Source organism: Typopeltis vanoorti, chromosome 3 (assembly GCF_054136105.1).
Source record: "Typopeltis vanoorti isolate ZY-2024b chromosome 3, IOZ_Tvanoo_1.0, whole genome shotgun sequence".
Classification (NCBI taxonomy): Eukaryota; Metazoa; Arthropoda; class Arachnida; order Uropygi; family Thelyphonidae; genus Typopeltis; species Typopeltis vanoorti.
The window spans coordinates 174,008,396-174,130,291 of record NC_143551.1 but is presented as its reverse complement, the minus strand read 5'-3'; the positions used below and the strand labels follow the sequence as shown (position 1 = coordinate 174,130,291).

Here is a 121,896-nt window from a genome sequence, read left to right as displayed (position 1 = left end):
ATAAACATCTAGCGAGTAGAGTACAGTAAGAGGAAGAAAACATTTCTATACGGACAGCATCACTCCTCGTTGTCCCAAAATGTTTTTTTATTTTTTCAACCCTCGAGAAAAATAAATGCATGCGTTATGTTTCTGTATTTTCGTTAGTTAAAGCAAAGGATTTTAAAAACTGTGTTGATATATAACGGTGTCCCAAATAAATAAAAAATAAAATAAGGTAGTAGAAATCGACTTTGGTGTACACTACTTTTCTGCATGTTGCCAATGGTGTTTATTCATTTGTCCCTCCTTAACAGCGGAGTATCTCTCCGGACGTAGAAGAAATCGGTATTAAGTGCTTTTAATCAGAAACGTACACGCCGCCGTCGGTTGCAATCATGGGTGCCCTTAAGTGGTCCAAAGATATGACCTCACTGGGCACACGATCTGAGTTGTGCCCCGTGTGTGTGTGTAGAGAGAGAGAATTTCCCGAGTATTTCAGGACCTTCTATTTGCACTGACTGCTGGTCTTAAACATCTGTGCTACACTTGGCAAAGACAGTATATTAAACAAGACTTATATCCGTGACATTAGCGAACTTCTAAGTGGCCATGAATTTTTAATGCACTCTTGGCAGGAAATTTAATCACTCAGTGTTCTGCCATGTTCTCAGTTAAACTGAGATGCTTCCATACGAAATCCAGTGTGGTGTCATCTGGTGGTCGCATGTGGAAATAAGAAGCTATAAAGACTCGCTTTGTCCATTCTTTTAGTTGAAGGCGAATTAGCCGGTGTCATACGAAGATGGAAGGTTTTCCTTTCGGAAACTAGTTCATCCATCAAAGTCTACAAACCGGACAGAATAACACACGTAGCAAACAGACATGACGCATTGGCCTCATGGCTTTAGTTGCTTCGTTCATAATTCTTCTTCCCCTTTTATCCTCATTCCCACATGCGATGCGTTTCCACGTGGTGCTGTTACTTTATTTTTGAAACAGTTATCGGTATGTAATTGTATCTGTTTGCCACGAGCAGTAAGTTCCCTCTTTGAAAATACACTCAGTGAGGTGAATCCTTTAAATGGCAATTTTAAGGATTTAATTTGTTTTATTGACATAATGACCATTTGTGAGAATTTTAAGCTCTAAGTTTTGACATCTTCAAATATAGTTGAGAACCAAATGATGATAGTCAATTGAGGTGCGATATCATAATTTTTACATCGTTTCAATGCTTGAAACAATGAATTACAGGTAAGTTGGTAATCGCCCTCTTTGTTTGTGGGTTCAAATCCCACCGTAATGACATAATGACCATTTGTGAGAATTTTAAGCTCTAAGTTTTGACATCTTCAAATATAGTTGAGAACCAAATGATGATAGTCAATTGAGGTGCGATATCATAATTTTTACATCGTTTCAATGCTTGAAACAATGAATTACAGGTAAGTTGGTAATCGCCCTCTTTGTTTGTGGGTTCAAATCCCACCGTAACATGGATGTAGTAAATTCCTTTCATATAACTTGTATTTTCAAATGTCTGCGTGTTTGCTAAAAAAGGAACTCCATAACAGGGCGAAGACATTTTATAATAATGAAAAAAAAGTGCACAATTGAAAAGAATTTCGCGAAACTTGTATAAAGCTATATGACATGCCTGTAAAGACAATTTTCTTCTAGTTGCAAATATATCATGAAAGACTGATTACTGTTAATGAAGTGACATTGTTTCCTTGAAAATCACAGCGAACGTTATTATCACAGATTTTTTTAAAAAGAAAATCAGTTTTTTTGTCTCATTCTGAAAAAAACAAAAATCAATCTGAAAAAAAAACAGGCAAATATTAAATTCATATTAATAAACACGAAATCAGAAGGTGGTCGCGACAAAGAAAGAGATGAAGGTGACGAAGTTCACAATAAATAAGCGGCTAGGAATGACCACAAAGTTCAGATTTGCTGGAAATTGACGCCCTACTACTGCTTTGTCCGGGTATAGGGGGACATCCTTTTGATCTTCGGCTGATGATGATGAGAAAGCCACAAGTTGTCAAAATAGCCAGTTGGAGTATGGCGGCGATTGCTGCTGCCGTGTATAAGGACGGGAGAGTAAGGCAGAAACCTCTGGCAGATATCTTCACGGGAGCATCTGTTACAATGGAGACAAAATAAATAAACACAGTAAAACATTTTTCTATCGTGAGTCATATTTCATAGCAAAGAATTCGTTTGCGCACACACATTTTAAACGCGCAGGAAATCAAAGTGTTTATTTCATAAAATAAGTATTAACCACATAAGAATTTTACCACGTGTGAATTCCATTATATATACAAAAGTTTTTGTTATTGTTTTAATCCAAAATAGGAAAAGAAGTAAAGAAGATTTTCTTATTGGAAATTGCTTTAATGAATGACCTCGCCTTCAAGGGAAGTGTCATTCATTGGCGTCAGTTCTCTAAAAGACTCCACTGGAAGCATACTGCAGATAAGCCTACAAATAATCTTTCCTTTTCCGTTGCTATAGTTTGTTATTCTTAAATAACAGATGTACTTAGGAAAGATGCAGCGATGGGATTGTAAGCCATCTAATTTGTATTGAACTTCATGCTAAAAATAGCAAACTATTAGCGAAGGAAAAGCAACTGTTTTTTTTTTGTTGTTTTGTTTTCCATTAACTGCAAATCTCAGTGCATCACATTTAAACTCTTCACATTTCGAATACAGACCTGGTCGTTAAAATTCTAACATGGATTAAATCTGGACGCACTAAAGAATAATACGTGAGACTACGATTCTAAGTCATCGCCTGGTCAGCCTTTCACTCTGTATTAAGTACGAAATGAATCTGTAATACCGATTGGGCATTTGTGTAATAGGGTAACTATTTTCAATGTTATAGACTATTTATATGATAAAAGTTAATTTTCGTCAGTATTGATCTATCATAATTGTAGGTGTTGTTTCGTTATAAAAATACTCTATTGTAGCAAGAAAAAAATTCAAATTTCCGTTACAATAAAGATACCAGAAATACAAATAAGTTCATGTACCTAATCGTGATATGCTGGATTTAAATGCTGACCGAATAACTTTTTTCCTTTTATCTTACTCGCTTGGTTCCATTCTCCTTTTAACTCATTTCCCTAGGTGTAGATATTTATTTAATCATGAAGCCAAAAGAGAAAGGTTTTAATTTTTTTTCAATTATTTTCTTGAATGTATTTAGCCCAAAATTAATTTTTAAAATACACTTTTATCTACTACTTTGAAACGGTACACCCAGCTGTTTGAAGGCAAAGATCTCGTTACATGATTCAGATATTTGACATCACCACCTCATACTTGTTCATCATCACAGCATCCCAAGTGACAAGCTTTGTGGGGTTTTTTAGGAAATAATGTTAAAGAATTGGGAGTGGGGAATGGTAACTTTTGAGCCTCTGATCCAAGAGTTGACTAATCTGACTGTTGCTGTTCTTCTCAGATATGTGAAATTTCACTCTAACTTGCTGTTTGATGCTTGCTGCGGTTTTCGTTTCACAAGGTGCTTGTCTCAGCGTGTTTTTGAACAGAAGTGTGGTGCGCAGGCGCGGTAGATGATGAAATGCTGTAATTAGTACTTAATTGCGCATATCCCAACTCTCCTCACATCTTGAAATAAAGGTCATGTTACAGTGGAAGGGGGGCGAAGGAAAAATGTGTCTGAATATTTGGTGTTTAGAATGCTTTCAATTCTTTAGTAATATCACTTCATCAGAATCATAAGTCGAACTGTTAAATATGCTTTGTCAATGATCAATCACATTTTTAAATTTTACCAAATGTTATTCGATTTTGCTCGTATCAACAGCCAGAATATGTGCTTGTATGGACAATAGGAAAATATTGATGATATTAATCTTGTCTGAAGGAGAAAAAAAAAAAGTTCAAAATGTAAATTCTGAATTTGAAAAATAATTGTTTATGTCCTGAAGCAGGGCCGTCCAACCTTAGATAATCCGAGGGCCGCATTAAGAAAAAAAGATTTATCCGAGGGCCGCATCACAATGCGTATCTAGTGATTTAGTGAGAAGCAGCGACACAACCTCGATAGCTGAACAAACGAACAATAATTGCGCACTAATCGAGTGCTCACCTAACCTGCGGAGCGTGCGCGTTAGAACAAAACAGTGTAGACACCTGTAATATTTGAAAACACGTGGGTATATCGTGATGTAAACGCACCAAATAAAATTACCAACACCGAGATTATCGATTAGTGATAGAATTTAAATATCTAATACGCATTCGGTTCAAATTGTTATTTTATTTTTCGCCAAAATCTCACCGCGGGCTGTGTTTTGGACATCCCTGTCCTGAGGGAACGGCTCGTTCATCTGCTGAACTAAATCAGAGTATTCTTGCTCAAAACATTATTAAAAGGAATTTTTTTGGAAGAAGGAATGTTTTTCAAGAAATGGATAAGAATTTTGAGAAATACGTCTTTATGATAAAAATAAAAAAAAAAACTTACCTGATTCGTCTACAAATTTTAAGGGCTTCTCTTCGATTGCTTTCGCAGAGGACAAGCTGTTCACCACAAACAGCGTACTCTCCATCGTGACGTCACTAACCACATCACCAGTTCTCAATTCCAACGAACTCCTGTCGGGATTTCCAGATGAACGTCTTTTGCGCCCGTAAGATTTCGAATTATCACTTTCTGCTGTGCCGACGTCGCAGTCAACCTACCGAAAAATGACTGGTTTTGAATTATTCAGAAATAATTTTACTTTTACTTTGAATGTAATGAATTCAAATTCTTTAAATTTGAATCATCAAATTTTAAATCAATTTTGATTTCTGCCAAGAAAAAAAGAACGCTACATCACAAACATAAAAAGGTTGGATGATAATTCCATCAGAATGTCTCCACGAACTCGACTGGATTTAATTCATGAATACTTTTATGTATTATTAGTTGAATAATTTCTCCGAAAAATTATATGAAACTATACAGCGATAAATGTACTTCGCTGTCACAAATTATTGAAACTGCCTAAGAATCTTTTTTTTTTTTTGAGGCAAATTCATAAAGTAACCGCATCTAACATGAGAGTTTGACATATTTCATTTGTGTTAAATCTTCCATAAAATTTATACCTAATAATAATCAAAAGAGCTACTCTTGTCCCCCTTTGTTTGTATTATATATTATTTGTTTGTTTGTATTATATATAATATATCTTTTGTCACGTTATTGATAGCCTAGCCCAATTTGAATCGAAGGTTAGTTTACTTTTTTTATATATCCATTTCTCTCCTAAAAGGCTTCTTATCCACAGCGCACTAACCGCCATAGATAGGTTCCAGAAATAACTAATCTGGAAATTCTGCTCTAGAAACAAAATGTAGAACTTTTCCGTAGCAGGGTGTGGAAAGAGGTTTTTTTTTTTTTTTTTTTTTTTTTTTTTTTTTTTTGGAAAGAGATTCTGAAAAGGCTCAGGTTTGATAAATGTAACTATTTAGTTCGGTTGAATACTTTGCAGCTAAGCAAAGGAAACGCTTGCGAAGCCCGAGATTTTCGACTATTATAGCAGCACTACGCATAACACGCATTGCCTTTACCGGAAGTTCTCGTCATTCCTGCAAAACGTTTCATTTTACCGAAGCTAATCTGTTTTTGAACGGACTTGTTGTTGGTGTTCACTTGTATTAAATGTTTATTAACTCAATATTTTGGAAATGAAGTTTAACGTTTAAAAATTCCTTATTGACCGTATACATTTTCAGCCAATTTCACACGAGTGTAGATAGATTGAAAATTCACAGCTCGTTCTCCAAGTGATGTCGCACTTAATGTGCTTTCTAAACTTTCGTCACGAGGCACTGTTAATTATTTATTCTCGATTCCTGCCAACTCTGGGGTCCATGAGTATTCGACGCAAACAGCAAGTCTGCTGTTTGTTCCATTCATTCATTCAAATTCCTGTTGCGATGTTCTTGACATCTTTATTAGAAGAATCCCCATCAGCAAGTATGGCTTCGGGATAATTTCTCTTGTGCATTACCGCAAAGGTTTCCGCTCAGTTTTTTTTTTTTTTTTATGCGCATTAATGAGATAAGGAGGAGAATTTTGGGAGAGGTCAGACACTAGGTTACCTGGCACCTGCTACTATCTGGCATCCGGGTATATGTAGGGCAGAGCCTACCCTGGGATTCACGAATCGCTGTCGGCGAATGGCTGTCTTGGTGTTCGCTGTCATGCGACATTTCAGAGTTTATTCTTTCAATGCACGCATATCTCATTTTGATTTCGTTCTTCCTGCTTTTGTTTTGCTGGAAACCTTGGATTTTTTTTTTTTTTCATAATGATTTCTCGAATGATAAGCAGAATTCGGGGGATTTTCCCCAGATTGCAATGCATTCATAACTACCTATTATGGCAAAGGCCCCTTATTACAATGATGAATTTGCTTCATCCCCTCTGCTCCCAACTGATCATAGTAGAGTATAAGCTGATGGAAGGAAATTAAAGTGTATAATTTTTTTAAAAAAGCTATTACGAAGTTCGCCCAAGGAGACATGCGCTCGGAGAACGTCCGTGAATACAACAAAAGGAAGGTCTGTAATTAATATTGCCCCAAAGACGTGTTTTGTAGATGATCTAAAACAACATAACAAGGTAAATTATAAAAAAAAAATCAATTAATCAAGAAATACTTAGAGATCATGTTTGAAAACAATGATAAAATAAATAGAGTGAAGAACTAGAAATAAAATTAAAAAAAAAAAAAAACTGGAAGCTTAGTGCTGTAAGGAAAAATCTGTTGTTTCACAGTCATTTTCCATCCAAGAGATTTTTCCTAGATGGAAGATGACTGTGACACGACAAACCAAAAATAGTCGAGATATAAATTAGGAGAAAAGGGGGGCGATGACGGAAGTGTATACTTCTTGGGCAGGGGCAGTAACCTTTTCGTAACTCCAGATGTCATGAAATAGCAAAGATTTTTACAGAATAGGATTTTAAAGAGGGATAGTTTCGTCATTTGAAGTATTCCTAGAAAACCAAAGAAATGACAACGCAATAAGTCCCTTGAGAGGCTTCTAACATTTATGGGAGAAGGAATTTATTCAGTTGTTAAGACCCGCTGGGTATAAAACCCTAAACAAAATCGATAATGGCTTCATGAAGTTTAGTGAATTGATTTTCAATGAGAGCTTGTTCATAGTTCGGAATTTTTGATGTATTTAATGCTTTAGTTACGCCGTTTTACTCCTGTGCCATATTGGTCTCTACGGCGGATAAAGTAAACTGTTAAATTGATGCATGTTTCGTAATGACGAAGTTGATTCAAAATCTAGATGAATGATAAATCCGTTTACAATAGCATCTGCTTGTATATTGAAGGAAAGAAACGCAATTTGTGCAACGATTTCAGCCATTACAAGGTCAAACAGGAATGGCTTTGATTCGTGGTCCGAATTTTTCTTGTAGCCCTGCGATTTGTGTGTTATGTTCAGGGATGGCTCTGCAAGTCGTTATGTTTTCGCCAATTCCCCCCCCCCCCACTTCAAGTGTACAAATTCTTGAAAGTAATCAATGGACCTACCGGAGTGCATTGGTCCAAGCAGAATGAGACAGTCAAGCGGAACTTCACTGTGCTGTCCGATGCAAACTTGAAAGCTTGAAATGGTGCGATCAAAGACTTCGAGCCTGACATCTGTTCAAGAGGAGGAAATACACTTGGCTCCACTGGACATCTGTTTTAAAAGAATATAAGTAAGATTATTATTATTTAATTTTCTACTGGAATATGAAACTATAAGGAATTTCCGGTAATTAAGGCCAAAAAGATATTAAGATATCATAATTAATGCATGATTGCCAAAGTTTGCATTAGTGGCGGCAAACTTGAATTTTCTTTCCTTTTTTTATTGGGCCCATGCATGAGAGGTTGGTTGGTCAGCCTATAATACCTTCTGTTTTTCAGAAAAGTTTGGTGTCGAATGGTCAATTGTTAGTTGGATTGAATAATTTAAAACGTGTTTTTGTAAATAAATAACTTGTTTTATTTTTTTTATTATTGTACATACATGAATAAAGGATGAAAACAGTACATGATATTTAATAGTTCACTTAAATCAATAAATGATATTTTATTTGCTGATTTAAATAAACGAATGAAATTTGAATAATAATGCCCGCTTAAAATGGACCTTATGATCCACAGATCAAATTCCAGCTTATGGAGCACTTAAGCCAAGGGATAATTCAAACTTTTGTTTATCAGTATTAATTTTTGATAAATTAGTTATGTATGTGCATACAGTTCAGCTATTCGTTCATCCGTGAAGTTTTTTTTTTTTTTTTATCCTTAGCCTGTCATGACATTTGGTAAGATTGATTTGCTAGAATAGGTATGATGTTTTAGCCGGCCGAGTGGTGAGCGTATCCGCTCTCCAGCCAAGAGGCTGCCGGTTCAAATTCTGCCTTGTCTTTCTCAGTCATACATTCATCCAGACAATATGTACCCCCCCCCCCCCAAGATGGAGTGGGTCACCATGGAAGAAGCAGGCCCATCAGAAGTAATAAAACAGCGGACTCTGCACCAAGTGGGACGTTTAACACTAGGAAGAAGAAGCGATGATGTTTTTAGTCAAAATTTATACTAAAGATCGTACTACAATTTTTCGACAACTGTTAAGAAAGAAACGTAATCCAGTGAGCCGTATTTGACACCATGGAATAAGGCACTCTTTACTACTTTACCAAAAGTAATCGTTTGTATTTAGGTTTTTAAGCTTTTTTTTTTTTTTAATACCATTAAACTGCTTACATTATTAGCTTTGCAGTTCAGGAGCTTCTCTTAGGTGGGAATATTTGTCACAGTCAGTGGCGCACTCAGAATTTATTCTTTTTTTTTTGTGGAGGGGGGGGGGAGTTGAGAATACAAACTACGCATCGCATACGACCTATGACTGAGCATCTGCAATGATCGCTAATACATGATGCCCGTGATCTCCTCTGGCCCGGCTCGGGCAAACGAAATAGCGCTTGGTCTGCCCGAATTCTACTTTCTTTGCCTTGCATTCACAGCGGCCGTGATTCCGGAGAGCTACAGGGTATTCCCGCCTTATATGACCGGTGATTCATAAGTAGTATAAAAATAGAAGACACGACACAACATAAATAAAAAAAAAAAAACGAATTTTAATTAGGAAAAGATTTTTTGGAAATTTTCTAGTGCTTTTTCCTCTTTCTTTGGGGTGCCAGGGGCCCTTGGCCCCCCTCTGGATGCGCCACTGGCTACAATTACCTTTATAAATATTATGCAGTTTAATATTTTTTTCGATTGTTTTCAAGATATTTCATCATTCTCATTCTATGAACTAAGTTTTTTTTCTCTTTTTAACGTGAAAGGAATTTAAACCTGTTTCAATTTGTTCCGAGATGCCTGCTGATGGAATGTTGAGTTAAAAGGAAGATGGCCCAACCTCTAGTTTTTTTTTAGTACCAACGTAACTAAATTCATCGCCACATTCTGATGTTCCTGGAAAGCCAATCCATTTTGGAGATATATGGATGCGCACCTGCTTATACAATGAGCCAGACACCTCCGATTCCTACGAGCAATGAAGGGGGGAAACTATTTTTCTGCAACTTAAAATCGTTAAACGTCATCCTGATTTTCCAGTTTCGCAAATTATGAACAATTGTAAACAGAATCGGACTGCACTGGAATTATGATGAGCATGCGAGAGCAGTCGGAGAGAATGTTTTTTTCATACTTTCGCTTTCGACCTCCTTAGAGAACGATGCGCGCGCACATACACAGAACGATAGATAGAGAAAAACGTTAATACAAGCTTACGATGGATATACATTTCTGGGTGGTTTCTTTTACATTAAACTTTTTGATGCAAGAAAAATAATAATAAAAACACGGATATAAGAAGAAAAAATACCTTCTAACCTTGTTTGTTATTACTACGTGAGTTCGAATATCTGATGTTTCGCTCCTCCGTTGTTATTTTAATTCCAACAAAATGCAAAATACTAAACGAAATTAAAAATAAGATAATTCAATTAAAAGAGTCATGTTTCGATGCATTCGCAAGGAAATTTGTGTCGGTAATGCGATCCGTAAATGTTTAAGAAAAAAAAAAAAAAGATTTATTTTTAACTTGTGCTCATTGACATTCTTTTACTTTTTGAAAACAGATTCCTGAAAAAAAAAATTACAAATTCCGGGGGTTATGTGCGTAATAAGAATAAATTTGATTTGTAAATGAAATAAAATATTGGAGTAAAGCGACTGAACATCACCGAATTGCATTTTGTTCATTACTCAAGAATCCTTTCAACAAATCCCAAGGTAATAATATAGAGGTGATGTTTTAATCCCCGCTTATATATTTTTCGCTTTCTTATTACCTCCAAGGACTCTCGGGGAAGGGCAGTCGACTCTACACAACCTGCTGTCTACACTACTTAAAATCCTATCTGCACGCAACGCCACAATCTATCGACGACACACAGCGTCATCTACTGCCATTAATATCTTTTGTGTGTGTAAATTCCATGTCTACCAGGGCCTTTGAGTAATTTGGTTGTTCTCTCTAAAAACAAACCCACTTTAAAATACTTTCCTCCATTTACAACGAAAAATTACGAAACATACACCCCCCCCCTGCTAATTTGAGTTTTAGTAATTCAGCACTCACGAACTCTTTGTAAAACTAAACTGTATGAAAACTTGCTTTTCTTTTGTAGTTTTAACCCAAATCTACAGTGATGTTCACGATTTTAAGCAATTTTAATTACCTTTATTTGCATTAATTTAATGATTCAGATAACATGATTTTGAATGCTTCAAATCATTTAAACATTAAATGGGCTTTTCAAGCGATTAATAAATAAATCTTTCGTTGGAAAGACTTATACTTACCCTCGATCGTCAATTAGAACTACAGATTCTGATCCATGACCACTATGTGCGACTAGATCACTGCCGAATATGCCAAACACACCTTAAAATAGAAACAAAAAACATCTAAGCACAGTAGCAGTAAAGCGACACACACACACACACACACACACACACACACACACACACACACACGGTTAAAAACGCACCTCATTTACCCCTAGTTGCACAACTCATTAATGTAGCTAAACTAAAAATATAAAATCGATCGCAGTATTAAAAACGGTTTGGATAGCATTGCCAGTACAATTTTTACTAGAGAGAGCGTGTCTTTCTAATTTTTCTGATGATTGAAATAACTTAAAATTTCTAGGTTTCCCCATAAAGCAAAACTGCGGTTTTCATTTACCTCTTACTCAACCCCTTAATTTAAGTGAACGTATGTTACCTAATGAGGAGTATACTGTAAAGTAGATGCTTGAATATGGTTTGTAGAACAACAGAACAGAAAAGATGTCTTGTTTTGAAATGGATTTTATTCTAGAAGAAGGAAATTGGTAGTGTTCAGGCTGCAGAAGTGAATGCGATTTAAAGTTATTGGATTATTATATATCATTATAACAGCGAATATAATTTATTAGTTTATTACAATTACGTAAATAAATCTTATTAAATAGCGCTTGTTTTAGCAAAATGAAACATTTATTCTATTTATACAACACTTTCACTATAGTCTGCAATTGATGACTACTTGGTATGTTAATGGAAGAAACTGATATTCCTCCCCTCCACATTGATTTTAATTCCGAAGAATGCAGAACACAAACACGGAAGAAAAACATGATTCGTTTAAAAGGATCATATTTTTTTGTTTCAGTGAATTCGCAAGGAAATTTGTGATCCTTTTATACTATATATACAACGAGCAATACTTTGTTGCTCGTTGTCAATAAAGTATTGACAACGAGCAATAAAATAAATATTCTTTTTAGAGAAATATCTTTTAAAATGTACTTATGACATTGTTTAGTTTTTCTAAAACAACTTCCTGGAAAAAAGTACAAATTCCGAGTATTATATTGGCAGCTAGAATAAATTTGATTTAAGAATAAAATCAAAATAAAGTAAAATAATGGAGATTAAAGAAATAATAAATATATATATATATATTAAAAAAACTGCACTGTAGACCTGTTTGCTAATAGCGAGTAAATTGTTCTTGTTAAGATAGAGTAATATATAGTTTAGATCAAACTTGAGAAAAAAAAAAGATGGAGTACTTATAAATCAACAGATCTAGGATTTATTTTCCTTGAATAGGGTGCAGGGATTATTTGAGACAGATGCAAACTTTTTTTTTTTTTTTTTTTTTTCAATACTGATGTATTTATTGTTTGATAAGAGAAAATTTAAACTGCATGAAATATAAATTCTGTAACTTTCATAATACGACTCATCTCACCTCTAATCTCAACGTTTTGAATTCATATTTGGTAGACATGCTCGTGATAGGCTTCCTGATGAAATAAATTTTGATAGCTGAGTTAAGATATTTTAAGTATCATTTTTGCATGCAAATATATAAACTGTTTTCATTTTAAATTTATGTAACAGAATTTCATGTAGCTTCAGTTGAACTTGTGAACTGTGAAACTAAACTCTTGTAATAAGTTAAAAACACATTAATTTAGATAGTGTAGCAGTTGTAACAAGGGTGGAAACATGGGCAGTTATATGTAAAAGCCATCACAGAATGTAAAAGTAGGAATGAACACGGGAATTTTTTCAGTGAGAGAAGGTAAAATAAGTGTTACTGTTCGTAGTATTCATAACGAATAATATGATAAAAGCCTTTTTAGGTAATAGACAACTTACTTTGCTCACTGTGAGACTACCGCCTTGTTTACTGGAGGCGTGAAGTGGCTTGAAAAAGTGCCATATTTGATATCTACAAAACAGTTCCCGGATTATCTAAAAACGGTCCTAAATCTATGATAGATTTTTATGTAAATCCCATCCCGGGAGGGAATGGGATTTACATAAAAGCACTTAGATGTGATATCAGAACCTAACAGGTTATTAGTGAGTATTTTTTTAAAATTCAATTGGAAAACCACTTGAATTTTCAAAATGAGCTTGAATGAACAATTTAAAATTTCAGTAAAATGATAGGTTGCCTGATAATATAACTTTGGAATTTCTAAGCTCTAAGGGAACGGTAGAACTCCTAAATATACTGTAGACCAAAATATAAAGTTTTTCAGTGAGAGAGAGATCTTATTTACCTTAGTTACAAAATATGACGGATGTCTAAACATGGAACTCCTTTCACTGTTCAGTTTTATTCAAATTTCTATTTTTGTCTTCAGTCTCCACATTGAGAATGCTTTACGTAAAACGAAATATTATTAATTTATTATAATTTTATTATCATTTATTAATAAATAAATTATCTGTGACTACAGCATACGTATGTTATGGAATCCAAGGCGTCGTCTGTATGCAGCAAAACATTAGAAGAGAAATTACAAACACCAGTTAAATATTGTCATAGGAATAAGCAAAGACAAAAAAAAAAAAAAAAGTCGATTTCTAAAATCGGTTTATCTTTATGCAGTGGAAACCTGTAATTTCGCCTCCAGGTGAAAAAAAACAAACATAAAAACCTGCAGTGCCGTCGTTAACTCAACGCTGATTGAAAAATCCTCGAAAATAGTTGCTGCAGGTTGTAATTGATTGTCGTAACTGTTTTGTAGGAAAGAACTATTAACCATGACGAAGGCTGTTCCTAAGAGAATCATCTATGACCTTGACCTCATGGTAACATTCATGTAAAGTTTCGCACGTGGTGGGTTCGTTGTACACTACCCCATTAATGAACCAAACACGCTTTCTAATGGCTGATCTATTAACTTTCGGCCTGAGAAATTTCCAACTAATTGGCGACATCCCAACGGACTTTTGTTACATGCGAATCAGTGGTTACAAATTAAGGATCGCAAAATCGCAATTTTTTCCCGCATCTTTGACATGCATTCACTGATTTTCTAGCATGCAGTTCCAATCTAATGAAAACTTTCAGAATCCGTTGTTTAAATGAAATTGTCTCATTCGTCAATGAGAGAAAGAACTTCCACGGAGTAGCGGGTGATAGACCATGGGCTTCAGTCCTGCCGTGGAAATGCAAAGATGTTTCATTTGCCAGATACATCACCTCAAGACACTGACTTTCTTATTGGATGATTGAAGCGGTAAGAAAAATGTTAGGATCTCTATTATTATTTATATGGACTTTTTCAATCGAAGGTGAGTTAGCCGATCTCATACGGGGGTAGCAGGGTTTTTTCATCCCGCATACAGACAAATCAGCCCTTCAGAACACACGCAATTGACAGACAAAAAATACTGGCGGTGGTTGTGGGCGGTGGATGGCCTTGATGTTCTGTGTAGTGGTGGAGACGGAGGACTATTCAGTGGGTATCCTCCCGCGATGAGTCTTCGGACTCCTTGGAAGTGTCACGAATAATAGAATCTCTACAGCAGAGATCCATCCCCTGCGCACGTTCCGTTGCGACATTTCGTGAGTAAGACTGTCATGTAAAACACCAATTGTTTCTTTCTCCCTTCCCCTAAAAATGAAATCGCTTCGCCTAATCGTGTTAGCCGCAGGATCTGCCGACAAAACCAGATAACTCTCGGTATAATGCTAAGATTCTAAATCTGCGTCTAAACATATTAATATGAAAAAACAAAACGAAACAAGTATCTCTCTCTTTCATGTGTTAGTTATTTAATTGAATTAATTTAATTGAAACCTTGCACATGTCTGATTTACAGTACACTTTGGATTGGTGTTTATTATTATGCGACACCTCCGGGAAGTCCAAAGACTCATCGAGGGAGGGCGTCTACTTTACAAAGATATCTCCACCACTCGATCCACTTACTACAACGAACTACATCGCTAGTATTTTCAAAGACAATCGCAAACATCCCTGCCCACGGCGGGATTTGAACCCGCAGCCTTTTGGCTGAAGAGCGGATACGCTGACCACTCGGCCAACCAGTTAATCCTACTTAAAAGTTCTTGATTCTCTTTTCTGAGTATTAAATGAATTTAGTAGCTTCTCTCAATCTGTATACTCACACACTGCCGTTTATTCTGCTGTTTTCTTAACACTTGGTCATCCGTAATTAACCATTTTCCATTTCATCTGTAATAACTCCATTTTTCCTCAGCTCATTAAAACACAAACGAGTACCAACTTAAAATAATCCTGTCACACGCGACTTTGAAATCGTCGAACTGACCCCCTTCATTCATTCACTGCTTCGGTTATCTACACTTAAAGGTATTAAGCAAATATTTTTCGTCTTTCTTCCAAACCTGTAGTCACCTATAGTACCCATTTACTTTATAATCGGTATCGTTTTGTAGTTGTGGTGCTATCCCAAACAGATACGAGGATTACATTTCAGTCCTTGTATTTACATCCTACAGTATATCATTGTGAATTATCGGTTGTCCAATCACCTCAAACTTCTGCCTGTTTCGCAGACCAACTATTCAAGTCTGTACATTTTATCTGATATCTTTATAGGATCAAAGAAAAACATGCTCGATTATTTGCATGCACTTTTGCCCTTCACACTTTGTGGTTTTTTCGAACTGTTTTTCAGCATTCAGAACGTCTTCACTCCTCTTTATTGTAAATAATAACTGCCTTGGGTAAATATTTGGACCCCATTACCGTAGCAGACTTCTTATAATATGTCAACTGGTGCCATTAACTCTCCCTTGTTTCTTTCAACCGCACATTTATTCTGTTTACCCTTATTTCTAATGATGGTATTCTTAACTTCTTCCTTTGTGTTGTTTACTGTACGAAGGGTATAAAATAGTGGAAACAAAACAGTTCAATGAATATGTCAGGGTTTCTCAAACTTTTTCTACGACGGAACACTTCACAAATCCTAAAATGTTCACGGAACACCTTGGTTATTTTGTAATGTATTAATTAATAATTAATTGGTAATTTAGCTTCTTTTATTGTTAATTAATTGGTAATTTAGCTCCTTTTATTGTTAATTAATAATTGATAAGTAATTTAGCTTATTTATTCGTTAATTAATAATTGATAATTATTAATGATTAATCATTATTAACGATCGATAATTAATTATTAATTAATAATCAATTAAACCATACTTAAATTAATTTGTGCTGATTTTCATTGACATATCCCAGATCACCAAAAATTTATAATATTATTACAAGTATTTACGAGTGAATGCAAACTTTTTCTCCTGTGTGCTGGTTTTGTAGGTTAGGTAAATATAAATAAAATAAATGAGTAAATCTAAGCGTTAAGAAAAAACAATCATTTATTGTCCAATGTTAATTAGTAAAAACAAAACACATAAAAATAGTAAAACGTATATTGCAAATTAAGTTCTTAATGACTCCGATGTTTTTAGGTCTTTGATTTACAAATTCTTTTGATATCAGGCACAATATTAGAAAGTTGAATTCTCATATTTGGTGTAGCGTCGAGTCTGTTCCTGCAGCATAATATGAAAATCTGCCTCGCATAAATATGTCGTTGTAAAAGGAAGTAAAACAAAAATAGCTAATTTTGATAAGCTTGTCCAGAAATCATTTATTGGCAGTGCCTTGTATTTTTGTTTTAAATCAGAGTCACTAATTAAGTCAATTAGATTTTCATAGTCACTTGCGCTGAAGCCTGCTGGCTTAGCTGTCACTGTAAATGGATTCAGAACCCAGGAATTGTCCTCACTGGATTTTGGAAAATATTGCAAAAGGGTTGATTGCAAGTCATGCAAGTGTTCTAAAATTATGTTAGATACTTCATTTAATTTAGAATTTATTTCAGTCAAAAATTCATGCAAAGTGGGAAAACAGTCATAATTATTCTGTTCAACTGTAGAAATCCAGAATTGCAACTTCCTATCAAAAGATGCAATTTTATCTCTTGGATTAAAAATTGTAATATTCTTTCCTTGTAATGATAAGTTAATTTCATTGCACTTTGTAAAAATATCTGCCAGATCGCAAGACATATACGCAAGACCATGAAGAATATCTTAATAATTCAATAAAATTTTGTCCTAAATTATGTGACATCAAGAAGACCATTAACTCACTACGAAGTTCAAAAAGCCTCAATAATGCTTTTCCTCTGGATAGCCATCTCACTTCAGTATGTAATAAAAGTGCATTATTGTGCACTACCCATTTCATCGCACAAAATTTTAAATAATCTGGATTGAAGTGGTCGAGATTTTACATAGTTAATCATTTTTTCGGCTTCATCCAAAATAGTTTTTAAATATGTACGAATTCTCTTTTGTTACTAGTGCTTGCCTATGCAAAACACAATGACTTTTGGTGGCTCTTGTAGCTACTAGCAGGATACGTGTTACAACTCCCTTCATCTTTCCTACCATTGCTTGAACACCATCTGTACAAATATCAATACACTTCTCCCAACCGATTTCCTGTTTTGTAATATAATTATTAATACAGTTGAATACATCTTCTCCGGTAGTTTTTTCTTGTAGGTATTCGCACATGAGTAAATCTTCTTCAATACTTTTATCAAATATGTAACGAACAAACACTAGTAATACAGCGAGTCCTGCGACATCTGCAGATTCATCCATTTGCAATGAATATTCACTGCAGTCTAAGTCGATGAATTAGCTCTATTTCTATGTCAGCAGAAAGATCTTTGATGCGGCGTGAAACAGCATCATTTGATAATTGCACTGCATCTATTTTTTTAGCAACCTGCTCGTTTAACATGCGTGATACAATGTCTTTCACACAAGACTTAATGAGAGTCTCACCAATTGTATGAGCTTCACCATGAAGTGCAATGCGGTAACTCAAGCGAAACTACGCCTCTGTTGCATTTTCAGTCGTAGCAATTGTAGCCATTTGAAGTTTAGATTTTTCTAGCGAGTCACGTCGTCTCTTAAAAAAATGCATGTCTTTTCCTTTGTAATCAGTGTGTTTCGTTTCGAAGTGCCTACGAAATTTAGCTGGAGCCAAAGAACTGTTTACTAGTATTTTCTTACATAAAACATCAGGAGCATGTGTATTGCCAATACGCGTAAATCCATAATTTAAATAACTTTCATCGTACTTCCGTTTTAGTCTGTTCTTAGATGACTCTTGTTCTTTAATATTAGCTTTTGAAGAAACCGCCGTTTTCAATTCCATATCTTCTCCAATCATACGAGTAGCTGTGTCAACAGAAGTACTTGCTCCTCCTTGTGTTAAAGTTCCCGTCTTTAAACAAGAATCCATGGGTATTTTTTCAATAATATTCAAATTCCAATATTTGTCAGAGCTATAATAAAAACAAATAGAATTTTGTTGTAAAGGTAACTTTAGTATGAAAAACAATAAGAATATAAATAAGAAATGTCGAATAATATAAAAGTAAATGAATAATGCAAAATAGTGAAAAAAGACTGCAACACACAAAAGTAAATATGAATTGTAACAATACTTGTAAGAAAAGTACTAAACTGTATCAAATAATGTAAAAGCAATTGTAATAAGAATGATTTGATAAAATGTTCAGTAACAAAAATTAAACAGTTCGAAATAAATATCAGATATTAATTATAAAATTAGTTAAAAGAATAAGAAGAATTCTTTTTTTTTAAAGTCGCCTCGCCTACTCCCTATCGGGAACAAAAAGGCGTTAGCTGATTTTTTTTTTCCGAGGACCCGGTCCCAACAAATTTACTCGTAAATACCTTTCCAATTTTTTTTTAAAGTTCATATATTAACATGAGTATTAATAAATAATTATGGCATAATCATAAAGAGTATTAGTACACTTATGTATACGGTGTGGCATGTTGACAAATATAAATTACATTTAAATTAGTTATCAATCACTGGACTAATGCAATGTTGTAGCATGTCGTAGTTTATTCAGGCAAACATCATTAAATTAATTTGTGCTGATTTTCATTTACATTTCCCATTCTGATCACGAAATATATTTATAATATTATTATAAGTACTTACGAGTGAATGCCGACTTTTTCTCCTGTGTGCTGGTAGTTTTCCCCTCCTTTTGTACATCCTGGAGATCTTTGTAGGCTTCAGGTGGATGACTCACTATCTGTTCCATCACAAACACCTTCAATAAGAGATTTCTTAATACCAAAATTAAACAAAGTGCCTTGTCTCTTATTCATATCAGATTTTAACTCTGTATTCCTATTACTTTTAAAAAAAAATCACGGCACTCCAGTTTCAGAACAAGCACTTACACACTGCAATACGAACTTGCGAAGAAATTATTCAGTAGTAATAGATTTGAGAACCGGATACAGACTACCTTGATCTTCAATTTCAGTGGAAAAATTTTCTTTATACTTCCTTGCTGATTGGTCACTGACATTTGCTATACAGATGTCATTTCCTTCATTTTTGAGAACAGAGGATATGCCACCACTGTTATAATCCGCTTGCAGGCAATTTTTATGATCCGTCATAAACAGCGGTATTCCCTTTCCCAAATGTTGAAATGTTTCGATGTGTGAAAATTAACGATACACAGATGTTATTAGGTGTTCTGGGTCTGAGCTTTTCGACATATTGACGAATATTATCCTCCTCGGAATATTTTTACTATAAAATATTTATTCATGAAAAATGCTTAGAAAACTAAAATGACAAATTCCAGAACTTCTCGCGGAACACCTATTCACCTTCCGCGGAACAGTTTGAGAAACCCTGGAATATGTTATGACCCTATAAACTATACTATGATCACTGGTCTCATGTATATCAGCTGTTAGTATTACAAATAAAGGACTTGATAAGAAACGTTTTCTTGTTTAATTAAATGGGAGCTCTTTTGTAAATTCATCAAATTCTTCACTGGGCATCTAGGAATTATCCTACTTATCCAGTTCTTGCGTCCGCCTTCAAAACAAAAGTTATTAATTATAGTTTTTAGTTCACTGGAATATTCACGCTATTTTGAGCGTGAAAATATCGCGCGCCTTTGTAATCCAGAAATCTTTCGAACTTACTTTCGTCTGCTAATTGCACTTGAAGAAAAAGTGGTTCTCCCAGTTCAACTCCTCGAACCTCTTGATTGCTGGCGTTTACAACTCGCAGCAGAACTGAAGGGGTTGGAGCTATTGCCGTAACGATGTGGGTAAGAGACTGCAGTTCCCTGAGGGGAAAGAAAGGTGTTTACGAAAAATGTCAGTTCTGCTTCACACTTTCTTGTAAAACTTAAATAACTTTTAAAATTATTTCCTTATGTAAGACACATTTATATCTCTCATTATCTAACGTCAATGCAAAGGAAGAATAGTTAATAATCTCAGTTTAAAAAAAAAAAAAAGAAAAGAAGTATAATATGCTGGCGTGAATCTAGCAAGTACAAATCATTTGGTTTTACAGCAACGACAGTTTCGTCCGCATTGTGCAATGACATTCAACTCGGTAGATTTACTGAAATTTAATGTAGAGAAAATTAAACTACTTAGATGATTACCTGAATCAGGCCAACTTTATCATTGTAAAGCACACAAGTGGAAGTTTTGTTTTGTTTTAGTTATTGATCTTTTCATTAGTTATTCGAAATGTTAACAATCTTTAGTTGTCAGTCTTGTTCGATAAAATTCGAAAGTATTCATAACATTTACCAAAAGACTAGTGGGTTAACGTGACGAGAGAGGATTTAAAAGTTGAAATTTCCCAAAGATAGGAAAACTTAGTGATTTGAATTTAGGAATATTTAATCCATTGCAAAGCCTAAAATGAACTACAGAAATCGGAGAACGGAGCCAAAGCCACAGATCTTCGATTCTAACTGGAAAGCATCGGTCTGCCTGTTGCCAAACTCAAAAGAGACTGATGCTGAATGAAGAACTTCCATTGAGTTACATCTCATTTGTTAAGCTCTTTGCCTAAGGTGAAATTTTGAGAAAGCCAAAGGAAAACTAATATCCATCCTCTTGCGCGAAAGATAAGTTTAGAAAGCTTAATGACTTAACGAAAAAGTTTACTTGAGCATCGGTGACTAAAGTACTCCTGATTAGGATATACTTATGAATAAATTCCGTGTGATGATACAGCGTTCCCCCTTTATACGGGAGTTCACGGTATCATCTAGTCCCCCCCCAAATTTTATCCGGGCTCCGGAACCGGCATAGGCTGACAAATCAGACCTATGGCTGGGTCAGTATTCCTGATTGTAATCAGTGTGTGTCCTCAGACCGGTTTGCCTGCTTGCGGGATGAAAAACCCCCAGATAAACTGGCGGAAAAACCCTCCTGTCCACGCCCAAGACCTTGGCTATGGCTGAGGAAGATTCTTGAGCTCCTCACGTCGTTGACGGGAATCGAACCTAGGACACTCCTTCCCCAGGCATATGGTTGCGAAGCGCAAAGCCACTCAGCTAACCGCGAGGACTATGCTTATGAAGCTGATGGATACCCTCAAAACGAAAATACCTGCAGTGTGGACGAAGGAAGAAAAAAAAAAACATAGGAAAGAAAGATTGTGAGGCAAGCACATGAATAATGTATCTTAAACTTACAATTATATGAAAAAAATTATTTCACAAATGTATTTTTTTTTTTTTTTTTGTCTAAACTATAATCACTAAACTAAACTCAAGAGTTCCATTATGAGTAATATCGCTCTCAAAAACGATAGGCAATCTTTGGTCACAGTTAAGCTCATTTTTTGATTTGCATAAGTTTAGAAAATAGTCTTTCTCTTTCTGTCTTTGATCCAATCGTCAATAGATAAATCCTTAAAATAGAATATCCACATTTCTAAAACTTATAACAAGTGTACCTTTTTATTTACGATTTTATCAGTTCGGCTACCGACATTTTGTCTTATACAACGCAGAAAATAAGTTCTCTTGAGCTTCACGAATAATGCTGACTAATTCTCTGGCTTTGAGATTTGGTATTTTGCACTTCGTTCTGGTATTTCATCAAACGGTCTCAAATATTCGTATCGTCTGATCAAAATTTGGAACATTATTTTTTGATATTTTTTTAAAAATCAAATTTATCTTTATTTCCGGCGTCAACCAAATCTGGAAGGGCATCACATGATTTCGTAGTTACGTACAACTCATTTCCAGGTTTTCGAAGTTCTTTATTGACTTCTTTTTTTTTTTTTTCAGAAGGTCTCACATTACTTTTGTTAATGCTATCTCTAATCTGTTCAGCTTTTTAACCAAAGCTTTTGCTTCATGAACTATGTTTTTTCCCCTTCGTATTTTGAAATATTAACCAATGCCAAACGGATCCCACTGTAATTTCTGTTCAATGATCTCTCAGCATTGTAACGCGATGCCATCTCTTGTGTCTGATAGATCGAGATGATTGACTATCATGTTCAGTTTAAATCTTCTGGTAAGGCTAAAAAGAATGTACAGCGAAAATATTAAGAGTCAAGCAACTTTCTGTAGAAGTGATCCCTATTAAATTAGAGCTGTTTGCAGCACATTGAACCCATACTGCCAATTTATTTACTTCCTTAAATCTGGCTTGAATTCCAGAATACATTCTGTTCATATCTGCAGCATCGTCATAAGAAAGATCTACAGTTTGTTACAGCAATTCCAGCTTTGACAAGAATAGATGCTACTTTAAAAAAAAAAAAAAAAAAAAAAAAAAAAAACTTACCCGCTTGCTTTTCAACTGGAACAAACATTAAGAATCGCACATTTACCTCATATTTTGATACATAATGAATGACCGACGATTTACTTGTGTGAACTTACTTCAGGAGTTGAATCTGTACTGATGCTGTAGTATTTGGCTTCATTAACTTCAACCGCAGCATATGAAGAAGTTATGAAACATTTTCGCTTCCTAGTTTTCAACATTTTTTTATGTTCTTAAGAAAAGGATCAAGAGATCAAACCAGGAAGAAGATCAGCGAACCTGAGAGAAAGTTTCCTTTGTTAGGATTATTATGTACTTCGTTTTCAGCACGAAAATCCATCCATCTTTTTTGTCATGAATTTTAACTACCACAACTATCTTTTTAAAGGTTCAGTCAAGTATTTACTTACTCTTTCCTACACCATTTGCAATTCTGTGTTCAATTTGGGCTGACCTTTAGAACTATAGCATATAAATATGGAAGTCAGATGTTCTTTTGATTTTTCATGAGCATGTTTCTTGCATATGCATGTCAAATCTAGTTTGAAATTGATTGATTGTTACATAACCCATTAAGCGTACCTCTAACCTCACACATACACACCTTTAGATTCTAAGAATATTAGCCAGTCCCTCAACAAACAACCTCACTATTACTTATTTTCCTGTTTTTAAATTTGGAAAATAATTTTTCCAATCTTTAAGTTTCTCAAATCCTTTTTCCCCCCTGCTGTCCTTCGTCATAACCAGGTTCACATCTTTGCATGTATCCAGACATTTTAGGTTGGGTCAGACTCAATCACCACTCATAAGCTTTACTGTGGCAAATCTTATGATTTACCACAGTAAATCATAAGATCACAATTGAAAATATAGCTCATTAGTCTTAATTTAAAACTCATAGTGTTCTTTTAAAATGTGACCCAGTTATTCATTGTTCATTACCGCTCTACGTATATACACAACAATTTTGAACCAGAGAATACCTGCTTTATTGTATTTGAACACTGATGGATCGACCATCAACTGAAGTAGTTTACCATATGTTGAATTACGTCATTTGAAGTGATTCACAGTTAAATGTTAAAAGAGGAAATTTGTAACTTTTCACTAAGGCGTTTTTTTCTTTATTATCTTTAGTTATAGTTGGAGAAAAAGTTTTACTGAAATCTAGCTTGGCATTTGAAGTACATTTGTAATAACTCCCCACCCCGTCTGCTGCAGATCAGAAATAACTCTGAAAGAAAACTCTTCGAAAATATTTAACGCGTAACTCACGTACTTCGTCGCTTAGGGTAATATGATCGTGTGTACTGCCTTGTTCACGGCGCTGTTATACTCGTATTATGTTTCCAGAATTGTCGTGGGTTTGATTTCAGTTTTTTTTTTTTTTTTTTTTTTTTTTTTTAAATGTAACTCATCCGACCGATGCAGCCGGCTTGCCATCCATCTACTGCATCCCTCGAGGGGTGAAGATCATACGTCTGTAGATATGTGTTCACAGGGCCGGTTCTTGTTCTTAGGGACGAAAAATCGCTAACTCCATTTGATTGAAAACATCTGATGGAGGCGCCTCACGTCGTTGACGAAATTCAAACCCAGCTTTTTTTCAAAAGGGCTCATCTATATCAACTGAATAGAGACTGGGTTCACATCTCTAATAAAATGCCTTTTAGCAGTTTTTGCAGGATTGCTAAAATTCCGAAATCATAAAGAATTTTTGAAATGAAACTTTTTTTTTTTTCATTTCAGAGGTTTTAAAATATTTCTGGAAATACGGTTTTCCTCCTGAAAATTAGGTATTTCATTCGCAAAATAGCAAATTCTGCCGGGAGAACACAGTTTACACACTAGTATATATACCATTTATAAATATATATTTATGAATAATCATCCTATCCAATTAAAAATAAGTTATGGTTTCGGAAGCCAAAGATACGTAGCTGATTGTGGACCTTAAGGACCTACGAGTATCACTGATGATAATAATTACGAAATTCATTCTTAAAATCTTAAGTGTTTTTAGCATTCAGTTTTCTTTTTAAATAAGATGAGTAACTAATTAATAAGATTTATTATAAACGCTACCAAAAAGTAGATTGATAAAACCAAATCACGGAATTTGATTTAAGAAACAAACATAAATGCAAAGAAAGATTTTTTTTTTTTTTAAATTCAGAGGATTGGAAACCGGGAAGCATCTGTTGATAACAGAGAATTAACACAACTGCGTAATAAACAGACGAAAGTCAGTTGCAATCCTTATTATAAGAAATATGGTGACCTTTGCTTCTTCCCCAAAAATCAGATAAAAAAAAAAACTATGAATTTCTATTTAAAAATCTTAAATATTTAGCCCTTTAAATAGAAATATTAAAAATGTATAAACGACCTGCATAAAATTTCAGTTCCCTTCCCCCTCTTAAACTGGGAAGTTCGAATTCTGTCTAGAGCACAAGAATAATTTGTAAAAACTTTTCAACTGAAATGCAAGTTCGCAGTTTCATACAGATGTGGTAGGATCGATGACGGCCGAAGCTACAAGGCCAGCATATAATGTCCGTTAATTGCTTGTTTTTCTGAATGCAACTGGCCTTGTCGACCAAATGGTTAACTTATCCGCTTTGCACCGTGAGCATGGATGCATCATAAACGCCTGTAGGTGGTAAATGAATTTCATCTCTCACGGTTTTTTTTTTTTTTTTTTTTTGCTAGATGGGCGAAGCAAGAATGCTTTTCATCTTCCCCGTTATCTGTAGAGGACAATGTAGGGATAGGGTATTATTTAGCTATGAGCTCTGATCACGGCAGGAGGGTAACAGCAATAGCCGAGCCTCAGTTAGAACTTCATTAGCTACAGCATTGCCATCCATTACCCTCCCTGGGTACCCATTTTAGTCTCCTCGTACGACATGCATGGGCTGCAGTGGATCTATTCTTATCCCTGCCACCACATGGGGCTATCTCTCACGTGTGAGACCGCCACATTACTTATAGGAGACCTGAGGTTTGAAACAGTTCCATGTTTAGTCTTGATGGCACGATTTCTGGATAATTTAACCCTTGGCTACCTACAGCACTAGTGCATTATAGGTTAACAGCTTTTCTTGGATGGAATTAACATAAAGTTTGCCAGTTTCATCTTAAACTGAAAATTCCTTATTTATCAAGCTTCCTAGACGTGAACAGAACTATGTCTTTCATAGTTCTGTTCGAGGACAAATGTCACAACGTCCTCGAAAAACTAGGAGGTTCCCCTCCCGAAAACGGACCTGAAATCATTGTGTTTAACCGGCATAAGACATTCGCGTCCTAGCATTAGTCACGACGGCGTCTTAATCAACAGTCAATCCTAAAACTAAACTACGAATTCGTGTCTAGTTTACAGTGCGAGCATATCGCTAGTTTAGAACTGCTCTGACATTACTCGGACGACTGAGTGCCTCCAGTTAAATGGCGCCGTTATTCTTCATTAGATGGGGGGGGGGGGGTAGAATCGAATGGATAAGTTAGGCAGGTTAGAAACTATCAAAATATTCTTGAGACTAATACCCAAGCAAGACAGTTTCGAAAATGATCTTGTTATGTCTCTTCTACGAAAACGTCTCAGAGATGCACGCATAAGTAAAATGTATTGTAGTCTTTCTCAGGGCGTGAATGAGGAAATATTCGGACGAGTGCGTGCTTTTTTCCTCACGAATACCAGCGAGGTGTTTTTAAAGCATATCACGTATTTATTGGGGTATTATTAATTCGATCAACAAATATTGAAAAGGAAGACGAATTGCAGAAGCGTTTCTTTATTTTTCAAAACTTATAAAAACGTCATTCTTCATATTTTAATGGATAGAATAACACTCAATCGGTCATTGCGCGTGCAGGTACACAAACAGACATTTAATCCAGGACTATACAGCTACATGCATAAATAAAATCCCTTCTTTAGATGTCAAAGAGCTGGCGCGATACGACTGCATTCCACCTGGTCATCAATTGTACCTCGTGAGCTCCTTAACCTTACTTAAGGAGTGTAGTCAATTCAGGGTCGTGACCACGCCCTCTAGACAAAAACCTTGGAGCTACAAGAACAAGAAAAGTAATAGCAGTCCAGGAAGATTAAAGTTGTTGATGGTTCGCGTTCATCGACCTTTGTCTGGGGGCGAGTCGCTGTTCCGATGTGACTTGTAGCGTAGCTTTTGTTTCACACTTTCTGCTTCTTTACCTGGAAACCTCACTATTTCCGGGTTTGCTCCCCTCATGTTCTCCAACTTCTTAAATTGCGCAAAAACCAAACAGGAAAAGATGGTTTACCTCTCCTATGGTTACAAACATCGCGGGGAGCTTTTTTTTACACATGTATGAACAGAGAGTGAAGCCCTTCAATTAGTTCAAACAGCCAAACCCACATTGTACAACATACTTATCAGTGGAGAGAGGGTTCATTGCTTATAAAAGATGGGCTTATGCATCTTTGCAAACATATAATTCACCATCATTAAATAACAAAAAAATAAACGCTGTCAAAATATGAAGCAGGATCGTTACTGTGCTAGGAATCTTCGAAATGGTAACGTGGAAAATTAGCCGATCTATTTGTTTGCCTCACCTGAACAAACAAAGAAAATGAAATTACTGATATTTATAATAAATGCCGAGAATGCATTAAATCGAGCTTATATACATTGCCTACAGCTATTGGCGACTGTATCAAGCTTAAAGAGTTTCTTATTCTGATATATAATTTCTTGAAAGTTGGTTTAGAATTTTTCATCATCGCGTTGCCTTCATCTACGTATCAAGATGACCGAGTAAATTTGGCTTATTTTAAAAGCTTAATTTCTGTGAATGATTGATCGGCTAACTCTGTCTATTTAAGCCTAGTCTGTTAAAGCATATGTTCTCCGGCAGATTTGTCTACTATTTAAACAGGTCACCTCTGTATGAGTCTGCTGACAGATCTTCAGTTGAAAAGCTTTTTTTTGTGTGTGTTTCTAGACTGGATTCGAGTCTGATCTTCTCAATCAGAGTGCGCCAATTGTTCGACAACTCCTTCTGTTCGTTATTTCTACTTTTTTTTTAACGTTTCCTACGAAAAAAAAAGAGAAATTAATAATCATCAATGATTACAACGTAGATTAATTATTTTATTTTAATTTTTACCATTTCCAGAAATTCTTAACTTGACGGAAAAAGCTAAAATAAAGTTCAAAAGCCGCAAATAAGATAATTAACCCCCCCCTCCAAAAAAAAAAAATTTTATATTCCACTTCTAATCGTTGGACAGTTTCATTGCTCAAGAGACACTAGGAAGGTTAACAGAATCCGTTCAGATGAAATCGCAGTTTGCTGTTCACTCTGATCAGATCTGCAGTAGTGGGCCGTTGTCGCGAGCAGCACGTTCCACTAAATCCCACAGATGCTCAATTGGGTTGATTCTGATGAGTTAGTGAAGTTACTCTCATGCTCCCTGATCCATTCTTGAACGATCAACTTGTGATACGAGACTATCATATAGAAGTTATCGTTACCGGATGGATAGCAATGAGCTTGAAGGGATGTACCTGATCAGCAACAGTATTGAAGTGGGCTGTGGATTCAAAAGTTACTCCAGTGGAACCAGGCACTCCAACACGCCATTAAATATTCCTCGCATCAGATTACAATGTTTTCACGTTAACTGTTTTCATTCCGTGGACATACTGTCTTGAGAAATAACTAGAAACTGGATGCCTGTGATTTTTAGCACTTGTTTTTAGCAGATAGAAGTGGAATTCAGTAAGGTCATTTACTGCTATTCTGGCACCTCTGACAGGAACTGACGCATTTGTGAGTTCTGATATGCTCTTTTGGACTATTTTGCTCTGATTCGATTGATTTTGGCTTATATATTAGTGTGCACCATAATTGTAACCTGCTGTTGTCCTCTTAAATCGACAAACTATCTTCCACAAACCATTTGACTGGATGCTTACTGTTGGACTTGACTACATTCTAGACACGGCTATACTTGAGTTCTCGAGCAGGACAAGTCTCCATGATACTTGTACCTGCACTTCTAGTGTCGACTATTATGCTGCCCTCATGCTGTGTGGACCTTGTTGAATTATGTGCGCGCGTCTTAGTACTATAAAGAGTCGTTTAAGAGAGTCGTTGTCATGATTAGCCCCCCCCTCCCTTTCCTCACAACATGAAGTTGTGACTTCTTTGTTTATTATTTGTGTTTAAACAGTGACAATAGAAGGAGGAAATCTAAGTTCATAATATTGACACTCGACGCAAACTGGATACCGACCCTTCTGCTACTGTCTTTCCAGCTCGTACTTTCAGCTTCACTTCTTCGAAATCGCAAGTGATGTCCACCCTACGGTCTGTGTTTCGCAAAACAAAGGGATGATGCTGGACTACAATGCTGTTGGTAAACGTTCCGTTACCCTGAGAAGAAAACAAAAATAGTGTCAGTTCATTAACAAAATATCGTGAACATATTCCAAGTTAACATAAAACAAATTGTTAAAAAATTCTAAAAAAAAAAAATAAATGATCGCAGAATATAAGAAAACAAGCTTAACGCATGTTCGATTTCTTGCTTCCTTATAGCTTATCCAAGCACTCGCACCATGCAAACTACTTGTAATAACCTGTTACAGTTGTTATGATGCTTGGGATTTGCTGCATCAGTATTGTTTCAGTAACTTCGTCAGCAAAAATATACTTTCACGTATTGTCGCATACTAGACGTAAATAACAATTAATACTTATATTAATGACTACTAATCATTGGTGCATAATTTACATACTAAATGTCGTCCATATTGTAGAGAAAATCTATAACTTTTAGGGAAGATTTTAATTAACCAATCTCTCCGGCCAGAGCAACTCTTGTTTGTGAACAGACCGACATTGCAACATAAACGCTTCTGGATTTATTACTAACCTCATATGAGAGGCACGCGAATGATGGGCCTCTTGATGACCATTCACAGGGCTTTTTCTATTTATTTATAACCTTCAATTGCAATAAGAACGCATCAGTTGCGTGTCGCAATTCTTAGCAGTTTCCGTGCAGGACCTATATATCGAACCACGCCAACTGTAGTACAAATTACGATTTCATATATTAAATACTTAACGAAAGTCATTCCGACTGTAACAGCTGTTTGTTCTGTGGTTGGTATCTTGATTACTCACTTACAGCAAAGGTGTTTAATGATATCATTGCACGCTCACGGTCCTGCAAGTGTGTGAATAGGTTTCCAATCTTTTATAGGATGGATTGCCATGAATAATGCTAGTACGATCCCCCTGAGAATATTTCTCCGAACTGCTGTTAACAAGTAGAGGGTGATTTCTCTAAAAGGAAAATGAAAAAGCAAAGTTAATGATAACTTCGATACCAGGAGCGAGAGATCAAATGCCTTGGAAATATCAAGTGCGATCGTATAAGTACTTCCAAATTTTTCCATGGCGTGAAGTGGATAAGGTTAGCGAGGAGATCTTATTAATACGAGAATGGTGGAATTCATACTGATGAATTGAGAAAGAGGAAAGATTATTGCATATTTCTTGATGATTTTTATTCGCTTATTTCAGAGTGTAGAACTTAATCAGAAGCTGGAGTTTTTGACTTTAGCTATTGAATATACGCTGAATTTATCTCAGGCTATAAAGGCACATTTTTTTGAAATGTGCCTTTATAGTCCAGTAAGGCCTCATTCCAATAAGGATTATTTTAGTTATTTGGTTGGTTCTGGAGAGCAGAAATAAACAATCTAACCATGGAAAACAAGTATAGAAATCCTGGAGGGCATATGAATAACAGTTAGCATCGCTTTAGTGCCGTAATATACAGGAATGAGATTGCCTGGGATGAGATCTATCTGTAGAAAAGGAAACATGGAGAAGAGCAATATCTCTAATATATTTGAAGGCAGTTGGTTAAGAAAAAAACCGAGAATGTTGGAGGAATCAGGAAGATTTATCTGATATTATAGTCAACAGGTTAACAGTTTTTGTTAGATCATGAAGGATGACAAATGAATTTATCTTCCCTTCTGGTTTTGTCTATGAATTAAGAGAAGGGGAGGCAAGTTTATAAAAAATATATACAATTTATAAAATATATAGTCAAGATGATAAAAATAAAATATGAATACATTGCATGATACTACCAAGTACCACATGAACTATTTATATATTCTTGGCACCCTTCATTAAAATAATTGAGTGTTATGCAACTATAAAATGTCTTATGTTGATGGTCTTTTTGGCCATTAACCCTTTGATTCAGTTCACATATGCACAAATATAAAGTACGCCCAAGAGGGAGGAGCATTTTGCCATAGGTCTCTAAGAACCTCTGGGCGTTCTCACACAATATGTACAATAGTTAGCATTTCACCTACCATGTTCTTTGTACCACATCTTCCATGAAGAGGCAACGCCAAGGCAACCTCTCCTTCGTTCGATACAGTCACACCATAACAATCGTAAGGATGACCGACAGCATATACTCGACCTCGAAAAGGCGTTTTAACCTTAACAACAGCAGTCATCGTCGTGGATTCACATTTTACTTTTACTGTAAAAAAATAACATAAATAAATTCTAAATTGTTTTAGTTGAATTCTGAAGCAATTTCAATGTTCATAATGCTTTTAATATTGATCGATATAGTCATATAGTATAAAATTTATCCAGACAGCATACCTAGTTTGAGAATTAGGTTTAAATAAAAATAGATCTGCAGATTTTAAACAAATGCATTAAAATCTAACTGTAATTGGATCTGTCTACAGTCTCCGTTCGTCATATCGAACAAGCCCTAGTAATTCAATCACCTTAGTCATATTACTAAATAGTTAGCACTTTTTAGCGCGCACATTTTATTAACGTCTACATCTGAGTGTTTTAATGAAACTGAAAGAGCTAACCGAATAAAAAAAAGAATAACCTTAAAGACTTTGATTTGGCAATGAAATTTATTAAACGACAGGATAATAATTTGTTATAAAATAATGCTGAATGTTTGTTATCCTTACTAATATTCAATTTAGTTCATTATTCATTGCCATACTCCATTTATTTTTTTCCCAGTTTCAAATATACCCAAGAATACAAGTTCATGTATAACATCTCTAAAAATTTCATTTCTCCGAAGCTGGTAGTTGATAAAGGTACCTTTCATAAAAAAAAGACGAAGATGAATTTTATAGTCAGAGATTTTTGTGACATTTAATTCTTTAATCACTGCCAAGAGAAGAGTTTAATTCACTTCGAGAAATGAAACATGCAGTTGAAAATATGTTTCTGGAATGATTTTTGGAATCGATTATCTGGAAGCGGAGTGTCCCTTGAGCCATTTTTTCTGGAACTGCCATGTTTAAATGCTTTGTTTGATTCATACTAAATTGTTTCAGCAATGATATCCCGTTCGCATGTTCCTTATAATCACCAATGACCAGTTTCTCTTTATAAATGCGAAAGCAGGCTTCCAGAATTTTGTCCGTCATTTTGGATTTCCTTTAATACGGTAATTCGTTGTCTGTTTCTCATAATGACAATTCCATCTGCGAATGATTGGAAACCTAACGTGACTTAATAGTGTGGGTAGACCGAGGATCCTAGCTAATCCTCCTCTAATTGGTATATATATAGTGTGCCACCCACACTCTGTATATACCAAGTAAAAGTTTTGCTTAAAAAAAAAAAAGCAAGTTTCATTTACAACAAGACAGTTTGCTAAAGGCTTTCATACACAAGCTCCCCGTATACCTAAGTACTTCGCTTGCTTCTTTTCATATTGTAATTTTCAATAAGCCATCCATTTTTTTAAACCTAGTGATTGGTAACTATTTACTAAATATCCATAAATAAGACTGAGGAGAAAATTTACAAAAATGCACGTGTAAACTTGGGGGAAAATACAGTGCGGTCGCCATCACTTGTCAAGATAGACTTGTAGCCTAGGAAAAATGAAGCAAACGGGAGCTCCGATATCACTTGATAAACTGAAACAATTTATTACAGGATCCTTAAAGATCTCGTTAGGATCCTCAACAGCTCAGTCGTATCCTCCATGTGTTTGTTTGGAAAGACATAAGTTCAAATACTATCAAAAATGTGAAGAATCTTTAAGAGTTTTTCTTCTGTTGAAGATGAACGAACAAATATTATATGGATATTCAGGGTTTTCCTTCTAGGAAACTCTGATTTTTCATCCTATCATGATAAGATTAACAGACATAAAATACTACCCAGAGTTGCTTAATTAAGAACAAGGCTATTATACCAATATAACTGTAAAAAGCAAAAATTCTTCCCTCCCTTTTTTATTGAGAAATATAAATTATTATTATTATTACTCTCCATGGAGTCGGCAGACTCATCGTGGGAGGTTCATTCAACTGACGACATATCTATCATACTAATCTTAAAATCCATAGCATTTCCTGTGTTAACAACATATTAACATATTCCGGTAATGCATTCCATTCACTAGCAATTCTCCATGTAAAAAATCTACTCCCTCTCTTCACGACACTTTTACAAAACTTCCAGAGATGGCCTCTGATTCTTCCCCTCTCGCCTTCTACTCTTTTTATAATTCTCCCTGGATTAATCCGATAAAATCCCCACACTAATTTAAACGTCTCTATCATATCATATATTTCTGATTCTTTTCCCCCTATCCACCAAACTCTGCATTTCTTCAACCTCTATAGCCAGCATTTGAGTCCTGATATTGTCTTAGTCACTCGATTTTCGACCCTCTCCAATGTTTCCACATCACAATGAAAACTAGATGACAAAATCTGAGCACAACAGTCCAAGTCTGCTCAACCGAACGGTGCTTTATACAGTGGCAATGTTAGAGTACTTCGTATCATAGTGGCACTGCTATGTGCAGACTTTGTAACACTTGCGATAAATCCTCTAAACTTCGGTCTGTGGTTCTGTAGTCAACCGTCACTCTCGAATCTCACCACTTCCTGTAGTACAGCACCATCAATATAGTACACAGTCTTATATTTCTGCACTCCAAAATGTAATACCTTGCACTTATTAATATTAAAACTACAACTTCACTCCTTTGTCATCAGCAGTGCTGCTTATAATTCTTCCCCACTTTGCGTCATCAGCAAAGAACTGCAGATCCCAGTCAGTCCAAAGGATGTGTACAAAGAATAATGTAAAACAGCACGAGGCACGCCAGTGGTTACCCTTCTTTTTTGAGACACTGCTCCCTCATACACCACTTTTTCAGAGAGCCAATATCCGATCCATCTAATCCACATACTACTATTTATTCCCATCGTCTGCAACTTATACACCAACTGCTGTGGCAATCTCTCAAGAGCTTTGTAAAGTCCAAGAATATTATCACGGTATATGATTCTCCTTTATCTAACACACTCATCACCTTGTCATAAAATGCAGGTAAATTGCCAAAAAAAAACAAAACTATCCTTTACAAATCCATGCGGACAGTCATAAAGAATTCTATATCCGTCAAATCTTGTACTCCATTCCTAACCAATCTCTCCAACACCTTGACTTCAACTACAGTTATACAGACTGGCCTATAATTGGACACTTCTGTCCTAGAACCTTGCTTGTGAAGTGGTACTATTTTTGCCTTCTTTCCACTCCTTAGGAACCTACCCATTGCAAGACTTTCATTAAATAACCAGATCGAGGGCATAGCCAACTGTAGTGCACATTCCTTAAGAATACGTGGTGATATGTCGTTCATTCCCACAGCCTTATTCACATCTAACCCAACCAACACCTGATGTTTCTTTCACTTCCAATACTTGCCTCCATTCTATATATTGCAACACAGAATTTACACCAGCATGACATACGCTGATAAAGTGCTCGTTCAATAATTCCACTATATCCTTTGCGGCTGTTAGTCTGCTGCTATGACTATCCACCAGTGTCAGCCTGCCATAATTATTCTTTCTCTTGCTTGCCATTTAGCGGAAATAAAATTCCCTCGAATTAGCCTCGGCCTGACCAGCCAATCTCCTTTCATACTGCACCTTTTTCTTTCTTCACTATGCTCGTCACCTTCCTAGTCTGCACCTTATACTCTTCGTCGATCTAATCACCACCCTCCACCATAACATTTTCTTTTCCAGCACAGCTTGCTTCATTTCGCTGTTCATCCATTTCACTCCCACTCTATTTATTCTCTTAACCCTCGGTATGCAGTTACGCATTGCTTTTGTCGCCTTATGAGTTTCCATGAGGAAATTTCAACGGAGGAATCAAATTCTGAATAAGGTAATCACCAAAATGCTATAGTAATTTGTTGCTCAAATGTATTTTTCTAATATAATTACGACACTCGAATCGTGACTGACAAAATAATCAGCACACATATTAGAATTAATAAAATTTTCTGCGTTAAAAATGCTGCATTTAATGCAACGCTGACTAGAGTTTAATTAGGCGCGAATTTTTAAATCTAGGCTCCCAGATTCGTCTCCTATATATTTATAATAAAACGTGAAGCTGAATAAGTTCACATTCGTAATCTCTGACGCCGAATGAAAAAATTTTCAATATTTTCGTAAGGAAATACGGAAATTTTTTCGTAATAAACTTGCAGAAATAAACATTTAACTCTCTTCGAAATCCAGTAATCGTTAGATACATGTAGTCCATATTTCGTTAGGTCTGCACTTTAATTCGCCTGTAATTTCCTAAAATCGGTCCCAATAGGTGTTGCAAGAGAAGGTGAAGAGGTGATAGTAGAGGTAAACTTTACTTTAGCTGTAAAATGACGTCACTGGGATGAATTTCTAGCTTTGATGAACGTAATGCTCCATTTACTTGAAATGGACGAACACTTGAACGTTCTATAGACAGATCAATACGTACAGTAAGCGAAAGCCATTTAAAATTAATACACATACAAATAATATATATTAAGCATTAGTATTATTACTCACAGTACTAATTTTATTATTAAAAAATTATATTATGAAATTAAAATAAAAGAACATTCTCATTTTTGTGAAATTCATTCCTTTTGGGATTGGTGCCTATTTTTTATCATTTTAAGGGGAAGGGAGGGGAAATGATGATATAATGTGGGGCAATTTGTAATAGAGGTATGTCAATCTAAATATTTAAAACAAAAAAAACGTACTACATAATTTATTGATGAATTATGAAATTAGTTTAAAAAAGAAATTCTCGCGTATTTGTTACAGCAGGTTTTTACTTTTCCAAAATAAGTATTGCGTATTGACATTGAATTTCTTACTCAACTACAAAAGAATAAAAAAAAGGTAATTATTTGAAAAGAAAAGTGCTAGAGAGTGACAACTTAATCACTCCAGAAATGATAACTTAGTGACATCATAGTAAATGTGACACCCCTTTTGGGACTGTTAAGTTTTTATTTGTTCTCCTGACTTTGTTCGGACCGTCTTAGTAAAAACGGAGTAGAATGCGTCGTGAAAGGCATATCACTTCCGTTTCTATTTCTGCGAAGGAAATTCATTATTTCGGGCAAGCAGGCTGCTGCCTTAAGGTAATCTACGCTAATAACACGTTAAATAACAGCACGGCAGGAATACAAATAGGTAGTCTCCACGTAGACTGTCTTATTGTTCACATATCCGGGATTAAAGTGTGGATCTAACAGGTATATAATTGGACAAACAGCAGTTGCCATCCGCTAACCGTCGGTCCATCCGTGTGCATCCAACCTCAATCAATCAACTTAGCTGATGGAAGCATAATTGGGTTATTAACGTGCTTACACAGCACGTGGCGTGGAATAAACCGTAAGTTGTCATGCATCAGTATACAGTAAAAAGTGTTGAAATAAATAGTCACCGAAAAATAAAATAAACAGAATCAAAGCAACGTATGATAAAAGCCCTATCATGAAATAATGGCGCCTGCTATGAGAATACACATAATGGTAGCAGTTCAAAAGAAAATTATACTTAAAATAGAATCCATGAGAACAATTTTATGGGTTCTACGAACGTAATGCATTCTCACTGATTGTTACCTAACACATTAAAAGGAATTGTAATAGGTTAGTGCTTGGGAAATCTAATCAACTGTGAGAAAATCCCAAGCGAATGAAGCGATATTCCAGACTACTGAGGTAATGGAAAAGTTATGAAAGTAGCCTAGGATAGAGTTGTCAATCTTTGGCTACATTCATAGTTTTCCAATGAAGATTATCCATTTAGTTGTACCTCGGTAGTCTCATGGTAACTTCCTTTACGTTAATTCCGTTACGTCAAAAATGTTTGATACTCATGCATCTTTCAAATTAAACACATCGCGTAAAGAAATTAAATTTAAAAATAAATCCTCTGAGATATTTTCATTTTCTGAAGTGAGGAGGAGACACACTTTTAGCTAAGTTGATTTTTTCCCCCCTTTTTATGACAATCGGATAGCTTTCTGCTTGGCGGAAAATCTCCCACATCAGCGACAGCAAGAGGTGAGCGAATATAATTCCTTCCTCATCAGGGGCAGTTTATTATTCCCATGCCCAAAATCTTACATAAAATCTGTCTGACTTCTATTCACAGATTAGGCCCAGTAACTGTTGTCGCAATTAACTTTTGCTAATCTAACACTTTCTTCGCATGTATTCACCTTTAGTTGATAAATCTCTCTAAATGTTTGTCGTGCTCTACTGAGATTCGAACTCATTTTTTTTTCCAAACCAAAAAAGGCATGTGGCGACCAACTGCGATACGGAGGCTCTGGATGATTTTTTTTTTTTTTTTTTTACTAAAAATTCCATCTTTTAGGTTATATATTATAGCATGATAATATACCGGTATGATCTATAATAGAATGATGAATAGAATAAAAAATTATTTAATACAAAAATTAAAATATCAGACAATATTAGAATTACGCCCAAAACAAATACATATCCCCTTTTAATAGCGTCAAACGTTTCATATTAATATTTAAACCCAATTATTCAGTAGTGGAAAAAAAAACCTCGAATTAAAATATTTCAGAAACTGTCGAAATAACAAGTGAAGGATTTTTCCGATTTTCTTTTCTATATAACATACAAAAAATCCACTGGCTGACTTGAGTCGCAAGTTACCAAATATGAAATATATCTAATACTGTTTTTTTTTTCCAATAATAGTTTTTAACATTTAAAACTGTGTACCATAATAAAAAAAAAAAAAGCAATTATTTTTATCAGTGTTGCGAACATATGTACCAAATTTCATGAAGAAACCTGGAAGAAGAAAGACGCAGCTATCAACACTTGGTTGAGATGGGAAGATATTAATGCAAGATAAAGGAAACTGTAAACAATGCAATAAATTTTGAGAGGCCCAAGCGAAGTGGCTCCAGAGAAGGGGGAAAAATTCGCAGAGCTGATTAAATAAGTAATTAATGTTGCTTTAACATTTGATAGTGTCGTAATATCTATAAAAAGGAAAGTCAAGTCCATAATAAAGAAATGTTGCCCTAGTCCTGAAGTCCAAATCGTAGCTTTGAATGCTGTCCCTTTAATAATACATGAATATAGTTTGGTTTAAAGTTGTTATATACTAGACTTTTCTCGATGATCCCTTTCCCCCTTTTTTAGACAGTTATTGTGTATAACTTTTACCCAGTATTTATTTCCCTGAAGCAGTCCTGCCTTACTAATGGAATTGCGAGGTACTATACATTAAACACAATTTTTTGTGAAGTACAAAAAATATAATGAATCTAATGTTTCTCTATAGAAAATTAATAACGGAAAAACTCACGTACAAAGATTATTTAATAGTATAATTTTCGCCTGTGTGTCACAGGCATCTTCAGTACATTAAGCTCAAATTAAACAATATCTGACAATTCCAAAAAGCGCCATCTAAGTAGCTGGTGTAAGATAACTAAAAAGGTCAATAACTTTCCTAAAAAAAAAAAAAAAAATTAAAAAAAAATAAAATAAAATAAAATTTAAAAAAATAAAATAAAATAAATAAATACAATAAAAAGTTAGTACTTTACAAATCAGCTAATCTTTCCTATCTCCCATAAAGGTGATAGACGTAAGCCGTCGGATCTGTTCAAGTTAGGAGAATGAAGTAGAGTTTCACGTGTTTGTTTCTTTATAAAGGCGTTCCATGAAGAACTGACTTTTGTGAAGAACTCTTGTCTTTCTCCAATGAACTCTATGTCTAGTGAAGATGGCATGTTCTGCAAGTCCAGACTTTTCAGGTTTAAAGTATTCAATATAAGATTGGTGTTCTTCTAGCCGAATAGAGGCAGATCTTCCCGTTTGTCCGAAATAAGATAATCCACAAGAGCACGAAATCTGGTAGACACCTGGATGATTAAGATGTGGAAGCTTGTCCTTAGGACAAGTGAGAAAGGCGGAGATTTTTCTAAACGGTCGAAAGGCAACAAAAATATTCAGTGGTTTTAAAACTTTTGCTATACGTTCACTGATGCCGTGTACATAAGGGATAGTAATGCGAGTTATTTCTTCTGTGTTTGAAGAGGAAGACATATTAAAACTACTCAAAGTTATTTTAATGAATCAATTCTTGTAACCATTAGATAGAAAGGAAGAAGTTATATATTGTAGTTCTTTCTGTAAAAGATCGTCTGAAGAACAAAAGGAGTGGGCCCGATGAACCAATGTTTTAATAGTTCCTGCCTTTTGACTGGGATGGTGATGAGATTCCGCATGGATATAATGGCCTGTATAAGTCTTCTTTCTATAAACTGAGAAATGTAGGTTACCATCTGGTTGGCGAAGAATTAGAAGATCTAAAAAGGCTAACTGCTTATTTGATTCTACTTCTAGGGTAAACTTGATCCTAGGATGAAATGCGTTTAACTTAGTGAGAAATTGTTGAAGTTCATCCGAAGAGCCATTCCATACAGCAAAAATGTCATCGACATATCTGAACCAATGAGTAGGTCTGGGAGAAATGTTGTCAAAGATACGTTGTTCAAAATGTTCCATAAAGAAATTGGAGATAGCAGGAGAAAGAGGATTGCCCATTGCTGTTCCTTCAATTTGTTGATACAACTTATTTTTAAAGGAAAAATAACCAGAATTTATTACAAAATCAAATACGTTTACAATGCCTGAAGGAAATTCCTGTTGTAGTAATTCAATACTTTCCGAAAGAGGCACATATGTAAATAAAGAAACATCTAAACTGATCGTGATATCAGAAACGTCCAAATAAAGATCTGAAATTTTATTTTTGAAATCCAAAGTATTTTTTATATAAGTATCAGTTCTTCTAATTGAAGAGGAGAGTAAATCTGATAAAAATGTTGAGATTTTGTAAGTGGGGCAACCTATACAATCTACGACTGGTCTTAACGGAATGCCTGATTTATGAACTTTTGGAAGACCATACAATCTAGGTGGACGACCGAAGAAGGTTTTAAGTTTTTTTTTTTTATCTTCATTCCATGTAGATACATTATCTATAAGAGAATTAAGTCTCTTCAATTGACTTCGGGTAGGATCCGATGTAAGAGGCCAATAAGTTGAATAGTCGCGAAATAAAAGAGACATTTTTCTCTCATATTCCTTCCTATTTTGAATCACTACAGCCTTCCCCTTATCAGCTTTCGTAATAATTAAATTATTATTCTTCAGTGATTTCAATGCTTTAAACTCAGAGTAAGGAAGATTAGGACGAGGAGGCTTGGCATGAAAAAGAATTTGTGCACATTCAAAACGTACTCTGTTGGCTGTTTTTTGGGAGAAGGATCGAATACACCTATTTTATGAAAAAAATCCATAAGTGGCACTTTATTCGGCGTAACAGCGAAATCATGTCCTTTTGATAAAAAAAAAAAAAAAAAAAAAACCCTTTACAGTCTGTTAGTGGACGTCCGGAAACATTTATAACTACTTTATCTATATCAATAGTATTATTACTGGATCTAGGTATGCTGACCAGTGATTCAAATTTGCGTTTTAGCTTGTCACGAGAATCATTAAAGACCTTTAAGTAAGAACTCGAAGATATGCGCATTACAGTATTAAAAGTTTCAGCCGTTAAAACAGATTCCAGACATTAAATCACTGAAGAATAATAATAATTTTAATAATAAGTTATCTTACACCAGCTACTTAGATGGCGCTTTTTGGAATTGTCAGTTATTGTTTAATTTGAGCTTAATATGTACTGAAGATGCCTGTGACACACAGGCGAAAATTATACTATTAAATCTTTGTACGTGAGTTTTTTCCGTTATTAATTTTGTATCGATATGTCTACTCACGGTATACCTCTTTTAAAACCTAATGTTTCTCTGTAAATTAGTTGGAAGTGGTGTTCAGTAAAAAATTCATGAAAAGAACATTGAGTTCAGAGATTTTAGAAGATGAAGCATATTGTCGCACGAAATTATATCATCATACGCGTTTCCTCAGAATGAGAATGCAATGATTCCATCTTTCAAGTTATACCAGTATCTATCAGTGGTCCTAACAGGCACTTAAGCGCCCACGACCTTTCCTAGTTTCTTGGACTTCGCAACCGTAACTCGAGGATAAGTTGGTTGGCCTTATGCCTCCCGATGTGTCCTATGTCTGTAGATGCGTGTGTTCACGGGGGCGGTTTGCCTTGTCTGGGGGACAAAAAACCCCTACCACCGTATGAGACCGGCTAACCCACCTTTTGTCGAAAGAGACCAGATAAAGTTTCCTGACGTCGATTCACTGATGGGAATCGAACCCATTTCTTTCCGACCAAAGGGCTTCGTCTATGCCGAATGAGCTTCGGAGGCTCGAATTAATACCACTGATTAACTGAATTTGGCTGATGTACTGTACTTTCGTTCACTTTTCACAATATATTTCTTAATAAAGTTTATTAAGAGTTCAACAATTTAAATTATTATATTGTATGAGTCATAAGTTGGTGAAGGTGGTTACAATATTTTTTGTACATAGCACATCTTTGTGTTTTCATCTACTTACAAACCATTAAGTAAGAACTTTCACACTCGAGAAATGAGGAAATAAAACTGTATCACAGTCAATCTGGAATAACCTATATTCGATTTTTTTTTTATCTGAAAAGACCTGTAAAATATTTGAAAATTTTCCATACTTATCATAATTACCCCGCCTAATCTCATGCATGGTTGCACCATAGTAATAATAATCCTCTATAATTGTAAGTCAAGGTGAGCCGTATTTACCCAAGTAATCTATCGGGGAAGTTATGCTAACAACCGTACTACTATGGGTCATGAATACCAGACTTCGATAACAACTAGTTAGTTCGGTGTATTGACCTCATCTTGATTACTCTAGAAATCACAAAGAAATGCGATGCTATCGTTCAACAAACTTTAAAATTAAAGGTTACATTTTAATCCATCCTTCTGAAATAAATATATAAGCCTTTAATGTCTGTGATTATAGAATTCCACTGATAACCGAATTATCAACTGTAATAAACGACTCTTTACATATTTCTTATCAATTGCCAGGAAATGTTTATATTAGAACGATCTTTCTTTCTATTTCTCACTTAGGGAATGATTGTAAGATATTCCTTCACAGGTTTTAGCATGATTGACAGATTTTCCTTACTTTGTCCTAGAGCAGGAGTGGGGAACCCTTTGTCACTGGAAGGCCAAAGTGTTACTTAACCACACATATATTTACACACCACATTTGACATTTCTCAGCATTGAAGTAATATTAGGAAAATTCACTTTAATACAAAAGGGAAAAAAATGTTACTCTTTATATTTAAAACAATGTAGGTACACTTTAAAGCATTTAAAACAAATTAAAAAAAAACTACATTGAAATGTTACATTTAATCGTAATATCAAAACAAGGCGAATATTATTTAATGTTTGCGACTGTTTCCTATTAGTTGAAGACTTAATCCAACCTTCTGAAATATAAGCCTTGGATATTTGGGTTCAAGCTTCGTCATTTTAAATTTCAACTGATCTTCCATGCCAGTGTTATCTGTAATTTCAAACACGTCTTGATTAATATTAAATGCCCAAAATGTGGTGGATTCACCACAGTACGTACGAAATTTCTTTATATAATCATAGACTGACCATGCATTTTCTCTTTTCTTTTGAAAACACTGTTACCAATGACAATATCTTGCCATTGGTAACAGTACTTTTTCCAATCATCTGTACATTTTGTCATATTTTATATTACAGCTCGTCTTATAAAAGTTGGAATTTACAGGATATAAATATTGTAAGCTAACGAAGTGTGGCTGTAAGAGTCCTTTACCGTGAAAAATTGTATAAAGCTTGTATTTATTTTATTTATTATTATTGAAACTAAAGCTCTTTTGTTTGGTTACAAGAACTTGAAGGAGATGTAACCTAACTAGTTTGGGAACGTTGGCTTAGTGATGAAACCTATTTTAGGAGATGCAAAATAAAAGGTTGGAAACATTTTAAGAAACATTTCTAACATTATTAAGCTTTAATAAAAACTTAATTTTTCCAGTAGGAACTCACCATCAATACACGATTCTTTCTCATAAAAATGTTCAGTACTTGTGTAAGACAGTGTACCATCTGGAAACGAAAAGGAGTCATCGGGACTGAGAAGACATAACCTTTTTTGATCGTCAAAGGTATAGGACCGGCACACAAAACTTTGTTGCTGAAGACAAGCTGTCTCACACAGATCTCTTCTTTCAGCTGAAGTCTGTACGTGGACATGGCTGTGGATGATGCTACGTCTTTTCTGTTCGCTAAAACTGCAACTTGGTGGTTCTGAAAACGCAGTCACTTTATTTTATAATGCACGAGGGTAGGTTATGCCAATATATAAAGAATATATAGAACACAATTGAATTCAAAGCAAAACAAAGATACCTTTTTTTTTTAAGAATCTGCACTAAAATCAAACAGATTTTACATTTTCATATTTTAATACATACCTTACTAGTTTTTAAGAGTATTCTGTAAAATACGAAGTAAATTTTTCTTCATGGTTCTGAAGACAGGAATGATTAGCTGAGCAGTCTTGTCATTGTTAAGAACTCAGCTCACCATGAAATGACAGCTAGTATCTGCGGGCCCCAGGGGATATGCCGAGCTCTTAAGTCTTAACGTGAAGTTGCTATTTACAACATATATGATCTAGTGTTAGTAAGCTGTGACTGATTCTCACCAAGGGTGACATAATATTTCACTATGCATATATTAACTTAGAGATAATATTTGAATATGTATATATCGACTTCTTCCAGGTTTTTCACTATAAAATTATATTTGCAATTCAATTTATGGGTGAGTGGTGATTCCCCTCTTTCTTGCTCAGCTCACCGAATGTAAAAGAAACAACTGAAGGAGACTGCTTTGAATAACTCCAAACAGTTGTAAGAGCGAGATTTTCATAATTCGGCTTCATAGTGAGGAAGATGTGCACTAATTCCTGTTATACCTCAATAGCGTTAGTTGAAAAAGAAAGAAAACTCATTTCGTGTTAGACTTTGTAATATCGCTTAGTTTCCGAATGTCTTCTTTTCAAAAAGAAAGGATAAAGTAGCATAGCGGAACATTTTTCTTCGACGAACAGCTTACTGGAAACTCACTCTTGAGAATACAGTAAAAAGTATTGTCGATGATGGTCTACTAAATAATGTTCGCTAACCGGGAACAGCTATAATTAAAGCGAAGCGTTGTCATATGTATATAGGAAACGTATCCAACAAGATCTCAAGGCTGTTTAGGGAAGCACCATATCAGGTTTGTGATCAAGCCTATCAAACAAACTTGTCAAGTACGTTAGATCACTAGACATTTCTCATTGAAATGTCTAGTGATTTGAAAAGGGATTTCCTTGTCAGTTTGTAAATAAAATTGGATCTTACTCTGATTATTGCAGTAAGAAATACCTCAAACAAGAACAAGAAACAAAGATAATTGGAAGGGCGTACATATCCATTCCTTAACAACAAATATTTAGTCCGGACCAGAAGAATAATAGATAAATCAACGTATACAGTGTGCCAGCGTGTTATTCCTCTCTATCTGGAACTTCAATGGTCAATTTACAGAAGATGCTTTTTGTATGCCTGACATTTTGCGCCACGATGTTGGTTTGATCAGTTATCAGCTGAAGCGAATATAACAGAATTCAAATCCAGTCTTTACTGCAAGAATTGTATACATGATTTTGTGTGTGTAAAATGAGTGTTCTGACGTATTTCGGTGTGTTATTCTTTGGTATTTGCAAGTTGGAAATATAAGAGACAAAGATATACTTGGCGTAATGTTTTTCAATTCTTATTAGCGGGGAAGTTATCAAATAACAATGAAGAATCTATTTTTTTAAATTATACGAAACGAACGAGAAGGTTCAGTGCAGTTAGCAAAAGAAACATGGAGCGAGATATCAATAATATATTTTTAATCCTGTTTATATTACCTACTTCGATCCTTTTTATGCCGTATGCAAACTTCAGGCCACTACACATTCGACTACTCTTTTCCTAACGTTTAAGAAGAAAAATATGTGATAGTTTAGCATCACTAGTAGACGGAATCCGTATTTTCTGTTTATTTTATACTACTGACATCACGCCGGCTTGGTTGGCAGAGTGATTAGTGTACCTGCTCTCCAGTCAACAGACTGGAGGGTTCGAATCCCTCAGTTCGGCATAGACGTTTGTGACTGTACTACTAAGTCTGTGTGGAAAGTGAGTCTACCACTTCTTCTAGCAGAAGACTTGACTCCCAAAACCCTAGGAGGTACGGAAGTGACCATACGGCATCCAGTGATGACAAATGTGAATGATTAATTGATATCACATTGTCTTTTCGTTTCAAGTATCCTTACCTAATGGCCAGTGAGGTCAAGTAACTTGGCTTCTCCTACATCAAATTCTTCTAATGATAAGACATCTAATCTTATGTCTGTTAGGACTTAGTGCTCTTGTTCGTTTTATACGAGGGTAATTGTAACGGTTCTTCACGTCTTAGGTGGGATTTGCAGATAATCACTTCAATCGTCATCGCTATCAAGCCCCAATAATTCATTGCTTAAGATGGCACGCTGAACTAGTTTGAGTTACCAAAAGCAGTTCAGATTAAAAAGAATGTTGCACTACCATTATCAAATAAATATGGCGCCTTGGTAGCTTCAATTTCATTATGCTAGCGTTCTGTGCGATTCATTGATGTCATATGAACAACCAACTTTAATTGTAATATGTTTAGGTAGAAGAAAAGTGGAGGGAAATACGGTTTGGGTAGATAAATAGGATTTTCTTTTTTCAAGATGCAACTTGTGAATCTTAAATTCACAGGGAAAAAAAAAATCGTTTTGCAGGTACTTGCTTTATGATGTTGTGAGCTGACAAGATTTTATAAAAATACTTGTTTACTATTTGGAGTTATTTAACTGAAATTCTCTTTAAACAAACTGTAGCGGAATGAAGAAATCAACTGTAGGGCAGAAAATAACATTCTTTGTAGTTAAGATGGGGTTTTAGCAATAGTGAAGTTTTTTTCCCCCCCATATCATAATAATATGATTTTAGATAGTTCACAATGATTATAGTAACTTACACTGTTGACACATAACAGCAATTTTATAGTGCAAGCAACATAAAAATGATAACACACACACACACAGAGAGAACTTACCATCCACACATTGGTTTTCTAAGTAAACGACCGGATGGACAGTCTTTTTAAAGGATTCTGCTGCCGTTCTTCGATCGTGCCTACTAAGTACGCATTTATTTTCAGCCGTGTTATATTTTGCAGAACGACAAAGAAACGTGCTTTCTGTGGCGCATGCGTCAATACAGTCGGTTTCACTTTGTACTTCAGAGAGGAGTTTATCGTTGTAGTCATGCAGCTGAAACCCTGCATAGCTGTCGAATACCCAGTGTCTCCGACAGTGCTTTCCTGAAACCGAAATGATCATATTGTTAAAAGAATGAGAAATTTAATAATAATAAAAGAAAAAAAAAATAATCATACATTCACTAGAATTTTTTTTTATTAAAGGTATTGAGTAGGGCTAATTGGGATGCAATTAATAATTCTCGCAATCATTGATAAGTAGTCTTCATTGAATTTATGAAATAAAAGGCCTGAGTAGGTAAGGTCCAATGCAATAATAAAATTAAATGCCCGATGATGTCCATATGCCAATTACATCATAATTCTCATGTGCGACTATCCCCACGTATTTACGGACAGCAGAATTGATGAAAGTGGTATTCGCATTATTCCGTAGTGCACATACAGGACGAATAATACGGATTGTTATTGTTTGGAATTACGGTCGAAGCAATTCAGAACACGGAAAGAAAGAACAGACAACACAAAAAGATGAGTTAGCTGGTCTCGTATGGCGGGAACGGGGATTTTCTCTCCGAAACATTTACAGACATATGCACTGGTCTCGTAGCTTTAGTTGCCCTGACCATAAGTCCAAACAACCACAACAAGCATCGGCAAAATGTTCGTGTAATGTTCACTTACGTGAGTAACGCGGACCTTTCATGAAAACTAGACTCGGCCAACTTCGGATCACGGAAGTGTTAGAGGCAGAAGTCATATCGTCTTGATGAAGCCGTGTTTCAGGAAGTTTCTTTTTACAATCTCATCCACGGCCACATTTAGAATAAGACATTTAGAATAAGATACTAAAATTCTGTTCTGGAGACAGAAACAGCTCTTTTTATGATTTCTATAAAGCAAGGTAGCCGTCTCATACACGGAGATAAAAAATCATTTACCGCCGTCTTAAACTTTCATGGCACATACAGTGGAATTCGAACTCACCGATGGTCGGCTGCAACGCAGCCACTCAAACCTCCTAAACCGTCTGCTGGTAATGATTCCATGAGTCTTTGAAATGCAACATGATGCTCGCTGTTGACATTTATTAAAGAGGATTTCCTTTCACGGAGGCTTTTTAGAAGTCCCATTTTACGGAATTAGGAAACTAACTCATACTACTTAAATAAAAATCATGATTAGAATTATATGGGGAGTAAGAATAAAATGGTCACCTTACCTTTCCAGCAAAGCTTTCGATGAAAGCTCCACAATGCGTCCTCCATCAAGTATTGCTCGATTTCGGGTATGCTGGAGGTAGTGATGAAGCAGGAAGATTCGTGATGATTGAAAAAGTAGCCATTGCACTGAACTTGATCCACGCATAACCTGTAGCAAAGATCTAGTGGGCCGTGCAGCTTGCTAATGTTCAGAGATGAAATTCCGATTTCGGAGAGGCGATAAAAGGGTTTTCGGGAAAACGTGACGCTTCCAGACGAGCACTGGTCTGAAAATAAATCGATGAAAATTGAAGTACACGACGGTTAAAAATAACATCACAGAAATAAAATTAATAACTCTTAGTTTACACGTTGCAGAAGAGTCTTAAAAATACATCCCCAATTACTTATCGAAATGTATTATTACACCAATTTTCCTGGAGTAAAAGACTTATCGAGAGAGGGAGAGAGAGAGGTTTATACCAATAACAATTACATACATTATATAAAAAATACTGTATACATTACATTGCAATGTGAAATAAGAGTATACATATATTACAAAAGTCCATAGACTTACGGAAAATCTCCCCTGCAGGCAACGTCATATTGAAGCTTAAACTCATTCACATTCTTAGCATTTGCAATATGATCTGGCAATGCATTCCACTCACCCAGCATTCTCCACGTAAAAAAATAGATATATGTCACTCGCTTATTCACCACTTCCTTGCACAATTCTCATAGATAATCTCTAGTTTTCGCCCCTTCCTTATTTTATTCTATCTGAAAAATCTCTTTTGTATCCATCCGGTAGATACCTCTCAAGAGCTTAAACGTCTCAATTATATCATCCCGTCGCCTTCTATCAGCCAAACTCTGCACATTACGACTTCAATTTATCCTTATAACTAGCATTCCACAGTCCTGAAATCATTTTTGTCACCCTCTACAAAGTATCTTCATCCCCTCTAAACACTGGTGACTCCAGATGTGGCGTGATCAGGGCCTTATGCAATGGAATCACAGCCATTTTATCTCTGCTGATTAACGTTAGTCTTAATATTGCAGCAATCCTCCGAGTTGTTTTCATCGCCTTTGCAATATTCCTTTAAATTTCAGATTTCGATCCACCATAACCCCAATATTTCATGCTTCCTCAACTTCCTCCAGCATACTTCCACATATGCAGCAGTATCCCATCTGTAGTTCCCAAAATTGAAAACCTTACATTTAGCAATATTGAAACTAGCATCCCCATTTATTCCCCCACGTTTCCAGCTTATTCAGATCCTCTTCAAGAGCCATTACATCAGCGATACTCGCAATAATCTTCCTTGACTTCCAGTGACTATGTCATTGATATAAAGGTTGAAAAGTAGCGGTCCTAGCATAGAGCCCTGTGGAACTCCACTAGTAACTTTCCTTTTCCCCGATATTTCCCCGCCATACACAACCCTTTGATATCTATCAGACAACCAATTGCCAGTCCATTCCACCAACTTGGTATCCAAACCCATACGTTGCAGCTTAAATATCAGTTTATCATGTAATACCTTATCAAACGTCTTTTCAAAAATCTAAAAAAAAAAAAAAAAAAAAAAATTACCGCGCGTGCATTTCCGTCATTCGCTTTTAATTGCCAGGTACTTGAACTCTTGAAGGAATTGATAAAAGTAAAAATATGCAAAATATTTTCTTAAATTAATAAATTACTTGCCTCGACTTTAATCCTTATTAAAATTTAAGCTGTATTTAATTCTGTACGGCATGATGAAATGTGCTAGTTTAAATTGCATTTAGCAAACCTTGCGTCACTTCTCCCTCTGCAACCCTCTCAAAGAGAGGAAACCACACGATTAGGAATGCATTTCGAACACATTTCATAATATCAACAGCAGACGCAATCACTTCTGTTTTCAGAGACTAAAGCAAATAATACATTCTTTGTTCAATAAACGTGAAGTGTACTCTGTCATTTTAATTAAACTGCTTTAGAATTTTTACATAATTTTAAATAGAAATATATTTTGTAATTTCACTATTGTTCAATTTTAAATAGAATGCTATTGCGCGTGAATCGTGTGTACCCTCAAGTAAGAGGATACCTACTGCCAAAAAGATTTTGTAATAATATTATCGGAAGGTAAGAAATTTTCTAACATGTTAGCTTAACCAAATAACTTTCGTAAATATTATTCATTTTAAAAATTGTTGTAGAATACTATTTTTTTGCTTAAAAACGCATTGGAAATCTTCACCAAAATTTTAATATCCATTATATATTCCTAAAGAACAAAATCGAAATAATAAATAATGGCAGTGGATATTATTATTGTTAACGATAATAAAAACTAAGTGAAGATCGCTGTTTTTGAACAAAACCGTGATATTGATAATACTTTATACTCCCCCCCCTTCCCCCAAGGTTACTAACATGCAATAAATAACCGATATTTAATAAAGCAAGCAATGCTTTTTAAATTAATGAATCCGGTTATAGTTGCCAAGATGAGAATGGTGAATATGTAATGCATGAACAATACAGATTCGTTACAAAGGATTAATTTAGTTTTTAGTTGTAATTATGCTAAAGTAATCATTTTTTTATGTGATTTTTCACTTACGAAAGGTTGTAAGCCAATAGTACATTAATACCGTGAGTGGGATAAGGATTTTTTCTTTTTATTAATTGTGTTTATTTTTATTGATTTTTACGTAGTCAAGAAACTCTGCTGTACAGTCGAGTGGTTCGAACTTTTCTCGTGGAACTTTTTCAGGCCACTTGGAGCCTCCAATAAGCAGGGTGGTGGTCTTATACCGAGCGACCAAGTTCATCTACTTAAAGACAATCGCAAACATCCATGCCCAAGGATGTTGGTTGGAAGCGATTTACGCTAACCACCAAGCCAATCAGGCTGGCTAAATTGCTCTGCGGCATTATGGACGTTAATTCCCCCTTTTTTTTTTTTTTGCCTGTTTACTTGGGGAGGGGGAAGACGAGTTACAGTAAGCATAGTAATATTACAATAAAAAATACGAGGGTTGATCATAATGTTCAGAATACAGTTGTATAGTTTTTAATTAATTTTCTGTCGTCTCCTTCATAAAATATACACATGAATAAAGGGCTTTTAATATCAATCTAACGCACGAGAGATCTCAAAATCAATAACACGAGAGTACCATGTATGGAGCAAGTGCTTACAGAGAAGAAAAGAATCTATTAATGCGTTTCTTGAAGAGCAGGTGTTGTATTCACTGGGGAAATTATGGGGACAACTGTTCCAAAGAAAAGAGGAAGACGGGATGAAGGAAGATAATAAGAAGCTGATTCGATAAATTCGGAGCTGAACAGTATATTGATGGTGATCAGTAGCTACTGTGGTTCACACACCATTAGCGGAAAGAGAATAAATAGTGCTGCCAGTTCATTAGAACACTGTCCATGAAAACACGAATTAAAAAGAATGAATAAACAGAACATGTATGGGAAGCCATTAGAGGGAGTGAATGAGTGAGCGAGGAATGGTCATCCATTAAGTGAATAGCTCTCTTCTAGTATAATCCAGCATTCTGAAGGAGGGTTTTTGGTGTGTCATTTCAAATGGGAGAACAACATTCTAAAGTTGGGTGAATTTGGGATTTATAGTGTTAGGAGTTTACTGGAAGAGAAGTATTGTTTAGAACGAAAAAGAAAAAAAAACTTTTTTTTGGAGGCTGAAGAATCTGTGGATGTATTTGAGTCGGGATAAGTTAAATGCGAAAGTCAACTCGAGAGAAAACTAATCTTAGTCAGTGAGCGTGTTATTAATAAAATAAGACAGAACTCTGTGGTGTAATAGCATCAAAATTCACTAGGTTTTCTTCACTCCATTTGAGAATAGCAAGGAGATCAGTGTTTTGGACAATTATAAAGATCATGCAGCTTGATCATTTGAGCACTACATAATTTTGTTGAAGCGAAATGGAGTCTACTGTCTCAGCAAAGTTCTAAGGATTGGATGTTAGTGCGAGAAGAATATAGGAGGAAGAATGTAGAAGGAATTCTGGGATTGCTTTTTAAATGCCATCGAATAAATGCGAGATAGGGTCCAGGAAACATGTTAGTATCAAGGCTTCTGAATATTTTTCAATGTCCTTCTAGCGAAATATTTTCATCTTTAGATATTTTTTTCCTCCAGGAGCAAGGCTTGTAATAATCATGTAATGGCATAACATCAAAACACGGAACTTGAATTATGCAATTTGATGTTCATTATGTTTCATTTATGCTATACTCTTAGAGCTCTTTTAGATGAAATACTTTTAGATCATTCAGAAATAAATGAATCCATAAATAAACCTCATATGCACACATTCAGTAACAAAAAACATTCCCCATGCCAAAGAGGATCCACCGCTGACAAACAGCCGATGCCAATTATATATAGGCGGTAGATTGCCTCCGGGGAGTCACATAATTCAGTTCAAATGTTTGTGATGACAGTCAAAGGTCATCATCACGTGAGTAACTTCGCACAAACGTTGACGGTCAGATGGACTCCGTGAGTATTTCAGAAATTTACGTTGAACTGGCCAAATAGTCAGTGTTTGCTCTAACAAGAAGGTGTAACAAATCGTTAAGCTAACATTAAACATGTCGGAAGCAAATGATGGAGGCAGCATCGTAAAGTTAAGTGGAAGTGCTACAATTGGTCAAACGAACTGAGTAATACAACTGACGAATGTGAGGAAATGTATCTGCACGCAAAATGCTTTGGACACCATTCCGAATCAGGTATGATAGCAAACCATCCTGCAAAGTGCCTACGTCTGTTCAACAAAAATAAGCAGGTGTGATGGATATTAGTAACAGGATAATGCACGAGCTCCAGGGAATGTGTAATTCAGGAATGGTTACAGAAACATGAAACTAAGTTAACCTTAACGGACTGACCCCTCCTGTGTCTATCACTAGATGGCAGTCCCATTGAGTAATTTGAGATAACGTGGAACGAAGTACTCTTGACAGGATTCCGTCGCTGACTAATCTTATGAAACTGCCTGCAGTGGGACATACAAGTACGTTCAGTGTTCCTGGAACCTTATGGAGTTGATTTTCCCTTCGTGTAGGCTAAGAGGAGCTTACAGTAGTCTAACACATTAGTTAGGTATTTCTAATGAACTAGCCCATCATCATAGATAGTAACTTTCGGACAGATTTTGAATCAACTCGAAAAAAAAAAATCATCTATAGACTTGTCAACATGAAGAACTGATTTATTTTTGGAGCTTAAATAATTCAGAAACAATAAATATGTATATGCATAACACTATAGTTATTATTACTAAGGAATATAGTAAAAATAATTACCTGCTAGACTATATGCCATTTGCCATGTCACTACGAAGAGAAGCAACCACCTTTTATGTAATGGAGAATCTGTGGAGAATGTTGAAAAACATAAAAATAATATATGAATAATGAAAAGCCCGACATTGCTATTTATCAATTAGTAATAATCTTGATGCTAGCAGTGTAGATGTTCATATTCGGGAATAGTATTTTAAAGATTTACATGCAGTGATTGTGTAACTTCGTATGACGAATTTCCAATTAGAATTTTTGTCTTTGGGTATTTTACAATACGGCTTGGGTTCAACACCCACAGCTTCATACTTGGAAATGTCAGTTACACAGATTCAAAGTAATCTTCCAACTCCACATAACGTTTACATCTATCGTTCGAAGGCACGGTGGAAGTCCAGAGCGGGAACCGCCTTCAGTCTGGGTCACACCGCATTGGATGCCCTCAATGTCTCTGACGTGCTCCTCTTTCAAGACACATTTCATCTTTTTGAAGAGAAAAGAGTCTGCGGGAGCCAAATTCGGCGAATGGGGAATGTTCGATCACAGAGATCGACTTTGGCTACACACACACACACACACACTATGAATCGGTTGTATTTGACAATGAGATTTATAAAATCGAAATACTGCGCACAGCTTCTTCTTTCACTACGTGTTATTCCCGCTTTTCCTATGCAGGGTTCGCGTGTTACTTAGATGCGACTACTTGTTAGTACCACTCCCAACCGACCTGTCGCTGGGGGGGGGGGGATATATTTTTGGCTGTAGAAGCATATGTTCACGGGGCCGGTTTACCTGCTTGCAGGATGAAAAACGCCAGATAAACTGGCGGAAAAAACCCTACTTCCCGCGCCGAAGACCGGCTAACTTGGCTATGCCTAAGGAAGATCCTCAAAGTTCCTCACGTCTTCGACGGGAATCGAACCTGGGACATTCCTTCCCCAGTCATATGGTGGCGAGGCGCAAAACCACTAGGCTAACCCCGCGGACAAAATACTACGCACAGCTAACAAACTATTGCGCCCATAAAGTACCGGATTTCAAACAATTCCCGATAGAGATGTGGCATTACAAAGCCACTACCAGCAAGTATTTCAGTTATCGTGTTAATTAAAAGTAAAAAAAGGAATTTGCCATGAATATTTTGAAAGAATATTAATACAGGAATACAAAAGTCATGCAAAAAAGCTGAGAAAGTTGATACAACAAATGAATCGTGCCATTGTTTTTCAATGACAAAGCAAGGTCCGCGTGAACTTTTCACTTCAACGGCTGCGAAAGAGATCGGATTTAAAGTTGTGGATTTTTCTAAACTGAAGACGCATTAAGGGTATATAATTTGATAATGACAAACAAGTGAAACCAGAGGTGAGAAAATGAACCTGAAAACAAGCTAAGTGTTTTCAGGTTCATTTTATCAAAATACATTTTGATAAATTGCTTACGCTTATCCAGATCACATCTGATTTGCCTCTTGAACCTTTGACAAGGTTACAATATGCAGACCCCATTATCATAAAGTTTGGTCGCCCTTATTGCAATACACGGAATGTCCGCTACGATCGGCAAAAACACAGGATGTTATTCCGTGGTACAATATCACGTTTGTGCCATGAATTCATTAAAAGCCAAGAAAATTTCAAATAGTTCATTAAAAAAAAAACTTCGTTTTCTTTACATTATGTAGTGTGTGTTGGGGGATAGTCGTTAGTGGACAATTCCCACTAAACAACACAATCTCTTATACTGCCCCGTTCAATATTTACTTCATATATTACATCACCACTCCCCTATACTCCAAAAGTATTCCATATTCCTGTCCTCCATATAATTTTGTCTCAACTTTAATTTTTAAAACAGTCCAAGCTGTAATGATGGTTATGCTGCTACCATTCATATCGCTATTTCTCTTCTCTCATTATAAAAAAAAAAAAAAACACGCAAAAACAGTGAGAAGACAGTTTTCTCTGTGAGCCAGACAATATATGAAAACAGTAAGCATGATCAACTTTGAGAAAAAAATCCTTTTCCGGCGTAGTGAAACTGCTCACTGGTTAATACGATATCTAGAGATAAAAGTTCCTTCTCTTTTCCTCTACGCTTTTCCTTTTTATTTTATTTCTCTCCCGTATCCTGTTGACTGATGCTTATAGCGTGTTAATGATCATTTCTTTAATGCCCCCCCCCCAAAAAAAAAGAGGCGACCGAATTACTCTCCCTTCCTTTTCTGTTTCTTTGCTGGAAAGTTAACGTGGAACTCCTCTCCTGTTACAGGAAACTGTAGAAGTGCAAAAACACACCGAAACAAAAATAAGTTCTAATCATCTTACACGACATCATGCTCGTCTACCTCACTTCGGGAAAGAAACATATTTAAATAATAACAGTTATTATCTCTGAAATTCCAATTTATAACGAACCATTACAAAGAAAGACGTATCGCATCGCACGAGATATCTGAAATGTAAATAGCGATTGCGTGACATCGGAAGAAGGGATTATTATGGGCATGCTGTCACATCCGACACACAACATTGCTATATTGTATGATTACATATTACTGTATCATTGTCGTCAATAGTAAGGTTAAACTTGGGATGTAGTTAAAGGTCACGCATCTTCTTAGACGAGAGATAGATGAGGATGCCATAATTTATCGGAATATAAATTGAAGCAAGACAAAAACAAATTTATCTTCATTTCGGAGGGTTTAATACAAATGCCTCGGAGTTAATTAGGTTGCCAAGATAGTCTCAATCGGTTTGGTTTACATTCGTAGCTAGAATACCTTCCTTGCCCCGGATGTAACATAATTAATGCAAAAAATATATTAATTATTAGAATAAGCTTATTTCTAAGAAAATATAATCATTCTAGAGCAGTATTAAACGTAGTTTTTTTCCTGTGGTAATGCCAAATTCAAAGATTGTTCAACTTACTAATCATCGAAAGCTGGGAGTCAAGAATAAACTTGTAACGTTAGATTTATATAACGTTAGAATTCCAAACCTTCGGTTTTAAACCACCCACCTAAGGTTTTAAGCGTATTGTGAGTGCGATGTACAGAATAAATGGAATGACACTGGGCATACCATCATCATCATCATGTAGATTCTTCAGTGAGAGGGTGCAGCACCATGTCCTTCCAGTTCTCTCTCTCTCTCTCTGTTGGTGGCTTTCCTTTTTGTTTCTGCATAGCCATGTGATCCTGTCCATGACCTTCAAGCCTTCGTTTTTTACCTCTTGATCCTATTCCCATAATCTTTCCTTCTAAAACTGTTAATATCCTCTGTCATACTGAACCTCTCAGTACATGTCCTGCCAATCTCATCTTTCTCTTAATCATTTCCTGTAATAAAGATCTCTGTGTCCTCATTCTCTGTAGGACATCTGTATTTATCACATGCTCTGTCCATGGGATTTTCAAAGCTCTCCTATAGCACCACATTTCTAAGGCCATTATTTGTTGCCTTCCTCTCTTCTTGAATATCCAGGTCTCACTTCCATATGTCAAAATTGACCACACTAATGTTCTTATCATTCTTTTCTTTATCTCGATACTCACAGAACTTCTGAGCAGATCTTTATGTTTCCAGAATGCATCTTTAGCTATGGATGTTCTTATTTTTATTTCTTTATCTTGCTTTCCATCTACAGTAAAGTAGGTGCTAAATATTTATATTCTGTTGTATGTTCAATTTTCATATTATTTATGAATATTTCTGGCTCGGATCTGCTTTCTTTTGAGAGTTTCATAAATTTAGTCTTTTTTGCATTTATATCTAATCCAAATTCTTTTAGTAGCTGCATTCATTTGATTAATTTGTTTCTGCTTTCATCAGCATATCTAAGATTGTTGTATTTTATACCACTGAATGGCATACAGTTTTCTAGATCCATCAGGAGCTATACTGAGTTTAATTTTTTTTTCTTTTTTTTTTAATTTTCACACTAAAGTAAAGCAGTCTCCTTTCTAAAATGAAAGTTATATTAGTAACAGAACTAATATGCAAATACTTGTTACGATGGCGTTTTATTAATATAATTAAAGTATTTGTGTGATGTATTTAATGGTGACAGCAACGAATATTATTTGTATGAAGTGTCGAAATGTGTTTATAAGCCTAATGCACTGATAACTTCCAAAGCAAATAACAAGTCTCTACTTTAAAGATAAAATAAAATACTTTCCTTCAACTGCACATATACGTCGGAAGATGCGATATATTGCATTACTTGCGTGGCCTCCCGTATTTTTCGATGTGCTAACAGTTGCCTATTCACAGTAGAGTATTTTTTATGATAATCCCATACAGGAGAGGTTGTTCAACCTACATCATTACATTAGTACCGTGGATGGGCGTAAAGTTGAAGAGAAAGAAGGAACTCGTTTCTTCTTTCTACCTTTTTACGTACAGTCTCCCTTCTCACGTATTTTCAAAAGGGTATAATCTTCAAGTAGGGAGACAGTTCTAAAAGACAACAGCAGACGGAATGAATGAAATTTTGCTATGTGATTGGAGTTGAACTGCGAAAGAGTGTTGATTAGCCACTGCACGGTGTATTAACATATGTAAGGGGAGAAGGGGGGGGGGAATTACCAAATGTCAATTTCAGTGAACAGTAGCAATAGAAATTGTAGAAAATGCAAGCAGCAGAAACCGAACGTACATGGCGTGAATTCCTGACAGATGAATCAACCTAATTGCGATCTTCTGTATTGAATCAGAGATTTTTAGGGAACACTTAGAGGCATCCAAAATGCGAAAGCAGTATTGAATGGTTGAGAAGATGGTTGGGATTTGTATGCAATCAGTAGTTCGGAGGTAAAACACCTCCTTTAGAAAAAGAAAGAAACCTAATTTATTGGTTGCTGAGAAGGCAATATATGTTTATGTCAAACATGATTGGAGATTAGTTATCTCAAGAAGATAAAATCTCATCTTCTATCCAGAGATATGGACTTTTATTGCTAGATATAGGACTCAATGTTGCTGGCATTGAAATGAGTTATCAAGATACCACTGAAGAATGGTTTAGAAATCTTAATTTCGGGTTACAGAAACTGATATTCTGAAAATTTTTGTTGATTTGTGTAGTGTACAAGGTTTGTCAAATGAGAAAGGAGCCTTGTACTTTTATGAGCAAAACCGATGACAGTACAACACTGCAGCTCACTTAACTGGAGAAGATTATAGACATACAAAAGAAGCAAGTGTAGACTAAAGATCGATAGTCTCTCTCTCTCTGTGAAATCTCTGCATTAGTTGCAAAGTTTAGGGAAAAATTCATCCACCCACCACTCGCAACATTACCAGAAAGGAATCTAATTGTAGAAGTTAGAATATTAACAATATGATGGGAGCTTATTTAATGGACTTTTACTAAACAAGATCAGCCCCTCAGAGATAATTCCAACCAGTTACCTCAAATTTTATGACATTTGTCCAAAAATAGAAGTAAGCAAGAAGATGCACTGTTGATAGCGGCTGGTGGAATTCATAGTAGCAATCATTTATTAGTTAAGACTTCAAGTAGAGTAAAAGTTGAATGTTAATGGTTTTCTCCATTACCTTGGAAAGAATTATAGTGAGACAAGTTGAATAATAATTTGATTGAAAAAAAATATTTGTAGCCGTTCTTAAGAATAAGTTGGATATTGAATATTTTCAAGCCACAGGATATTTCTAGTGGAACAAGGAGTTAACTTTAGAATTCAAACGTTTAGAATAATTAGAGAAATTTCATCCGGACCAGAATTTGCTATTTCATTTAGACAAGATTCTTCCGGTCTTTCTGCGAAAACTGAAAGAGGACATTGAACATTGCGTGTTTCTAATGGCAAGAGAATATTTATTAAGATCACGAATCTAGGAATTCGAATAAGAAATGATTTTTCTCTGGTAATAATGATAAAAGCATTAAAATAGAAACACGTTTTGGCAATAGTTGTGGCCGATAATTTCGGCAAGTACTAGAAAGCACTACTTCCATTTGAATATGATACAAGTTCTTTCCTGCCCTTTCCGCATCAGTTTTGGATGTGTTGATAGCTTGCTTACAACTATTTTGAGCTTTAATATAAAATAGATAATGAAGATGGAGATTAAAGTGAAGACCAATTGGGATATATTTGATTCTTGTGTTGTACAGCTTCATACACTTTTTAGAGAACCAAGGCTTGTGTAAGGGAAGAGAATTTAAAGTGGAATTGTAATGCATTGTAATGTTTCCATACCAATAAGAATTGAATTGTCATCGATTCTTTCAGTGCAAATAGTCGGATTAGGAAACTATAGTCCAACCGTGGAAATGAGGCATGATTGTGATCATCTCACTTGGCATTCCCATAATGCCAGACAACACTTGGATGAGAATGGCCGTGCGAGTGTTGCTCCTCCACGGTGGAAAAAAAACGAAAGCGTTTCCATTTTCCTGAAACTTCTCTTGTTATTTTAACTCCTTGATTTTCAATATAATGATAAGGTGACAAGAATGCTTATATTACTGAACTGGTTTCAACATAACTTATGGTTTTGATATGAGATGACACTAAAATGAAATTTCAAATCAAGAACCAACTAATTAATAGTAATGGATTTGTCTTTTTGTTTTTTCTCATGCGATATAATATTTTTTAAAACACAAAACTATTTGATAATCGTATACGATGATATTTGCAATTATTTGGGAGGTATAATAACTTATTCGGGTTGAAGTGTCTTTTGACTATACATTTCTTTTCCCCTCTCACGCTTTTCAAATCTCATAATATAAAAGTCAGTGGCGGCTCGTACATAAGCACTGCGACACTGCAGCACCCCCAAGGAAAAAACGAAAAAATTAATTCAATTTTGTTTGTGTTTATGAATAATAACAATGCTGACCACATTATATAAATGCAATACAGCATGTTGAAGGTTGCAGCTTATGTTTCGACATTGATTGAATAGTTAATAATTGGAATTGTTCGATTAAAGCTTTAGATTACGAAGTCGGAATTATCACGTTCTGCCAATTGCGGCGCTAGACTCGCCGATATTTGTTTGCACTTGTCACTGCACGTAACAAGTGAATCCGACACTGCTCAACGGGCAGTGTCGCTACAGATAAATTGTATGCTTGCGCGCGTTATTTCTGTGTACGAAACTTTTGTTATTGGTGTGTGTTCGGGGCGAGGGTGAAATATTTTTAATAAAGCAATTTTTAATATGTAAATTTATTTATCAATAAATTGGTTACTGATTAGGAAGAAATGAATTATTTTTCTTATGCAGCACCCTCACTTAAAATTTTCACCGGCCACCACTGATAAAAATATCCTATGCTTTTGGAGAGAGACTTCCACAACCTCGCTGCTGTAGACCAGGTGGTACATAAAAGGAGGGTTACAGAAAGCTGCAGGCTCCCCTCCTGCTGCCTTTTTGTAACTTTCAGGGTGACCTTTTTCCCATACTGTATAAACTAAGCATATAAAAGAGAAGGAGCTTTAACTTATACGTTACGATTTAACAATCTTGCAAAAATTCCTTAAAAATAAATATTTTTATATATAAAAAGAGCCAAATAAATTATATTTGAGTATCATTATTTTTACTTTTTAAAACACATCGCTTTTCTTCAGTTTTTAATGAAAACATGAACAGTGGATTTTTGACCTTTTCTGTCCGCATGTTTTATGAAAAACTGGTGCGTGTGTGACATTGCGCTTTAAATTTAGGACCAATCACAGTCTGTTTTTTTAAGCGAAAGATCACCACCAACCGAAGTGATTTTTCTCCTGTATTTTTCTCTTGTAATGAAAAAATAAAAAAAAAACATATAAATAACCTGCTTATTTTCGCTAAGGCAGGGTGTGGTTAAAGGAACTGCTTACTTGAAGTCTGAAAACGTTTCGTGTGGTCTCTACAGTAGGGTTTCGAGATTAATTTATTATTCGCTGCCATCAGTACTAAAATGCGTAACAGATTTTCAATCTTTTATATGTGGAATTACCATGCAAATTATCTCTGTATCAATTATATACCGTTGACTCCGTAACACCATTTATCGAGCATTTGCTGGTGCAATGGAAAGATAACAACACGCCCATCTCAGCCAAACTATTTTGCACTACTCGATGGCTTACGGATCACTCATTCAGCAGACTGTAGCCTAAGACGTAGGCGTTCTGTTATTCAAACAGCAGTTTCGTTATGTTTTGTTATGATCATTATTCAGGAGTGCAGGGTTTGCTAAAGTGACAGAACGGATTTTATAAAGAATATGCAGGAGCGAATGTTTCAATGCCTGATAGGCGAAGAAAGAGCGAGGCAACCCTTGAAAGTAGAATAAGAGTAGACATTGAGTAGATTCTTTCTTGGCTAATACACGAATTGTGAATGAATTTAAAAAATGTCGGGGGGGGGATTGTGTACGCCTTCCTGCGATGAGTTCTAAGATTCCATTGGACGTGCATGAATGGAAAACAACTTTGTAGGAAGTAAATCATGTGCTCTGGGTATAATAGATAGTATATGATAAGGGAAGGGGATTTGATTTATTTACACTAATAAATGTAATCTAATATTATGTTTATTAGTGGTGGAGGAATTCTCGATGGATAATTATTACTACAATAAGGTGCTTCAGTTTCACACAACCTGTCTGTATTTAAATATGCGAATTCCATACATTGAAGATGAACACTCCGTAGCCAGAGTCGGAATACTACTGGCACTATCATTCATTGCTTTGAGAGGTACAATGATGGCTTTCCAGAAGTTCTTAAATTTTGTAGTTGGAGCCAAATTAAGACGATCTGATCTTACTGCCACTAATTCGATAAATAGAAGAGATATTGACTATCCCATCGATATACGGGAGAAGTTGAATACAGCTCATGTCCCTTACAAACTTTGCAACAATATCACTTTGTGTTCAGGAAATGAAGCATATTATAGAAAAGTAGTCTATGTCATTCCACAATGTTTATTATTGTTGGGATCGAGGTTACCCTCTCTGTCGAAATTCTTCATTTCTTTGGCCATAACTTCAAATGGCCTTTTCTGTAGTTTCAATAGATATTCTCCAACTGAATGGCATTCATAATTCTTTCATCTGACCTTATGAAAACGATAAATGCTGTTCGGCAGCTAATTATCCTCCATATATAATGACGGCAAACCTATCGCACCTTTGACATCCTTCTTTCATCTACCTCTGTGTTTGAAATAATCTTCTCAAACAATTCTCTCTGAGTATTGCAATTCACAGTTTTTCCATAAAAATATTAAAGATTTCTCCTGTTTCGTCCTCCAAACAATCTAGAATTGCCGTTTAAAAATAAATATGCCCACCATGCACATAAGTGGCTGGTGGCAGTACAGATTATCCTACCTATGAAGATTCAATACTGAAGTACCACTCGACCTAAATCGAAGTTCACGAATCTATCAGATTATTACGGTTGTTTTGTCTAACCAGCTGATGGGGAAAACATCTGCCGCCTTCTGATGAGACAGCTGACTTATTTTCAGGCGAAAGCATTATAAATCTTCCTCGAGTCCCTAAATTGGATCAAACATGGATATTTTCAACTAAAGGGCGTTTTCATCATACTGACTAACTACGAATATACAAGCAAGTCTCAACGGGATTAAGTGGGTAATTACATTAATGTGCCATTGAAAGTTAAGATAATTACCCTGTTATCAAATATCGGTAGCTGATACTAAACACAGCATTTTTAATAAAAAAACGACATTGACACTCGCGTAAAATTGAAAAAAAAAAAAAAAACTTTCCTCCTCTCTTAGGAAGAATCATGTGCTACTGCCTCACGTCATCAATTTATGATGTAGTCTAAAGAGGAAATGGGGTCGTTTAATATTCGTTTGCCGCTTGTGGATCCATGTCCCCCACCCAGTTTTAGTTATCATCTGATGATAATCATCAAAAACGTCTTTTATGATGTCTGTTCATTATATTTTAAAATGAGTTGTACGTAATTTGTTGCTTATACCTTCGATATTTATTACTTGATAAATTTCGTTTAACTGGTTTCAGTTGTCGAGATTAATCTTAATTTCTTTTACACAATTGGTGATCCTTTCCGATTACAAGTCATCAGTGTCGTTTCCGGCATTTCGGGTTACTCTGATGAAAAACAATTTCACGAACCTTTTCTAATAACAAGAGGAATTTCCCAACATAATAAAGCTCCGTCATTATTATTTCCGGTATTTATGTGTCCAAAGATACAATCTCTAGTATGGTTAAGAATACCAAAAGGTTTGATTGAGTGGACCAACCACGGTTCTTTTTTTAAAGTAAAAAAAAGAAAGAAAATACGTGCTATTGAAGCTAATTGAAAACCGAGCAAATTTACAGTTGTCCACGATCATTTCCCGTCTTTTTTTTAAGGGGGGGGGGAGGTGTTAGTGACATTGTTTACTAACAATGTTAAATTAAAGCCGTGTTTCGTTATATTTAGCGTGTGAGAAACGAGAATAGTTGATGTTTAAAAAAATATAATTGACAAGCACAAATGTTCTGCTCAACTCTTTCTGTTGTAAGTGACTGCGACGTTGTTGCAAATTAATTCTCACACTTTCACACGTCACGACTGCGTTTGGTGGCATCATTGTTTAAACTGTCAACATTTTTGAGGATGAGTGTTTGGGATGCACTCCCCTACCCGTGTTTCAGTATTTTTGTTCGATGGATTACAATAATTCTATTCAATTGCACCAACATTAAAATTAATACAAGAGACTTATTTATTGGGAAAAAGTTTTCCAGCTCTGCCATATTATAAACAATTTCAGTTGGGACGCATTCAGTAATTTTTAAGTCTTCGTAGGTGAATGAACTTGTGAGTTTTTCTGTTTTCAGATTTCTTTCTGGAGTGTTCATTTTTCGTAGAAGTGTAATGCAAGAATATACTTTCTTTTTTGTTTTCGCTAACAAGCATTTTAAATTAACGCATTAATTGTGTAAAACTTTATAATGTAAAATAAATTTATTCACTGAAATAATAATTAGAGCTCGGGTGATCACTTTTGGATTCCTTGTGATTTTAAGAAGAATAGATTCAATGGTTGAAGAAGTCCTGGGTACTATAACAATAGGTCACTAATACAAATCCATAAGCTAGGGTGAATATATTTTAATTTATTATTCTGTAACTGAAGATTTCATTTTTACAACTGTAGGAGAGCGAGAGCTCCCATTAAGGTCTTCAGCCTGCTGCATACTAACTTCACTAATTGCTTTCAGGTTACCAACATTCGGTTCTTGTTCACTGCTCTATTATTATATCAAAGTTGTAATTTTAGGCTCCCGTCATAGTTAACTGCTATGAATCGGTGTATCTGTATGGACACTTGTACTGTATTAGTGACAACTCAGAGAACCCCTTGTAATAGACTTAAGACAGGCGATTCATTTTTAATATGTGCGAAGTCTCGAATTTTTATAATTACTTCTGGCGTTTTTGAAAGTTACAAATACGACACTTGACAGAATACATATTGTATATTACTCTTAAGGTCACATGATCCGCTATGGTGAGCCAGGTTCGAATTTACTTGATAGACGTAATATGCGATTAATTAAAATTAAGCATAGCAAAATCGAAATGCTGAGCGTTTTTTTTTTTTTTGCAAAATGCTATGCTTCTTGAAAAATAACTTAGCAACATGCTAAAGAACTTAACAAACCTTTAAAAGAAATAAGAGTAAAGAAACAGAAAATTTAAAACAAACAGCGCGCTGCGTTAAATTACATAGCGCAGGTGACGGCTTGATGGGCGCACGCGAAAGTGAGAGAGAATTTTGCTTTTGATATTTGAAAGGGCACATCGAGGATGTTGAGTTCTGATGTAATCAATAATTCCATAAGGGGAACCTAGGGTTACGAAAGTTTGATAACTAATTACGGTTATGTACATCTCACTAAATGCATGTGGTCCTACAGGACAGCACCCAATTGTTTTGGAAATGCTCTCTTTACAAAATAGCGCTAACTTGATTTCATATTGCTTTGTAATAAGGAAAAAATAAATAAAAACATTCAACTTTTCAAGGCATGTCATATTCAATAAAAACGAGAATATATTTTTTTTTATCTTAATATTATTTTTGCAGAATTGTGTATGCGCCATTTTCCATAAGCATTTGATTCCAGTAATATTTGGGCAATTAAATTTAAGAAATTGTCGTAAGATAACCTATTTTTAGCAGACTGAAAAGATCAAATTCCTAAGAAATGTTGGGAAATCTGCATATTTGCAAGTCGATGTTTCTGGCAGCTAAACCAGCTGTAATCCTTAGAAATTATTATAAGAGTTGGTCAGTATTCACAGTGGCGGAAAATAACTTCGAATATGAAGTTCTTCATCATTAAGACTACCATAATCAAGTAATTTGGTCACCGGAATATTTTGCAAATTTTGAATGTTAATCCCAAAGATCACACTTAATAATTCGCAGATTAATGAAATCAAAAGTAATTAAAGCTGATCAGTTTACCAATATTCCAGCGTGTTCTTTTCACCAATAATTCATATTACTTTGAGACGTAATACGAGAAGTTTTATTATTATTTGACAGATTTGCTGAAATTTATACTCTGGGTACACGATAACGGAAAGCGTGCACGCAAACAGGAAGTGTTATGCAGTACCTAAGAGTTGGACAAAACATTCCGTGAGTGAACGCAAGTAAACAAACTGGAGTGGGTGCCTCCCTCCCTCCTCCTTCGGAACGCTAATGCATTTGGCCGAATTCAGTGCAGATCATGTTTCGCTTTGGAACGCAGGATGATAAGAGAAAACGTATTTTGAATGTCGCCACGCCCACGCGCGATCTTTATCTAAACAAAACATGTGAATCGGTTCGCAGAAAGAATTGCAGCTTTGTAGTTATCTCATGTTCCTACTTCTTTCTTGGAATTATTCCAGAAGTCTCGCATACCCCTGCGGTCGATTAGCATTCCGATGACACTAAAACCACGAGGGAGCATATTTTATCTCTTAAACGCTTCTGTTTTCCGACATTCCTCCCCCCCTCAAAATTTGAGTTTTTCATCCCGCAAAAAATGCTGGCCGGCCAGAACACAATTAGAAATGATTCATTAATAATTAGACAAATTCAAATAATGAGCAATTAATTTTAATGAGACTAGCCTCCTAAACCTTAGTTGCCTGACGTAATTTCCTAATAATTACGTTTGTGTTTCCTTGTTTAGCAGAAGGAAAAATTCGAATTTCCGACCAAATCCCCTATTTTACTCTCCCCTGTGAGACCGACTTTCACTTGTAAAGCCCTTAAAGGTTCTTTACATCCGAAATCACAGTCGAATCAAACTATTTCAGACCAAGGGACACATGTATTGAATACGGAGGAGACTGAATATTTCCAACAGGAATTCCCTCCCCCTCAAAAATAAAAAACAAAAATACCGTAATTAACTGAACAACCTCCCCACAATCTTCGTTGCTTGAATGTGATTCAAAATAATAATAAAAATCGCTTTTAACATTATTTTTATGACTATTTAGCCTATTTTTGTTTAGGAGTGCCCCTTTTATAATGTCATTGACTTTTTACTCAAATTTTAGGGCAATACTGATGTTTTATATGCACAGATATATGAAGAATATATAGGAGAAAAAATTCGGACTTACCTTGTAGGATGTTGCTTTTAACACATTACTGTTCAGAGCAGCTTGCATGCAATCCATTAACAAATATTGGATTGCATGCAAGCCTTCAAAGAAAAAATTATATATGCAGGAGTGTCTTCTTTGCATATAATTTGCACCGAACGTCCAGATTTATGCCCACAGTAAATGTATAAGATTAATGAAATACATCAATTTTATAAAAATCTCAAGGAAATTAGAATGTTAAAAACATTCAATTAGCCATTGCATTTTTTTTTCTTTCAAGGAAATGCGATTTTGTTTATTTTTTTTCGCGATTTCTTTATTATAATACAATGATTTTACATTGGTAATTAATGTAAAATCATCTAGATGTTGCTTTGGGCCCTGTACATTATCCTGGATGATATTTAGGTGTTCTATAGGTATTGTATTGAAACAAGTTCAATACTACTTCATTCAGTTTTAATAACCACTTATGTTATGAAAAAAGTAACGAAAATTGCAGAGTAAAATAAATTTCCACTTTCCGCTCCGAAAACACACACACAATTTGGAGAAAATTCCAAGGCAAGAAACAAAAATGCACAGAGACCATTTTATGGAACTGTTAGTATTTAGTAACAGCTTTCTTTCTGCGTGCCTGTGGGCAGCCATGGAAGCTCGCAGCCCGCTAAATTAAAACCCCCATAAATTATTTATTGAATTCGCTCCATAACAACTTTTTAAACACCAACAATACTTAGTTTTAATTTGAAAATAATGCTTTGTAAAAATTATTTAGGAAGTTTCCCTTGCTTATCTCGTATACAGTGACAAAGGATGGTTTAAAGATGAAGTTAGAGTGACAGCAAGACAATCTCTTTATTTCACGTAGAAGTAAAACGTGATTAATGGGAAACTAGCATCTAATGATTGAGATGTTCCATACGATTGGCAGTATATTCAGATAATATCTAAATAAGATTTATTGACAGTCTAGGGAGGCGAAACTGTCAGTAGGGCATATTTCTCTCTTTTTTGTCCCTTATCTCACGAATACTTCATTGGGATGGCCACAAATACTTTCCATTAGATGTGAAGATGGTAATTCATTGACTTTCCTAGATTAAGTAATTTCTCTGCTAGTGATTGTGTGTGTCTTTGAAACCCATATCCTTACATTTTCTCCTTACCTCTCATCTTTCTTGAAGCTTATTTGAATTAAATTTTTACTAATTTATTCACAAGTCTAGTCGCATTAAATTTATTTTCCTAAATGCTTCTTAGCTTCTGGATTTTTTTTTTCTATACGTCACCGAATAAGAACGTGACTTGCTAAACATCCAAACTATTCTTTCATTCTTTCGATTACCTGCTATTTAAACATCCTGTCATGAGAACGTCATTAATCAAACTCGAGAAACAGGAAGAGGAGGACGTTATGATATTACTTTAATTTATTGAGAAAACACTGAGTTTATATCCGTAAACTTAGAATTTTTAGCTCTGCATAAATATGGTGCTTGCGCTACTCGATTTGGTGTAACTGTAGAAAAAATAAAGCAGTGCGAAGGAGATGTTTGATCAAGGAAAATGGATGTGTGTGTGTGGCGAATAAATTAAACGCTAATGAAGAAATTTACATAAATGCTATTTAAGAAAGTCGCTGACAAGTTACGTAGGATGAAGTAGCTCTTCTTAGTAATTGCAATGATTCTGTTGGTACTTCTACGTCTTGAATATGTAGAATGGCAGTTCGTTGCTACTTGATGTAGAAGAAATTAGCCGCAGGGAAACACGATGGTAAGTAAAACTTCGGGCACGAACTCGAGATACGCTGCACTTTTATAAAGGAGATCAGGGAGTTACATGATCTGCCAAACAGAAGCATATAACATATGCATGTGAGGAAGTATTTATTTTTATTGCATTTTAGATATTTACGTAGGAATGTCTACATTAAATTGCTTTACATAGATTTAAGATACAATGGTTTTTAGGTAAAATACATTTGAAGAAAAAAGTTGAAATTTAGTTTTTTTTTTATTTCATTCATGCTATTGAATTAAAATAGAAATCACAAATCTAATTGGAATTGAAGTATAATACATTATATTTCAAGAAGGTAAGGCGACAGTGGCCGACCTGGTTGGTTGAATGGTTAACATATCCGTTCTACAGCTAAAAGGCTGGCGGCGCGAATCCCACCTTGGGCGTGAACTGAATGAAGAATATTGGATGAAGATATTGCTCGTGAATTATTTAATACGTTAATAAAACTGAGATATTCCAGAATGGAAGCAGGAATATAAATCTGTGTTTGTTTTATTCGAAATGATATCCAGTTGGTCTCGTTTTTTCAAATTCTTTTTGCTATTTATTTTAAGCCTGTTCTCATATAAATGATAAAAGTGTAAGATTAAATAGCATTGCTGTTTTCTAAAATGTATAATATCGCCCAAATGTTTTTTTAACTTATTTTAAAACATCTAAAAATATTTCCTCAGCTATTTCTTTGACTCGACATCATAAAATTAAGATGAGTCTTCTGGTTTATTTTTTTTCCCATTGAAAAACCGAGAAGTCTTTCCCATCGCTTTACAGCACTTGAACATAATTCGCATAGTGAACGAAAAACGCGCATGAGTCATCACGCATTGTATGGATTGTTCAAAAAGTACTGTTAATGAAATCATCGAGAATATCTTTGGAATATTTTGAAAATCCAATTATTATCTTTTTATTTTCTGTACCTCTAAAAATAAAAATAAAAAAACAGACATACTTGAACTGTGCGAATATTTTCGAAATTTAGTCGTTTATTTTCAGGAAATTTCTATCTTTTTTACCCCCCCTACCTTTCCCCACACAGACAAATTTTAAAGGCGGGACTTCCAGAGATACCGGAACACCGCCTTGCAGTTTTCGGATAACTTCCGTTTCCCCCCTGCATAACCTTTCTCCCTCGTTCCAGCAACCAACGACCTTTGTTTTGCTTTTTTCTTTTTTAGTTCAAGAGTAGGAGGGAACGCATTGAGAAGAAGTAATTAGACCACCCCTCCTTCGTGGGTCAATGCACTTTCTCCCTCCTATTTGAACAAATTGTACTCTTATTTACTGCACGTTTGTTCATTCAGTTCCTTCATTCATTCATTCACAGATAAAATTCCGTGAAATATGGCGATTATGGGTGAACATGCAATTAATTCTCGTTGACTGAATTTTGTACAGGAAAGAAGCGCCGAGAAAGAGAATTGGTAACTTAAGGTGTATCGTTAAGAACTAACAGCTGATTATAATGCAAATAAACATAATATTAATAAGCCTCGATGTTTTCTGTTTAAACATGATATATTTTGACACAGCAAAATAAATTCCAATTCCCTTTTTTATATTTGCAGTAAAATACTGTAGTGTGTTACACTTGCTAAATATTTTACTGATCTTTCTCTCAATTTTCTTTTATCGTTACTACTTGCCTCATTCGTGGGATTGGTAGCATTAAGTAACTGTTGTTTCGTTCATCGAACTTCGAATATGATAATCTTCACCTTATGGGGTTGTTCTTGGTTAAACTGTTTTGCTAAAAGGCCGAAAAAATGTCATTTTTTCAGAATAACCGTCTTTCACGAAAAAAAAATTAAGGTTTTTTTTTTTTTTTTTTTATAGCAGACAGAATTTTCATAGACAGTCCTGCTTTTTAAGTTTCCTCATTTACTGTTTTAATCAGCATATCTCACTAACATGCTCGCTGCGAAGTCGATTATTTTCTCACTAATTTTATGTTAATATTTATAACCGGTATTCTTAAAATTTGTAATTTTCACTAAAATTTTTGTTTGCACGTGGTATTTAGAAACAACGCATTTATTTTGTAAGGATCTTTTTGTATATATATAAAAAAATAATACCGCTGATCGATGTTGATGGAAGCTATTGAGTACACCTCCATCAATATTTTTAATATATATATGTTAACACCAAAGCCAGGAAATACTTTCTTTAAAAAATAAAGTTTTTTTTCTAATCCATGAATTATTTCAAAATATGATCTTGTTTGTCACTTTATATTTCAAATGCTCCCAATTTTGATGCACTTTCCTTTGTAGGTTTACGATAACTCGCGATAAATTAAAATCACTGCTAAGACGTGATTTATTCTTCGTTGTGAAATCTATAAAACAACCGCACGAAACAAATCCCAGAAGCATATTAAAGCAATTAATGCTGGTTCTTTATTATCGAAGCCGAAGCAGCTGAGGTATATTATGCTTGTTAGCTGCATATGCTCTCCGGCCGTTTTATCTGTTTTGCGGGAAGAAACCGGAGTTCCTGGGAGGAAAACCGCCTACCTCTACATGAGACTAACTATTCGCCTTTATTTGAAAATCTCTTATAAAGGTTTCTCGACTGACTAAAGTGTTACGTCCACATATTTTATGGCAATGGTTGTTACAAAATAAGCATTTAATTGTGAACTTTAAAGGACTTTAAAAAACACAAGGATTATTTGATTCCAGGTATTTTAATTATGCACTAATTTTTATGTGAATCTCGCATAAAAGTTTTGTATTCTATGCCAATAGCACATTTAGTCAAGTGGAATGATGGTTAGATAATCCGAAAATACTCTTCTAGAAATCAAAACATGAGTTTTTCAAACTACTACAAGCTTCTTCTAAGCAATGTGGTAATCTTCGTATCGGACAATGAAAGTTATTTACTATTTATTATGTTCTACTTATTTATGACCTCGTACAGGATCAAACTTTCCTGGATGGCTAGTATACCAGTTCAACCAATAGCTTGTGGGTTCAAGTCTTATTGTTTGTGAATATCTTTAGATAGGAGAAGAATTTCGTCCCCATTTATTTGGGGGGGGGGATGAAGAAGCATGGAAAAATGTTTCGTTTGGTGTCGAGAATATGGTTTCCCAATTATCTAAACCTTTACGCATCAATACTAATAATTGTGTACCATAGGTTTACATTTCGTGTGATTCACTTAAAAATGCATAATAAAACGTGCACGAAGACTCGCATGCGTAATGAAACGATAAAGAAAAAATGGTCACACATTCGATGGTTATTATTTCCAACAAAAAATGCCACTGTCTGATATTACACTGTACTGAAATTCAAAAGCCATGTTCGGCATACGCAAAATTTTCTTTTGAATTTTTGATTCTGCTTTCCCGTTATTCTTTATGCAATTCTTCATCAAAAACCAATAAGCAAAAAGAAATAATCCTTTGCTAAATTGTCAGGATTTATCATACTTTTCGAAAGTTTAACTTATCCTTTTCATTTGTCATGTTTAATGTGAGAAGGATTGCAATAATCATTTCAAGAAGGTTGTCATATTTCAGTTTTATTATTAAAGCAAATTAAGATTTTTTTGCCATATGAAAAAAAAAAAGATTTATTTTATTATGAAATGATGTAACAAAATTCCTAGTATTGCTTTCCACAGTTTCATTGAAATTGCAACTAAACCCATGTTAAATTTCTGCTACCATTCTTAGTATAACCATTTAAAGTAATTGTTATTCAATTATGAATTTGTCAATTTTATCTTAACGATCAAAATATATAATACTAGAGTGGATTTCCTGAGTTACATACCGTATAATTAGCAAACAATATTCATGGTCCTAGAGATATTGATTATATTTTTTATTCAACAGCTTAGCAGGAGTTTTTTATATGCACGTATTTTTAACACCGAATTATTACTTGTCATTACGGGGAGCAATATAGAAGAAAGTGTAATGAGGTGAAAAAAGCAGTCAGAATGGATAAGATGAAAGGGTTAGAAGCCCAATGCAACAATATAGAACAGTACTATGGAGAGCATAAAACAAAGGAGGTATACAAAATGATCAGAACCATTAATAGAAAGTGGCAACCAAAACAGACCACAATTAAAGATGAAAAAGGCAAAAAATTGATGAATAAAGAAAAAATTGTACAGCGGTGGACAAGATACTGTAATGAGTTATATGAAGAAAAACTAGATTCAGATAGTATTGGGAAACTGACTGAAGAATTGAAGCAGATATCACCACCAGATAATGAGCATGATATGGACATTTTAAGAGGAGAGATAGAAAAAGCAATAGGACGGCTAAAACACAACAAGAGTCCTGGTAACGAAAACATTACTGGAGAAATGATTAAATATGGTGGTGAAAGTATGGTTACAGAAATGCACCAACTATGTAATATGATATGGAAAGAAGGGCAAATGCCAGAGGAGTGAGTGAAATCAATATTAGTAACATTACACAAGAAAGGAAATAAGCTAGAATGTAAAAAGTATAGACCAATTGCCTTGATAAGTCACCTTGGTAAAGTGATGACGATGAGACAGAAAGATTGAGAACACAATTGGAAGCATACCTTGCAGACGAGCAAGCAGAATTTAGGAAGGATATACTAGGATTGATATACTACAGGATTTAGGAAGGATAGAACTACAATTTAACAGATTTTGACAATGAGGTTAATAGCAGAGAAAGCTAATAGAAAAAACAAAAACATATATATTTGCTTAGATGATTTTCAGAAGGCATTTGAAAGTATCGACCAGAAAGTGACATTAGCAGTTCTGTAATCCTATGGAATTGATTAAAAAAAAAAAAAAAAACTAATAGCTATATTAAAAGATGTTTATCAGAATGCAGTTGCAGCAGTTAGGATAGGTGATGATTTGGGGAAATGGTTTAAAACAAGCAGGAGGTACTAGACACGGGGGACCCAATATCACCAAGCATTTTCATTGCACATTTAGAAACATCAATGGATAAAATGAAGGAAGATGTAAAAGGAATATCAGTGCATGGGATGAGAACTAACAATCTGAGATTTTCGGATGACGTTATTATTGAAGAAGGCGAAAGAGAACTACAAAAACATTGAAACTTAAATGAGGAAGGGAAAAGATTTGGACTTGTTATGAACTTGGAAAAGACCAAGACAGTGGTATTTGGTGAGAAGAACATGAAATAAAAGATACAAGTGGATGGAACTGATATAGAAAATGTAGACCAATTCACATATTTGGGAAGTAAAATGACGTATGATTTGGACTGTAAAAAAAAAAAAAAAAAAAAATAAAGATCAGGCTTGCAAAGAGAAGAACAAATCTGAAGGCCATGGATAACATCTGGAAAAGGAAAGTGATCAGCCTGCAAACAAAACTAAGAGTACTGGAAACATACATCTGCAGCGGTGTACTGTACGGATCTGAAACGTCGGTAATAAATAAAGAATCAAGAAAAAGAATTTTGGCATTTGAAAGATCTTGTTACAGGAAGATTCTAAGAATAGGATGGGTACAGAAAATCACTAATGAAGAGCTCTATCAGAAGATACAACCAAAACAGAATCTAATGCAGAAGATTATAAAACGGAAGCTGCAATTATTTGGACACATCTGTAGAATGAGTGAGGACCGGAAGATAAAGTCATTTATGTTTGGAATTTTGGATGGTTTAAACAGAAGAGGTAGACCATACAGAGAATGGATAGACGATATAAGACTGGTATGGAATGGGTGTACAGAAACTGCGACACTGTGCACTGGACAAAGAAAGGTGGAAGAAGATAGTGAAACAGGCATCAGACATCAACGGGCAGTGAGCCCATGGGTCGTGATGATGATTACGGGAGGGGAGGGCGTTTTCGAAGTTCTATCGGAATAGCTTTAAACACTTAAATCTCTGAAACTTCTTTAATAAAAGAAGTTTTTATTTCATCAACTCTTTCTACTCATTTGGGTTTGCTAAGGGTAAAGCTGCACTATCCATCTCTTTTCAAAAATTTTGCAAACAGCCAAATTCAAGAATATTTAACTCCTTAAATGCTGAAAACAAATAACTCGATCGACTTCAGTTTCCTCAAACTCAGCTTTTCTTCAGTTTCAGTTTCCTCAAACTCGCATCTGTTCTTATGTCATTCTCTTCACAACCCCACTAACTACTTATTCTCTTCGTTCATCCTTGTTACTTCTGTCTAGTTCAACAAGCTTTCTCTCTCTCTCTCTCTCTCTCTCTCTCTTACAGTGGTGTGCAGAAACCACACGTGCATACTTTCTAAAGAAATGTCAATCACACCATTTGTGTTCATCGATGTAAACACGGGCTACATCAGCGCTACCTACCTGTTTAATCTAACCTAACATTTATGACTAGACATATACATGGTCGATCGCGAAGAGAGTACCTAATGAAATATATCCTTATATTAAATCTAAGATCATATTTATAAATATTAGACATCTTATGATCAAAACCAGTTCCTTTCTAGCCATGATGACTAGAATTACAGCATCACGAAAAAGTTAATGATGTAAATCGATTTGCGTCTGATCTTTTCTCATAAACTTTCTTTAAATGCATTAATTAATGGCTTCATTATTGAAGTTGTCAACTATCAGACAGAATCATTGAAACATCCGCATTCTACATCATGACGCAGTTCGTGGCCTGTAGATGACATCTCCAACCACGAGAATCATTAGCATGCCAACAACGTAACGATGTAGTAACCTAGCTGATAGGTACCATTAAAGGAATCTTTTAAAAAAACAAACTTGTTTTATGGTAGTGCTCTGAGTAGTCTTCTTGTGCATGACCTTTTAAGGAACAAAACTCCATGCATGCCTTTAACTATTCATTAAGCGATACATATCTTACATCGTAGCCATTTCGTCTCCGAAAAATTAAGACAGCCATCATTCCAACCGCTCCGTTCTTAGCATCATCAATAGTGCTCTTATTGTTTAAAGGTTGGAGGTCATTTCACAAATAGTCTTAATGATCATCTACAAGCAACTTTTCCGCAGAAAAACATCACTTCTTAAGTCACGAAAAAGGATAAAAAAAATCGGTGTTATTGCATCGCACCTCCACCTGTGTATGAACTCTTTCTAGACTGGAAAGAATGGAAGTTGTGGTTACTCTTTCAGCACCACAGATACCACGTATTATTTAAATAAGCATTACAACTTCTTTTTTCGTTTATAATTTGTATGGACAATTGTTCAGATTAGGAAAAGGTAAACTTGTTTCTCATTTCTGTTCTCTCTGGATTGTTTTTGCTAAGCGATTTTATAAGAAAAAGGAACGCGAAATTTAATTCAAATCTCAGAATGTTATTTTTTACTTCTGAATTCGTGTGCAAGTGTTTTGTTTATGCTTAAATAACAATTTATACTGTTCTAAATTCATATTGGTTTGGAGTTGCTTCAAATTATGATCGATGCAGCAAAGGATGTGAAGAAATGTCTTAATTGCGTGCGTTCTCCTGGCTTCGTCTGATTGCGGAATGAAAAACCTTCCATCTCCGTACGATACGGAATAACTCGCCTTCACTTGAAAAGACTTTATAAAAGGTTTTTTGTATTCTAGATGGGATTCGAACCTACTTTTTTTTTTTTTCAAACAAAAGGACATCTCGATGGCGATTAAGCTACTGAGGCTCAGGCGTGGTTAGAATCTCTGAAGATTCAGTCTTTTTTATATTATTATTGTTATTTAAAACTAAGAACTGCCAGTTATTTGGTACACCATAAGTAGGCTGTCATTGTTGTTTGATACAGAAGAGGCAATTAAGTCCATAAGCTATGCATATTAGATTTATCATGACATTTGTTGTTCTGTTCTTCAACAATTTGTCCGTTTGTCAGGAACCCTCCGATATCTGTATGAGAGACCAACTAAATCACTTTATCGAAAAGTCCTCATCAATGTTCTTGTGTATTCAAAATGAAATATGAATGTGATTTCCGTGTGGAATCATCCGATGCTGAGGAGAGAGAGTAGACGTCTATAAACCAAATGGATGAAAACGCAGGCCGCACGTTGCTCAATTCCTGGAGGCTCAATTCCTTTTGCTTTCTGAATATTCATTGCTTGTATGCTGCCAGACAAAGTCTGGTTCTCTGGTGTTGGGCGATTTGCCATCTTGCATTGGACAGTTGATGAGCATGCTTCCTTTCATAAAGCATTTCTTCCTTTTAACTGCAGTTTATTGTTTGTTTCTAAAACGTTAAAAACAATAAAATTCATTGATTCGAAATTGAGTGTTTTTCAACGCTACCGACTTTTTTTTTAATAACAAGTGTTAATAATTAAAGCCATTAAAGAATCGATAATCTAGGAAGAAGCTAAATTTATCGGTTAATAATGCAATTAATTTCGGAATGGTCCTATTTGTTAACTAAATTTATGTTTTAGGACAAATGGAAGAACTAAAAATCTTAAAAGTTCAGATTGCATGATCACAGTTGTGATTACACAAGGCTGATAAAATAGTAATAGTTATGGTTCCCAAATAATTGACTCGAAGCAATCGTGTACCCATAATTTTTCTAATGTTCATAAGGGTCCACAGCAATAGCTCATACAGATAGAAAAGGAGGCACACGGTCTTGCAATTTTCACAGAAAAATATTTAAATAAGCTGGACTGAAAACCTGGGCGACTTTCGTGAGACTATCAAGAAGACCGAGTTGTTGAAAAGACTACCTTTGCAAGAACTCAGTTCGGGAATTTCCTGCCCGGTCCTGGTGCAGCTTCCCCGATCAACTATAAGTGAGATTATTGTTGCTCCTAGGAAACGCCTAGGAGCAACAACCTGGTAGACCACATAAAATCACAGTATGAGACCGCGCGTATTGGAGCGCGTGACGTGAAAAACTCGCCTGTCCTCCTCGCTTGATCCTCCTGACGAACAGTTCATCAGAACTGTTCGGCAGGAGCTGGGGAACGTGGGTTTCCATGGCCCCACAGAAATCAAACCTCGGCATGGGTGACGCCAAACATCGGGGAGGGGTGATGTAAAGCTCGCCACCATTGGACTCATTCCACAGCAGTGGAAACACGTTCTCTGGAGTGATGCCTCACACTTCACTATTTGGTAGTCCAAAGGACGAGTCTAGGTTAGGAAAGTGCTACTTGCCTGAATGTGTTGTGCCAACTGTGAAATTTGATGCAAGTAGTCTAGTAGTATACCGGGCATTTCTGTCAAGATAAGATAAGGAATCGCGCCATGATTGGTTGTTCATCTGATGATGTCATTGTGTGTGCCACATCATAAGTTTGGAATTTCCCTGGAGCATATGTGTCAGTGTCGTCAGTTTTTGTGTTTTGGTTCGCGTATGGAATTATGGGTGATGGTAGAGATAAGGATTCTTGTCGTAATTGGTGGCGCACTTTAAACAAGATCAAGATAAGATAAGGAATTATGTCTGGATATGTGTTGTTATCAGATGAAGATAAGTGATGTAATTTGTTAGTTGTCAATAAGTGACATTATTTTTTTGAATGGAAAAGGGAGATATATTAGTGGATAAGGATTAGTGCCATGATTGGTCGGGCACTTGGAACAAGATCAAGATAAAATAAGGAATCGTCACATGAATTTGTGTTGTTATCAGATAAAGATAGAGTTTGGAATGTTTGGAATTTCGCTGGCCTCCCGCCTCTTCTGTCAGGGACATCACATGGTGTGTTTGGTTCGCATTGAGCATTGTGGGTTTCGTTTTCAAGATAAGGAATCGTGACGTTATGTGTTTGGAAATTTCTGGGGAACATATGTCTCTCTGAAATCACGTGTTGTTTTGGTTTGCCTATGGAATTGTGGGCCATGTTTTTGAGATAAGATATCTTGGAATTTCCCAGGGTGACAAACATCCGTCATTGTCATCAAGTTTTGTGTTTAGTTGTCTATAGATGGCAGTACTAATTTTCCAATACAGTTTGGGGTATTTCTTTCCTGTTAAAAGAATGGGAATTCCTAGAGTATAGTAGAGTTTAGTGGCGGCAGCGTTCAAGCTTTTCTGAATAATTTAATTATATACTGGTGTCCCTCAAACACATACTTTTTTTTTCCATAGCTCATACCTATTTTATTCTATATTCATATTCGTATTTTATTCATAATTCATCCGAATATTTTGATTTGTCTAAAATTAAGATCTTAAAGTTCAATAAATAAATAAACAAATCGTGTGTAAATTTATTGTGATTTCAAAAGTGATCAAACTTAAATATGCATCACACATCAAAGACACTGTTCGTTCATTTAAGTTTACACATTTCTTTCACAGATATTACTTGCATTTCTTTCCAGAATGGGACATCTTGAAACTATCGAGGGTTTCTGAATATTCAAAATTGCTGATTTTAAACATATATTCAAAACACACAAACACAAGATCTGAAATGCAGTTGCCTCGTTTTTCATTATAGGTTACTGGGGAATTTCGTTTTTCTTTCACTCATGGCTATGTTTTTATTTTTGTTTTTTTTCAGACACTTCTGGAGTTTCTTTGCTTACCGATAACTTTTGTATGTAGTCTAGAAATTCTAATGATAATTTAAATTTACTTACAGCCTTTCCAGAATGAATCTTGTTAATGAGAATAGATATTCCAAAATTAGTTGAATTAAAGCATTTATCCACAGCACAACACACACAAGCTTGAAAGAACGAAATTTCTGTAAATAACCAGAAAAGCTATTCGACTTTTGTTCCCTTAGATTTTCTGTCCGTTTGGTAGTCTGTTAATTGCTTCATATTAGGGTCATACTATGTTTTTATTCCCATGGTGATGAGTGTAAGCTCAAACTGTCTTTTCCTGACTAATATATGACAGTGATCAATAATTTCACATCTCTCAATGCGGATTTTTTATGTTTTTTTTCAAACGATTGGTTGTTTTTCTATTTTACTTTTAAAATTCAGTTAACTACATATTATAACCAGAATCAATGAATAAAATAAATAAATAAATAAATGTGTGTGAATTTATTTTCCCCAATTGTAGATATTTCATGTGTTATCTTAACCAGACTCATTTCCTGTCACAATTTATTGTCCATACGTGTGACATCCTCTGATTTCCTTACATATTCTAACAGAAAAACTGAACAAAATTAATAAATAAATAAATTGTATATAAATTTCTTTTCCCAACACTGTAGATATGTCTCATATCTGGTCACAATTTGTTGTACCTAGGTGAGAAATCGTGTGTTTAGGTTGGAACTCTTCGTTCCCATGGGTAATTGTTACTGTAGTCATTAATGCTTACATTTTATTTTTTTTAAACCAATACATATAATTCTAATCAGAATGACTGAGTGAAAAATAAATAACTGATTGTCCTTCTCTGACTATTAATTTTACCTTCAATTTCTTGTGCTCTTAATCTATTTCTGTAACTGAAATTTATTTTATTTATTTTTCTTTAGCATTAGCAAGTTAAGTAATGGATATTGAGACAAACAAGGTTTTGAACTCTCTGTTAGTGTTTTCTTTTAGAAACTTTTTTTTGCCAGCACAACAAATAAATAGTTATTTCTTATTATTTCAAATGAACATTAGCTGAGTAGTATTCTGTACTTTGTAATTAGTTTAATTTCCATGTTACCAATTTCCAATCATTTAAAACTTTAGACTATATGATATGTTTACATGGGCGTACAATGTCTACTCCCTTTTGATGTTTTGTGAAGTGTATTCTTATGATGACACCATCATTCTATTAGAGATTATTAGTTTGGTGATAATCGGAAACGGTGATAGAAGACACGCACATTGTGATGTATTTATCAAGGACCACTTGGAAAAAGTTACACAGAAGTGGTCTAATATCCTCGGCTACTTGCAAAGAAGAGTTGACTACGAAATGGACCTCGGTGAGTGTTATATTCTGAAATGCCAAGATGGAGAACTAATACTCAATAATACAGGAGCTGATGGCAGTAAAATTTTCTCTATTAGTTGTGAAGAAGCTGAGAGATTTTCACCAAAAAATGTACGACATTGATAATTATTTACTATTTTTGGAAACTGAATTACCAGCTATTCATATCATGGGGAAAATTATCGCTAATCGTTTAAATTCATCAAAGGTAAAATTATACTTTCAAGATTTTATCCAATTCGATAAAGATTCTTTATTTTGGGACATTAACAAACATTTTATGAAAACTGTTTGTATATATTTGATCACAAATGAATACAAAAAGTTTAGGGAGGCATGGATTCATTTCCAGACTGACACAATATCAAATGTATGGAGCTATGCTTACCATGGTATCTGTTCTAAAAACTCTTTTGCATGACCAAATATTTTAATGTAATGTAACCAAGAAACAGTGAGTAGTGAAAATTTTCTTTATTGAACTCTTTGGAAAATGTTAAGAGTCTAAACTAAATATTGTGAAATATTTTTAGGCAATTACATGTTTCGAATTTTTCTCTGTGAATATACTTTTAAATAGCATTTCAACAAAATAAAATATGCATTTGTAAACTTAAATGAACAAAGGTGTGTACTTTTGTTGTTGTATTTTTCCACAGTGAATTTTTCACTCAGTTATTCTGATTAGAATTTGATTTTTAAATCCATAACTTTATACCTTAATGGAATTCTGTTTTAGTATTGTAAAAAAATCATGCCAGAAATGGGGAAAAAAGTGGTAAAAACTGATATTCATGTAATTGATTATTTTAGAAATTGTCTAATGCTACCTATTTGACATTGTTTGAGCTATCTGAAAACATTTCGTTCACATAATCGAAAATCTGAACTGTTAGAATTTGGTGGTTTTACAGAGAGACAGCAGATAATTTAACCCCAAAACGTGACTTAAACTCTTAAAGTTTGTTATAGAAAAATGTTTGTACTCTCCCAGATAACACATATACAAATTTTACCTTTCCCTACACAAAGTAAGATGAAAACACACCAACAGTATATCCAACAGCATGCAAAAGCATGTCGTTGAGTCATCTGTGCAAAAGGTTCATTTTTGAAGAAACGGTCAAGGTAGGGCATAGTAAGCGTAAAAAAGCAGTACTATAAGAAAAAACCATAGAGTCGAGTCACTTTGGACTTAAGGTAATCGTTCATCCACTGTATGTTATGTGTTGTGGTGTTTGTGTCCAGTGATGTAAAAATAATGGGTGAGCCACAATATTCTTTGTAAAAAGTTCTAATTGTTTAGAATTTTCTAACAGAAAGTTAACATGAAATATAAGATCAGCTAATAATCAATGATATAATAATAATAATAATTAAATGTTTATTTGTGGCGCCGTATGAAGTAATGTAAGAAGAATGAAGGAAAACGAATATGAAAAATCGACAGTGGGTGAAAAATACGAATTTTCAGTTACTATTGCTATAATTGATTGTCAATTTCTTTGAAATAAGACTTCAAATTTATTTCCAAAAGAAATTTGTATTTCTGATGGAATTATTTTAAGATATGCATTGACAAAATCACCTTGTAGTTGGAATGAATTACCTGAAAGAGTTTAAAAAACAGAATTCTTGGTTAATAAAATATAACCATCAGCTGAAGTGGGAAATTGGTTCACTATCTCTGGACAAACAAAGAAATTGGATGATAGAAACAACATGCAAATATTACTCGCCAAAGGAAGAGAAAAATCTAAAACATTAGCAAGGTTAATAGGGAGACCTCTTCTTGATTTAAATGAAATTGGATGCCCAAAACTTGAAAACATAATGTGTACTTTTAAATGCTTTTGGAAACATAGCAAACGTTTCTGTGCTTTTAATAATGCTCAAAAATATGTATTGGTTTCAAAAAAATAAAAATGTGACCCCTAATTTTACTACAGTAATAAATTCCCAATGATCACAAATGAAGAAACTTTCAGATGAGAGTCACATTGTCGAAAACCACATGATGACAATTCTGCAACCATGGGAAGAACCTTTGAACAACAGTGCAAATTTAACAATAAGCAGATTAAGGACCAAAAAATAAGATTGTATTTTTCACTTTATTTATTTTCTATATGTTAGATTCAGATTTCACTCAAATAAAATGCGTAAATTAAAATGAATAAAAGGGTGTCGTTGATTTGTTATGCAATTTTAAGTAAGACCATTATATATATGTGGTCTTAGTTAAATTATTTTTTTTCTTGTGAAATTTCTTGCCACAAACTAACCAGAGACTTTTCTTTTTCTTTTCTTTTTTTTTTTTTTTTGAAAATCCACTCAGTGAATTAAAAGTCTTATTTGTTCATGCAAGCCCTCAAATATTTCAAGAAACGGTGTCAACTCTTGCAAGCAAAAGGAATCTGGTATTAAATTAATAGCTAGAATTTTAGTGGAGAAGATTTCACCTGAAAAGTGACAATTTGTTACTATGTCTGTAGATACCTTCACCAGACTAGAAAAAAACAGTCGTACTTAAAGTAGAACTGTTAGAATTTTGTTATTTTACAGAGACAGTAGATAGTTAAACCCATCACGTTTCCCAAACTCTTAAAAAAAGTTTTATGTAGGGAAAAAAAGACAGATGTGATAGCTAATAATATAATTGTGTCTTTGGAAATGAATAAAGTAAAAATGAATTAAATAGTGACAATATCTGTAGATGTCTCCAACAGACTAGTATATTTGATCATCGTTTGGAATTAAAGTGTGACTGTTAGCATTTGGTGATTAGAAAATTGTCTAATGCTACCTATTGACCTTGTTTGAGTTATCTGTAAACATTTCGTTCACATACTCAAACTCCAAACTGATAATCTCTAATAGAAAGATGGTGTCATCATAAGAACACACCACACAAAACATCAAAAGGGACTATACATTGTATGCTAATGTAAACATATCATATAGTCTAAAGTTTTAAATGATTGGAAATTGGTAACATGGAAATTAAACTAATTACAAAGTACAGAATACTACTCAGCTAATATTCATTTGAATAATAAGAAATAACTATTTATTTGTTGTGCTGGCAAAAAAAAAAAGTTTCTAAAAGAAAACGCTAACAGAGAGAGTTCAAAACCTTGTTTGTCTCAATATCTGATACTTAAGTTGCTAATGATAAAGAAAAATAAATAAATAAAATAAATTTCAGTTACAGAAATAGATTAAGAGCACAAGGAATTGAAGGTAAAATTAATAGTCAGAGAAGGACAATCAGTTATTTATATTTTGCTCAGTTATTCTGATTAGAATCTATGTATTGGTTTAAAAAAAAATAGAATGTAAGCATTAATGACTACAGTAACAATTACCCATGGGAATGAAAAGGTCCAACCTAAACATATGATTTCTCACCTAGGTACAACAAATTTAAGCTTGTGTGTGTTGTGCTGTGGTGTGGATAAATGCTTTAATTCAGCTAATTTTGGAATATCTATTCGCATTAAAAAGAGTCATTCTGGAAAGACTAAGTAAATTTAAATTATCATTAGAATTTCTAGACTACATACAAAAGTTCTCGGTAAGCAAAGAAACTCCAGAAGTGTCTGAAAAAAAAAAAAAACATAGCCATGAGTGAAAGAAAAACGAAATTCCCCAGTAACCTATAATGAAAAACGAGTCAACTGCATTTCAGATCATGTGTTTGTGTGTTTTGTACTGTGAATATATGTTTAAAATTAGCAATTTGGAATCAGCAAATCTTGTCAGAAGTGCCCGATATACTACTTAGTCTTGTGCCAGCTATCTCTAAATGTCCTTTGGTGAAGATTGAACTGCTCCCCTCCCCTCAGTCTCCAAAAAAGTTAGATAGAGCTAAACGGCCTCGCCTACTCCCTTTATTTAAGGGAATCAAAGGTTCTTGCGTTTTTTTTTTTTTTTTTTTTAACTTTAATGAGAACAGTTCGGTGAAGCCATTTTCTGTATCAACATGACAAAGTCCATACAAGCGAAGACTGTGCAGATGGTTTGATAAGATGGATGTTGAAGAACTTGACTGGAGTACGCATATATACATCGAACACATGTGCGATGAACTGGATCGCCGATCGTGAGCCAGGCCGAATTACCCGACATTAGTGACCGACTTCTCTAATGCTTTCCTGGAAGAATGGAAAGAAATTACCGCAACTACGTACCAAAATCTAATGACAAGCCTTCCCAGAAGATTGTTATAGCAGCAAAGGGTAGACCAACTCCATGGTAATCTCTACTTTGTCCGTAACTATTTTCTACCCAGTTTTTCCTCGACGTATAACTGAATAGTTCCCTTTAAATTATTTTTCTTCTCTCGTTAATGTATAAATTGAAAGGCAGTGGCTGCAGTACACCACTAGTCATACGCTTTCTCCTAAAACCTACTCCTCTATAAAGCGCGCTCTGTTGTCTATTCATCAGTCTCCCTTTTATCCAAACCCATCCGCTCCAATTTTATCTACCATTTCTGTACTGTGTCCTATCAAATGCTTTGGCAAGTCCTTCTGTATCATGGTAATCGCCTTCCCCCCTCCCCCAACCAATTTGACTGTTACTTTTTTTTTTATAATGGAGTAAATTGCTGACGCTTACCTACCCTTTCACAAACCATGCTTCCTCCCATATGTTATCTTATTTCTATCCAACCGTTTCCCGAATTTTGTGCTTCCAACCTATTCATTATCATTACCTGATATGTCGATAATTTTCTATCTCTGTCTTGGAGCCTGCTTTATGCAACAGAACTGTATCCTCTTCTTGCCACGCCCTTTGATCCTAGAGCCGAGGCTGAAATTGAACAACCTGGTCAAAGGTATTTGTGATTACGTAGCGCATACTCCTAATACGCCAACTAATATCTCATATCGTTATTCACATCATGTCCTCTAATATCCTATGCACATTTCTACTTCATTCGCCCCTGTTTTTACATCAATCCTTGTCGCATCGGTTACTACAACATCTCCACCCGGATAATACGCTTTTGCAAAATGCTTTCTTAGTAACTCTACTGTTTCATATGCTGTAATCAGTAATTATACTATTTCATGTTTCGTATTAAATTCAGTTAGCTCTGCCATTATGAAGTCAGCGCTTTTGTACTTAATATTTGTGTTTTATTGTTTTAATTCAGTGTTTTTAAATTAAAATAATTTTAAAGCTTTTTTTTTTTTACAGCTTAGGTAACCTTGGCAAACATTTATTCTTTAAAAGCACTTGTCATTAACGCATCAGAAAAATATTAACTGCGAAATTCTTGGACAAATACTTAAAAAAAAAATCCCCTTGAGAATGAAATACCCTCGAGAATAACTACTGCTCCCATGAACATTATTTATCTGTCTGCGTCTATGACTCAGATCTATGCTTTTAAACTAGTTAGAACACCTGCTTCAGCAAGTGGCCATCCATCACACTTCAACTGTGAACAGAAAGCGAGTCAAGTAAATTCGATAGAATCTGGTAATCAAATTTAGGTTTCTTTGTATTCATTCATCCCCTGTCTTTGCTGCAAGTTATTCTAATGTACAACTTGACTTTATCTTATGTCTTGTAAATTATAGCACGTCTAATGTTAATAAGTTTCTCTTCGTCCATGAGGGGGGGGGGGTTATTTTGATGCCTTGTTAGAAAGTTTTGAATGTCGAGTTTTAAGAGTTATCGCGCAGAAAGCCAAGGCTTGCATAAAATTGTTGTTATGCTAGTTGTGTGTTCTCGAGCCAGTTTGTCTGGTTTACAGGATGTCATAATTTGACTTTACAAGGCAACTATCCGGCCGCCTTTCTCCATAACGCAGGTGGAAGAAAGAGGTGTCACATGACCTAAGTTCGGATTTCATCTATGGCGAAAAGAACATTTATAAGAACTTCTCAACCGAAGGTGTGTTGGCAGTTCTTCGCAAAACAAATAAACCGGCCAGAGAACAGGTGCATAGAGAAGCATAGACTTTGCTTCCTTGGTGCCATCTTAAGAATACTTCCATCTAGATAGAATTCATTCTCAGTTAGAAGTAGCTTTTTTTTTCCCCTATTCTGCCGCCGCCTGTCAATAAATGACAAGGAAAAGTTTTCTTTATATTCATCCGAAACTTCTATTCGCTGCTAACAAAATGGTAATCGCTTCATTTGTCTTTCCACACACAACTAGCATGATCTTGTTTGAATTGTAAATAAATCTAAAGATATGAATACGCTATGCGGGGGTCACTGACTGCTGTTATTATAAGAATCATTACAGCGCAGATTCATTCTGCTACAACTTCGGTTACTAGTTAAACAGTTTGATCCTCCGCGTATATTCCATAAATAATTGAAAGGATGTAAAAGGAAAATTTTGAAGCTTTAAAACCAATTAATGAAAGAGCTTTACCACATTTAAATTAAAAAGTAGTCAAAAGTGCTTTCTCTCCGTCAAACATCTTTACAGATTATGTGATTCAACTGATTTCAATTAGTTATTTCACGACTAGAGCTCCGTATATTGACGATGCCCGTTGGTTGGAACGATCTCGTTCCAATACCGTCTACGAGCGAAGAGCATTTTTTTTTTTTTTTTACATCTGAAAATGAGTTAGCCAGTCTCAAACGAAGATAGCAGGGTTTTTCCTACGAAAACTCTGTCTGGCTTTTCATCCCGCCAAAACAAAGAAATCGGCAAGAACACATGCGATATATACGTATGGGAGAATAAGAATTCGATACCCAGTTACATCAGATCTAGTTTCGAATGCTCGCATGGTACCGAGTCGATCTACGTATGAGTGTAAACCAGAAGAAATTCCTTGACTGCTTCGATGCAGCTCATCTAAGAATGGTAGATCTAAAATATTTTATAATTCGGAACACTTTTAGTGTTCCGGGTTGTCATATGTGGGTCTAATGTCTGCCCAGTTTATCCTTACCTTACATGTGTGCACGAAGAACACTATAGTTGATACAATCCCCTCCCCCAACTCCGAAATGCTTGTAGCGCTTTAAAAGATATAAAAATTGCGAACAGCAATTGTACTTCTGCTGTCCATGATTCAGAGGTAATGAAATCGCCTAAATGTTCATGCAACTTATGCGGAAAAAAATGGAAAAATTCAATTCAATTCCTATTATTGATTTCTTCTCTGTGGTCACCCGACAGGTACAGAAACAACTGGTTGATTGGGAAAATCTTTTTCTGCCAATTATTAATTATTTTCGTATTAAAAAAATACAAGCATTATTGCTGAATGAAAATGACGCCATGCTATATTCCAAGTTTGATTTAAATCATATACATATTATAAACTAGCTATGGTTCGCACTTTCAAGAAAGAAAGAAAGAAAAAAAAAACTTTTTCGCCCAAATGCTGGTCCGCAAAACAATAGAATAAGCAGATGCAAAATTTACTTCGACAGGTTGAAACGGCGCTCAGTGACCAAAAGAAATAATACATGACGTCATTTATTTTTTATTTTTTGTTGACACTGATATATCGAATGAAGGGTTACTATACTCGCAGAACCAATGCGTCATTCAGCTTGTCTACAGTACCGGATACAGTAGAATTAGAAGTGTATTTATTTATTTTTAAATCAGAAAGCATCATGGCAATGAACCTGTTTGTTTACTTCCAGCGATGCACGTCTATTGAGCGTCCACAATCGACCTTGATTTACGCACCCAAGGGTGTATTAATGTTCACCTTTAATGCATTCTTCAAACAGAATGACGTTGACGTATTGTAGCTGATTTATCTTGCACTTTAGGCGAGTCACCCTCTGAATTAAATCGGTAAATCCGGTATTATGCGCTTGTTGGTTATGATTTAGTGCTAACCCACAGTGACGTTGATATTTTTTATTGATATTTATTGATATGCATAATATTTCAAGAAGTTGCTGATTGCATCCATTTCTTCTAGGAGATGGTTTTGATGTCCCGAATAGTAAAGAGGATAAGAGTTACCGATACACTGATTTTTAACAAATAAAATTTTGATATTCTTTAATATGATTGTACGAACACTATACAATGAGTTACCGAGAATGAGCGGAATCTGTCTCTAGGAAGCTAGACTGCTTTGGGTTAAGTTATTGGTATGTAGTAGTTTGAAAAATGGCGAGTGTAATCACTTCAACAAGTCAGCGGTTTTTGCGCCTTTGTGTTCTGTGTCTCCGTTGTCAAACAGATTGCAGGTTTTCTTTGCGGGAAGGAAACTAGTGGCCTTTCCCTAAAAACATACAACACAACAGGCGAACACATATAGTAACAGATATTCATGACCTTAATTTGATCTTACGCCAAGCAATCCAACACGACAGATGTCGCGAAGTCATAAAAAAACTAATTTTAGGATTGTCACTGCCATAAATGTTCTTTTAATAATACTTGGCAAAAGTTTCAGTAATTTTCGAGAATTTTGCCCACAATCTGCTGTCCGCACAAGATGAGTAATCATTTTTTTATGACATCGCAATCATCTATACCAGGGGTCGGCAACCTGCGACTCCGGAGCCACATACGGCTCTTTGAATGAATAATTGCGTCTCTTTTCGTTATTAAACAATCTATTTTTGAATAATGCGAAATGAATTTTATTTATTAAATTAGAAACTAAAAACCCGAAATATCGCATTTGCAATAAATCAAGGACATTTTACATTAAGTCAAGGATATTTTACAATTGAAAATAGTACATGCTATTGAAATATTTAATACTTTCATGTTTGAACTCTTTGAAATCATACGCAATATCCTTCTTTACATTCGTCTTGGATTATCATGGATAATGCAAGAATTCATAAACCCACTGATTTGTCAAATATTTGTTTTAATTATTCATGCCAATTAAAATTACTTAAGTTATGTTTTATGTTGTTTTAATTTATTAAACCAAATACGTCACGCTAGGCTAGCACATGTAGCGTTACGGTAGCGCTTGCCTGTCTCAACGCGCCTATTGTCTTCGCATATAGTGCAGGTGTGGTCTGTAAACCTGCTCACTTCGTTAAAATAAAGGTTTTGTAGTGGACGTTGCAGTGCTTTCATTTACTGGTGATTGTGTTAGGTAACGTGAATATTGTAACATTAAATTAAATACTCATCATCAAATTCCTGCCATGTACCCTCAAGGGGTGTACAGGATATGATAGTACTACATGAAAAATTTACATCATTACTAACTTTCTATCTACAATTGGCCTCGAAATCAGTCTGTTACTTGTCAAGATTCCAACATTATCAGATCTTATATTTCTATCGTCTAAGGCACTTTGTACCGTATCAATCCACCTATATCTTGGTCTTCCTATGGGTCTTTTTCCTGTCAACCTCACAGAGAACACTTGTTCTGCTAATCTTTCCTCCCCCATTCTGTTTAAGTGACCATACCACCTGAGATTCGCTCTGCTAATGCATTCCTGGATGCTGACAATGTCAAGTTCTTTCCTAATATCCTCATTTTTAATATGATATTGCCATTGATGCCATCTGTTCACGCCTCTAATCTTTCTCAGGACTCTCATATCTGCGGTCTCGAGTCTTTGGTCAAGTGTTTTACTTCTGACCCAGCTCTCAGATCCATAAGTTAAAACTGTTTTGAACACTGTCTTGTATACAGCTAATTTAGTATTCCGACTAATTTCTCTCTTATTCCATATGAATTTATTCAATTGACTTCCTACTATACCAGCTTTATTGATTCTGTTGTCTATTTCCATATTTAATTTACCATCTTCAGTAAAAATCGTTCCTAAGTAGCTGAAATGTTTTACTTGTTCCACAGGTTCCCCGTTCACAACACAGTTGACATTTTCAACGATTCTGCCTATTTTCATTGTCTTTGTCTTTTTATTGCTGACCTTCACACCATATCTATTACAACAGTTATTCAATTTAGTCAAGGAATCTTGCAGACTCGTAGCGGATTTATTGATAAGTATAACATCGTCCGCATAAAGCAAAGAGCTGAAATTAGCATCTCCAATTTTGATATCATGTTCAATACCACTTTCCTTCATAATGTGATCCATATAGTTAATGAATAATGGGGATAATGTACATCCTTGTCTCACACAAGATTTAATATTAAACCATCTTCCTGTACTTCCATCAATTCTAACTGCTGACTTACAACTCAAATAAAGACTAAGTATTGCTTGGTCTTTATTTGACACCATATAACTGTAGCGTATTGAATAGCTTCTCTCTTGGCACCTTGTCATATGCCTTTTCCAAATCGACAAAACTTAAATACAGATCTTTGTTATATTCCCATGATTTCTCCACTATTTGTCGCAAAATGAAGATCTGATCCTAACAGCCTCTATTTGGCCGGAATCCAGCTTGTTCTTCACCAAGCTTTTATTCTACAATTCTTCTCAACCGTTTCTCAAGTATACTTGCATAGATCTTGCCAGGAACACTCAGTAGAGAAATACCTCTGTAATTCTCACATTCAGTTTCATTTCCCTTTTTATATATGGGTACTATTAGAGCTCTACTCCAATCATCGGGAATTCGTTCCCCTGTCCAGGCTTTCTGAACTATGCAGTGCAGCCAGTGTAAGACTTTTATACCACCATACTTCAGCATTTCTGGTCGAATATCATCTACTCCTGCTGCCTTTCCACATTTCAAGCCTTTGATGGCTTTTTCTACTTCAAGTATGGATATGCATTCCTGACTGCATGCCTGTTGAGTGTTTTTTTACCACTGTGCTCTCACTGCTTGTTTCATTTAGCAATTTCTCGAAGTAATTACTCCATACTTCAAGGATATCTTTTTCTCCCGTTTTCATGTTGATATTTATTTTCTATGTTCTTACCAAAGTCCTCCCATGACTTTTGTTTAGATAGTTTTACACATAAATTAAATACCGTATTAACAAAATAAAAATATATTTATAATATTTAATATGTTAGCAAAGAAGAGAAAGATAGAACAAGAAAATCGGGAGTTTAAAAGTGAATGAACCGAAACCTACTCATTTGTAGCAGATACAGCATGATTTCCAATGTGTTTAATATGCCATGAAAAGCTTTCAAACAATAAAAAATCAAATATACTAAGACAGTTTTTAAATAAACACGATACATTTGACAAAGCATATCCATGTAGATTCTACACCATAGATGGCGAACTTATGTCACGCTTGCCAGAGGTGGCACATCCGAGAATTTTGCTGGCACGTCAACGATTTACAGGTGATATCCTTTTATACGCTTATAAATTATTCAGCCTTTTTTTTTTTTAATTGTTACAATACGCACAAGTTAAATTTTGTTTTACACGAGAGAGCAGCTATGAAGGCGTGCATATGATTGGTGAAATCGCGACCCAAAGACAAAGGCAACCGACAATTCTTGAGTTGAAATGCTAATTCTCTTCAACCTAATTCCATAACATCTGAAACTGTCATAACAACATTCACTATATATTTCTTAGTTTTAACACATTCACGAAGGGGTGTCGTCTATCGTTCCGATGGAACTTCTTATTACCGGCTGGCTCAACTCACGCTAAGTTTCAACCCTTGCTCGAATTTTATTGCTGCTTATTTGAGCTGGCAGACGAACTCACACACGCATTCTATAACATGTTTCAATTCGTGGTAGAATTTTGTTTGAAGTTAGCCTTTGTGATCTGTCATAATGACATCGAGAATTTCAAATGCAATAAAACAAACACTTATTTTATCTAATTGAAAAATTGGACAAGAGTTTTTTGTTAGATACTGTGTTTCCGATGCAACTATGGTTTTGCTTGAGCAAACGTCATATTTTCCTATACTAGTTGCCAAAAGGTGTCACACTTCCAACATCTTTCTCTAATCCAGAGTTATTTAATGATAAGGCTTGAAAATATGACTTCTGCATTACTTCAACCTTGGTATCACCTCTGGGTCTAGCTCCCACTGAAGATACCTCAATAAAGGTCGAAACTGGTCTAGGTAGTGACCCGTCTCATTATGCATAGCATTATACATGTCCGCAAGGAAATGTGCTTTGCATTATGGATACTAAGGCAAGTGATGTGAAGTCAATCCACCCTTGCCATGAGTTGCCCCAGTCATGAAGATACTTCAGGCACAAACTTTGTTTGCTTATACTTGGATAAAGGATTAAACTAAATATATAATTTACAGTCTAACCAAGAGAAAAAATGCTCAAACGTTTTCGTGTGTGAGATATATGCAAAACTTTTTAATGTCTTTTTTCATGAAGTAACATCAAGGGTGCGAGTTATACGCAAGGACAAGTTATATTCGAGTAAATACGGTAAGCGTTTCGCCGACACGTTGACATCCTTCTGCTGCTGCCCCTGCTCAACTGACTTCTGTGGTGAGTTAAAATGCATAAATTAATACGTAATAATAGGTATTAATTTGGTGTCGCTACTCACTGATGAAGCCTCAATAAAGGCTGAAACCGGTCTGGGTAGTGATTTCCCACCATAATGTATAACAGCAAGCATTTCCTAGGAAATGTGTTTTTACATTATGGAAAATACCAAGAATAGCGATCAGAACTTTACCACCTTTGCTGCGAGTTGCCTGATTTTGTACTACGTACTTGGACTACGTGCATTAGCTCACGCTAGTAGCCGCCGATACTTTTATAGTTTACTATACTATATTCGGCATGAAACTCTCGGATTTCAATCTTAGAGTTTCTTATTCGGTTTTAAAACAATGTGGGATTTAATATCCCCTTAATTTAAATAATATATATTTATAAAATATTATAAATAAATATGTATATTATAAATTTATAAATAAATTAAGTTAGATTAATTTTCCCCTATTAAAAACTTCCTGGCACGTTAGCAAGTCGATTGGTAAATTTTTGGCACGCACACATAAAAAGGTTCGTCACCACTGATCTACACGAAGGATGCTAATTAGTGGCCCCTCAAGCTGGCTTAAAATGCCATATCATTTTTATTCCAGTTTCGTTTCTTGCAGTTATAGTCACTTTCCCTATAGGGAAAACAAACAAACAAAAAAACCAGTGGATTTAAGTTCATTACTCGCGTGGATTGTTGCTCATACAATATTTGACACACTTCCAAATTTAAACGTTGTAGCAAAATTCCTTTCAAAGTATATTCTTACACTTATTTCATCTGATGTTGAAAATAGCTTATTTTAGCGAGAATTTCGGACGTTGCACTATTTAATTTTGTTTAATAACTGGAATATCTGATTTTTGCGAAAAGAAATGAACAGTAAAGGAAATGCTGTAAATCGCCTAGTTTGGTTGCTGCCAGTACCTTAAAATGGTGCATTCACCGAGCCCATTAGCGAGTACATCCCGTATCTGAAGTCCACGCAGCAGCTAATAAGTGAGAAGACAGTTCCGAATTAGTACTTCTAATACAATAAAAAATGTATTATGAACCTTATTTGTTATTATCGTGTTTATTAACATTTTAGTATTTGTTGCTGCATACATAATTATACATCAGGATTATAATGGGTTTAAGCAGAAATATTCATAGATTTATAGTCTCGGGGCTCTCCAAATTACAACCGAGGAACCTGTTTGGAACAGCCCATGAGCCAGACGAAAGCAATTATAATTAATCACTTTTTTTAAGATTATTATTTTTTTTTTTACAAGGGAATCTCAGACACGAGAGAGTGTTTTTAATTTACCAGTACTCCGGTATGTTGGAAAGAAAAAACAATTTGACATTAGATATTGAATTTCTATAGATTAGGAAAAGAAGTATCAAGGATTCAAAGATTTTTTTCGTTGTTGCAGTGAAGAAAGTCAGTGGTTCTGTAGAACGCTGGCACTGGCAACTTGCGAGGCATGCGGTGGATGTTAGCATGGAAGCGGAGTGGGTTGAAACATGAAGCTTAAGTGTTCACTTCTGCATTTTCAAAGTAGATTTCATGCAAAAAAAAAAAAAAAAGTTCAAAAAATTTGCTGCTCAATCTTATTCGAGTCGTTTCTCTAATCGGCAACCATTTTTCTATCCTGATTATGATCCAACAGTTAAAAACCAAGCTCACATTCTTTCTCCTGTCTGTCTGAGAGAAGCAATAGAATTACCCATTTGAAAACTAAATGACTGCTTTCCCCGATGAATAAACTGACGATTTTTTCCCCATAAATGGAATCGTGAAAGAAAACTAATTGAAACTTTTTGACCGATAGACGGCACTTTTCCCTCCACCTGTTCATTTCTACTACATTTTCTACTTGTAAGTGAAACAAAACCTTGTTAAAAAATATTTACTTATTGGTAGATGAATGAGAATCTCAATTCCGCTTCTCTGTACTCATAACCAATCGATAATCAAGAACTACTTTTACTCCCCACCCCTTTCCCAATCATAGTTTTATATCAGCTTCACACATGAAGTGTATATAAGCATAATAGTGCTGCGCTGCTGTGGACTGATTTTGTCATGCAATCCTACGGAGGGGCTTGGTCGTTTTCGATGATGATGACCTTCGTTTAGAAATACTGGGATTCGAATCCTGACTAGCAAGCGAAGAACTTTTATCGAGTTTTTCATCCTGCAGGCAAAAACCGGCCAAGTAATCACACGCCAATTACATACGAAGCATATTTATAGGCATAGGGCTTACCACCTTATCTTGGAATCATGGTTACGAAATCCAGGGATACCTTGGGGTGTCATGGGTGCTTAAGGGCCCCATTAAAACCATACAAGAAGAATCCTACTCATCCTAGGTTGGAAACCTATAGCACATTCAGTATCTTGGAAAGGTAAAGAATTAGACAATCCTTTCTAGACCAAGGGCTTTACTTTTTTTTTAAAGACGCCTTTTATGCCTGTTGAGGCATGCAAGAAAACAAGTTCGATTATTTTCATTGGTTGGCGTAAAAATAAATTTACTGCTTAAACACGTTGGTAAACGTTCATGACACGGTGGGATTGAAACCCATAACCAGGGCCATCGCGCCTGAGGCAAACAGTTAAATATCGCCCCTGATGGATTAGAAGAAAAAAATATAAGAAAATCTCTAATTGCTATTTTGTTTTTATCACAAGAGAAGCATTAATGCAGAAGGATTACTTAATAATATTAATTAAATGTTTTCTCGACGGGGATATCGCGCAATAAAAGCTCTTCTAAATTTAAATTATACGCAATATCCGCCTCTATCGATAGAGTTGCTAGCCCAACCAATCTTTCTCGAGTCATTGCTGTTCGCAAATAATTTTTAATCAGTTTAAGCTTGGAAAAACGCTAACAGGAATGTTAGCGTAGCGACGGCGTCTACCGCAATATGGCTGAACGAGGTCCCTTATTAGGCCGCGCCGTGAGGCAGGCTGCCTCTATGCTACATCCTGTCGACGGTACTGTCCATAACTCGACTTATAAGTGTCACCACTCGTCAACCTTCAAAACATATTAGTAAAAATCTTTCATCTACTCATTATTTAAAAAATGGAAAACTTTACTGCGAGCCAAAGAAAACAAAAATGAATAAATGAATATTCCTGCGGAGGTTTGTGTGATTAAGCAGTTCAGTATAGTTATTCGGTTTTGTGACCACATATTTATTAAAGAAAACTGTTTTTAAAACTAAATAAGTACTAAAAAACAACACCAGACAAGTTTCGTTAGTTGTAGTTGTCAGACTAACGAAGTCGTCAGACCGTTAATGATTAACGGTTGTATAGATCTGTTATTCGGTTTTTTAACGAAATGTTTAGATGTTCACAATACCAACAGATGAACTTGTTTTTTTCGTAATTTCTTACAGTTTGTGGTTTAAACTGTTAGTTATCTTTACCCTCGAGGGTGTTAGTCTGACGACTAACGAAACTTGTCGGGTTTGTTTTTTAGTACTTGTTTAGTTTTAAAAACAGTTTTCTTTAATAAACATGTGGTCAAAACCGAAATAACTATATTGAATAATTGAATAATCAAGGGGACACATTCTCCTACGCTAGGTAACCCCAACGCCACTGCAAAGCAAGTTCTGTTTTTTGAAAAGCTTTGTCTAATTTAAAATTAAAAATTGCATCATATTAGTTAATCTTTGAGTAGAAGTGTGGTTTAATGCTAGGAAAGATGGAATGGAAAAACGAACGCTGCTACTGTGTCATTAATTGGGACCTTTATCTATCTTCGGTGAAATGACTTATCGTACTATTTCCAAGCATATTCATCTAGCTTGAAGCACATGGAATTATGGCAATGACGGTACATCACAAATGCCAGATTTCTCTTTTTAACGAAATAAATCGATGTCGATTTTTTTTTCTTTCGCGCCGCCTCCACATACAAAGTTACATCGCTTTCAAAACGAATGGTCTTTCTTGCATCCAGTAATCCCTCAGAGTGTACCTGCATTATTCTAAATTCACGTAATCAGATTCAGTATCATGATTAACGTTGGATAGGGTGGTGCCTTAAAATAGACTGTTCGTACTCTGGAAAGAAAAAAAAAAAGTTTCTATTGATTCTTTGAATTACTATCGCAAAGAAAATTGCATTCCCTTTTAGACAAATATTTTTATGATTAGTAAAGACTATGTAGACACCTCACACTTTAGAAAAATCAGCTATCAAAAAAATTATATATAAAAAAAATCCCCTCCCCATTCTTATCCTATAGAGCAGCGTTTCCCAGATTTTTCCTACGACGGAACACTTCACAAATCCTGAAATTTTTACGGAACACCTTGGTTATTTTGTAATGTATTAATAATTAATTACGGCATAATCATAAAGAGTATTAGTACACTTATGTATACGGTGTGGAATGTTGACAAATATACAATTACATTTAAATCAGTTATCAATCACTGGACTAATGAAATCTTGTAGCATATTGTACTTTCCTCAGGAAAACATCATTCAATTAATTTATGCTAATTTTCATTGACCTATCCCATTCTGATCACCAGAACTTTATAACATTATAAGTACTTACGGGTGAATGCAAACTTTTTCTCCTGTGTGCTGGTAGTTTTCACTATCTGTTCCGTCACAAACACCTTCAATAAGAGATTTCTTAACACCAAAATTAAACAAAGTCCCTTGTCTCTTATTCAAATTAAAATTTAAATCCGTAGGCCTATTACTTTTATAAAATCACGGCACTCCGGTTTTGAAACAAGCACTTTCACCCTACAATACGAACTTGCGAAGAAAGTATTCAGTATTACTAGATTTGAGAACCGGATACAGACTATCTTGATCTTCAATTTCAGTGGAAAAAATTTCTTTATACTTCCTTGCTGATTGGTCACTGACATTTGCAACACAGATGTTATTTCGTTCAGTTTTGAGAACATGCCGCCAATTGTTGTAATCGGCTTACAGGCAACTTTTATGATCGGTCATCAACGGGGGTACTCTCTTTCCTGATTGTTGAAAGATTTCGATGTGTGAAAATTAACGAAAATTCATGAATACTTCCATGTTTAAAAATACACAGCTTGGTCACTGACATCACGGAACACTTATTCACACCGCGGAACACAATTTGGGAAACCCTGCTATAAGAGATCCCGAGTGATGGAAGCTTGCGAGTGGCTCATTTATTTCTATTATACTCAACGAGGTGCACTGAATTTTCATTCGTGTTCCTTATATTCATGAAGATCGTACGAATCAATCATCTTCCTAATCATCCACCTCGTTCTCTTTACGTTTAATTACATTAACAGCAGACGTAAAAATGCAGTTTCCACATGACGTGTCTTAAATACTAAAAATGAGTGGCTCAAATAAATATTTCTCCCAGAATGAAAACTTTAGCATTCGGTCATTGATTTGTTGTATGTTGGTGACATTATTATTGCGTTGAGGCTGTCTACTAGTGGATTACTATAGGTATTCAGGAGATGATCCGATCCGGGTTCCTTTAATTTCTATAAACTCGAAAGATGTCGAGATTATGGAAAAATCGATAATTTAGAGATATTTTTCTCGCTCACGTTTCCTAGTGAATATTAATATTTCCTTAAAAAGAAACTTGTTAATTCCCATTCCTCATGTATTTTGACAGTAAAATCCAACTTGTTTTTTGACTATTTCTTTATGCGCGTGACAACAAAAATTAAATACGCGAAAAACATTGTTTATGTTCTCTTGTGTGAGCACGAACACAACTTAGCGAAGTTCATAACAGGTGCAAGTGGCATATTTGAAATCTAGACAACCGTTTGTTTAAATTTTGAGCTTGCAAACAGATTTAAATGCTTAACAGACATCTGGAGGTTTTCTCGAATTATTTACTTTCAGTCACAGGAGTTGCTAGATAACTTAAGAACACGGAAAGCAATAACTGTCTTCCCCGTCTGACACGGATCTCAGATGTCAGAGATCTTGGAGGTCATGACTAAGCCCTCGTCTCTTCCTTTCTGCCCTTCCGAATTTACTGTTCACAATCAGCATTTCACGAGGAAAAAAATAACTGAAGAATACACTTTTTTTTTTCGAAACAGGTTTTGCTGCTCATTTATTTCAGCGTTATCAACGTGGCACAGAACAAACGAAATCTCGTCAACATTGTCTGGAATTAAACACTCAGCTACGCGATGATAAATACTGTCTGCTGTGGTATTAAATGTCTCTTCCAACCAACCTGATTTGTGTTCATTTCTCAATGTCGAAAAAAGAAGATTAAGATGTCTGCGTTCTCTGCCCTGATGAAGATCTAGATAAATAGGTAGGAACGCGAAGAGAAAACTTTGTTAAGAAGAGATTAATTTGATTTTACTTTGCCAAGGTTTCCAATGAATTCCTTGATGTCTTGATTTTTTTTTATGAGTTGGAAAGTAGTTAATCTTTCTGTAATACGCTTTGTGGTCCACTCGAATAGTTTGGTGCTTTAACTGGAAGCACCAAACTATTCAAGAATTCAAAGTATTTTATTTATTTTACATAAAAAATATTAAATGCCAAAAGAGAATGAACAAGCATCTATCATTTTAACTAAAACAATGAATATTGCTTAAAATGTTTATTATTAGATTTATTTTCTGAGAAATATTACGTTACCCAAGTTGATAATCTAAGCTTGCATTCAGTGAATTCTGCCGAACTGTTCATGTTTTTTTTTGTGTTTTTTCACCCACTAAACGAAGTAGCTTATTAAGGTGAAAAGACAATAACAGTTTGCTCCTTCGCTATTCTTCTAGGCAGCTCTCTTCTTATCAGCCCTCGGGGATGAAAGTTATTTCACTTCCTTTCCTCACACCATAGCACCTATGGGCAAAGTACAATTTAGTTTACCTTTTGAAAATGAGAAGTCACAGTTGGGTGACGAAGCTTGGCAGATGGCAAGGAACTGCATGTGTAATAACCCCCCCCCCCTTTCTCGCGAGTGGGAAGCTTTCTTCGAATGCCAGGGTTTAAAAAAAAGGCCCTGGTTTTTCGTCAGAACCAAATAGTACTTTCAGATTTGATGGGAAGCGATTTGGAATTTTTTCCCCCGCTTAGCCATCACTGTACGTCAAAGCTGAGAACATATAGGACGTCATTATTGTCAGTTAAATGTCTTTGGAATTATAACAATTAAGGCTATGTGAAGAGACTATATATTATGTTTAATTGCTTGTTATTCTCGGTCCATTTGTTGCTTGCCGAATGAAAAAAAAAAGTATTTAGGAGTAAAACATTTTTACCTTCATATAAGACTGGCTAATTCGCCTTTATTCATAAACGCTCATAAGGATACTGTGCTTCGCAGAAGAGATTCAAACCCATGTCTCTCCAGACAGATGGCTGGTGTAAGAAAGATTTATATGAGTAGGGAACCTTGCTTATATATCAAATACTGTATTTTTCCTTCCATTTTAGCTTCCATTAAGCAAGGCGGCGTCATGTCAGAGAGGCAGAGCGAGGTCAATATATTACCACCCAAAGACTTTTTCCAAACATCCATGACTGGTCAGTTGGGTGGCAAAGCAGAGACTTGCTCACTAAGCCACTGATGCTGGAAATATAATAGCGATTTTTTTAATTCCTCGTGATCCAGGATAACGAACGTATTTTAGATCAATATATAAAGTAAGTTTCTCTAATAATAATAATAATAAGCTGCATGCTTCAAGCTTTTGAATGTATCAAATATTAATATAAATGAAGTATTTTCCTTCTTAATATGATTTTTTTTCTGCTTCTTTTCTGCTTTTGTCCTTCCTACACGAGAGGTTTTGCAACCTCTCGTGCGGGTAGGACTGAAAAAAATGATATTAATAAAGAGTGAAAACTCTGTTTTAGAATGCTCAAGTCAGAGTGAACTTCCGGTTTACAGAAAAATTGTAAGTAAAATAGCAAAGTAAGTAAAAAAAAAAAGTAAAATATCCAGTTGTTCCGTTACACTTTCCTAACCAGATCTAAAAGTTAATTTTCACTTGACTACAAAACTATATTAACATATTACCAACTGGAAATATAATAACAGTATTGAAACAATAATTCGTCTCGAACGTTTAAAGGAGACTAGTTATCTCTGGTTATTATCTCCACTTCATGGTATAACATCACCTTGTAGTTTGATTCTAACTGTGGTATGGAAGATTTGGAAAGTTTTTGTGTAAGTGATCACTGAGGGTGCAAGATCGCTATTCTACTTACTGAAAGTTCGAATCAGTATGAAAAAATATACTTCGTCTCTACAGCAGGGTATCAGGATTATCTACGAACTTCAGAAAATTAGTCAGAAAAGATTCTAGTTGTGGATTGGTTAAAAAAATTCATCGAGAATTAGTGTTTTGTCTCAATAAAGAGCATACAAGTGGATTCGCATATTCCAAAAGGCAAAATCATTACAAAAACACTCAACATCTTAGAGTGATGAAAACATCGAAAAACCCTTTTCATTCTCGACATTACTAAGGTGATTATTGGATAAAGCAGCACGCCACCTGCCGAGTGCTCATCGTTCTGTCTATGGAGCCATCCACAAACTTTCAAATTTGTGCAGGATAGATTCTCAAACACTGTGAAAACAATTGGTTCAAGAATATACTGAGTCCTTCCTACAGTCCAAACTCACTCCTGCTTACTCTTTCCTACTTGTGTCAGTCCAATTTTTTTTTTTAAGCTATCATTTTTGTTTTTCGGTCGATCGCGAAGCTACAAAAGCGGTGCATACGCGATCGTTCATCCTACTTATTCTGCTTCAATAGCGTATGCACTGTTGAATATGTTCCCTGGTTTTTTCACTACTTAGAAAACCAGGGGAATAATGTATTGGAATGACGCCCTTCTATGCTCTGTATTGTTATGGCAATTTATATCTTGAAATGCTTTTTGACTTTCCACCGCGTATCATGCATGGTACAGTCATAAAAACACACACACTGGAATCGGGAAATTTTGATCGACTTTTTGAGAATTAAAAAAAAAAAAAAAAACATGAGGGCAACTAGTAATGTAGGAAACGCTAATCCGACCCGTTGTAAGCAAATAAAATAAAAGTATTAGTAGAACCCTCATGGAACACATTAGGATTCTTTACATTTCTAACATCATTGCATTAGACATTACAGCAAGAGTGAGATGCGTTGGATTGATGTATTAGCCAGCTACTAATTGAGGTTTTTGTTCATTTGAGGAGGAAGCCGAAAAGTTGTAATTTATGCTTGTACACCTGACCTTCTGTAGTCTGAACCTTCTAGTATGTCAATTTCTTTATGTTTGCCTTCATGTTTACGCTTCCGCTAGGGGTGCCCAACACAACAGAGATTCTCACGGTACCAGTTTCCTCTAACACCGAGTGAATAACCTGAGGACCGTCGCTATGTCTTAACTGTCCCCACCACGGTCCATCATTCACTCCAGTGAGGTGCAGCGAAAATTAACGAGTGTCGTTCTACCATTAATGACATCATAAACACGCTGCCTCCTGCCACATGAACCGGTTGTCTCATTAGGTGTAAAAGTAGAAGCAGGAATATTACAGGATACGCAGTGGTATACCTTGTAGTATGGATATTGTTAGCATTTGCATGAGATTAAAAAAATAAATGAGAATGAAAATGCACGTGAAGTCGATTTAAACTGTAAAAAGCAGTCTTTCAAATGATAAGGTGCATTAGCTTAATCGAATTCTGCATATTTAACATCGATATGAATTCTTGTAAATTATTTTTTCTTGTTGCTCAGTTGACTGCTTTGTGAAATTACTAAGCATATTAGCCCAAGAAGAATTGCATTTATGAATACGCTTTCTCGTAGTACCCATCGTATATGTTTATGACTTCATGATTTATGCAATTTCCTAGCATAAACAGATGACTTCGCGCTTTTAATAATATATTTCGGAGCAATGAATACGCACTGTAATGCTTGCGTATGGAACAGTATTTCAAATTCATATGTTAGGAGTAGTTAACTATTATTATTTCGCTATTACATATTTTGGACTAAAATGGAGTAATTCTGAAATGTTTAATGATGCGTAAATGGTAATTAAGCTGTCAGTTATATATATAAACGACAGTCAAAATTTTCAGCGAGTCACAGTACGCTAAAATAATAAATATATTAGTCCGCCACCTATGGTGCATTATATGAAAAGAAAAACAACAATTAATTTGATATAAAACTTACGCAGGTCGAGAAGATGGATGTTTTCATTACAGTGGGTAAAGTGTGAGAAAGTTGGTGATAGTATTTTAATTCTAAAAACATAAAGAATGATGTGGCACCAGTTATCCTGTGGAATTGGGCGATAACTTTTGATCCTAAGTAGAAAGCAAACATCTCCGGGGTGTCAATGTTTATTTTCTACTCCAGAAATTTAAATTATTTAAACTGATTACAAAATAAGCTTAACTGAATTATTTAAAATGCAGTAACACTTTGTTATGATCATTCCCATCCTTTTGGGGAGGGGATATATTGATACTAGTAAAACGATCTTTTTAGTGGTCTCAACAGTGCTGATTTCACTAACATTCTTGAGATGATGATGTTATTCGTAAGTATTTCATTTTTCACTTCTTAAGGAGTTGAGTTTTGCGCAGTCAGGATATCGAATATTGTCAAATAAAATCAAGCCAGTTCGACAAATTAATAGAACTTGGAAATATTTTATTAAAATCGGCCCACCATCTAGCGTTGCTGTATGCGCACCTATAGGCGACTCTAAAGGTGCTGTCACACACACTGTTACGAAACCGATGTAATTAATATTGGTTTCGTAATATAGTTTCGTTTATAATTAATATAAACACGATAAAAATTATTTGTACTTTGTTTTAATCAGTATACAGCTGTCGCTACTTATTTTTAGCTAAGATCGTGTACTGTTACCTACATTCGCGACAAGGTCGACGCGTTGTACGTTTTGGTATGCTCTCACCGCCACTGTTATATTACGTCACTATTTAACCGATTATCGCCCCATCTGTTATAACTTGGATTCTTATAGTCCTCCACTGGACTCTCACATCCAATATGTCTCCAGCCACACGACTGTTATTCATTGACATTTTCTGGTTGTTAAATCATTATAAATTACACTCTAGACAATGATGTGCTTGAACATCTCAGTAGGACAGCAGAAATTTCCTACTTGTGTCAACACGACTATCAAACAGCGTTTTAAATCATGTAATTCGTTTATTTTCACCTTGAATTTACACATAAACCGGCTTGTTTGGGCAAGTAGAAAGTGCCCTCGCTCCCCAACCAACAAGCTATGGGTTGTAATCCCACCGTTGACATGGATATTTGTCTTGATAATTCTGTGTGAAAAGGACATCCACGATCCTACTACTTCTTCCGGCAGACTTCACTTCCAAAACCCAATAAATGTGATGTTTCTTTCTTTTTGATACATTCAATTAATTTTGTGTGTGAAAATTATTTTCTCCAAACAGATGTGCTCTTAGAAATATAACTGAATTGTGATGAATGTATTCGTTTAAACTAATTAGCATTACTTGTCTCTTTGCATATGTTCTTCTACATTTCCAATGTAAATTTAAGAATAAAAAAGTTATACCATAGTAGAGTCTATTATAATTTGTATTTGATATGCGAGAATAATATCAAATTGCCTGTGCGGCTCACCTTTGGAGCGCACCAGCAGGTAATCCATTCATTTCTTAAATAAGGTGTTAAGTGTAAGATTTAGAAGGTATGGAGCAGGGAGACCAAATATTTTATTTTTTTTAAACTGCACTGGCGATTGAGGAATTATGTTCCTGGGATGAATACATCATTCCATTGGCTTATTTTTTCTCCGTTTTTAGACTGATAGTATTATGACAATACACAGTTTATATTAGTAACTGCTTAAATATTGAGTCGTATAAAACCGCTAATTGCGTGCCTTTTTGTCCTAATTAGATAATCAAACTCACATCTCTTCAGAATATTACTCACTAAACAGATAATATACTTTCATTATGATACTAAACTTCAAAAAATAGTTTATTGAAATGTAGGTAATTTTTCTACGAATCAATTATTTTCACTTGTTTTTATTTACGGATGCCAATTTAATCATCGCAAGTCAAGCAAGGTGAAGTGAATGAAAGAGCTGATTCCGGCTATTTTCCTTATTTTAGAATTTAACGAAGGCGAATAGAAATCCTTATCAAACAGGAAATCTGTACGACAGAAACGCCAGTTTCAGTCATCATTCATGCAGAAGGTAGGTCAGATTGTTCCCATAAGTTTCCAGTATTTTACTAATGTCGGATGTTTCAGGCGACTGCTGGACCATAAATGACTTGGTAATTGATATTTTAAGGAAATCGATCTTACGGGAAACTGCGACAGTTTTAGAAAACCCCATTAGCGCAGAGGGATAATTTTACGAAGAATAGAAAAGCTATCCTCTTTTACGAAGGATAGCTTTGAACAAAAAGAAAAGCAAAATTTCTTTAAAACATAAATGCGTAGCTTGATGACCACAAAGCGTGCGAGGCATTAATTCCGAGTGGCGAATTGAACCCTTTCTGAAATCCTGACTAAAGTTGCTTGCGTTGTCGAGATTTCTTATGAACAAATTTACTATTGCAGAGACAGACACTTATTTGCATGCGATCGTAAAGAACTATCTGACCAACTGGTAAGCTACCATTAAACTATGGAGTTGTGCTGTCAAGAAACTTCATAGTTCGGCTGCGTGAGTGCTTCCATTTGAGGCTTTTAAAGACCTGACAAGATTTCACGCTGAGTAATCTGAGTCACAGCATTCACTCGAATTAAAAGAGCACAATAAGGAAACAGCGGATGGTTCAGACTCCTTTACTTTCCTCTACCCCTTTGTCTTCCACTTCACTTGTTCTTCGCGATTCTCCTATCGGACGCTGTTCTCAGAATATCTCGTCTCCTTTCAATCAACTCTGGTGACAGATATAATGAGGCTTGTCACTTTTGCTATCTAACGGTTCTTCCTCGCCGTGGCGCCTATCCTTTGCGTGCATCACGTTTACCCTCTGGCTACTTCACCCCCTCTCGTCTCCATCAGTCAAATGCCGCCAGCGACTTTCGTGTCGGCACACAGTTCAAAGCATGCGGACAATCTCCCAGTTGACCTTGAACTTGACGACCACGCAGAGGTGCAATTTCACTTTGTCCTGTGACAACAGCTATTCTAACAACAACTGTGACGTGCTGATTGCACGGCTTCTCGTGCTTTTGCTTAGTTATTATGTTCACTAGCCTTACCCAGAACCCTAATAGTAATTCTGAAGTCAGTAGCCCACACACTTAACAAGCTAACAGAGTGATGTAAGCACGCACCGATTTTCTTCCCCTACCTTAGGAGGCCCAACTTTTCATTTCTAGTTGTAAACACGTTTTGTAATTTGCTTACCAACCGAGAACATCCTGTGTGGATTACAATACATATTGTTTCATTTTGATCGATTCTTCGCACACAAAGCTTTTTTTCGTAGATTGCTATACCTGCCATCAAGATTTGGTCGATTTTAAGGAGAGTATACAGAGTAATTTCTTGAATATTAAGGGAAGTGAGAGGAATATGATTATGCAGAAATACCAGGATAAATAACAAGTTTTTTGTATATCTTCTTGTTTATCTTTTTATTAAATCTAGAAAGATAAAAATGTACAAAGCATTGCTACTTTTCAATGTATTACTCTCGCTTTTCCAAATATTATTAAAGCAATACACAAACTTCAGTGCTATCTGAGAACATTTTCGGACGTTTGTAGAGCCGTATGTACTCATTTCTTTAACGTGTGAAATTATTTTTATTTGGGGGGAGGGAGAGGGAGTAGGAAGTGGTAACCACCTGAAGCATGATCCGATTGGTAGGGTAGATCAGAAAGAATTTCAAATGTAAATTCTTTAATTTCTTCAAACAATCTATCTGTCGAATGAGGCTGAACCATGCAAAATGTTCAGTTGTTAACAGAACCTTCTGAGTTTACTTCAAAGAGCAGACTTTAATTTCTTTTTTTGCCGTTTCACCCATTCGCATCTTTGGGCATGCACTTTGACCCCCATACCTGTGCTAACATTCTTCTGTAAATCTGGAAGGGACAACTCCTATCGACCAAGGAATCTGATGACAGTAGGCTCTTTACTAACACTGAAACTGGAAAGCTGATCGAACATGTTTACTTTTCGACATAGTAGCAAAAGTAAACATTACCAACTAGGAGGGTATTTGGACTTGTATGACTACTACGTTTACCAGGGTGGTATTTCATAAAATAAGGTTCCATGCGTTGATAGATGCGTTTCCACATCAAGCGCGAAAACGCATCAATCACAGGGGGGGGGGGGGGAGTTAAATGGGTGAGGAAAGAATTTGCATCGTCTGTTTTTTTGCAGTGCCGTGGGCGTCGTTATAGGATGACAGAATGACCGAAAGCAGCCAAAAGTAGAAGCGCACAGAGTGATAAGAGTTTTCATGTTGGAGCAACAGAAATTCACCAGTTGGTAGAAGCGGACATGAAAGCAAACTTCATCCCATGAAACAACTTTCCTAGGCTGTGGTGCCTTTACTAACAGCGGGATAGATGTCTAAGACGATCACCAACTTGTGCTCCAAAGCACGTTTCTCACCAACAACGCAGATTCCTTAATCAGAGAAGACGCCCTCTAAACTGAGTGATACCACTTTAAGCGTTTAGCATCTCATGTTAGTGTTTGTTATCTTAATTGCAAAAACGTTCGTGCCTCTGGATGTACAATAAGACTTACAGATGATCGCAAACTTCACTGAAATGATTTCGCTGCACAGTCCTGATACTGAACACTGATTTTCATAAATTCGTCCACTGAAGGAGTACGAACCGCATTAATAAGCAATTTTACAACCGATGACGATGTGCGGCAAGCTGTTATTTCCTGGTTAAAGGCGCTCGATAACGATTTTTTTCTATTCCCGACACATTATTTAATGGAGATACTTCACTGTCAATGAGGGACAAACGAATAAACACATTTGAGAACTATGCAGAAAGGCAATGGGAACGTAAAGTCATATCCTTCACATTAGAATGCTTATTTCCGTATTAAGCAAAAGTAAACATAATAAGGGTGATGAACTGCATATCTTTCTAGAGATTGCATCATTCAACTCAGCTTGGAAGGAGAGAGAGAGAGAGAGTGTGTGTGTGTGTGTGTGTGTGTGTGTGTGTGTGTCCCATATAACCTTTTGGTTCAACTCTGCTGAAATTCTAAAAGGGGATCTTAAGGATTTTTGCCAAATTTGATAGAATTCTGTTTAACCGTGCTCTATACACAAATATGCTACGGCAGATTCTTGCTAATTTCGATGCGTTGTAGTTATTTTATTAATTAGATTTTACTCTTAAATTTTTGTAAGATACCCTGTTGAATGCTCGTGTCGAATAGGTGTGAGATTAAAATATTCCACCTGTAACTGAAATGAAGGAAGGTGATTGGACCGTAATGATTCTCGAAAAAAATGTAGTCAGCAGTTTACTAATAGTACTTCGTTTAAGAGTCACTGTCATGACCTTTTGAAAGGAACTATATGCGATCTATATACGAACTATATACGAAAGTTGAGGAAAAACTTCGTGGGGCAACTCAGCTATAAACCTGCAGTGCCGATAATCACAGACCGTGAACATGATTTATAAAAAGCAGAAATACGATTTCAATATCATATTTGTAATCCAACATTTGGGATGATGATAGGTGTAATAGTGACTGTTCAATGATATAATCATTGACACAAAGGAGAATAGTTTTTGCAGATCAAGGTTGCATTAAATGAGACAAGACCTTTTTTCCTCTTTGGCATATTAAAGACGGTGAATTTCTTTCCTCAAATGTTGGTAAATTTTTACTATCGTTTTCTTTTCCTCGCATCAAATTATTGCATCAGCAATTACCAAGCCGATAAACTTATGAAAGTCAGCATATACTTAAAATATCCTACACCAACATCAGTAAATTCTCATCTTTTGATCTTTAATCTGCTCTCCCCCCCCCCCGTCCCCGTTTGTCTCTCCTTCCTTCACCTGCTTGTTATGATGGATGGCTTTATATTTCCACTTCCATCATAATATATAACATCCTAGGTTTCTTCTTTTTTTCAATGTTTTTCACCTATAAAACCTATCTATATTTTTCCTCAACGACCTGGTTGGTCGAGTGGAGGGAATCCGGAGAGTTCATCGAAAAGGCAATTCATCGAATGAACAATTCATCGAAAATGCAATTAATCGAAAAAAAAACAATTCACCGAAAATTTTAACTTTTCGAAAATGTTATGATAAAAGTGATCCATTTAAGAACAAAAACTGAACCGTGCAGAGTGAGAAAGCAATGCTACTTTAATAGGGGAAAATTATAGAACAATATGGTTTCTTGTTGTCTTTCTTGTCTGTTCATGGGACTGATTTGCCTATTTCTGGGAGGAAAAGCCATCTCCGTATTATGCCTGCTAACTTACCTTTAGTTGAACAGGACTGATAAAAATTACGCTCGTCGTAAATGGGATTCCAACTACCCAGGTCTTTCTAACTAAACGGCTTCGTTTATACTGACTGAACTACGCAGGCTCCATTATTATTATTATATGCGACATCAATGCAGCAATTATTATGGGATGAATTTTACTTAGATTTGCTATTTGAAACTTTTGCAAGAAAATGTCGAACCGTTCCAGTTTTCAGTTCAGCTATATTCGGAGCGACAAAGAAATCACGTGTCCAAATCATGTATTATAACGGTTCTCTGACTTAGCGGAATTAGTCGAGGTTGCCAGTACAAGAAACTCTGCATGGTTCAGTTTTTGTTCTAAATGGATCACTTTTATCATAACATTTTCGAAAATTTAAAATTTTCGCTGAATGTTTTTTCCATGAATTTTCATGGAACCAATTCTTACCTATGATAAATTTACGACAATCGCATTCTCGAATAAGATGAATTCTGGAATTAACAATTACACCCAGAATGTTTCACTTTTCCATTCTTGCTTCTCACCCTAACAACTGCTTCGTAAGAACTACATCCCCATACTTTTTTATAGTATGGGGATGTAGTTCTCCAAATACGAATCTTGTATTTGTGATTAGGCACCTTAAACCTCCCCAAATCATTTTTTTAGAGAAAATTTAGTGATATCAGTAAGAGACATCTCTACAATCAATAGATACTCACTTCAATCGGCCAGGTATTTTCTGGGATACTTTATGAAATCTCAGACATCTCCATCTTCCCCTCAAAACCTAAAAATACACCCCGGTCGTATCTGGTCATCATCCACGATAAAATCCCCGAACTTAGCCAATCAGAATTTCTTCTTTCAGTCTTTCTTTATCCATTTTTAGAACAATCGTTCTCACGCATTATTCCCAACAATTAATCACTTGTTGCTTTCCACCAGAAATAATTTCCTAAAAACCAACCTAAAAGGGATGTTCTGCTTTCTCTTGCCATAATGATTATCGATATATGTATTCATATTATTTAATTGCAACTGAAACGTATGGAAACTTCTTTTCCTATCATTATTATTATAGCGTATGATGATATTTACAGGGAAGTACGGCACCATCTCAATCCCCCCCCTAATTTTATCCGGCCTAGGGACTGGCATAGCTGGGTCTTAAGTATTCCTGACTAAAATCCGTCTGTGTTCAGGAGTCCGATTTGCCTGCACGGATGAAAAACCCAAGATAAACTGGAGAGAAAATGTCCACGCCCAAGACTTGGGTCATGGTCTTGGAAAGATCCTTAAGCTCCTCACATCGGCGACGGGAATCGAACCCAGAACACCCCTTTCCCAGGCATATGGTTGGAAAGTGCATAACCACTCAGCTAACCGCGCGGACTTTTCTTATCATTAAAGTGAGTTCTCTAAAACGAATGGGACTGCTTACTAATTTCTTAATTTAATTTATAGGAAAAACTGGATTGGCTTCGTGCAACTAAATTTGGAATCCTCTCATAAAAGTTGAAAAACATCGTCTCAGGGATGTCCAATGAAGTTACGCGGCATTCATTAACTAATTCGAGCAGATTCCACAACATCGTTGTGGTACATCGAAAAGACGTTTTTCGAATGGAAGGATTGCTTTGAATCTCGCTACGAACGCAGATAATTTTTTTCCCCGGAGCCTTAAATGAATCCACACCCACAGAATGGTAAGTTTAGATGTAATGGCACATTCATTAAATTTCATTAAGAATACATAGCGATAAGAAAATGGAGGATTCTTATTTTCCATTCTGTTCAGGAGAGCAGAAAGGTTATAAGTGACTTCTTTCATCGACTTATCCATCCTCTTCGTCTCTCTCTCTTTCACCTGTCTTTCAATAGATCAAAACATTGCTTATCCAAACTGCTAATGATTCCAGCTGCCTCTGAATATGCCTACACGCGCAGAAATAGCCACCACCGATTTACTGTTAAGCCTCAACCTCAACAATTTTCAGCCCCCTCCCCAGAGTTTTACTTCTTTCTTTTTTTTTTAATAACCTTCCTTTGTATGAATACTCCTGACCCATGCAGCAGTTCTGTAAAATACCTCCAAAAGGAATTGGTTGAAAAATATAACATCGAATTTTAATATCTGCAAGCAGTAATTTTTAGAAAATCTTTATATTAATCAGTTTTTCTATGTGACATCAAGTAAACATTTCCATCTTCAGAAGTATAAAGAGGTTTTGATTTATTAAAGAATTGATTTATTAATATATATCTTTCTTGCGTAGTACATCCTTTCTGCATACTGCAGAAGTTCCCCCCCCCAAATCAAGGATTTGAGGCTTAAATAAAAATATTCAGATTATAAATCTCGATGTCTAGTATTCTCCTTAAATCCGTTGTTTAACCTATTAAACAGAAACAGTGAAATAGAAACATAATTAAGAAAATAATTACAAGTAAAATTTTTATTCACTAATAGATCACAAAATGAACAAAACTAGTGGCGAAAAGTGATGATAATATACTTTGAGAAACCTTGACTGCTGAAGGTTTCTCAAATTTTATTGCATCTTTCTGCACATCTCCTCATTAAAGTATGGATGTTCCCTCGAAGAATAGTGTCACTGTGCTATTTCCAATAACAGTTTATTTCTGTTACATTAGCAAGCTTTTATATTACAGCTAACATAAAAAATGATTTTGTAATCTGGCTTTCAGAAAAATTTTACTTGAAAACGTTTAAAACTCTGAATGTTAGTAGCTAGGCTGAATGTGGAATAAAAGCTACCATTGAATCTTAATTTTTCTATCAACAAAAAAAAAATGTCCAATGTTTTTTTAAATTTTAGATTAATCGATTTTTCCGCACTTACCTAACATAAATGCGCTATTCGCTAACAGCTCTTCCCCCCTCCCCTATTCAGCTGATATGCAAGTAATGAATTATAAAAGATTACGGAAAAAGTAAATTACAGAGGTGGGGGACCTGCTTGTCCGACAAGAACGTAATGCTAACTATTTGGACTTTCTGAACTTAGTTAATATTTTTACTTCAGTTAGCTCTTTTATCGAAAATATTTAAATCTGACGAAGGAATAAGGAACATATGATAACTTACCCTTAACAGTGATTTGAAATCGTATGCATTCAAGTGTTTAAGATGACTTACATAAAAAATAATTTTCTCCATTATATGCAGTAATTTACTATATTTTAGAAGTTTGTTTCAGCAAATTTGGGGAATCACTAATGTAGTCGAAATGGCATTGAACTGGAGTACATTTTGAAAGTTCTGATTTTTAAAATCAGAAGGAACAAAATTTCTGATCATATACGACAAATTATTCAGCAGAATTATTTTGAAGACACTTGCACTTCTGGCGAGAGCAGTTATAAAGATGTGAAGAGATTACGGCCAGTTGTTGAGCCAGTTTTTAGCAAAGCTATCTTCTTATAATGTATACTTTCTTTAGCAACAATTTTTTTAAAGAATTTGGGGATTAAAAGTTATTGGGTTAGCGTTGGTTTTCTTAAGTGGAATAGTTACTTAGAGGTTCTCAACGAACCCAGGAGTAAACTTAACAAAGATGAGTACTGCCTGCAACTAATAACTAGATCGGTATTTAAATCAATATTGAGTTCGTCTAATACCGTAGCGTAAAAAACAAACAAACTAAAAAAAAGCCTTTGTCATCTGAAACAGTTCCAAAAGGAGCTAGTAAAAATCTTCTACGCTGCCGACAACCCTTTTAACGTACCTCCTTGTGATAAAAGCAGTGGAGAAAGAGCGAGAGATTTTAGCTTACCTGGCATTCTCCGAGACGACAAACTAGCTTTGGTCAACAAACTTTTCCTCTGTCCTTCCGTCTCGTGCGCGCAGCTGTCTGTTGGAAACGCTAGTACCCCTCTGTGCGACCTTCGGCAGACCTGAATGTTTAATCCTGTGCACATCCCTCTCGCCGTCACTTCTGCCGACAAGTGCGGCAATGCCACTCTCAAAGATGCAGCGCGTGCCGCTCGGGGGCACGTTTACAGGCCCGACAGAGTCGTGCTCATAGACCAGGTGAAAGAGAGTAGTCAGACAGTCATCGTAGCCTACAGCTTCGACAACCCCATTGATTATCCACGACTTCAGCTTCTGGGGGGCGTCACCCTTAGTACAGTTCTTGGCCACTAGGGAACCTGTTAAAGGCACGGAAGTGATCGAAGGGATCGAATGTTGTGGAACAGTTTAAATAGCGACATTTATCCTAGGGCAAGAGTAGAACTTTTTTGTTGCATTGGTTGAAAAGCATCCAGGTTACGGCTTGGCAGAACTTTTTCTCTCTCTCTCGCTTCTCCCAAGGGTGGAAGCTGAGACAGGAGGAGTGTCTGTTTTCCTAGGCATTAGTATAATTGTTTCTCGGAGATTTTTCAAATCATTTGCACTTACTATATTAAAAATAATGTCAGTGAATACTGCCATCTACCGGACTATGTGTTAACAACTTCATTTTTTTCTATTTCGTGAGAAACAAACTTTTTTTTTTCTAATGCTGATATCCTATTCATTCTTTCAGTTTCTAAAAATATTGCCTTTAATTATTATAAAATGAGGTTAGTCAACAGATGACGTTAAAATTGCTGTTTGTCAATATATCGTTTATTTTGTGGAGAACAATTTTCGGAGAACAACTTTACAGCATGTCTGTCTGTATTTTTTGCTTCCGTAGCATCTCGACGAGATGCACTCTAGCTGATTGTTATAGACAGTCCAGTATATATTGCTCATTTTCATCTTTAATGTTTGTTTATTGGATATTGGTGATCTGAATTAAGGTTATTACCACAGGATAATATTAATCTTTTATGTGTAAACATATGACAAGCTTTTCATTGCAAACAACACTCTTAACTGGAAAGAAACTTGATTCAGCTTATTAATAAATACATTTTTATTTCATTAATAAGAGTACAGCGGTCCAGATTTATACTACAGCATTCGTATTAACCTGGAATATTCGTACCACTATGTATACAATACGGTATAAAGTTCGGAAAGCAATTCTAGAACTATTTCCTCAGTTGATGAGATTCACTTTTGTCTCATCTGATTATAATTCTATCTAAGCATAAATATGATTAAGAAACAAAAAGTAAAATTCCTGATTTTCTCCCCTTAAGAGGGCATACCAAATCATCGCATTATTACCCGATTTTCTTGTCGCTGATAAAATATAATTGATTGTCACGATACAATATCTCATCTATAGAACAGATGAGATATTGGAAAATAAAGAGACTATCATCCCTTTTCTACCTACTTACGTCATCCGATGTCCACAGTAGTGATGGATTTTGAAAATAAGTTCATTAACAGGAGAATACATCTCCACCGCGATGGATGCGGATTCTCGACTCAGCTGCGTTTCATCTCTCTCCACTTCATATTGGGTGCATTGCCACTGACACATCGTCCTGTGATCTCTCCGTTTTTATAATACACACAGAAAATGTTTGAATTATCTTAATTAAATTGTTAGTTACACACGTGATACGTGCAACTAAATTTAATAAAATGAACAAAAATATTGAATTATTCGAAAAAGTACAATTCACAGCATTTCTGGAAAAATTCAAAGAATTTATCAGATTTTAGACAAATTTTCTGAATGGTTTACTTCACAATCATCAGCATCTATCGAGTCAGTGATTATACGACTTTCAAAGAATACAGGTATATGCCCAGTACGTCTTGGACAAAAGTGGACTGGATGCTTTGGGTCCAAATTCTTGTCAGCATTTGATACTTTTTGTTATTTCCTGACAGGGAAGAAGTACTTGCTTTCAGATTTTTTTGGGTGGGGGATTTTTTCCCCTCTAAGCACATTTCCCTACCACAAAGTACTAATCTAGTCTGAGAATACACGCACTTAACAGACAAGTCAAGGACGCCTAGTTCCCTGATAATTCCACAAATTGGAACTAAATTATTAGTCGGATTGTTATGCACAAACTTAGAGATTGAAAATGATTTGTCCAGGCATATAATATCAATATCATCTATATAATTGATACAGAGAAGATTCAAAAAATAAACGAAACGTCTCTGATGAGACATTCATTTTAATATCACCAGACCTGGAAACGAAGGAGAAAGAGAACTTAAGTGATTTTCATTAAATTGTCTTCCAAAATTCAGGTTGAAGTGTCAATAAGATTTCGAACCTGCGGCTTAGTAATCTTGTCCCCTCAGAGCAGAAGGCGCGGAATCTGACCTTCTTAAAAATACAGCCTTCCAAACTGTTTTTATGATTTTTAAGTCGCACTTTAACTTGCTGTATATTTCCATATTATTTGACGTTACGTTTGTGTGAGCGCGTGTGCCAAAATAAGTTCAGCTGACAAAATAAGTGCATAAAATACTGTAACTTGCCTAAACTGGTTCAGAACCTTACCCGTAACAACCACTTGACTTCAGTATGTAGCAGAAGATTTGCGTTCAATTTTTTTTGCTCGCCTAGTTTAGAAAAAAAAGAATTGAATGGCCTGCTTTTAAAGTAATTATCAATTTTAATCGCTTTGGAAAGAATAGTTGCAAAGCATTCTTGGTCCAGGTGTTGATCCCAAGGCATGCCTTCAGTAAAGAAGCCATTAGGCCGAAATCATAGTTTTATTAGAATAGACCATATCACACTTCGTGCACCACCTGTGCAAACTCCAACCATTGGCTTCCATGACAAATTCAAATACTAATATTGGATCATGTTATCTGGAATGTATCGTTGATATAGTATTGACGAAATGAGCAAAAGCTAAACGGAGACGTTCACATATTATCATGGGCTTTCAATTATCCACGTTCACTTAAATATCTGCAGTCATTTTGTATTGCTCTTTTGAAAATAAGTTTTTTTTTTTTTTACAGCGTTACTATTAAGGATGATTTTTGCAATTTCTGATGTATAGAAGTATTGGTGTTTTTGTTTTTGTTTTGTTTTGTTTAACAGTTACTTTTGAAACTATGCAATAATAGCTGCATTATGTCGACTAAGATTGTTATCAATCCTCTTCATAAAAATAGTGAAGACTGTTTTATTGGTTTAGATACTTTTTTCCAAGAAATAACACATATTTCAATGACAGTATTCAGTATATGATCAATAAATTAAATTTTTAATTAATTAGGATATTAATTGAGCTTAATTTAAAGCAGCTATACTTCTGCTTTAATTTAGCCTCATTATTTCTGTGGCTTGCGCATGATCTTAATTAAACTTCAATATATATATATATATATTGAAGTTTACTTAAGATCATGCGCAAGCCACAGATATATATATATCCATTTGGTTGGAAAGATCTAAGTTCGAATCCCGTCTAGGACCTGAAGAACCTTTTATCAGGGCTTTTCAGCTGAAGGTGAGTTAGCTGGTCTGATTTTCCTTCCGTTACACGTAACGTCTGCATATCTACAAACATAAAATACTTACCCTTAGAATGGCAAGTCGGCTGCATTAACCCAGCCTAAACCCCTACTCAGGGGACTCGATTCGTCTCGGATGGACGAGAATCGGATATATACACACACACCCCGATTAAAGTATACCGTGGTGCTGTATCACAAATGGTTTTTGATGTGGTTACGATTGGCATAATAAATATTCTATTAATATATTTTCACATGTGTTGATTTATTGGTCGTGGGGACGAAATCCTACTTCTCAAGTCCGTCATTTCTGTATTTTTTTTAAGTAACTTGTACAGTTGTTGCTATTAATACTGTAACTGGATTTCCGTTGTTTTGTTTATTTTTATTATTTTCGATTATATCTACTAGAAAGAAATATCTTAAATTAATTAAATTATGTAAAAAAATTATGTATATTTTAATAACTGGATGAAAAGACCCAAAGAACCGTTTTACTTCCAGCGAACCTTCATATTCAGTGTCAGTCAATTTCTCTTCCTTCTCCTCAGCTTCTTTCCGATCATGAAATGTACTACTGGAAGCTGAAGAATCTACAGTACAGTAGTACTTCTAATAGATGAAATTGCTAGAAAAAGAAATTGGAATGTGTGTCAATGAAATGTCGGAATCGAGATGCGCAGTCACCTCAGGAGTGCATACATTAAATAAGGTTTTGAGTTATTTAGTGATGACAAAGAAAAGCAAATCTTGTTGGTAATCTCATGATTTCCAATGAGTAAACGAAGTGGCGTTTATTTCAATCATTTACACTTATTATTAAAATTATTAATAAAATTAGTTGTATTCCTAATTCGTTCTAAGAGTCCACGACATATCAGTTTTATTCACATAAAAACTGCAAAAGTCTCATTTTCAGCATTGTAACGTATTGATCCTATTGGTAAAGTGTCGACCGCTAGCATGTGAGAAATGAGCCTAGTTTTGCGCAGTGGTGCATTAGAAAGCCATTTACTTGTTTCAAATTATCTAAGAAGTCACACTCTTCGGGAACATTATAAAAGTATCTCCCATCATCGTCGGTATCATCATTAGTGGTCGTTAACGTACGTCACTTCTGCTCCGAACGTGGTCAGTAATCATCACCATCATTAGGAGAAAAAAATAAAAAGTTCATTTTCGCCATGCCGATAATGATAAGCATTCGGAAGCCCGTCAGCTCCCTTCACACCTAAGCAGAGCTTACAGGTATCTATTAAATTTTGGTGACGTCTTAATATAATTTCTTACATTAATATCTTACCATTAAGACCTTAATATTATATGAAAGCTCAGTTTCTAAGGGTCAGCACAGTCTCTAAGAGGTCGTTTTATGAAACATTGACACCGGTAAGCGTGATTAAGATCGTCGAGTATTGAACCGAGAAGGTCTGCTGAAGATTTAGACTCCCCCAACATTGTAATCGCCCACTCGGTGCAATTAATGTGGGTTCACACACACGTACAGTGCAAAGAAGAAAAAAAGACTTTGTTTGATATTATCTCTTAGCAATTTAGAATTTTCCCTCGGTTAGAAAAGTCTTGATTCAACACCTTTTTTTTTTTTTTTTTTATGCATTGGGGATCATAAATAGTCTGAAAAAGTAGTATAAAAAGATACTTCGCTTTTTCTGAAATTCGTGAGATCCATCAAAAGGCAAAAAAGAGATCGGAATTCTTACATAAAACTGATACCAAACCAATATTGAGATTACTCGTGATGCTAATCATACTTTTAAGAACTCTCATGTTACGTGCACAGTCATACGATTTATCCGTTACTTTTTGGAATTAAATAGTTGGCCAATCTAAACCAGATACTTTTAATATAATCTTAAGGTTGCACCAATGATAAAAATCACCAAATAAGCACGTGCTATTCAAGAAGAGTCGGAAGAAATCCAGCTCTAGGAAAATTGATTTCTTGCACAGTAAACCGAGGTAATACTCAGATAACAGACTAAAGGAGCATCAGTTTCCCTTTGCTTGTTATCTTCTTTTTAAAGCCGTCTTATCTGCACAAAGCTGGAGAACCGTATAGTAAATTGCTATGTGGATAAGGGGTGTAGAAGAGATAGGAATTTTGTTGAGATTGCTAAGAATAAGTGACAATAAATCCTGGAATGTTGAAGAAAAGCTGTTATGGTGAAATAAAAGAAAGTTGCAAAAAGAATAAATGGAAAGAAAAGGAATGAAAGAAAGAAAAACGATTTACATAAACGATTTATACATAAAGAGAGGAAGGGGGAGGAGATCATATAAGAATATTCCTCCTTAATTTCAATTTCATAGATTTACGAGTAAGTAAACATTGTTCGAACCGAAATAACTGTACAGATGTATATGACGTGTAATATCAACGCCAGATGCTGTTATAACGATCTGTAGTGAACTGCAGAACTACTGTGGAGAAAAAAAAATTTGCATTTATGTTCTGCCAATAAGAACTTTTTAGGCCTTCATCATAATGACGAAGCCTTAGTCATCCTTTGGCACTGGTAGTGGAGTTTGGGATTTTATTTTTGCAGAAAGATAATCATTTCCTTCCGAGAGTACATGAAATTGAATTGATCGATCCTAATTGTGCTAACCAGAACAACGAAATTCTTTTAATAGGGTGTTCGGAATCTTGATATTAGTTGCTGTTACGTCAGAACTATGTTTCTCAGCATTGGGAATGCAGCAAATAATTAAAACACCTGTTTTAGAAGGTATTCTGGAATTCAATGTCGCTGAAATTGTGGGAAATATTTTTTTTTCTTCGTTCATTATCTCTGGTTCCTAATTTATTTAGGATAAACTGCTGTAAGGGAAAAGATATCACTTGTTTTTATTATGGTGTTTAGAGGATTTGCCATTTGCTCAGAGCAGGCGGCGACAAATCAGTTTTGTTACTGAAACATTTCGAAGAAAAAAATCAAAAAATAGCAGTTTAACATGGAAACTGTTTTTAACTCTGAATGCCTTGTAATGCTTCGCGTTTGTTCAGGTCCATAGGCAACAAATATTCGCTCCAAATAACCACTTCAATCATCCCTCACTGTAACTAGTCATTTTATATTTAGAGCATTGCATTTCGAACAAAATGAGTTTGAAGAACTATCCATCAGACCAAGGAAATGAATAAGATATGTTTTCATAGTGCAGCCTAGTACCATAATGAAGTGTGCATATTCATAAGCTACCTGACTGGCATATATTCAAAGATGAAAGTCAACAGACTTTCATTTTCTTTCTTTCAAGTCCCAGCTTGTGAATCACGTTCTCAATCTCTCTCTCTCTTTCACTCAACCATCTGAATTTTTAGGAAAGGCTTATGCATCGTTAACGACAAAGGAAAGATAGCATGGGAACTGAAACATATGGAAAACCAGGGGCGAATTCTCCATGTTTGCTATGCTTGCCGCGCAAGCTCATTAATTGAGAAAGAAGTAATATTAATTTGTTAATAAATGTATGCATTTATAAGCATTCCATTTAGGCTTTTATTTTTGTAGACAGAAGACGTCTTAAGCTTGCGCGGCAATAATTGAGTTTGGGGTTGTCTATCGAAGGGGCCGATGCTTGCTCGTCTAGTCAAAGCTAGCTTGGCTTGCTCGGTTGTCGGAGCTTCCAGGTCCTCGCTGCAGCACTGTGATTTCATGCACGCGCATAGCCATTTCCGCTCCCTTCACGTCGTCTTAAACACAGGCCATACGCATTGAAAGTAGCTCTAGCCAGTGAGCTTCAGCCAGCCTTTACAAGTGTGCGTGTTGCTTGGGAAAATTAAGTTACAACCAACTTTTTATGACGATGTTATTGACCAGTTCATAAAGAAGAACCATAGGGTAGAATTTGTATTCAAGTAGCTAAACAGAAAAAGATAGAATATCATTTGTAAAATAAATGTTGTATTTGTATGATTAAATGTACACAAATTTCTAAATATATAGTTTTAAATGGTCAGTAATTCATTATTCCGCTAATCAGACTTCAATCACCTCTCTCACTGCCTGAATGATAACAAGAGCAAGCGTGAATTCCAAGACCAACATTCGCCCTGTGGAAAATGTCATGCTATCAGAAAGAACATGGGGTGAATGATTAAGAGGAGTATTACAAAAACATAGCCTGTCGTCCATATATAAAGGGGGTTATAAAGAAGTTAGGATGCATCTTAAAAAATACAAAGAATATCGAAATATCTCTTTCAATCCATCGTGCTAGATGGTATCTGTACTCCGATTGCGAAACCGCATCATCCTTCAGTAAGCGTATCTAATTTATTACACAGTTGTATATAGTATTAGTTACGTAGGCAATTATGCATAAGAACAGTGCATAAAAGCGTTGAAAAAAGAATAGTGGCTATTCTAGCATTCTATACAAATGAAAATCATGTTGTTATGGACTGAGACCAAAAATGTCACATTCGTATATAATATGATGGTTACGTTCAACAAATCAAAAATCCGCAGAGTTAAAACGCATTTCAAAGAGTGTAATGAATACCAAGATATAATTCTCATCAGCATCATCCTATTTCCTTTAATTTAAAGGAAATAGGATCGAAACCCATTATATGCGCCAGATCAGCAATCAAAGTGGCGTTTAAAATATCACACGATTTGTTGGTTCGATTAATGTGACTTATTAAACCAGAGGCTTGTAAGTTACTCATATTTAACAAGTAGTAAACGTAAACTCCTGAAGAGTTGATCGGTATCAGCGAAATTAATTTAATAGCTGAAACCAACCAACCCACATATTTATATTCATCGGGATATTTAAATTGATTACTAAACTTTCTCTATCAGTCAATATTTTGAAATCAATCATTTTGCCGACAAATGTAGAGCATTATCACGTTGAGAAAATTAAACAAATAATGAGTTGCTTATGTGTCAAGTAATAAATTAATTATATGAGGTGCAATCAGTGAACAGTTTGTTGTCAGAATCCAAGAAAAATGAACGTCACATTTAGTACGCTTTCTTAAAACGACTACACACACACACACACACACACACACACACACACACACACACACACACACAAATTGCTCCTGATTATTCGATATCAGTAAATGCAATGACCATTCTTTCATCGTTGGCTACGGGAGGAAACCAATGAGATATTTTAACACAAGCAGTCACATGATTGGAAATTTCTGCCAAAGCACTATAATGATATATAATGCCACAATGGCTATAATGCCAGTTGATCTATCAGTCGCGTGTGTGTGTTCTCCTGGTTATTTTACTGGATGGAAAATCTGTCTTTTTTTTAACGGAGGTAAAATTCTGCCACTTTTTAAGACACCA

The 121,896-nt window shown here is 35.3% G+C and overlaps 1 protein-coding gene across 1 annotated transcript; it reads right to left on the bottom strand.

The window, feature by feature from the left end:
* Positions 1-1,550: 1,550 nt before the first annotated feature.
* On the bottom strand, positions 1,551-113,430 carry LOC150108749 (uncharacterized). Its single transcript, XM_090416207.1, has 12 exons — positions 112,953-113,430; positions 52,946-53,014; positions 47,610-47,876; positions 46,223-46,489; positions 43,082-43,342; positions 30,994-31,169; positions 28,884-29,023; positions 19,982-20,127; positions 10,919-11,000; positions 7,580-7,730; positions 4,498-4,711; positions 1,551-2,131 (listed from the first exon to the last, which is right to left on the bottom strand). Exons 1-12 carry the CDS (start codon positions 113,095-113,097, stop codon positions 1,914-1,916), a joined length of 2,136 nt encoding a protein of 711 aa, XP_090272333.1. The 5' UTR covers positions 113,098-113,430; the 3' UTR covers positions 1,551-1,913.
* Between the last annotated feature and the right edge of the window lie 8,466 nt (positions 113,431-121,896).

Coding starts and splice junctions, on each gene's coding strand:
- LOC150108749 (XM_090416207.1), bottom strand. CDS start 113,097: ATGTGCACAGGATTAAACATTCAGGTCTGCCGAAGGTCGCACAGAGGG. Junction 43,343..46,222: donor AGAAAACCAATGTGTGGATG/GTAAGTTCTCTC, acceptor CTGCGTTTTCAG/AACCACCAAGTTGCAGTTTT. Junction 31,170..43,081: donor GAAAGAATCGTGTATTGATG/GTGAGTTCCTAC, acceptor ATTTTTTTACAG/TAAAAGTAAAATGTGAATCC.